The sequence below is a fragment of the Diadema antillarum genome, unplaced genomic scaffold (genome assembly GCF_040938485.1).
Source record: "Diadema antillarum isolate AM-2024a unplaced genomic scaffold, OU_Dant_1.0 scf00000146, whole genome shotgun sequence".
Lineage (NCBI taxonomy): Eukaryota > Metazoa > Echinodermata > Echinoidea > Diadematoida > Diadematidae > Diadema > Diadema antillarum.
The window spans coordinates 1,085,147-1,229,325 of NW_027271035.1; the positions used below are offsets into that span (position 1 = coordinate 1,085,147).

Genomic DNA, 144,179 nt, shown 5'->3' on the forward strand with positions numbered 1-144,179 from the left:
TAAAGTGTTGAAAAAATCAACAACGTGAGCAACAAACGTGTATATGCCTATCAATGCCTTGCAAGCACTATCACCATCGGGTCTTCCATGCAATTCCGATTTTTTAGATTTAACCCGCTGAGGACGGACTGATTTTGCTACAACACGCATTTCCCATGGACACTTGCCCGAGTATACTCGGGACTCGTCCTCAACGGGTAACTGATTCTACGCACCCTCTCCATCTCCAAAGAATATTCTCGCTGTGACTCTGTTGTTTAATGAGAGACCTTTTCGCTATATCGAAACATCTTTTACAAGTCTTAAACTGAAATTAATTGTTATCATTATCATACATTTTGGTAATTTTACCTGAAGAATTAGGTGTTGTGATTTATTTTTTTCTTGTTGAGTTCACCTTTGGTTGTCTAGGTTTGGTAAGACAATTAAGGAAACCATTGAGTAAATTGCATGCAGATGGGAAGAAGGGAGAAGGGTAGTTGGAGGAGGATAAATGAAGCCGGTGAAATGAAAAGCTTGAATACCAGTAAGGTCGGGGACATTCATGAATTCAGAACATGCCAACCAGTCTTTTAGAAAACATATCTGAATCATATTTTACTGTCAATTAATCAGCAGTGCATTTCTGCTTGAATGACATAGATCGAATAATCTTCATGGGCTGTATTCTGTCAGTGGAAAAAAACAACAGCTTTTTTTCCATGAAGTAATCATTTTCCTTCTTTACGTCGTGTAGACTGGTTGTTTGGGAAATCTGCGGGAAATGTCGACGAACAAAACTCCGCAACCTTTACAGGTGAAGTGCGGAGAAAAAAAGGCCCAACTTAAGTGAGATGTCACAATCAATTTGTACACAAACAGTCTCTGCATCATTCTCTTTTATTCGTCGAATGCACTCAATGGAGTCGTAAATTTGAAGGTGTTGTAAAGGGGAAAAACGTTTTAGGGGCTCAAACATACTGTGGGAAAACTCTCATGCAACAATCAGTTACATTGGGGATTATCCTGTACGTGTTTTCTTCTGTTTTCCTGCTAAAAAGCCGGATAAATCCGTTTTTTATGCGACGCAGCATGTTCATCAAGGCGGAACCTCGGCAGTATACCGCGACGGGGCATTATGAGACAGTGATGTCAATAACAAGCGATTTCAATGCCCAACTATATTATATCACTCTTGGGCCTCATTCACGCTTCGGTTTTTCGCAAACATTTCGTCCCATCAGCTGTGTCAATCGAAAATCTAAGTAATATAGACAATGTGATGTGATGATAACAGCTCTACCGCAGTTACACGGTAACGACTTTCCATCCGAGAGAAATGTTTAGAAAGCATTGTGCCTTCTGATTGGTTGCTTGCCTTTTCCAATAAAGACCATCAAGCATTATGGGATCTAACAGACCCAACAATCCAATGAAATTTTCTGTATATTCTGTAGGGCCTACATAGATGCATGTAAAAAAGTTCTTTTTTTTTCAAAATCCTTTTATATATATATATATATATATATATATATATATATATATATATATATATAAATACATACATATACACATTACACATTTTAATGTGATTATATTATATACTATAATTATGTATATATATATATATATATATATATATATATATATATATATATATATATATTGAATGTTGGTGAATTTTGGTAAAAGATGAAATGATCCTTTTAACGATCAGGCGCAGCCGAGTTGAATGGATCAATAATTTCATCTTTCACCGAATGGCGTAATAGTAAAATGGGACAAAATAATGATCAATGTCAAACAACCAATCAAAATGATAAGGATCTATCTAGGTGTTATATGAATATCATACAGTATAATGTTCATATGGAGAGAGAGAGAAAGAGAGAGAGAGAGGGACATAGATGGAGAAAGGGCGAGATCTGTACTCATCCCAGACACGGTGTTGTTTGTGAGATTGTTTTTTGTTTCATTTCTTTTTTATATTTTACAGCAAAATACCACAATTATATTATTGTATTTTAACCCATAAAACGTTAGAAATGATAATCCACCTCGCTCTTTCAGGGTACAGTTAGAGTTCCCTGGACTCCCATTTAGTTTGTAAAACATAAGTGGATTTCTGATAGAGGTGGTTCATATCACAATAGATATTTGGCGCTACCTTAGATGTATTGGGGATAGCATAATTTTGTTTCGCAGTCACCATTTATTATCATCATAATTAACTTGTAGATACTTTGATGTTTCAAATATTTCATGTATAAAGAAATGACCTCAAATCTGTGGTTATACCTTCTCTGACAATCATGTCTGATACTTGACATGAAATTTTATTAAGATTAGTGTGAAATTTGACCCTTTGTAATGACGAGATTGTGTCTGTACGGTTGGGTAACTTTTCTGAAGTAAATAGGAAACGTTATGGGAAACAATTCAGCGATTGTCGAATTTTCCGCACAAGGGCTTTCCACGTCATACGCGTACGTCTGTATGTGTGTGGGTTGTGTGTATATAAGGTGACAGACGGAGGGTTCAAGTTGACGTCCAATCATAATGGTGAACTCTAAATCGTATGACACCAATGGCACCATTATTGAATAAGTACCGCGGTCAACCCCGGATCTGTTTATTACTAACTCCACTTTCTGCCATGGTGATGCACTCTACTTGCATGAAGTTATCTTGCCCCTATCCAAAGGAGGGAAAATACACATTTCTTGTCCAAGATTGATTCGCATTTCGACTTTGATGGACATCCTTTGATCACGTCATTGGTAAGTTATACCAGCGTTTTCCCTCCCGTAATTCGCTTTGCTCACCAAGATTTGCTTTTAGGGCCTACCCAGCAGATAACCAATTAACAAGCTCCGTCATCAGTTCTTAACTATGTTTTTTTCGCAGTGTTCATTTCACTTTTGATGAACAGTTAAGTCGCGCTGAAACTGCAACAAGTAGAAAGCAAATGAGACGTAACTAGTGTTCAGCCCCGCACAGTCAAAACTAATGACAGTACATTACTCAGTACATTACTCGTGCAATAGATTATTATCATTGCACTAAAAGAGCGAGGCTGTGAGGCAGTGTAATAATTGCCAGCGCTTCAAAAGTCGAGGTTGAAATAATTTTCCCCAAAATCCATGTGTTCATCTACCTGCACCCACGGTTGAGAACATAGATGGGTATTCAGTAATTAGAAAAGTCATGGTGAATGTCACTTTGATGAAAACTGTTCACACTCTCATTGATTTCGTTAGATGAACAGGCAAAGCAACAGTATGCCTGGGCCTGAGCACTCTGAAGCGTAGATTTGGCGCAATATAAGTCATATCTTAATTGCTATTATTATTATTATTATTATTATTATTATTATTATTATTATTATCATTATTATTATCATCATCATTATCATTACTATTATCATCATCATCATCATCACTGTCATTATCATTATCATTATCGTTCTCATTATCATTATGGTGTTGGTGGTATGATTTGGACAACTTAATAAATTCTACAGTGGCTGCAGAATGGTTGGTGTATAATATCATCCACTAATCCAGTATTGTAGTTTGGCCTTATCAGACAGGACATGTGTCAGATGGAAGTGTGTATATGACCATGACTGTTTTGTTGACTACTGGGAACGCGAATCGTATTCCAAGTTAGAAATGGCAGGCGATCACATACCTCACATAATTGCTGTGGACATAGGGAGAGCCGGGGAGCTTCGCATCCTCCCTTTTCCATACTTGTTTTGACAGGCAATAAACGGCGTCACGTATTATAGGACTCTCAAGCAAAGTGTGTATTCTAGAACGGTCGTGTTATGATGAAATGCAATCAGTACGCGGATATCTATATGTATAGCCTACTATCTACAGATGATAACTCGTACAAACGGCATTCCTATTTTCTTTTACTGGAAGAGAGAGAGGGGGGAGATAGAGAACTGGAAACATGTATTTGTATACTACAGTTTATGGGGGTCGTGTAGTCATGCAATAAAGTCCACACTATAACACGTATACAAAATGCTGGCTCAGATGTTTCTAAAAATCCATAGTCTGACAGCCGTTCGCTGTTACCTGGCAAGAATTCATTTTACATTATACAGTATTTATTAATAATGACGGGCATCAAAAATCTCATTGGCACTTAACCATTCCCTGCTTAAGCGCAGATATCTATTACAAATAACAATTAAATGTGTATGCATAGTATAATTATTACGTATGCATAGTATAAACACGTACTGCATGATTGTGGCTACATTTTGGTCAGTGTTTACCTAGCTATCCTTCAATAGTTTATCCATACATCATTGATTAGGCGGAGTTCGTTTTATAGCATATGTGGCACTGTGTGGTTTCTTTGTGAAGATGTTTTATCAGCCATGAACTATAACTATATATTCGTGTAGGAATCCGATGTGCTGCGAGATCAGTGCTTGAATTAAAATGTCACGGACTGTTTAACTCTGCATGGCTCCATGCACCTGTCTTTGTCCCTACAGCGAAATAGTGTCGACTAATGTGATTAGCTTCCTCTATGTAGTTTGGTTGTCTTTTTTTTTTGGGGGGGGGGTGGGTGGAGACAGCATAAAGCTATGGAATGTCATGCCAAATCGTTGCTGCTTTGTTCCACTCAATGCGAATGCATGCAAATGACAGCGACAAGATCATCACATATCTGTGATTAATATCACAATGAGGTCAATGGTACCATATTATATTTATATATATTGTATATCCAGTGATCGGAGTTGGGGGCAGGGGGCTGCAGCAGGCCCCACCCAACACACACACACATACATACATACACACACACACACACACACACACCCATCCATCCACCTACCCACACACACACACACACTATGTGGTTTTGAAAATAAAATCGAAAAAAAAATCATCTGAAAAGAAATAAGATAATGTTCAGTTTCTCTTTTACGACATGCTCCATGCTGCATGCATGTTATGTATATAGTGAAAATGTTCACATAAAGATGCAAAGTAGGGGGCATGTTATGTTCAGTTCAGTTCAGTTCAGTTTTTATTTCTGCATTTCAAAATCAATACAAATCAACAAAATACTTACATAGTCATTTACACAGCTAATATTCGTAACGTTTGGATCTTACATACATCTTTTTTTCAAGAACGAATATCATATATGAAAGGAAGCAATAGGAAATGATAAAAATGAAATGCAGGGGACCATCATCATAAGCTAAGCTTGACGAGGAAGATGGCCCCAGGTAAAGAGATACATAAAGAAAATCTTGCCACTCACTGAGTGGGGGGTAATTGTGCGAAGGGCACAATAAAGAGATACATAAAAAAAAAATCTTGCCACTCACTGAGTGGGAAGTAATTGTGCGAAGGACGCGTGCGGTGCAGTGCGGTGTGCATTGTGTTGGGATGAATCTTGGTTTGTACGTTGAGTGTTATTTTGTGTATCAGTGTGATGAGGTGAATGTTACTTCAGTTATGGCCGTGAACTCATTGTTTAGGGTGTTTGGTGACCAGGTGGTATGAATATTTATGTGTCAGAAGTATACTGGATTATGAGGGTGTTTTTTTAGTTCTCGTTTGAAATGTTCAACGACGTACATTGTTTTAAATTAGGGGGTAAAGAATTCCAAATATCTGGTCCATTATGTTTTAATGATTTTTGAGTTTAAATAATTCTGGGGTTTTCGAGATGGTAATCGGACGACTGACGTGTTGGATATGAATGAACGGTGGAATTTGGAGTGAAGAAGCCATCAAAAATTTTTGGAAGACAATTAAATGTATATTCATACATAAAAACAGCAGTTTGAAAGGTGTGAAGATCCTCAATTTTCAGTGTTTTTAGTTGACGAAATAGGGGATTGGATGGGGATAAGTAACGGGAATTGGTAATCAAACGTACAGCACGTTTTTGGAGGGTAAGAATTGGATTAATTTTAGTTGAGCCACAGTTTCCCCAACGATATTGCAGTATGTGATATGTGGTAAGATCAATGCATATATAGAATAGTCAGGGAATTTTGAGAAATGAAGTTTTTCAGTCGATATAAAATTCCTACAGTTCTTGAGACAGACGTGTGGATATTATGAATATGATCGTTCCAAGTTAAACTAGAGTCAATTGTGATTCCTAAAAATTTAATTGATCTTACTTCAATTAAGGATAATCCATCAATATTAATATTATAACTGCTGTTAATGTTCTGTGAAGCAGTAGGTTTGAAACGTATAAAATTTGTTTGTTTGTATATAACATATGTGTGTATGTGTGTGTGTGTGTGTATGTGAGTGTATGCAGAGTAGAGTATAGCATTCTGTGTGATTAATATGCAAAACTAAATGATGTCATGCGGAAGTATTTGAACAAACGGTGAAGCATTGTATTCGGCAAGGAATTCAAGTAAGTCGTTGTATACATCACCGTCATTCCATATCTCACAAAGTTTTCATGCGAGTAGGTATCAACACAGCATAAAAAAACAACAACAACCTCCGTTGTTTTCAACATCGATTACACATGCAGAGAACGGTAAATCACAACCATGTTGGGTGGATTTTAGGTTCGGTGTAAAAATGGCAGAGGTAAAAATGGCAGAGGTAAAAATGGCAGGGGTAAAAATGGCAGAGGTAAAAATGGCAGAGGTAAAAATGGCAGAGGTAAAAATGGCAGAGGTAAAAATGGCAGAGGTAAAAATGGCAGAGGTTAAAAATGGCAGAGGTAGAAATGGCAGAGGTAAAAACGGCAGAGGTAAAAATGGCAGAGGTAAAAATAGCAGGGGTAAAAATGGCAGAGGTAAAAATGGCAGGGGTACAAATGGCAGAGGTAAAAATGGTAGGGGTAAAAATGGCAGAGGTAGAAATGGAAGAGGTAAAAATGGCAGAGGTAAAAACGGCAGAGGTAATAATGGCAGAGGTAAAAATGGCAGAAGTACAATGTCAGAAGTATAATGAGAGCGATTTCGTGAGATATAAACGTATGAAGAGGTTTCGAATGATAGCCTAGCCAGAGCAAACTGTATTTATCGAATTTTCAATTCCAAATTGCAGGTTTGAAGAATATTGAATGAATTATGTTTTAAAGAGATTAGAGCACTCTCAGCATTCTGGGTTTGATTCAAGTGCAGTGGCGTAATCTGTCTGTGTGCAGAGAAATAATAAACCTGCTAAGAGCCTAGTAGTCCTATGGTAAATTATTTTATTATTCAGTATTATCATTATTATCATTATTATTATCATTATTATTATTATCATTATTATTACTATTACCTATCATTATAAGGGGGTTCCAACAATGCTGCAAAGCCCTTAAACAGTTTAATCCTACGTTGTTTCGCCCAATGAAGTTATCACACGCACACACACACACACACACACACACACACACACGAACCCACTTTTGGTATAAACATATACGCAGATATACATACTCTCACATACACACTCTTACACAAACGAATTCCGCTCACGTCCAGGCTAGTATATTGTCATTATTTTTCATTTCTTGAACTGTTTAGTGTAAAGAAGTGAAGGAGACATAGTCGAAGCAAACCGCTAATTTTTCACCAGTTCAATAATTATTTTCTCAGGTTTCGTAGGAGCCTATTTATCTTACAAGGCCTGATCACGGCATAATAGAAGTAAAAATACAAAACGCAAAAAACAAACTACAGCAGATGTATCGGCAGACATAAGTAAGCTCTTGCAAAATATCTTATTACATTGTTCAAGTATCATACGACGCAAAAAAAAAAAAGCTTTTGCAAAATATTTTATTACATTGTTCAAGTATCACATGGCGCAAAAACAAAAATCTCGAAATTTCTCCTAGTGGTAACGGAAACCAAATGGAAACAGTAAAAGATCCGTGCCAATAATATCATTTTTCATACCTGCATGTCTGTTATCAAGCAATTTTATTTTCAGAAGTTTGCACGCTTTTAAAAATACTTATTAATATAGTATAGAACCTACCAGATCTAAAGTGAGTTTGATATTTTACTGACAAGATACCTGTAGAGCTGGCACATAGTGGTTAATATGTCCATTTTCAGGTATACCGAGGCTCATCTTTCTACTGATATAATTGGATTGTTGACTGGCCGAGCGTTTTTCAAGTTACATGAGTGTCCCATATTTCTCCCCGTGTCCCATTTCTCCCCGGTCTCCCCCGTGCTTTATTTCAGGAGAAGAAGGCACGAAAAGCGCGTATTGCGAGAAAGGTGTCAGAAACATGAAGGAAAGAAATCTCTGTCACTTTTACCTCGTCCTCTCACATTTCAACGACTAAATTTTTATCAGTGGCATTTTTATCTCTAGCATTTTGACCACTGACATTTCGACCACTGACAACTTTACCTCTAACATTTTTACCACATAATCATTTACCTCTGCCATTTTTACCGCTGCCATTTTTACCTCTGCCGTTTTTACCTCTGCCATTTTTACCCCTGCCATTTTTACCTCTGCCATTTTTACCTCTGCCATTTTTACCCCTGCCATTTTTACCTCTGCCATTTTTACCCCTGCCATTTTTACCTCTGCCATTTTTACCCCTGCCATTTTTACCTCTGCCATTTTTACCCCTGCCATTTTTACATCTGCCATTTTTACCTCTGCCATTTTTACCTCTGCCATTTCTACCTCTGCCATTTTTACCTCTGCCATTTTTACCTGGCACCGGATTTTAGTAGCCTAATCCGTGTTGTGCTCTTACATATAGTACAGCTATACTACTCTTGTTATCTCATTATCATTAACATTATCATTATTGCACTCTAAAGATGAGGATTCTCTCATGGCATACGTATATTGGCATGAATGAATGAGCCTGTTTAAATATTCAAATCCCAAACTGCTCCTTTTTCTACACTTGATGTTAATGATACAGATCAACAATGGGGCCTCACTTATAGGAAGAGTAAAAGTAAAAGAAATATCTGGAGCAGAATACTTTAGTATGTGACTCAACATTCACGTTGTCAATGAAATGTCTTTTTTTGTGTGGTTGTCTGCAAATCAAGTGCTCGTAGAAAAAACAAAAGCAACTGCATACCCTGTCAAGTAGGAAAGAAAATAGGATATGAACGTTTTTCAAATCCTTTTGATTTTGTTTTTACAGGTGTGGGTATGACAACAGTTGCACAGAAACTGACATGAATGACCCTAATTGACTAGACAAGTCCAGGAGTATACATTTGCGGCAGGAAATATTAAATCTTAAACTGAATTGGCAACTCTGAATGTTATACTGCTGATTCTATTTTAGAGAAACTGAACTGGTTAAATGCATTTATGAAAGAACCTCACAGAACCAGGTGAAAAATTCGGTTTGAGATAGAAACATTAAGATTAATGTTCTAAAATGTGTTGCCAATCCAAAGAGTCAGTGATAGATTTATCAGTTATAAGAGGCATCTGATATTGATTTGATTTTTTTATTTGATTTGATTTATTTGATTTTATTGTTCCACATCTCAAAACACTAATAACATGATACAATCGATTGAACATAAGACTGGACATAGCGTCGTAATTACAAAGAATACAAGAAAAGAGATTCTGCAGCCAGAATTAATAATGGTATATGACTATAGTTAAGCAAAAATAAAATATGACTTTTTAAAATTTTCCCCTTGAATTTAGCTCATTTGTTGGACAAGATGATAGGAATCATGCTTGGGATTTTTTTCTTTTTTCTTGATAAGCAGATATTAGTGGTTCCGGGGACGCACACAAATGATGAAGGATAAATATTGGATCTATTCACACGTATAATTAGCTGATGGAGTGCTACCCTTCATTTCAAGAGGCTGTCCAAACAAAATTGTCATTTTGCTCGAGAGTGTGCTGTACCATGATCACACACACATACTTACTTTCGGGTTTTTTTTTCAAAAAATTTCTATTTCTGATACCACGTAATGCAAATGAAAGTTACACAATCGCTTTTGAATGTGTTAATAGTTAGAACCAAACATTATAATGGATTATATACATATGAATTATATCTATACATATATATATATATATATATATATATATATATATATATAATATATAATGTATATTTATATGTATATATATATATATGTATATATATATATACATATATATATATGTAAATACATATATATATATATATATATAAACTCATTACAATGAAAAGGTAACTGAAAATACTGCACATGATTTTGATAATAAATTATCGCGATTAGATGATAAAGTGTAATCAAACAAGTGAAGTCATAACTTTTCGAAATTTATTATGTAAAAAGAGCAATCTGAAAAAAAAAAACCCTGGCCACCTAGAAACCTATAACCCTTATCTCGCGCCACTAATCAAACACTATATATCATGTTTCGACATTATGATTATAAACATTCACCTATCATTAATTACATATTATTATCATCCAAATCCTCACCTTACCTAAACCATAAGTCTCATCTCATCCTCCATAACATAATCCAATCTCCATCCCCTTATTTTCATTTACTTGCCTCCCCCTGTATACGTCCCCAACTTACCCAACATGATAGCATAATTATACCAAGACAAAAACACACGCATACACCCAAAAACATCTGCACACATCAACCTATACAGGTACTACGTTATCTTAAGTTTCCTTCCTCTTGTCCGCATTCCTGACGTGTATATTTTAATGAGCAATTAACAAAGTCATAAACACACGAACTGGAGGATATTATCAAGCACAGAATGTGTGGAAAAAAACAGGGAAAAACTAAAACAGACACAGGCTCACAAACACACACACACACACACACACACACACACACACATACGTACTCACACACACACGCATAAAATGAAAGCCAATCCCCTTGTGTGTTTATGTCAGTTCGACATGTAGCATCATGGGTGAGTGAAGGCGAAGTCGTGAAACAGTTGTCATAGCAACCATCATTGGTTCTCGGTTTTCCTTGTACCAAATGATATACATTACATTGATATTACACAGAAAGATGATAGTCACTGAAATCATTTATTATGCAGTGTTGCTCTCTCGGGCATATCGACACTTGGACAGTATGTCTAGTAAGTCGCAAACGCACTGGGCTGGAGCCTTTGGATGCAGAAATCACAATTTAAAGAAACAAAAAAGAAACACAATCTTATTTGTCTGTGTGTAAACTTGCTCAAGCGCTAGCTGAAAACAGTCATGGAAACAGCATACTGATTTCAGCCTCAGTGGATGCGTGGTTGGCATTTGGGGCCACCAACTTCGTGCGCACACAGAGAATCTGTAGTATATGGCTAGTAACTGATCAGTGGGAATCAGTGGGAATGTTGGGGTATAATTGTTCCAATTCTTGTGGGATTCATTTAAGAGTACATACTTTATATCTATTGTTGTGTGAAAATTATTTGTTTCTGAACGGCCTCATATTCAAGTAATGTGCAGTTTAATGCCCCGTCACTGTACAGGCGTGCTAACCTGGAAACATTAAACTGCACATTACTTGAATATGAGACCATTCTGAAGCAAATAATTTTCACACAACAATAGATATATTATGTACTCTTAAATGAATCCCACAAGAATTAGAACAATCATCCCCTAACATTCCCACTGATTCCCACTGATCAGTTACTAGCCATTCCCTTTAAACTGTTGAAGGCTGCTGGAATTACCAATGTTGTTACCTAATCTCGGAGGATCGCTGTTTATCGCTTGTTTGTTCTTACATTTTGGGATATGAAATACGATTTACATCAATTTTAATGATTTGAACATAGATTACAATAAAAGATGCAATGATTCTACCAAAGAGGTTGTCCTCTCAGTTTCACTTTGTGTCTACATTCCTCCTAATAATACAGGTTTGTCGCTATATAGTGTGATCCTGCATCAGTGGTGGGGACAACTATTTTGTCACGCTATATCAAAAACTCTTCCGTCGAACTGTTTCCAATGCTGTTATACGTGTATTATCAGTTATTTGTACCTAGTGTCCAAAATGGCAGAAATCAAAGTGATCGTATGGAGGTGGGATATCTCGCTGAGGGTTCCATAACTTTATTTGCTCCTGAGACAATTGCTCCCATGAAATATCTGCACCCTAATCCACACATAAATTTTAACCACAAGCATAGCCATGATCCTAATCCTAATCTTCACATCAAACTATTAAAACTCAAATACTCAAATATTCTATTTGAGCATTTTTTTAGGTTGATTTGTAGTGTACGTTATAATTATTATTGTTTATTCGTTGTTTTGATGTTCATGACATGTTCATCTGTATCCATAATGTGAGCAGGGCCCCTTGATAGAACACTTAACCAACTGAAAGGGCTACCCTGCTAAAAGAATATTGAAATCAACCAATCAATCAATCAATCAATCAATCAATCAATCAATCAATCAATCAATCAATCAATCAATCAATCAATCAATCAATCAATCAATCAATCAATCAACCTAAAGCCAGCAACCCTACCCCTTAGTCTTTGGAGCAAATAAGACCGGAGCAACTGTCGCAGGAGCAAATGTCGAGTCACCTTCCCCGAGATGGTGCGATGTCTCATCCACAATGAGATTTTCATCGAAGTGATGATTGTGTGCAGATCAATCAATCAATCTCCTATACAATGTAGGTCTATTGAAGGAAAGAAAAGGGGGATGAGGTACGCCGCCAACATCATAAAGGGTTTGCAGAATTTTGTACTTCACCATATTTTAGCCACATGACATCGTCATTATACACTCTCCCTACTGTCTATTTGTTCATATTGTTTTTTTCACTCCTCAACACGGCTATAAAATCAAAAGGACACACTCATCTGACGCCTAAAAGCACGCTAGATGGAGATCTGGCTCCACTGAGAGCGGAATGCACTTTCCCACAATATTAATGATTATGGAACAAATGACCTAAGCACTGAGCTGACTTAAATGATGAGATAAATTGAAATGATGGGGCCTATAGCTGAATTCCTGGTAATACCCTACATTAAGGTTACACTACTAACATTGAAGTTCGGTGGGTGGTGTCCGTGGTGATTTAGCTGTCATCAAGGCAGTGTGATTTTCCTCGTTGAGGTATATGCAGCTTACTTCATAACATGTTATGGGTCGTGTAGTAATTTTACCGCTTCGTTTCTTTGCAAACGAGAAAGCTTCTAAATGGCCATGCACAGAGAATAAGGGGAAAAAAGCCAGTGTCTGGAGGTATAGCCATGATTTTATATGGCTTGCCGTTTTGGCGTGCGTGTCCATTTTTGAAGCAATTGTTGAAACCTGATAGATAGACTCGTATGACTGATATTTACAAAATAATAACACATGTGCGTGTTATTATTTTGTATATATATATTATATATACATAATGTTGTATGTATATATATATATATATATATATATATATACATATATATATAATATGTCCAAACATATTGAGATATCACGTATTGGCTCCACGAAGAAATGAAAAAACAAACTGGTAATGCATTTTTGTCCAGTAAAACATGAGTTTCTTCGACTCAAATTTTCGGCGTCCTACGCGAAAATTTCAGTCGAATAAACTCACGCTTTATTGGCCAAAAATGCATTACCAGTTTGTTTCTTCATTTTTATATATATATATATATATATATATATATATATATATATATATTCATATATTTAAATATTTATATATAATATAATGTAATATAATATATATGTATACATATATATATTGTATATGCATGTATATATATATATGTATATAATATCATGATTGTATTTACATACATATACATATGTGAACAAATATGCATACGTTTAAGATAAAACTAAATGTATAATCCTCTTGCATGTCGACTTTTAGTGAACCTTAAAGACAAACCCCGAGCAAATAGACGCGATGTATACAGAGTCTTTTGCTTACCAAACGCTTATCATCATCTCTTCTGAAGAGAAAGAGTAAGATCTAACAGTGAAACAATGAAAATTTGATCAAAATCGGATATAAGTCATGATTTCATACACACAAGGTTTTATTTTCTCAGATGTCTGGGCACAGACAGAACTTACCCGCTGAGAAGGACACGCAAAAATGTATAACTCTTATCACTCATATTACTAGTACATTCCAAGAACCCGATTTGTCATTTATACTCTCGAACTTTACAGTTCATAACTGTTATATTCTTTATTGTCATATTTTTTTCTATACATTTTCACCGATCAAACAGGTATATACTTCTCTGATTTTTCTGTTTCATACAAAGCAACATTGGGGCAAAATTTCTTTTTGAATAGAACCTACGTCTGACTGATAGTTAAATTGCAAACAATTAAAGTTGTACCAGTTATAAAATTTTGAATTTCGATGCCTTTAGGAGTTTAGCGATTGATCTTCAGCGGTTTCATTTTCATTTGTAAGTTGTTGTTTTTTTAATTTGAATGTACATAAAGTATTGCAAAGTGTAGACTTGGAAATAGCAGTCCTATTGATTGAGTTATTGATTTAATGTCGTCATTTATGTTGATTCTATTCATTGAATTGAGGTAATGTTTGGAGTTTGTTGTTTATTTGTTATTTAACTGCCTCTACTTAACCAAAGATAGATGTTTTTTTCCCATCATCAACTTGACGCATTTAGAAAAGTCGAGTTGAAGGTCAAATAGAAAATAGATATGTGAAATTTACTTTAAATTGATGAAAAAAAATCTTGACATCAACGCTCGTAATGTTACCCACGCGTAAGCCAACGTAACATACTGTAAAATTATGTCGTTTAAAGGTCCTGTTTACCTTTGGGAGCAGTGATTTTAAAAAAAAAAATGTTCAAGATATCACATTTGGTGCATATGACATTGTGTAGGTCAGTTGTATCACAAAACATCCTACCATCTAAGAATTTTGCCATAGAACCTAAGATATAAGGAGATATCACTATTTTTCTCAATAAACCGTAATTGTAGACGGTTTAGTCTGGAAACATTTCTTTTAATTATAACCATTGTTCACATTTTGTGTATTTAACAATACTTAACATTGATTATAATAATTGAAATTTTTACATTGGTTGTTTCTATCCCTATCTCACATTTTGGAAGTATTTTGAAGCATTAATGCTAGGTTTTTATTTCATCTGGAAATGGTATATGCCTTTAAGTGTTGTTTGAAAATGACAAACAAGGACCAATGGGATCTTCCATATACCACATCACACCTGGTCCCTGTGTACACATTATGTGGACTGATTATTGTTCCTTCAAGACACCGTCAGCCAATTAGTTCGTGAGTCATTACAGGCATGGCCCACAAGATAACGATCTCTTACATCAACCGGAAGATCTTCTTTGTATATACACGCTTGTATATCTCGGTGCTTATAAAAGGTGCGTCGTTTTTTAGATGGAGATGGTATATACAAAGATTGTGTACGCCGTGTTCATTTTATCATTGAGAGGGTATATGAGTTACAAACACATGAGCGTTGCTGTAAGCACATATCCTCGGATAACCATCTCACACACGACGTGGAGAACAAGAAGTGCTGTTCTGCGTCAATGTCAAACAGGTAGGGCCTATCTTTGTAGCGTGCCGTGTCTGTTTTATTTTTATTTATTTTTTTATATAACTATCATTGATTTGCTTTGCCTCGGAAAGGGGCTGAAATAGCTCTTCGCTCTATTGCTCATTATACCGTTGGAAAGGATTCTTCGAAACCCTAGAAGGTCCGAGCATTGGGCACTCACGACGAAGCGTTGGCCGAAAGTAGCTCCGCCTACAGCTTCTGTCTATCGCCTTCTCTTGGTCCGGATCGTTTGTTTGTTTCATTTTCCATTTGAGAAGATGGCTGGATACCCCATATTCAGCTGCAATAGCCGGACTGCCGTGGGGTCTAGTTATAGATTTGTTGGTCCAGTCGGATGATGGGTTCGTCACTCCACTGAGAGCTGAACTGATTCTGGATTGTGAGATTGTATGGTATATAACCAGTGTTGTATTTCATCTATGTCATTGAGCTTTCAAGATAGAGGATCGGAGAGAGAGAGAGAAAGGGAGGGAGAGAGAGAGGTAGTTATGTATATAACACAGATGGATAATCTATATTATTACACGGTGTGGGAGTCTTCATGGATTATGTATATATATATATGGTATATATGTATATATATATATATATATATATATATATATATATATATATATATATATATAGTTGAGACAATGTAGATAACAGAAGATGTCGCATGAAACCGGCAGAGTTGTGAAGCTTTCGACCGTGGTCTTCCTCAGCTTTAATGTCTGTTTGTGAAACGAAATATATGTTTTTGAGCATAACAAATCTGAAGTCATAAACACAATATATTAAATATAAGTTGAGCATGAGTTAATAGTTACATGACATACTTGGCAATATTTTTTGGCACTTTGCAACACATTCAACAATGTATAACTGGAAATGAGTGTATAGTGAGTATATATAGCATACAAACATATCATACAATAAAAATTATCAAACATATATCATAAATAAACTAAATAATATGATTACCTGCTAAGCAGACGTTTGCGTTGCCTGGATGTCTTGTGGCTGTCTTGTGGCGGGATGTGAGTGATCATGTGATATTGGGGGAAGGTTTGTGTGCGGTGGTGCATGTCAGGCAGGAGTGGGGTAGTGTAAAGAATTAGGTTCAGTGTGACAAGTGTGTCAGTCGTGTCAGTGCAGATAAAGCATTGTTAACAATTACGATACAATGAACATTCTCGTGGTCATTAACCCCTACAGCTGATTTACCAACAATCAAAATAGCAGGCATGGAACCCGGGTACAGATAGAGTGTGGATAGAGAGTGGATAGTGTGTTGCCACTTGTCCCTAGGTACATAACACAGAAATATACAATATACACATTATTTTATATACCAAATTATTGCTGAAACAATCTTCATACTCTTGTCACATAATATAACAAAATTGTGTCGCACAGTATAATTTTTCTGTGTACACCTCTATCAATCTATCTATTAATCTATTCATAATTCATACTTATATATATTCATATTGAGATCGTATATATATATATATATATATATATGTATATATATATATACATATATATCCATATACATATGCATGCATACATACACATAAATATCATATACACACATACATACATATATGATTACATAATTCCTTCTATCCACATTATATAATAACTGAGTATATAACAATACCTATCAGTTAACCAATACAACATCAAAAAATCGCAATCCTTTACAGACATTCTATCTTTTCCGTAAATACAGTCTCATTTTACATAAAACCCGGGTACAGATAAAGAGGGGATGATGTTTTGCCACTTAGAAATAAAATATGTGCCAAAATTATTGCTGACAAAATCTTCATGCTATTCCCACGTGATATAACAAAGCTGTATCGCACAATAATTATTATATATGCTGTTTCTCTGGTGCACAACTCTATCTCTCTCTATCTATAATCATCATTTCTTATACATACTATATAATATTCATGCACCCATGTTATGATTATATACACATGCATACACTATATATATACATATATATACATAGAAGAGCCTGCTTGCAAAAACCGACAGGTCCATATTTGCCAAATGGAGACACATGTGGCTAAAGGTCAAGAAAAATAAAGAGAACAGTGGCAACACACTATCCACTCTCTATCCATATATATATATATATATATATATATATATATATATATATATATATATATATACTATGAAGAGTTTTATCGCAATACGAGCTAACTCCATTTTTGCGAAGGTGAGATATTTGTAATTAAAGCTGATAACAAACAAAAAATAAGAAAATACAGAATATTTTCAAGCACTACTTCTAAAATATTCCTTGTTATGTAACAAGTGAGGTATTACAGGAAAGGTTTAAGTTTGCTGTATGTGATGATGGACTTACTTTATAATGGCGCTGAGCTTATTTTGCAATAAAACTTTTCATTGTACATGTATAATGCCATCATATCTCTGTGAGGACGACATACATTCAGGCCATGTAATGAGAATACATACGTAAGATTGGACTGTATACCGTATAGTGGTGAGGCCATATTATATTGCGAGTCTTTTCTTAGTGATCGTTGTTTTTGTTGTTGTTAATATGATTTCATAGGCGCGTGTCATTCATTAACTGTGAGTGTTTGCGAATGTTTGTCACTTCTCTAGTCTTTTGTCAAGGCCCTCTCCTCTCACTGAGCTATATGGAGCGAACAAGCGAAACGAGGCCAGCAGCAGCTGAGCTCGCTTCGTACCACTTCCCTGCTTCGTTCGTCCCCATTCGCTCACCAACGTATTGCGAGAGAGCCTTAGCAAAAGGCTACCACTTCTCGTGGGTACAAGAGTTTTCGTTCGCTTCCAGTTGGTCATTTACGTCCTGATTCAAAGAGTCCGTGGACCATGGACCCTATCAACAGATCAGTAGCAAACCGCTCGTTAGTTTTGAAACATTGATGCCAAACAGACGAGAAAACACCCCCACAAAACTAAAGAGTGGCAGTGGCTTCGGAAGCCATACACCTGATGATATTCTCAGAGGCGAGAGTAATCCACTGCACTGAGGGGCGGTTATCAATACTTCTGCGCCCATGCTATTGGTTGGCCTGTACGTGCGGCGTTATGAATACCTCCAGGATCAGAAATGTTATTTGTTCGTACCAAACCAGGATGCACTCAAATTACGCGTAAACGTGACCATTCTGACATTCAGTACAATCTCATGGTTTTCCCTGACTTTGGTAGGAGGTAATGAAGGCCGGCTGTCTCTAGGTGATACTATGAAGTTAAAAGAAAACAGCTTGGATACGAAAGGGTTAGTACACGCATAACGTAGAGACCAAACAAAAACTTATCCGGCTGAAACAATTTCCCTGCAGCCTATGTATTCGTCACTGGTGACACGGTGCAACAGGTACCGGCTTTCACGATCGACGAGATCACACGCCCCCCATAGCAAGGACGTCTGAATCTACCAACAAGCGGACTGCTAGGAATTCGTGCACGATGGGGACTTTCATACGCGGACCCATGCTGTAGTCTGCGAAATCAACAGATCATATCATACTTTACTACAGAGAGGAAGATAAAGTACAGGTGAGATGGATGATGATTGTGGCGGTCACTCTATAGGAATGATGTTTTGTTGTTGTTTTGTGGCGGTCAGCTCACAGGAATTATTACCTTTTGTTGTTGTTGTGGTGGTGGTGGTGGTGGTGGTGGGTGTGATTGCCAATTTGGTATTTCCATCCCCTACTGAAATCCAGGGAAGTCCAGACGACATTCTCTGATATATTATTCAAATTCATGAAATTCTTCTGTCGAGATCTTTCATGAATTTGAATATTCCACGCAGTGCCCGCTGCAATTGTCGTGCGGAAGCTCGGTGGTCTAGTGGAGATGACGCCTGTCCGGTGATCAAGAGGTCGTATAGGGTCGAATCCTGCTTGAGCACATACGCCCATGATTTCTTTTATCATGGCTACTACCAAAACACTGATCAATATTCAGTGCTTATTTACGTCGATGGAGGGCACTTTGTCAATCATTTGCAATTCTCTGATACTAGTATTCCTAATTACTTCGTAGTGTATTATATCACACTCATTCCGTCTTCAATTTTGATAATCTCAGTCGTCGATGGGAGGATGCTCCCATGATAATATGATAGAACCAAAGAAAATGAACTGAAATTCTAGGGATTCTCTGTCTCAAGATAACGTGATAGGCCATTGATATATAATTTCAGTTATGATAATAATACCAAATGATAGGCACCGAGCTCTCTTCCTGATAAAACAATCACCAAGTCCAGAGATAAAGATGGCAAACGTGAGATGGCAGAGTGGATGGATACAATCTCTGCCACTGGATCTTTGATAAAGTGCCATGCACTACATATCATTCCTTGTCCACGGCTTAACATCACCAACCGATACTGTTTACCGTTGTGAACAGTGATTTAAAAAATGTTCGAGTTATCACGTTTGATGCATATGTACTGGTTAGTTACATCACAAAAATCGTGCCATATGAAAATTTCGCAATAAAGCCTAAAATATGAGGAGATATCAATATTTTTCTCAATAAACTATATAGCTTGTCCGTGTGCAAAAATAACTCAAAAAGTGGTTAACGGATTGGGATGAAACTTGCAGGAAAGGTTAAGAATGACACAACTAATAAACGATTAACTTTTGGTAATGATCCGAGAATTTGGGGGGAATTTATGAAGGATTTTTGATATTTTGGCAGGTAGGGTCAATGAACTTTGGAGTTCAGTATTTGAGGTTTGCCTGCGCGCACTAAAGTGCGTGCTCTAGTTTCTGCTAGGGCGAGGCGCGCCGTGCAGTTGAGGGTCTATGACGTAACACAGGCTTCTATATTGGGACGTCGGGCGACTTTCAGCACACAATGCTATAAGTAGGGCCTTCTATGGGTGGAAATCACTGATATAGTTTTCGAAAGAAATTATTAAAAAACCAGGTTTATATTTTGAAATGACACCCAGAGGTACACCCAGAGGTGTTAATCTAACACCTTGTAAATGAGCGCCGGAAATTTAACACCATCTCGGTGTTTCATAGATAACACCGGACTTTTTGCAGTGTATGCTGTGTGTATTTCCTCATAGTACTGCGACATCGCACATTATACAGCCTTTTATTGGGGCGTTGCGCAATAAGCAAATACAAGTTCCGTTTTATCGCAGTGAACTCTCCCGACTCTTTTTATCTGCCATCTTCGAAAGAAAACTGTAGATAAACACTGGCGGAAAGATGATACGGGTGGATCGGATGATTGTGAAGAAATTGCTGGTATGTGTGTAATAAGTACAATAGTAGGACACGAGAAGGAGAAAAACAAGTATTGAAGTGATAGGAGATCCTTGTGGAAAAGAAATAGATTAATTCGTTCAACGGGTTCACGAGACAGACTTATACCTCCAAGAAACCTGTTATTAATACTTTACATCTGTACAGTCATAATGACTATTGTAGGAACATGAGAATTTGACGCTTCTATCGTGTGTATTACGGTTGAATACCATCGCTTTTGCTACTATTAGACATAGCATGTCATGTGCCACACGCATAATATTGTAAACTATCATAACCACATCAAACACCGAAATACGAAAGAAAAGTATATATTCAATATAATTCCTCTGAAACGTTTGAAATATATCGCAACCATACAGACTTTTTTTTCCACACGTAATTCTTTTTATCAGTGCCACTCTTGAACCCTTTGTGCAGATCGATGGTGGTATTTCATTTGCATTATCCTGAGTCTGCATAGACAAGGATTTCCTTCCAAGAGGTTTTCGTCGTGATTCAACGAGCTTAATTTTGTAAATAAGCCCATAACGGCTACTTTGCTCTGGATATGTAACAGACTGTATCGGTTTTTATCCTTGTCATTCAGTTTCTCCAAACAGATATCGTCGCAGATATATTAATGTGGAATCATAATAATTTGTTGCGCTGAATTCTTCAAATTAAACCAAACACCACTTCTACCATCGATACCAATCCAATGACACTCTACAAGGTCAAGCATGCAAGATGTTTTTAACATTGCTAAACTCTTGACTGTGTGATCGTTGGAGCTGCCACTCGTTTTTGATAAGGCACAATTTAACTGTTTGGATTGTTATAGTTTGAGGATTGCTAAGAATTGTTTGAATACTGGCGTCACCAAAATAAGTCTTTGCAACTTGAACTGTCATTTGGTACTAGACATCTGAACAACATGATCAGGGATATATGGCTATAATGATACGGGGCCGCAAGGAGATAGTTTTAACGTTAATTCACATATAAAACAAATCTGAACTTTTTAAAAAAATCTTCCAATTAAGTCTCTCCTTTGAAGAGAGAATCCGAAAATGAGTGACGCTCGATCATGACGCTGCTCACAGAGGTAAATGCTTTATACCAAGGGCCGGGCAACAATTAACTACCTTCTTGCTCAGATCAAAATAATCAGATCAAATCCCGAAGGAGTGCAATTCGTGCGCCAAAATCTTGGTTTGCAAAACACACGGCACCAACAGAGCTTATTCCCTTTAAGTAGCCATCCTCAATTTATGCAACAAACCAACCTCTTTGCAGTCGGTTGGAGGATGGCATCGTTACACAGACCTACAAGCCATTCTTTAGACCAAAGTAGTGAACAAACAAAACCTGAATAACTCCAAAGAGGACCTCCTCTTAAAAGTGATTAACCTGCAGTGAGGAAACCAAACAACATGGTTCTCTCAGCGTGGCCTTTAGGAAGAAGGCATAACATTGTATAGTCAGCATGTCCATGGAGGCTTCCAAGAGGAAAGACAGCAACACGACATAAGTCTATGAAAACCAATAATTTTGTTTTGTTTTGTTTTGTTTTATTTTTTAATTTTTTTTGCTTTGATTGTTTTAATTTTATGTATGATTTGTTTTTGAAAATCAATATAAAAAAATTTAAAAAAACCAATAATTTTCGTCATACCGCAGTCTCATTGTAAAATACCATGTCGATACTGCATTGTAGGACACCTCAACCCTATCTTGGCATGCATGGGGATAAATAGTGGAGTAGTATGTGATCCATGCTGCCAAACGGACATGCTCTGATTATAATTTGGAGTGCCTACCAATTTATGAGTATGGATAGTCGTCTTTTGGCATAGAAGGGTTTCATCGAGGGGTTTTGTGTTTCATATAGTAGGGTCATTGTTTCCCACAGGGAGCCATGGTTTTATCTCTTCACACCAGGTGCGCCGAAGGAATCTATTTAATACAAAGTCTCCTCAGATGACTGATTTATGTGGACATGTAGTGTAATGAGAGTCGCACGTAACACCAAAAAGGAAATTACTGTATCTCCTTGGTACTACCAGACTCGACAAGCTTAAAGAGATGATATAGGTTTGGTTGAGATTGGGATTCAGGTTTTAACTTTTTTGGGAAATAATTAGAAACCATTTATCTGACATATTATTGGATGTGTCAGCCATTTCAAAACCGGTTTTCATCAAAATCAAAAACTCTGAATTCCTCTTAAAATTATTGTACTCATATAAAATTTCTAATTATTTCGCAAAAATTTAAAACCTGAATCCCTAACTCAACCACAACTATACTGTCCCTTTAAAGCAAGTTCAAGTTGGCTCCCACTCTACAAAGAAGAGGGAAAGATAATGCTAGACCTCTCACTCTCAATATTGCATTTTAAACATTGTTATTTATGTGTCAATTTATTTTTCTACCAGGCCACAGAAATCTGGTAACACCAACGACGCATTATTGGCGCGAGTTCCAAACGTCTCCCTCTACGATGCCTACCCAGACAACGACGTCAAATTGCACGCTGGTCTGCGAGAGCGTGACCGAAACCATAGCAACGCAGGACTTCTACATCGGGCTCACTCTTGCCGTCTGCTCAAGTGCGTTCATTGGATCGAGTTTTGTTATCAAGAAGCAAGCGTTGATTAAGATTTCGACGCATTCCCTTAGAGCAGGTAAGAAAGTTCGAAGCCAACATGTTAAAGGTCCAGTTTACCTTTGGGAGCAGTGATTTAAGGAATGTTCAAGATATCACATTTGATGCGTATGTTTAGATCAGTTGTATCACAAAACATCTTACAATTTTCGCAGCAAAGTCTAAAATGATATAAGGAGATATCACTATTTTTCCCAATAAATCATAACTGTTGATGGCTTAGTCTGGAAAAATTCTTATTATAACTATTGTTCACAGTTTGTATATACTTATTCAAATTTTTACATTGGTTGTTTCTGTCCCTAACTCACATTTTAGAACTATTGTGAGGATCCAGTGCTGGGTTTTTGTTTCATCTTCAAATGGTAAATTATGCCTTAAAATCTGCTAACGTGTAGTAAGCTCATAGAATTGTCGAGCAAAATATTGAAATTTGAATAGGATCTATGAAATGTTGTGCAAAATGTCATTCTCGCAGAACAGTAAAATCGCAGTTCACAACATTGTGATAAACACAGATCGGAAGCATGATAAACGCAACATCAAGTTTTTTTCCCCTCACCAGTCGATCCACTCTTCTAGATTTCTCAACATGATTGTAGTGCGTTATATAACTCTCTTCACGATCAATTAGATTCGTTTTGAAATGTAATATCAAATTACATTTGTTGTCATGATACAAATTATTTGAGATAGTGTTCAAGTACTAGCAGTCCCTAGAAATGCGTGTCTCTTTGTTTTTAAAACGAATTATATACACCAATTTAAATACTTACATCGCTGTATAATCATGATCGCAGGTGACGGTGGTCATGCTTACCTACGCGAATGGCTGTGGTGGGCAGGTTTCTTATTACGTAAGTATGACGCTTGGAATTAAGTTCGGTTCGAGTTTATGACTTAAATACTAAATAACCTACACTTTGAGCTATGCCAAACTTGAATTCCTTGTAATAAAAAGAAAAAGGGTAAAACATACACGCACATATACTTGACTTTGTGTGAAGACGTGCGCTTGGACAAAAAAAAAAAAAATGAAAGAAAAAATTGAAAAGAACAAGTTGCCGAAATTGGTAGACTGATTGACGCATATAGCTTTAAAGACCTCGCTCTCTCTGCACATGCGCAAACCATAATCCAATTCAATTCAAGTCAATATGACATGCTTGAATCTGTCACAAGCGAATCGAGTCGATTTGACCAACAATCAATAGCAAAAAATTGGATGAGGGAATGAAGAGAAATTATACTTGGCATCCAAACAGAGAATTAACGTCAAAAAGACAAAGAACTTTCTCAATAGTTGACATATCTTTGTCATATTCCCCTTATTTTATGAATTCAAATCGAACCTTTCTAAATATGTAAATCTGGCCGGCTGTGATACAATACTGTTTCGCCCAAGTTATCTGTTATCTTTCTTTGCTCCGCTCTGCTTTCTGCAGTTGGCTTCGGGGAGCTGTGTAATTTTTTGGCCTACGCCTTCGCGCCGGCAACCTTGGTTACTCCACTTGGTGCACTCAGTGTCATTGTCTCGTGAGTATCCATGACAACAACTCATCCTTTTCCTCCTCCACTCTCTTCTTCCTCCTCCTCCATTTGCTCCACTTCCTCCTCCTCCCTCTCCTCCTCCTTTCTCCTGTAATACCCTTTCTTCTCTTTCTGCATTGTCCTTCTCTTCCTCCCTCATCTTCCTACTTTCCTGCTCCTCTTCCTTCTAATTCTCATCCTGCTCCTTCCCATCCTCCTCCTCTTCCTCCTGCAAGCTCCTTCCTTCTACTTCTTTATTCTGCTCCTGCTCTTTTTCTTGCTCCTTCTTCTCGTGCTTCTTAGCTTTTTTTTTCGTCCTCTTCTCTAACATTCTTCCTCTTCTCTTTTATTTTCGATTTCTTTTTATCATTATCCTTTTTTTTCTCATCTTTACTTGTGCGCTTTCTTTGGTCTCTTTTTATGCCTCCGCCACGAAGTGGTGCCGGAGGCATTATGTTTTCGGGTTGTCCGTCCGTCCGTCCGTACGTCCGTCCGCATTCGTTTACGCGATAACTTGAGTAATATTGACTGGAATTTTACCAAACTTGGTCGAAGTATTAAGTGTGATGGGGCAATTACTTGATTGGATTTTGGGTGAAATCGGCCAACGGCCAAAGGTCAAAGGTCAAGGTCAACTCATGAAATTGTATCCGTTTACGCGATAACTCAAGACTGGGTTTTCACCAAACTTTGTCGGAGGATGATGTATGATGAGACAATTACTTGATTAGTTTTTTAGTGAATTCGGACTGAGGTCAAAGGTCAAAGATCAAGGTCAAATCCTAAAATTTATCTGTTTACGTGATAACTCAAAACTGGATTAAACAGCTTTCACCAAACTTGGTCCAAGGATGATGTATGATGAGGCAATTAGTTGAGTAGATTTTAGTGACATTGGCAAGAGGTCAAAGGTCAAAAGGTCAAGGTCAAATGCTAAAAATGTTGCTATTTCCCCCATATCTATGCAATGCCCGAAGGTGTTTTCTTGAAACTTAGTGTAGACATGAACTACTGCGTAAAGATTCTCCAGAGAGAGTTTCATGTCACAAAGTCAAAGGTCAAAAGGTCAAAGGTTAGGTGAAAATGTTGCAATATCACTTTTCTCGCAAATGGCTCAATGTATCTTCATGGAACTTGGTACATACGCATGTACTGACTGGCAGGGATTATCTAGGGAATGTAGGGATCGTGGGTCAATAGTCAGGGGGTCAAATGTCAAGGTCAACTCCTCAAAATTTTACTATTTCCCTCATATACTAGTATATGCAATGTTTGCATTTTTAGTTTTTTTTTTTTTTTGTATTGCCTAATGGAGATTCTCTGGGAAATTTCCAGCCAGAAGGTCAAAGGTTAAGGGTCAAAGGCCAGGTTTAAATGCAAAAAAAAAAAAAAATATTTAATACTGTAATCACACTCTTCCTTCATGCCTTGAAAATTACTCAATGCGTACACTTATAAAAGGGTTGGTCAGAAGTCAAGTAAAAATTCTCAATTCCCCAAATATGTGTACCTGCACTCTTAGACAATTATAGCAAACCCAGTTCAAGGAAAGTGAACATTCAAGATATTTCTGACAAACCTGTCATTTCGATATTTTGCCAATTATGTGAAATGTCATCACACATTGTGAAGACATTGTGTTATACACAATGTCTTCACAATGTGTGATGAGAATGAGGGGGAGAATCATGCATTATGGCGGAGGCATCAGTCGCCATAGCGACATTTCTAGTTTTTTTTTTATTCCTCCTTCTACTCCATCATATTGCATATCAGTGTTTTGACTGATACTGTCTGATCTTTGCAAGTCACATTAATGGATGAACCAAAAGGGATAGATATTATTAACTACTCTGCTTTTCTGAATATGTCAGCAACAGAACGTAGTGGGAACGTTTTACGTGCATGGGTCGTTAGCTCTCTTGCACACGACGTGTTTGTCCTTTATCCAGGTGACAGAGTCTGATAGCCCACAACGTTGGCTCAGTTGTCCTCGACTCTATCTAAATGGATTTGAAACAGGAACCTCTTGTGTGTGTGGTTTGAGACTGCGTCAGATGAGCCGGTTACAGTTCGTTATTCCGAAGGTTCTTTCAGTCCGAATGTTCGTTATTCCGAAGGTTCGTTATTTCGAAGATTCGTTATTCCGAAGGTTCGTTAATCCGAAAATGTGATAAGGGTTGTTGTTCCGAAGGTTCATTAATCCGAAAATGAAATAAGGGTCGTTTTTCCGATGGTTCGTTAATCCGAAAATGAAACAAAGCTCGTTATTCCGAAGGTTCATTACGGACTCTATTTCATTTTCGGATCAACGAACCTTCGGAATAACGAACCCTATTTCATTTTCGGATCAAAGAACCTTCGGAATAACGAACCTTCGGAATAACGCCACAAATGTTTGGATTAACGAACCTCTGGGTATAGGGAATTTGTGTGTTTCGGATTGACGAACTTTCGGAATAACGAACCTTCGGAATAACGAACAGCACCCGATGAGCCAGCTTGCATGGGATGGTTGTCCTCTCATTATGCCTAAAGAGGTAGCCCTCCCAATATTGCTCCTCCCCTAACTGTGCTACTCTTCAGCTTCACGCAGCGATGAGTCAAACATTGGTTCATGCCATCTTCTTTCATTTTCACGATAAAAAGTAACTCCTGTATTTCCGACAGTATTCTCAGAAGTCTGAAGGTATGTAATGAAGACCTGCTGTAAGCGTCATAAGGATTTTTTTTTTCAAACCCCAGAAACCTATTTTTTCTATTGTCCGTACAAAGACATGTTTCAAACAAAATGCTGGTAATTGTTCAGTAATAACTTTTCAATAGCACCAGGTTGATTTTTTTTTTTTTTTTGAAAGGAAGAATTCACCGACGGCTTGTAAATGTCCTACTGTACAGAAATGTTGGTTATTCTGTTTGCAAGATATTAAAGGCTGAATCGCATTCTTGAATATTAATTTTGATTTGCTGTTATTAATTAAAAAAGTGAAAACAAAGCGTGAACGCAGATTTCCCTGCAAGGGTCAAACGTAAAGTGTGTATTTTTTTTTCTCTCTGGGTTGCTCCTCACTTTCCGGTGTTCTGGTCAACCTTGGAGTCTACGTATCCGGGACGCATCCGGAACATTGATCCGCAACGAAGAAATGTACCTGAACTTTATTCATTTGCGTCCTTTCCTTCCTGTTGAAAGAGAATCAATTTCTGGGCCAAGCAGTGATTATTATGAGTGGGTAGGAATTGGTCATAATATAGGTCCATAAATATTTCCTTCCTTGGCAAGCTATCCTGGTTCCGGCTTACTTAGAAATAGTTTTTTCCATAGTGGAAATTATGGTCGTGATATACTGCACCTTTGGTTCTATTCGGACGGTCTAATAGACAACGCCGTCGCAGATAGATTCTGCATAATCTTCAAGCAAACGATAAGTTTTCCCAAACTGAAATAAAACTTGAAACATCAAACTATTAGAATACAATTGTACAATCTTGCTACAGAGATCATTGGCAGATGAAACAGTTACCATTGGTTACCTCACCGATGCGATAACGTAGCAGTTTGACCACAAGATGGCGCTGTCTTATCAATAACGGCAGAGCTCTGTATGACTGATCGTCCGCTTTGCCATCTCCTCAAGTCAGTAGCACAAGTTGATAAGAAAACTTACACAAACAGAAATACATGTACAATTATGTATAGGTAGAGAACTGATAGATAGATAGACAGGCAGTTATGATTTGTGAGATAGATAGGAAGATATTTGATAGCAGACAGGAAAATTGATTGAATAATGTATATTTATATATTCAATATTGATAGTTTAATCCTCCAGTTTATGTTTCTTCACCTTCTCTCTGACAGAGCTGTGCTCTCTTCGTATTGTCTAAATGAGAGCTTAAATCTCCTGGGTAAGGTGGGCTGCTTACTCTGCATACTAGGAGCCATCGTTATTGTCATTCACACTCCCGTGGACGAGGCTTACCACACGCTGCATTGGCTCACAAAACGACTCAGGGCGCCAGGTAAGTTCGCGCGATTGCACGTTTGCGCGCGTCTTTATTATTTGCTTCTTTATCGTTTTGTTCTCTCGTTTTCAGATGTGTTCGATCATCGAGAAGTGAAGAACACACAAACACACACCCTTGAGCTATATGTGGGTCAGTTATTCTGGCCACAGTGAATTTACAATCAGTTACAATATGGGCTGATTCTAATACTACATGGCAATGATTTAAATGTTGCAAAGCATGCTTTCGTTCGTAATCAGACGGCATGATGATTATGATCACAATTACAGTTAGTCCCCAATAGTTCACTCAGTAAAGGTGCATTTATCATGACTGAATATAAATGATAGGAATTCACAGCATCTGCCTGGATACTGGATATGCAATCTTTTATGTATTCAATGGCAAAGGGGTTCTTTGATTCCATGATGATATTTGCACATTCATAGGGGAAAAAAGAGTTCACATTATCGTAACTCCGTGTCAAAATTGAGTTACTTGCTCCACAGCATCTCTCTCGCTATCACGCTATCCTTTTCGCTCAAATACTCCCTCCGCAGCCTTCGTGGTCTACGTGTGCCTGGTCGCTGCCGCCAGTCTGGTGTTGGCCTTCGCCATCGCACCCCGCTGGGGACACACCAACGTCTTGGTCTATGTGCTCATCTGCTCCATCATCGGGTCGCTGACCGTCATGGCCTGTAAAGGGGTCGGCATCGCGCTCGTGCAGCTCTTCGAAGGGGTCAACACCCTTGCCGTGCCCGTCACGTGGATCCTCCTCCTCCTCATGGGCGTCTTCATCACGGTGCAGATGCACTACCTTAATAAATCCCTGGACATCTTCAACACCGCCGTTGTCACGCCCATCTACTACGTCTTTTTCACAGCCAGCGTGCTCGTAGCCTCCTCCATCCTGTTCGAGGACTGGCGAGTGATGTCGGCGGAGGACATCATCGGCGTACTCGATGGTTTCGGCGTCATCATCTCCGGTATCTTCCTGCTGCACGCCTTCCGCGAGCTCCCGCTCACCTTGTCGGACCTTCCGACCGGCGACAAGACAACGAGCGGCAACATCAGCGTGGGAACCATCAGCCGCCCGACGTCGGAGTCGGAGGAACATTTCGTCACCACGGAATCGGTGGGGCTCCTGAACGATATCGGCCTTGACATTGAGCCGTACAAAGACGGGGAAGATTCCACATAGTAGCCCGACAGGGATAGGACTCACCGTTTGTATTATTTTCAACATGTCTTCACCAAATCGATGCACTGTCAACTCCATGAATGAAAGTCGAACAAGGAAACAGTCTCTACTGATGTTTATTTATTACCACCGATTCGTGACTTCCCTACTGAAAAGAACACAGTGTCCCATATAGTGTGTTCACAGTGTGTTCACATAGCTGCCTCTGTGAAAATGCTCGAATTTAACAGCGTGAAGATGATTTAAAACTGTTATGAAGTTTTCACAGAGCGTTCACATAGTAATGCTTTGTTTCACACTGTGTGTTTGGATTTGACCTTTATTTGTTCAGTGTACTGTTTACACTTTTTTTTTGAGTGCATGACGTGTCCTTGTGTGTAAAAACTTTGGGTCATACGATATTCAAGCTGAAATAAACTCTCACATCTCATGTGAAGAAAAAAAATCCAAACTCGTTAGGAAAGAACGCTCTGCTTTGGGGTATAAGACTCCACTCTACGCACGAGTTCTCGGAAGAATTTCAATCTGATCAAAATGTAAAGTGTGCCTTTGCAGAATATAAGGCCTTCACTTTTTGATACTGATTTTTCTACATTTCTTACATTTCGCAGCCTTACTCATGCCGTGTGCTTATTTTCTCTATATTTGTGTCCATCACATGAATTACTTATTCCCCATGATCGCCTTTGGAAAGAGCTGACGAAAGAGATTTCGTGCTACAATATCTATAATTATCAATCATCATTTCACCAGAAGAAAAAAAGGAAGAGAAAGATACAGATGTATCACCGAAGAAATAATAATGTAAAACAATATTTAAAAAATCATGGTCATCTTACGCTTTAGAGATGGAGTGTAGTGTGTACCACAAGGTTTGTCTTTTTCGTTTCTTTTTTGTTTGTTGGAATACATTTTAGTACAGCTTGTCAGCTTCGCTGTGGAATCCCAAAAATCTACACTGTCTTCATTCCTGGTGCAATGTGCTAAAATTGTTGTGTTTGTTGTATCCTTAACAATTCATTCTTTGGGAAGAAGTTTCCGTCTTTCCGACGACAACATTCAAATTCAAATTAAAGAAATCATACTGAAGTGCTTCTGGAGAAAGTTTGTACCTACTCAACATATTTCAACATACTCAACTTTATTTCATATATTTTGTGTAGTGCAAGAAGATGAATTTCAAGCGCTCTCCACGAAGATGCTTATTTCAGCATGTTAGAACTCTGAGCTTACCATTCAAAGATTCAAATTTATTTTCACTTCCATCAAATAAACAAAGAAATTATATAGTACAATGTATAAGCACAAGATATTTGTAATAATTACAGAATGTGATTTAACAGAGTACATATGAAAATGAGTAGCAGATCAAAAAAAGAAGCACAATCATATCTTTGTTAATATATACATAAAGCATATAATACAAGTAAACTAAGGATGGGGATGGAAATGGAGGGTCCCACTAAGAAGCAAAGCTTGTACGATATGGGACCCTCAGAAAATACACAAGACAGCAATATAAATCAAAATAAAACGAAATTTTATGTCAACTGACATAAAATCAAAATAATTGGGAATGGAAAAAAAAAGAAAGAAAGGAAAAAAAAAGGAAAAAAAAGGAAAAAAAACGATCACCTCTGATTACCTTTAAACCCATCAGGTCCTTGGTTATTTACTGCAAAAATTAAATTGGCAACTCTGAATTTTACTCCGTTGGCTTGGATATGAGAGAGATTAGATGGAACTGGTTACATGTCTTTGATATGCACAAAATTAGAAACCTATCACAACATTAATCATGCCAATTCATCTGCAGAAGTTCGTTGCCAACTTAAGGATCATTTATGAATCAATAAATAAACCTAAAGGTTTTTGATGATATTACTATGTCCTGCAACGGAAAAAAGAAAAAAAAAGAAAAAGATTCTTATTTTCGAGGAACATGTATGTAACCTATCCTTATCCGGGTCAGTGGTGGGTCAGGGGGTGGCGATATTGATTTACTTTGAATCCAGTCACGATAAGACGATGAATGTTAATGGGATAGTACACCAACTGAAATTTCGTAACTTTGTATCCTCATGGAAAATACGTTATTTTGGTGTTTCAAAGAGCACAATATATTACACTCTCCAAATTGGATCACTCCATAGAGAATATAATGAAATCCAAGTTGTGTCTCCTCAATTAGGATAAAATGAGTATATTAAAAGCTCTTCTTTCAACCTGAGCGGTTGTGAGCACCACAAAGCTGAATTCAGTGAAAAAAATTGCTTCCAATATTTCCATGACACGTTCTGAAAATTATATTTCTGGATCTTTTACAGAACCACTGCATACGATCAAAACGTTTCACAGGGTATGTGCAAAAGTATAATGTACATGTGTGTATATATGATTATATCTATAGTGCCTGCACATTTTGCGAGAAAGAATGTGAGTGAAAGAAGTAAATCATGTGATACGTATTATCGGTCGCCAATGCTATAAAAGATTGCGTTATAAACTATCGCTTGCAAAATGTGATAAACTTTTATTCTGTAAATGAAGTATTCTTTTTGTCTATTAATAGTATTGTTACAGGTTGTGTTTTTGCCCCTTTCATTGCACTGACTGTCAGTATTAATGTGTTTTGGGGAGAGTTTTGTATCTATTGCAATACTTTGAAATACGTTGTGCTATATATTTGTAACGTTGTAATAAAAGTATTCTCTTATGTGTTTTTTTTCTTTCAACACAAACTCAAACAAATCATGTGCGTACATGTACTCATTACGTCCATATCCTCCGAGCGCAATTTTTATATACGTACTCTAGAAAATAGATGTTTTCGTTCTGTTTGGTTTATTTTTGTTTTTCTTTGCTTTTTCTTTTAGTCGCTATGAAGTGGATCCATTGTTCAATTTGACGCTATGGTGCACTTTTGATTTATACATATTACACTTCATTCACATAATTCCGTTGATATCTACATAATGGTAGTTCCACAGATCACAGATATTGAATAATAATAACACTACACACACACACAAAAAAAAAAAACCAACATGAAAATGATTCTCTGGGGATGGTAGGGATGAATACCATTACAATGTTAATTTCATAGAGGCTTTCACATTCTTTTCTATAAGTTTCGAGAGATGAGACATGTGAAAATGTTTACCATACATGTTTATATAATTATACTCATATGGCCATTTTCATTGACAGCTATCTCATCCATTCAGTGAGACGTTCATTGTTCTTTGCAGTGGCGGATCCAGAGGGGGGCACACGGCGCGCGCGCCCTCTTTATTTGTTGTTAAAACAAAAGAAATAAAAGGGAAAAAAATGTGATGAAACCCGGAAGTAGCACCAGAAATATTTTTTTTGCGCCCCCAACGGAATTCCTTGATCGGCCCCTGCTTCATGTGACACTCAAAGATGAAAAAGTTCCATTTGTCATTGTTGTTTTTTAAAGTTCATGTGCTCAGTCATGCATGTCATTTTGTCAACATAATTAGGTATCAATGGCAACCCTTTCTTACAACCAACGTTGTGCTCTTCATAGCTGACAATTATGAAATAGTAGCCCTTCAAAGTTGGATTGCCTTTTTTTTATACGCACTGTATATATTTTCTTTCTCAAGTGTTGATACTGAGAGAACAATAAGAATAAGCCTTTGATCAGACTCAGAATGCTTCAATAGGTGAAGTATATCTTGCAGTGAGCTTCTCCTTGATATTATCCTCCATACGACTTTCAAACTAAATGGGGGAAATAAAGTAAATATTAAGATTCAAAGACTAAAATCAAAAGAGGACGTATAATGCGATTTAAAAGATCAAAGTGGAAAGATAATCCATCTTTTGTAACACACATTATGTATTCATCCTGAGATGGTCCTTAAATCATAATCCTCATGTCGGTGAGCAGATTGAGAAGAGCTGTAGACCATCTCTGTAAACCCAAATTCCGGCACAACATTGTTACTATGAAAAATGCACTTACTTAGCCGTATCAGAGCAATTACCCTCGAGGGCAATTACCCCCCCCCCCCCCCCCCCCCCCGGGGGGGGGGGGAGCTAAATACTGCTTTGTGATGAGGTTAGAGTAAAGATTAGGGTTGAGGTAAGGTTTAGGATGTTAGAGTTTGGGTTAGGGTTAAGATTAGGTTCAGGATTAGGACAAGAGTTAGGGTCAGGGGAAGTGTCCGGGGTAACTGCCGAGGGGGTAATTGCCCTAGACCCCCATAGATGAATTACGAACGGCTTCTAACACATGTATTCTTGTGGTTGAATGTAAGTAAAACGGTAGAGGGAATGTTATGTTTATGCGTTATACTCCAGTGCTGTGTAGAGATGGCAGCAAACAGATGTGCACTGCGGACCGATTCCACGATAGTCGCATCGATTCACTCTGGTAAAAAGGGTCTAGAGCAATCCATGCGACTGTCGAATCGGTCCGCAAAGCATATCTGTTTGCTGCCATCTTCAGACAGCACTCCAGACAGTATAATGCATAAACATTACTCCCTCTACTCTACCGTTTTACTGGCATTCAACATCAAGCAATTTTGGAAGCTATTCGTAGTGCAACTGAAGTGGTGTACATGTGCTCCATGTAGTGTTTTTTCGTATCGTCTATGATCGCCAAGGAGGTATTACACACTTCTTGGTCGAGCATACAGTAATGACAGTATAAGTGCAGCTCTCTGTGATGTTTTCTCGTGATGGACAACATTGTATTGCTTTGTCCTTGCCAACCCTTACCAACAAACGATTTACAATGACTTATGATCAAAGGTATTATAGTCCATACAGTGTAACAGTCAACCGCCCACCGTAAGGGGGTGGAGCCATTCCAAACAACATGCGATTCTTTGGCTCTCCCACACTCCGTCTACCGCTGATTGTCATCCGTGTATATACACCGTGTAATTCTCGGACGCAGAACTTTGAAAATGATGACGATGAAGTGTTTTAAGTTGGAAATCAATGTATGATTCCGCGCATGTGCTAACCTTGTTTAAACTCCCGCCCCTTTGTTTGTCTTCAAATATACCAATAAGAATTTCGCTTTTCAGCCAAATATCAAAATGCAAATGCAGAGTATACAACATCAGTGGTGTATCGGGGGAGGGGGTGCAAAGGGTGCGCACCCCCTTCAATTTTGTTTTCTTCTTAAAAATGAGAAAATTTGAATTAAGGCTTTTTTTTTCGCTTGTCAACTTATCATGGCACCAGAAATATAAACTGCTTTGCGCCCCCTCCCCCCCTCCCCCCCCCCCCTCTACGGAATTCCTGGATCCGCCCCTGCACAGCCAGCAGCACATGCACAACATGTCGTCGTCCTCGTTCTGCAATAGATTTGTTGCCGGAGGCATAACCTTGTTTTATCGTCCGCCCAATTTGTTTGTTTGTTTTTCTGGTTTTATCCTATTTTGAGAATGTTGAATCAAAATCGGGATGATGGAACTCTTTCATCCTTTTTTCCAATTTTCAATATTTTATAAGGAAATATAGGTATTTCTGATTTATTGATGGCCGTTTTGGGGGCCATCTTGCATCTCAAAACTCTCAAGAGTAGCCTCACAGAGATTCGGATTGAGAACCTTCGAAACAAGGTAAAACATAAAAAAGAGGGGACAGAGGGTAAGACAAGGTTAGGCCAAGGATCTGACTATGGCACCCAAACTAGCAAGTGCTTTGATCTGTCGGAGCCAATAAAAAGCTCGAATAGCCTAACTCCCGGGGCGCATTGTTATTGTGGAAGCGGACTCGTTTGATTCTCGTTTGTAAAAACACACGTCTTTGACAACTATACGCAGTCATCATCTCTCGAACTTCATGCATCAATGCACACGTAGATGCCATTACCATAGATAAATAGTTTGTAAAGTTTTATGACACCTAAGAAGCATCATAATTATACACACCTTGCGCTCTCAGTATACTAGTAGGCCTATAGATAACAACAGCAAATATTTCCATTCACTGAGAAAAAAAAAAGATATGATTACAAAATCCTGTAGAGCTACATTCAAATGTTTCAAGACAGGAAGTATTTTTCATTTTTGCTATCGTGTATTCGTGTCACATTCGAAGATAGAAACACCGAGAGAGAGAGAGGGGGAGGGTGGGTGGGGGAGGGGGTTCATCCTTTAATTATTGGTTTGTTTGTTTGTTTGTTTGTTCGTTCGTTTGTCTGTTTTTATTGCCTGAAACCTCATATTTGCTCATATTCTTATTCTCTCAATGAATCAATCTTAACACAATAATATTCAGGGGTGTTTCCAGCAATCCAGCCTCGTACTTTGCATTGACTTATTCATTTTCTCTCTATTATTTTGTTATTATCAATTCGTGTTCTGTTGAAAGCAAAATCTCTTCATACCTGAAGCTGCGGTATTCCTTTAATTTGTTATCATTGTTGTTGTTGTTGCTGATGTTTTCCTGGAAATCTGGTTGAAAGGGGCCTTGAAAAACTAAAGGAACTACTATACTTGTATAGAAAACCTAGGTACTCTCTTGCATAGAATGGCGTGCTATACCGAGAACGCTTACGCACGGACGATCCCTCTTTGCGTCATTAGGGGGTGCATGGCTCTATCGAGTCGAGGCAACGCCCCTCGAACCAACGCCCCTTAACCTTTGGCGTTTTCTCGGTAAATCACCCGTTCTTCCCTAGCAGACGTCCCTGTGGAAGGCGTGGAAGGAAAATACAGCATGTCTTCAGTTCTTCATCTTGTTTTTTGTTTGTTTCTCTACTGAATTCGCTGTCGTCATGAACGTCTGCAAGTGATTCGAATTGTACTAATGTGAAAGCTCCGTCTCTTTATGAGTTTAACAACAGCAATATTATTCATGCTTGTGAGGAAATGCAGTGGATTTTCCTGTAATTTGTGCATTATAATACACTGACCAAATTGAGACACGTTTGTTTAGCAGGCAACGCTTCCTTAGGTCTGTACCCTCATGCAACTAAAACCGGTGTATGTTTTCGATTGTAATAGTTCTATCTGCCCGTATCTTATCTGCGTCCGCAGTCTGGAGGTCACTGAGACCAAACAATACACAATATATTTTTGTAAAAGGTGCTCTTAGTAAACGTTTGTTTAGCTACTCCAGCGAATTGTTCAGCGAGCATTTGATATTATGCATGAGTCGTGGAGTAGATTCATTAGCTTTAATTGCAATATTCATTGGTACATATTTCTAATTTTTAGGTTCCAGCACGAAAAGAATTGTATATGTAATGCACTATTTGCGTCGAAAGTGCATTAGACACAAAAAGTAGCAAGCAAAGTAATTGACAAATAACAATTAGCATGCTATCGAGGAGAGGATTGAAAAAAAAGGCAAAAGCAAATGATATTAAGAACTCCACCCAAAATAAACAAACTCCAAAAGAAAGAGAAAAAAATCCATACAGAACGTTTCAACACCCTACAATGACAAAAATCGGATAAGAAAAAAAAAAGAAGGAAGGTATGACATTTTGAAATTTCTCATTATTTTTTCTGAAAACATTTCTTGACCAGTCCTTATGAATATGCAAATGTAGGGGAGTTGATGATGTCATGCAATCACAATTTCTCACGTATGCTATAGGCCCTAAATGAAATTCGAAAAAAAATGCTATTCTTACCTGATATAGGTTTTAAAAAAAAATCCTATGCCAAAATATAACAAATAAAGAAGAAACAGTGAGAGCGTGACATCACCAATTGCTGATTTGAATATTCGTAACTACTGGTCAAGAAGTGTTTTGCAAAAAAAAAAAAAAATCGAAATGTCATAACTTCATTATTTCTTATCCGATTTTGATCAGTTTTGCACTGTTCTGCAGGGATTGTTTTCTCTTTCCTATAAAATTGATACAATTTTGAAGTGGATTTCTTCTTTAATGATCTTATAATAATAATAACAACAATAGAACAGTGTTTGTAGAGCGCATTCCAGTTGAATACAATAAATCAATGCACTATACATAATGAAAACTGTCATAGGAAATTCAGAGAGGAGGCTAAAGGGCTTTTTACACTTGTAAATTTTTGCTTAGTCCCGTACCAACGGTGGGGCTAAGGGGGGGGGGGGCCTTAGCCCACTTATCCTTAGCCCACTTTCTGTTTACACTCGTTTTTGCCAAAGTGGGCTAGCCCCACCGATAGTTCGGTACTATCTGGCCCTGCAAAATAGCAGGGTTAGCACCGCAATTGCGGTGCCAAGCAAGTGAGTGTAAACAGAACGAAAATCCTGGGCTAAGCGACGGAGACGAAGTCCGACCCTCACTGACCAATCAGAAACGAAGTAATCAAGTGCTGCCGGTGCGTGCGTGTACGTGTACAGTACACAGCGTAATCATGAATATTCATGTGGTTTGGAAAGTCCGGGGCTAAGAAATACGAGTGTAAAAAGGTCAGTTTTCTCCTTAGCCCCGGACAAGAGACAGTACGGGACTAATTGACCAGTGTAAAAAGCTGAAAAAATTGGTACGGGACTATTAACGATAGTCCTGGGTCAGAGAAAGTCCGGGGTTAAGAAACACAAGTGTAAAAAGCCCTTAAGAACCTCTTTAGATTATTTTGAAGAGAGATACTGAGAGTGATCAGGCGAATTCCTTTGGGAGTGTTTCCACATTGAAGAAGAGTAACTCCACGCACCGCCGAGTATTATCACGTGATGCCTGAGGCAAAGTGAGTATGAGTGGGAGACCACAATAACATTCATTAGGATGTGTAACAGGCTCGTTAAAATCATTCTGAAGGTTCATTAATCCGAAAAAAAAAACCCAACCGTTCCTTATTCTGAAGGTTAAACCGAAAGTGAAATTAGGTTTGTTAACCCGAAAATGAAAAGGTGCATATCAACAAGCCCTCAAAATGGTAAACCTTAATTTATATTTATGAACCTTCCGAATAACGACCCTTATATCATTGTTGGATTAACGAACCTTCAGAATAACGTACCATTTTATTTCATTTGTGGAATTACGAATTTTCGGTAGAAGGGAGATTAGGTTTATTGTACGAACATAATAAGACTGACAATGGTAATACAACCTTTAAAAAACTAAAATTAAATAATGGTGATAATGATATATAACGATTTCTATCCAGTCCTTGTCAAGATATAATTCTTTATAATTGCATTGCATCACGCATATGAAATGATGTATAGCAAAGCGATCAAGTCAATTCAATTCAATAGTTTATTTATTTCCATAAAAAAGACATGATTCAAAGCAGTTACATGTGTCAATTTGACTCTCATTTAATTGACAAGGACAGGTCATTGAACACAATACTTGCTCGAATGATAATATTAAGACAGAAAGAAACAATGCACACTTTCTCATGGTAACAAAAAAGAAGAAGTAATCATCACGATGGAAAAAAATGTTCCACTAAAAAGTCAAGCTTGAAGGACGTGGAACACTGAAACAACATCAACACCAATATACTTATGAAATACATTCATATTAAATTCATCTATATACCATTGTACATTTAATCATTGATATGATGCTAATAATACAAGCATATTATCAACAATACTTACATAATTTTAGAATGCATTATAACATGGCAATATGTCAATAATAACTAAGAAATGAAACAATGAAAAATGCATAATCTATTAATACAGGCAATAATTAGACCAACTGAATATTGGCATACACCAATTAACTGCATGGTGTGTGGAAATAATCGGAGTACCTATTTCACAAATAGATTTACATAAATTTTCCATCGCAACTCTAAGATTATCACCATATAAGGATGGCCTATCACGCAGGTATGTTATCTACTTTATGCAAACAAGCTCCGGGTATATACAGAAACACGGAGAACTGTCAGTTGTAACAATGATGGTGTGATAAACAAAGATAAAATTGCTTTCTATATAACTATTAAATCACTCCTTTAATCACGCGTTTAATCGTTTCTATCATCATATTATAAAGAGAGGATTGGTTGGTAAGATAAGTTGTTAAAGAAAACGACAAACAAGTAAACAGAACATAAAAGAAAAAGAAAGAGAAGATGACGAAGAAGAAACTTTTTTAGTATACTAATTTGATACATTGAAAAACAACGTTTAAGATCATTTGTTTGCTTATCACACTTCAATACTTTATTCTCTCTATTATACTGTTAGCATAATATACTGCATGTTTACATGGCATCAATAACACGTATCGCGTTGCTTTTCAAAATAAACTTGGCAAAATAAATTGCGAACTGTAGATTTGAATCAGAATAGTGCCTTCCATTTACGAGTGCGTATTTCGAGATTACTGCAGTGGTGCTATGGTTAATGGCATGTACACAAGCTAAAAGCTGAATAAGGGTTTATTCTTGGGATTATTATTGTTTATGTGATGGATCTACATTAATCTAATAGTTTGTTTTTCTGTGGGTCCCTCAATTACATTTCACAGAACAACAATTTGATTATGTACTTCCTTGAATAAAATGTACTACACGACATTTGCAAGTATTTGGCCAAAGGAAATCAGATTTAAAACTAGTAGAATGATATCGCTTTTCAGTGATATTCACAAGATATGACATGCGCAGTGTTCAAGTTGCCTGATAGATAACTTCCAATGAGTACGATCGGACGAAGAAAATTGTGTTTTCATATTCTGCAGATCAGACCAAAAATAATACAAGAGTTTTAAAATGTTTTCATGTAAATGGGTACGATTGTCCAAACAAAAACAAACAAACAAACAAACAAACAAACCAAAAGGCAAAGCAGACATAGTTTGACCCGTCAGCTAGTTCTGGTTTTAGTCACAATACAAGCATAATCAGAACCGTGTAATTGTTGTCTTGAAAGACATCGAAACTCTAGGACTTTTATTAGGCAAATTATGTTTCTTCCTAATTGTAAAGGCAAAAAATAGCAAATGAAAAAGTGTTTAAAGCTAAAAATCCCACTTTCATCATCTGATAAAATTGATAATGAAATATCCCTTATACCAACAATGATTGTTCTAGTCTCTGACCACAACCTTGAAACAGTTTAAACTTTATATTCTTTCATTGGTTATAAAGGGAATTTGAATTGCGTACGTAACTGTGTGATATGGTATTTCTGTGAAAGTGAAAAGATTTACCTAGATGACTGAAAAATATATGTTATATGAACCCCAAAATAAACAAGTAAATGAAGACTGATAGACAAAATGAATAATGTACGAATAGATAGAAAGAAAGCTAGATAAATTGATAGATTAAATTACATTTAGCCCGATTGATTTTGTAATTTGTATCATAAAAGAGAGAGTATTAAGCCAAGATTTCTAGATTTACCCAGATGAGAACAATAAGGTCTCTTCCCACCTCCCTGCATGGAACAATTAAAGGACCTATTGATCCAATACAAATGCATAATGAATGACTAATGATTTACGTAAAACCCTGATCTGCACTCAGTTGGTCAAATGAATATCTTCTACGTATGCGTGCCGTATATTAAATAATAATTGTACTGATATTTTTCTGCAGATTACCTTGATCCTCCCGCAAACCAAGATTCTGTCAGTGATGTCATCTGCTAATCACTGTTAAACTACTAATAATGATTAAGAAAAGACATTATGATTGGACTGTTCATCTTCCCCTACACCGAGCATAACTTGCATGTTTCCACTTTCCATAATATTTATGATGAACAAAATACACTAAAGATGAATTATTGTGATAATTCATTTTGAAGTTCACTTCAATAGCTCGAGAAGAGTCAGAGAAAAGGAACCGGATATTGGTATATTCAGTGCATTATTTCATCGAATAACCAAATTGAGAAGATTTACAATGTCACATCGTTTTACTCAGATGTCGATGTGATGATGATGGTGTCATCATCCCACAAGTTCCTGATGACACAATAATCTTTTACTGAATTTTTCTTAAATATTAAGTCTTAAAAATCGTGAAAACATTTTAAGAAACCTGAATATTCTGTATCTACAAGAAATACCATGCAGGTCGGATTTCACCGAAATTGCTACAAATCTGTTCGAATGTAGTCCCTTCATGGTCTTTCTGAAAGTCAATTGAACATCCATGGCGCTATACTTATTTCATTTTAATGTGTCACGAGGGCATAATCGTGGTGGATGTGAAGTCAAGCATAGAGACTTGTGCGATGTCCATGAAGTTCAAAGGGTTACAGTTTATTATTCGGAAGATTCGTTATTCCGAAGGCTCGTCATTCCGAAGATGTAGGTACCCTACATGTATAAGATCCGTTATTCCGAAAGTTCGATAATCCGGAAACAAAAAAGAAAAGATTCATCATTCCGAAAGTCCGTTAATCAGGAAACGAAATAAAGTTCATAATTCCGCCACATTCGTTTTGTTTGTTTGTTTGTTTTCATTGTCGGATTAACGGAACCTTCGAAAATGAACCGGGTTTTTTTTTCAGATTAAGGAACCTTTGAATAACTTTATTCTATACATTCGGATTAACAAACCTTCTTACGAATGAATTTTGTACTTACAAAAACTCGAAATAACTCCACAATAATGTTTGGATTACTGAACCCTCTTACATTTTCAGATTAACGAACATCTGTGTGTTCAGGAATAATGAATCTTCGGAATAACGAGCCTTCGGATCAACAAATTATATCATTCGTTTGTATAGGGTAAAGCTCAGTGGACAGGTTGAAAGTTTGTGTGTGTACTATAACGTGCGTGTGTGTGTGTGGTTAAAATTTTGTAAATAACAGTGCAGATTTGATAAAAATTGGATGAAAGTTTTTTTAAATTAGGCCTATGATGTTGTGAAATTCCCTATTTTTGCTGACCAATCCTCGAATTGATATGGAAATGAAAATGAATAAGCTGATGATGTCATCGTCCTAACAACTTTCCATTTTCTTGATTGCGTACAAAAACTGACAAAAATTCATTTTCTGCTAAAAAAAAAGCGTAACACATAGTAATTATTTATGGCTGAATAAGTTGAAAAACGATGCTCAGACAGATGTGTTATAGGATTTTATCGTATACTTCTCATAGGGCATAATTGAATTTGAAAAAAAAAAGTTTCATGATTTTGCGTACAAACTATATATGACAGTATGTGAAACAATGACATGAACACTTTTTTGATGAAATTTTCACCTTTGTGGTTATCAAATTTTACTTTTCTTTCAACTGGTCCGGGAATGCCAGTGCATATGAGTCCCTGACACGAATCGGTCGCGACTGCGTTCCGAGTTCGATCCGACTCAACCTAGTATATGTATCGTTCTTACAACTGAACTGCCGGATGACAAGGATATATACGTTGAGAGGTTGACGCCCCAGTTTCTGAAAAAAATAGTCGTTTTCGTGTCATGCTGTGCCGTGATACCATTTTTAAGTGCTCTTTCTCACTGTTCTTTTGTATAACACTGTACATACCTTTTCCGCAATTTTAATTATTCTATGGCATTTTATTGATGTCCAGTATACTTCGTGTGTAATCAAAGATCCATGAGCACGCATGAATGAATGAATGAATGAATATAGAGTTGAACGTATTTATACGCGGAGACGTCTCCGCGACCACTCTGCGACCAGCGAGAATCGACTCACCATCAGGTCGCCACTTGTATAGTCTCCATGACAATGAGATACCCACATTAACTCATCTTTTACCACTGTAACATCAACTAGCAATATATATTATTATTAACATATCATACTGTACCACTTTCCCAGGTACTGTATAGTAACTGTTATAGCGTCATCAATATCATTGCTATAGAAAAATTCCTTACTTTCCCAGATGTGTGTGTGTGTGTGTGTGTGTGTGTGTGTGTGTGTATGCAAATGCTTCTATGTATAATGATATAGAGAGATACTATATGGGAGAGGTCTCTCTCAAACCCAACCCTTATTGGTTTCTGTTATGAGCGCTGATCAGTTTCCTTGACATTGATCGCCGTGTCTGAAAGAGTTGCGTTCCTTTACACTCCATAATGTTATTTTTCCCCATGCACAAACCGCTGGGTATGTTGTTATTGTTATCATCACATTGTTATTGTGTGCTAAGCTATTCGTGGCACGTGCGCTCCAATGGGTATAGATAGGCATAAAACGTATTTTATGATCTTATTGAGATGTATAAGACATGGACTGATGACTCACTGAAAATGGATTTCTTGTTATTCGCAACTACGAAACACAACGATGCTTTGACACGTTATGCGGATGAAAGAGAGTTCATTTTCTTTCCATGGTCAAGAGAGAGAGATATATCTTGCACTCTGTAAGATAATCATGATATGAGCGATCTTCAACACAGAGTATCAGGATATTTTCCCCTCGAAATATGGCGCCTACTATACATTGCATGAGATGAATATGAAGTAGTGTTCAGCATGAGATAAGTCACGTAAGGAACATCCCATAGACCATACCATACTCCATTCGTTGAGTGTTCATCTGATATGCCGCCATTATAGATCTGCTATCATTTTTCACTACTTTTTATGATTTCACAAGAATGGTAAATATGTCGAAGTTTTGTGAAAACCCATTTTGTAATGGGGAATTACATAATAATTTCAAAGTTTTTGACGAACAATAGAATTCAAGAAGACAATGTTTTACGAATACTACAGTACACAAGTAATGAGAGAGTAGTGTAAGGCAATTACGTCATCATCCCTTCATTCTAATCTGCAAGCCCGATTGTAACCGAAATCGATGCTTTCGTGAAAGCTTAAATTCCATGACTCCCCAAATAGATTTCTAAAGGAAACGTCTATATTTCACTATTTTTATTTTTTTAATGTAGAAAGTCACTTAACGGCTAGATAAACTTGGTGACGTTGTCAGGCTCTTTAAGACATTTTTGTTCGAATCCTTAATCACTGATAACTCTTGGAGGGAATCGCTTATAAACTGTTATAAGTCACAAAGACAAGTTAGTTATTTAGTGTACGACTCTGTCAAATTCCAAAGTTACAGAAAAGTCCCAGGGGTGTTGTAATTGACTTTTGATCGCTCATTCGGGAGGTGATGTGAGTCTATTTTCGACAGAAAATAACTTTTTCGAAATTGCAACTCATCATACATTATGCTATCGTTATAAACACTAACTAATAGCGCTGCGTGGCATAAAAAGGCCGGGCGAGTCTTTTATGGCTGCGTCGCAGGGCTCCACAAGTGTTGTATTTCCTTTCCTCAATAGGCCCTCGAATCCGCTCTCGCCCTCTCTTTCTCTCTATCCTATAGCTTTCTAGGTACTGTTTCGATATGTTGTTGTTTCAGCTTGTTTTTTCTTCCTCCTCTTCTTCTTAACCGAGACATAGCTGCGCCATCTTTGTCCCGCCCCTGGATGATCGAAGCCTCGACAACGCCCCCTGGCCTTTTAAACCTGCAGCCTTATTCCGGCGGGTAAAGACATCGTGTGACCCCGAGCATCCGCCCCGCGCCTGTAGAGAAAGGCTATGTGATCCGAATAATTTATCTCACTGCAGACACCTTTGACTGCGCTCCTTAGGGGCTGTTTAACCCATAGACTCCTGATCCTCAGTGTTTCTGGCACGAATTTTTATTAGTGTTTTATCTATTTTTTATTATTATTATTTTGCGAAGATACGAAAGGAGTCACGCCGTAATTGGCTGTGATGGATTGTTTGTGGGGAAACGCAGGGAGCGAAATGCAATGCAACACTCATTCATCGCGTTTATGCTTGAAATGGCCTCGAACTGTTCAATAATCATTTTGAGTGCAATTTGTATGCCCCATACACAACGCAGCGAGCAAGTTAGTTACTTGGAGGTCATTTCACTGAGTTCCACCGGCCAGTATTTTGCAGTGGTAGAACTTTAATAAGAAGAACCATGTAGCGTATATGTAGGATATATTATTATGCACAAATTCCCTTCTCGAACAGTGTGTATACAAGGCATGCAGACAGTGGACTTTGGTCGATTCTTTCGTGCGTGCAATAATATTTTGCCTCTCATTCCCAGACAGTGGACATTGAAAGGCAGAGAATTGCACGAATGTAAAATTGTAAGAAAAAGAGCCGCCGCCCACTTCTCGGTTTGAATGGCGAGAAAGTATTTCGGTTTCGATCGCACAATAGTTGCCTTCAAAGTGCACGCGAATATCGCTATGTTAATCAATCATATCCAGGTTCGCACCTTCGGAAATCCCCGGACACCATACTTACACGACAGCATCTAGGGGCTTAACAGAATTATCATCCATGAGGTCTTATTTGAACAGGAAATCGAGACCCCAAATTTTATCATACTGTTCAATATTCATATAACATACGTTCATGGCATACACAGAATTAGTGTATTAATGTTACGTAACCAACTTTATTGAGGGAAGATGGTGGTACTGAAGTAGAACGTGTTTGCAAGTTTATCAAATTGGCTTTAGAGGGCCAACTCGCTGCCAAACAATCATGACAACCACACCACCCGCCTATTTACGAGAAAATGCCCGCCCCCTATCTTTACGCAAAATTGATTAGTACTGAGCTACCGATATCAAATTGCTCCGATTGATTTACGTGTTATCATTCTACTGTATTTTTTTTTTTTTTTTGCTTGTGTCCTCGCTAGCACTGGAGCTTACACGCCCCTTTCTTTATTTCCTGGCTCTATCTATTTAGCTGGGAACCAACACCTACAGTCACATTAATAGCTTACCGCTCCAAAGGAATGGTGATACAAAATGAATCGGAAAATCATAAACTTGCAGACATTGAAGTTATCATCCAGTTGATCTCACATTAAATAACTATCGTCATCTTGGTTTGTAAATAATATAGGTTCCCACTTTCCAGACCCAAGTTCAAGAGACTACTAACCGGGTATTCATATCTACTTTCTTTTTTGTATGGTAGACAAGCGATTGAGTGAAAATTGGGAGCTCAAAGGGGATCTATGTCAAATAACAGGTACTGTAACTACTGTCTTATGGTAAAGTGGTTTAGAGGGGCGGAGCACGACTGGTACTGGCGAATGTGCAAATAAAGAATATCGGCGTTAAATGACTTAAACAAATACGTAATAAAAAGGCGCGGTGGAGATACAGCCTACACTTGGAAGGGTGCGGCAATATCGAAGTCGCATGATCGTCGGGGTGGTGCCTTGTAGAGAAGAACCCGGATGCTGACAAAGGGTGTGGCAACTTGTATTGTGGGCGAGTTCGCTGTCAAACGCGAGAGTAGGGGAACATACACACAATCATGGAGTGTGCACCGTCAGGCTCGGCTGAGACAGCGGTGAAAAAACTACGCCCTATTCTGCCGGCTGACGATAAGAGGCGAGACGAAGGCACAGAAGTCTTGCTAGGGAGGAATAAATACTGTGCATACCTCAAATGTAACGAAAATGGTAAGTGGAAAGAAGTAGTTTCTTGTGTCTATTTTAGAATGTGATCTATCGATTGGTGGTGGTGTTTTGATGTCGGCCCATTGCCTTGCCCAACCCTTCGTAATACGTGCCCAACCCAGCCAAACCCGTGTTTAGGTATAACATACACACATCCACCCGCACACTGTGGCAGCAGCAGTAGGGCGTATGCATCGCGATACGGGTGCGGCCCGAAACCCGTCAGATAGTGTTCCTCATTACACGAGCCTAGCCTGTCGTTAGCATGCCACTCGCAGATCTGTATACCGATGCCTGCCGGTATTTTGTCGTCAGAGTTTGCGAATCACCCAAGGTAGATCAAGTCATGATTTTCCGTATTTTCGAAGCAGTATTATAGGCTAGTAACCATGCATTTTCCGCGAATTTATCAAAAGGTTTTATTATTACAGGAGATAAGTGTCTGTTTTTATTATTATGGGGTTCCTGCATAGTTGCACTGGAGAGGTGCGTACACTGTAGTTGCAACGCACGGTGCTACAATAGCTGGTGCACTGCGATGTAATTATCTACATCATGAACGGAACCCTCGTTGCTTCTTGTGCTATAGAAACTCTACATTTTGAATTTATTATTTTTGTAATATCTAAAATATATTAATGGTGATTATTTGGTGATCAAACACTGTGAAACAGGCATGAGAAAAACGGACAAAAGAGCAAAACAAAATAAAATGTCAGTCTAGTACTTGAATGGTATGTAGACAAGTGGTAAAAGGTTTTCTTTCCTGTGAACAAGAATAAAAAAAAAAAATCCATGGAGATTCTGAATATCCATATAGGCTACATTTAGATCTACTGGTACTAGACCTATATCAAAATATAAATTCAAAATTTCTATAGGGTCTGCTAGTTACAGAATCCTTCCGTTTGCAATAGACACAGTGAGAAAGGTTACATCCATAATTTCCATGTGTACAATGTATGCAACATATATACCACAAGATATGTCAAATGCAAAGGGTATACAGTGTATGTCAACACGTTCAGGAGGTTACTTGATATTTCTTTACATTATATGCATCTTAGGTATCTGCCATTGTAATGTGTGATACAAATATCTTGTACATTGTAGTTCAGGAGCCCCCCCCCCCCCCAAAAAAAAAAAAAAAAAAAGTATATAAAATGTTATGTTATGAAAAAGATAGTTTGTTAATAAATGCAGTTGGCATAATATAAACATAAAGCCAGTTAAATTGTTGGAATCCAAAGCCTAACACAGTTTAAATCTAATCCATGGGTTTATGTAAATATTGAATGCATATACTGTATGTACACATGACACTGTTATACCACCAAATTCCAACAATGACTAGTTGTACATCATTCATTTGTCTGTTTGTTGTTTGTGTACGTGATTGTTTTTGATAATGGGTACATTCCATTTTTAGGTCATAATAAATCATTGTGTTATTTCTGTTAGTACTGTGTCTTGGACTTGTAACTAAAGATTAGAATGGATAGTTCTATGACCTGTGACTTAACCTTACATTATGAATGCCATTGTTATTTCTTGAAATCTGCATACATATCTATGCAAGAAATTAATCTTGAAATTGATCTGAAAACAAAAAATTGTCAAAGGAAGCAAATTATAGACATCACTTCCTTTTTTTAGCAATGAAAGGAAATATATGATGCACTTTTTATATTATGGAGGAAGTTTGTAAGTGGTAATCAACATATATAACCACTTATCGTGGTGAAGGACAAGTCCACCTTCATAGACATAAGGACTGAGAGAATGCAGCAATATTAGTAGAACACATCAGTGAAAGTTTGAGGAAAATTGGACAATCCGTTCAAAAGTTATGAATATTTTAAGTATCTGCGCAGTCACTGCTGGAAGAGAAGACTACTACAGTGTATGATGTCACATGCGTACAACTATATAAGGAAAATAAAAAGAGAATTTCACAAAACTTTACTTTTTGAATAAAGTGCACAGTTCTTCGACTTGCTACTGACGTATGGTAAGGGTGATATTATTCCCCCTGCCTGCTGAAAGAGAGAAGTCGAGTGTTCTTTTGTTGTGCGAGAAAAATGGAAATATGTTGAATTTTCTTTATTCTTTCTTTATGTCGTTGTACTCATGTGACATCACAAGCTATAATAGTCTTTTCATCCAGCCGTGACTGAGCAGAAACTTCAAAAATTCATAACTTTTTAACGGATTGTCCAATTTTGCTCAAACTCTCACTGATGTGTTCTACAAATATTGCTGCATTCACTCAATCCACATGTCTATGAAGGTGAACTTGTCCTTTAATAAGACAATCTGTATGGCTCTCATGTCTTGCTGTGTAGGGCCTACACACAAGTATGCAAGTCTTCACCATGGTAAAATAAATGACATTATTTTAAGAATCTTTACAGATCTGAAAGCAATGTTCAGATACTTATTGTGTGCTTTCAGAAAAGAAAGTACAATGGTGAAAACCACTTCAAAATATGCCAGACGAGCATAGAATTTCATCTCAACATAGACTGCCCCCTCCCCCATAATCTACATATATAGAAAATGACTGCCATTAAAGACAACCGATAAAATTCTTACTACGAATACTTTCAGTTCAGATATCCATATAAATCCAGAAATTACTCTTGAAAGGAAAACATGAGACAGGCTTCTCTAGTTATAGTATGACAACATTAACCTGAGTCCTGAGAAGATATTATATGAGAAGTGCACAGTGTGTGCAAAAATGGGCCAAACGTTTACAAAGTTTCCTCCCACTATCAGAGTCATCATGGCTGTTTGTCTGGTGAGCTATATGGAGTAGGGTCAGAGGTCAACAGAGTGTTACAATGGTTGCGAGATGATAAAAGGGTCTGCCAGGCATGCACAACATAGTGTGTGGATCGCCGCGGACTCATGATTGTGTTTACTTTGGTCACATGGTGCAGAGTATACTACATCTACGTACAGTCAACCTTGCTTAATGACCTCACATAAGTCGAATAATCGCCTTAGTCGCAGGTCTTTTCAAGTCCTCTTCTCTTTATATTCATTAATTTTAGTCCCTCATAAGTCAAATTTTCTCTAAGTCATCTTCAGTCCAAATAGATTGGACTTAGGCAAGGTTGACTGGATAGTTTTTCTAAAATCCAAGCTGGCCACTCGGTGCATACACTGTGTATCATGGCCTTGTAACCTTCACAGTAAATATTTGTTGACTCACATTGTAGCAGTCAGTGGGCTCAAGAATTATTGGTATGTTACAGGGCCCACAGAAATGAGACTAATATTCAGATCAACAGTTCATACATTTTGTAATTCCCCAAAATCTGTCGATACATATCACTCTGTAGCAGAAAAAAGTGAAAGAACAAAAAAACAAAAATTATTGGTTAACAAAAATACATCCAGCATTTTGATTATGAACATAGGTGTTTACATAATAGTCAGGATTTCCTAGCTGCATAGTTACTACACTCATTTTCCCATGGAGTGTTGAGTAGGTGCTCAATTTTATGCTCAAACATGAAGCAAGGGTACACTTTGACCGAAAGATCGGTCTGTATCTGTCCGTCGGGGAATGTTCCGCGGAGACTGCGTCTGGCTTCACGGATCCCCTCCGTATACAGACCGAAGTCAATGATCCCAGCTCCTGTGTGGAGCAACGCGCACAGATCAAACGTTACGATAAACCAAATTTCAGACAGCTTTTTTACATTCAAACAAGTTTGACATGACATGACACATTATGCAGCAATATTTGGGGTGAATTTCTCACATTTTGCAATCGAAATACTCACAGGAACGCGGTTATAATGCAGAAATTTTATCCATATTGCAACATCGCCGTTCGCTAGCTGTAGGTCGCCATTTTGAATCTGTAAACCAATCACATGCGAGGTGCTTTTTTTAGTAAAAAAAACACGTAGAAACTACCTCGCATGTGATTGGCTAATAGCTTCATACTGTATGTTTCTGCAGTTTGAACGTGACGACGCGACGGGCGGGTTGATGTCTGTTTTGCGTTGAAAATTCTACCGAAATATTGGATTATTCATTAATCTGGTGAGTGTAGTCTATTCTTGAATAGTTGATTTAACTATTCAAGCTTAAATTTGCCGACCTAGGGCCGTGAATTAGACGCAATCGAGAAGGGTGAGGTACCTCACCCAATTTTCCATAGAGACAGTGGTTAAGAACATCCACACAGCAATGGGTACTACAACCTTCCGTCTGTCTACGGAGGACAGCGTTAATGGCAAAATACAAAAGAGTCCTCCGGACAGACGGATAGTACACTATGCACAGAAAATGGCCAAGTTCTCTAAAGTGATCATCATGTTGTGATGTGCTGTTGTATGACAAAGTCTGTTGTTTTGTTTACATACAGTGTATGTACAGTATTTCAGACACTTTGTGGAAAAGAAACAAACCAAGTGTGCTTGTTATGCCAGAAATATTGTATCAGTGGCCAGTGTGCATAGTATTCCAATCATACTGATACATATACATGTAGTGCCACTGAAGGCTGATATTGTAAAATGGAGCCAGCCAGAGTTCTCAGTACACATGTAATGCCTCATTCTAAACAAACTCTTGGGGCAGTATTCAATTTAGGCAATGGATGCATGAATATAATGTGTGGATGAGCACTTTACCTCAGTCTTCTCTTTGAAGTTATACCCAAGTCGGCCATTCAGTGTATACAATTTTCATTTTTGTTGGGTATTTTGATAATGCTCACCTACCCATGAGAGCACAGGTTCAGTGAGTTCAACCTCCTTTTGAAGATTTTTTTTTTTTGTTCAGTTCCCAACTTAGCAGAAAACAAATTGTGTTTGACTTCGTCTCTCCGCCATAATGGTTTTATACACTGTAGGCTTATATTAAAAGGACACTAGAAGATTGTTTACCAGAAAAAGATCACTGTTATTGTTCTTATTTTGCATTATTAGTGCTATTTATTGTCATTGTCTTTGTTATTACTATCACTAGTCAGTGAATGAATAGTGCTCAGCAATATTATTGTCATTGATATTATCACTGTCATCATAGACTGTTCAAATATTTTTTCCTATTGTTCGTGGTTGTCAGTACACATTATTGTCAATCACATAGATACTATTTGAAACTACAATCATGGTTTTTATGTAAGTCAGATGATCAAATGTATATTAAAAATACTAGTATGACATGTTTCTTTGTCAGAATCATGGAAAACATTTTGAAATAAAAATAGAGACATAATTAAGAATATGTTATTAAAAATGTGGAGTTTTGATATGGCCCATTGGCACATGTTGGGGAATGCAGCTATTAGAAATGCTCAGAAGAACTACCAGTATTCAAATAATCAAGGAAGTCCTTGACAACAGTTGTATGATTTCAGTCTGATATTTCAGGAGAGTTTGATCTTGTTTTTGCTGTTTTCGGTACAAAATATCTCACTCTTGGAGATAAATTCTCCTGTAAATGGCAATTTCATCTGACTTTAATCACGATTGGAGCAGTGCACAAATATTCCGTAGTAATGCCAGTGAGTGTGTCACCAAGGAAACAGGGATTAATATCCCACTCTTTACTATCTTAGTCATAATATTTTGCTATTCAGGTGGCGGCATCTATGATAATTAGAATCTCTCATCCACGAGAATGGCCCTGATCACTCAGAATGTTGAGAGTGACTCATTCTCAAAGTGGTGAATAGCGAACAACAGGTACAACATTGTTTCACTATGACCAATCGATTTGCTTCTCATTCTGATTAGAGCAGGTTGTTCGCAGCAAAGTCAACTCACTTTTGCTTTACGTACACTGTGTACTGTAAATTTCCATTCGATTATCTAATGAATACATATGATGACTTTGCTTCTGCATCACCTATGGTATACAGGTCTTAGAAGTTGTTCAGTCAAGTTTCCAACTAGTAGTAGTATAGAATAAACTGTAAATGTGATCTGTTTCAGTAACAGGTACATGCTGTTTTAGTGACAGAGATTTTTGCCATTTTTTTTTTGTCTTCCAACTTTGTCATCATGTAACTTTTTTTCTATTTTTTTTTTTAATAGGAAAGAACAGAGTGTTTTACTTAGGGTGTGTTAGTCATAATTTTGGTTTCATTTGGTCTAACCACAGAACCCATGGGCCAATTGTATGTAAATTCAGAGGCTAACCCAACTGACTCTCCTGTTTACCATTCCCCAGGAAGGATCCCAGTCTGTGAGGGCTGGAGTTGAGGAAACAGTTAGCTTTTCCACATTCTAATATGGAATCATTCGCTAAGTGAGAGTGAATATATTTCTTTTTGTTAAAGTGAAAGTTTTTTTTTTTTTGTTGATCAAATAGTTTGATTGCTTTAATTAGAATAGAAAGATTTGTGAAACGCTGCCTCGGAGCTGGAAGAAAATCTGAAATCTATTTAACCCATTCCTCCCCCAATTCTCAAAGCGCCTTCAATGCCCCCAAACAAGATTTTTTTTGCGGGGCAACAGAGAACAGACAGGTTGGTAATCCACGTGTGCAAAAGCAGTCAAGCGGTACATGTACCCCTGTTCCACGGTCAACTGCATGTGCCATCGAACTATATCGATGGAGCGAAAGGTGTGAATAGAATGAGCGCTGATGGGCTCACAAACTCTTTTGTTAATATGTAATACACACGTGAATGGGGTCAGCGATGTCAAATATCTACTGAGCTCACCCGTTGATCGCTATAAACAAAACATCTCTATGAGTTTTACAACAAAACAAGCGCACATTTAATTGGAAAAAGTCGAATAATACTGCGATACACGCAGTTTTCATATGGAAAGAAAACAGATATTGATAGAAGAAAAGCTATATAAATCTTTCTATCAAAACCATATTTCTGTGCAGCAAAACACAAATTAACATGAATTTAGGTCATGAATGCAGGCACTCCTGTCTACATTTTGGGAACCTGGTGTACCACGTTTCCGCATATCAGTTGACGCCACGGGAAGTATGGAACGGGTTAAGTTATGGATGTTTAAAAGTTTTGATTAATTTCGTGTGCTGCCCTCTTGAGGTGGAAACTGTACAACAGTTCACGATGTCACAATAATCGAACAATGCAAATGCTTATCTGAAAAGAATTAAAGTTCATTTTCATAGGACACAGCTAGTTGACTTGCTTGAGCTCTTCCACAAGGCACAGAAAACAATATTCACCCTATAGATACAATGTTCAAGACTGCATACCTTAGTTTAAATAAATCTGTCATAAAAATAATACACTTTTCATCAAATGTTACAATATGAATTTTTTCTTAATTTTTTTTAAAAATCATACTACTCTGACCTTTAGAAATGGTATCACATGGAATTAACCCAAACATTGAAAATTGATAACTTGTGAACAGATTGTCTGATTTTCTCAAGCTTTCAGTAAGTGTTTTACTAATCTTTTCCTCCTCACTAAATCTGCACCTACTCTCCCTGGCATTTGAGAAAATTTCACTTGTAAAGCAGTTTATATTTAATTTCCAGGCAGGTTGGAGTAAGGTGAATGGGAAGCAGTATCGTATCATATTCTGCTTGGATACTGTAAAACATGATATACTGTATTCGCGGCATGAATTTTTCGCGAATTGGAGCCGACAGCCTTTTTTGTGGCATTAATTTTCGCGAAGTGCCACTGGCTTCAATGCATATAATGTAAACATGGACTTTCGTGTGCATTTTAATTTTGCGAATCTTGGCGCTCGTGAAATTCGCGAAATTAAAGTGCACGCGAAAATTCCTTGTTTTACAGTATATAATTTTTATGGTATGTCTTTCAAGTTTCAATTTACAGGTACTGTATGCATACTGTAAAACCAGAAATGTTCGCTTGCATTTTGATTTCTCGAATTTCGCGAGCCAAGATTTGTGAAGTTAAAATGCATAACATGTGAAAGTTCTTGTCTTGCACTATATGCATTGAATTGAATTTCCTGTATTTTTTTTTATTGGACGATTAAAATGAATTGAATTGAATTGAATTAAATTGAATTGAACTGATGCCAGTAGCAATTTGCGAAAATATCATGCCATGAACATTTCCTGCTTTGCATTACTGTAAAAGTGTATATTTTCGAGCAACTAATTTTTTGCGCTTCGCCGGGTAAGAAGAGTTTCGCGTGTTTTTAATTCCGCGGAATCAAGACATCACGCACAGGAACATATGGCAAGCCAAAATATTTGCGGGCTTTTATTTTCGCGCTAGTTTCTGGTTGCGCGAAATGCGTGAAAATTTCCACTTTTACAGTAGTATACATTTGAATTTGATGATTTGCACTGCTGTGTGGTGCGTGGAAATTTTTTTCAGATGTCATGTCTTTCCATGTATGTGTCATCTGAAATTGAGAATTTGAACATTTTAGGCCAAGTAAAAAAAGAAAGCAGTTTCTCGTCCGGGTTTTTTGAGCAAGGCGATGAGGGAGGTCCTTACTATTTGATATCTTACTATTTTTTCGAGGATTGTCAAAATGAAAGTAATATGTGTTTCTCGTCCAGTAATTCTGAGAATGGTAACGAGAGATGGCTTTACTATTTTCTATATCCAATTTATGAAATGAAATATCACTCTGGTAGCTGTGTTATGAGAGACCAGATCCCAAGTCACCAGTGTATGTCTTGCCTGCACTCTGTGCATTTTCAAACAAATAGATATACAGTCAAACCTGCCTTAGCGGCCACCTCTCTATAGCGGCCACCTGTTTATAGCGGCCACTGAAAAATCCCCCCGAGAGAAAAGCCATGTTAAAGACCCTGTGTATAGCGGCCACCTGTCTAACGCGGCCAGCGGCCACAACTTTTGTTTCCCGCGGTAGATTTTAACCTGTCTATAGCGGCCAAAAACCCGATGGAGCCGTAGCCGAGCTGATAATTCAGGGTGTTTTTCTGCTTTTTAGCCGTGCCAGTCATTTCTGGGCAACATTCAGTGATCGCCACCGTTGCATTCATCACTTATTCAGTCACAATAATGCACTAATTCATGACTGTGCACATGCTACATCTAGTGTACTGTGCAACAATTTCATAAACACCGGCATTGTTCTATGCATGATACACACGTGTGCATACGTACACACATAAATGTACATGTATATACAACAATGATACATGTACATGTAGGCAATGCACACAAAGTTGACCCGATTACCTGTCTATAGCGGCCACCTGTCTATAACGGCCACTTTTTCCGTATCCCTTGGGTGGCCGCTATAGACAGGTTTGACTGTACATGTAATAATGTACCATACTTGAAATGAAACTTCATGCATGCAGATACATTTTGCTTTTTCTTTCCACTACAGATGTCAAGGGAAAATGACCATCTTAATACTGGTATTTAGTGTTGTAATGGCATTTCTGATACAAGTGTACTTGCAGTTCTGATGTATTGTGCTATTAATTGAAACGGGTATAAAACATTCTATCAACAAATGTACGACTGAAATAAATTACATGATATTCAAAACACTGCTTTATCATTGGTGTTTGTGACTTTTTGTGTCCACACAACTGGTATATTGTATCTGCATCTCTTCACAGTACAATTGTAGCACATTCAACTGGAAACTGGCTGGTACAATTGCAGATGGATGTCAAAATGATACTGATATGGCATTATAGCATTAAACATTTAAAGATGTTTCTTCATATTCTAAAAAGACATTTGATAATCACTCATCATTTGGATGATGAATTGATTGTATCACACTACAGGTGATACGACTCACGGCCGTGTCCGTGAATTTACATCGTAAAGAAAAGTATCCCGCAGAAATACGACAAACCAGAATCCGTGGAAAAGTTATTTATTTTGTAGATACACCCATTTAATAATTCTACATTTGCTGGAATAGCGCATTCATTTTCTCTTCAAAATAGAACAATACATCGCCGTCAGATGCAACGTTAACAGAGCAGTGTTTGGGCCTCTACACATTCGAATGTGTTCATGCGTGCGTGCAGACAGCTGACAGACCAGGGGGACCCTAGCAGCTAGCTACAGACACGCATATAATTATACGTAATACGCGGCCGGCACGGCCACTGCACTGGCACCGTACCTTCCGACACTGCACACACGTGCACATAGTCACAATGACATGAAAATGTAAACTCGATACAATCCTCACAAGCATTTGTACAGTACAATTCATCCCTTTAAAATATGAGAAACGGGGAAAAATACGAACAATGTGCGAAATATAAGTGGAATACTATAGTATCAGCGATCGTTCGCAAAAGATGTTGCCGCTATCGCGTTCACGACGTACCGAGTGCGCTGTACATCACAGCCCAGGCCCGCGCCCGCGCGCCCATCCAACTACAGTTCGACTGCTTTGTGGGTCATTCCTTCTTGCCGAGCTCGCAGTGTGATAAATGCATGCGTTATTACATACGCACTACGGAAGCTACAGCTGCACTCCAGCTAAGATAGAGGACGCGTACACATCACGATTGGTAGGTGAATTGTCGATTTTGTGTTTTCGGCGTCCGAAAAAATAGTAAATATCAAAAAAGTCGATGCGGCAACTGAAAATCGATGCGGGCGGAGAGCGGGCTGGGACGAGAATTATGAATTTCTTGGTATTTTCAGCGCCATTTTGAAAATAGTAAATAGTAAAAAAATCGATGCGGCGGCCAAAATCGATGCGCGCGAGGACGAGAAACTGGTTTCTTTTTTTACTTGGCCTTATATCTCCATTTGTTGTTGTTGAAAGTAGCTTCATGTTTTGATGCTACATTCTGCATGGAATAGGCGAACTCTGAATTGTCAAAGAGGGAGAGAGAGGGACAGAGGGTTCAGTGACACAATGCCCCAAGACGTCACAGGGTTTGAGTGTTTGTGTGTGTATGTTTGTAGTGGTTCGACTGAAGTTTATTCAGTCCATGTTGATGTGTTGAAGTGCAAGTCAAGTGTGGGTACTCAATGTAGGTCAGTGTCAGCGGTATGCCTATTAGACACGTATTGCATTAGTGACGCAGCTACGCCCTTATCACTGGGGACCACACCCTAGCCTCGTTGAAATCCGAGCGTGCTTACGCAGAGGATTATACGCATGGTGTGAATTACCCTCAGGAATGTCTGTGATCTGCTAATTAATGCAGCAGGTTTGATATGAAGGAACATAGATTCACTCCGCATACTAGTGGCAAATTGCAGAACTGTAATTGTGAGAAAATGTTTGTTGTACTATATAGTATAGTTTAATCTTTGGGTTTTGATTTAAGAATTGAAAATGTACTGTTCCCCTTCCATTTTTTTTTTTTTTTAACAAAGTTGCTTGTGTGCTTGCATTACTGCTCATGCTGGTTCTGTCTTCATATACATATATGGTGTTACAGAATTCCAAACTGCTTTCATGAGTTTGTTCTTGCTTATTTGACTTGCATTAGCCAAGAAGATGCACTAGTAAAAAATTAATGATACATACATGTATAAGATCACTATTTTATGGTTGCATGACTTTTATTACTTCTTAAAGTCTACTTGCAATTTTGTGCAAAAGAATAAAGAAAATAGAGACGGACTATGCCCATTATGCCAGTGAACTCTAAATGCAGCATTTGGACTGCTGGTATACAATTGTGTAGGTAACACTGGATACTGATTGCGCAAACCACTTTGAGAAGATCTACACTCATTCCTAAAATTGCAACATTTCCTCTCACTTCACAAGTATCTCTTTATCCTGGTTTAACATTTGGGATGTTGACTATCTAAAATCACTTCCTTTACTAAAATGATTCAGGGAACTGAAACAATGAAAATGCTCTCCTTCACATTACATTGTCCTACTTACCCATATTTGTGTTAGTGCCTTCTGGCACACATTTTGTTCAGCATTTGCTGAAAGTGAGTTCCCTACCTTTACCCATGAAGTCATGCATTCATAATCATGTTTTTATACAATTTCTCATCTGGTGTCTTTGTTACCAAATTATGCAGTTTAGACTGTGGTTTTCCTGCCAGTGTTGAAATCTTGAAGGTTTTTCTTAATATCACCAATTTAATGCAAACATTAGTATTTTGTATATAATCCTGATGCTAAAACAGCTCAATACCTGTGGGAAGACATAAGAATTGGCTTTTGGTTCATATTTTCCCTTAATTTTGTGGTTTGAGCCTCAATTGGTGAATCACTTGCATGGAATTTGCTTGTACACAAGCAAGGCACCTAGGAAGAAGTCTCTAAGATCTCAGTTTCGGTATTATCATGTTAAGCTCATGAGATGCATGGCACATGTACCTTGTGGTTTAGAAACCCAGCATGATGTAGGGCCAACAAGGCATATATGTCTCTCCCGTTCTGTGCGCAGCATAGAATATGATAATGCATCTGGAAGTGTTTTCTTTCCTGTGTGTACAAGTGTACATAAGAATGTACAGTGCTATGTACTGCATCATCGAATGGGCTCCCAGTGTGTGTATGCACAAAATGTACACAAATATATGCCTTACTGGTATGTTCATACACTTTCAGGCAGCATGTGTCTTAATAAAGTTTGAGGGTAAATGTGTGTTGAAATGTCATGGTGTCATAGTGCATTTTCTGACAGTTAGTTGTTTTATTGTTTTGCCCAAATAAAGCCAATAATTTTTCATCTAGTACCGGTACATTATAGAGCCAGCCTAAATATAATATTGAACCATTTCAGTAACCGTTTACAATATAGTCTCCAACTTGCGTCATGAATACAGATGACCAATGTCTTTTATTTTTACTTTTGTCTTTCCAGCTCAAGAGTACACAGCCTGTGATGATTGTATGAAAACATTTTGGTAAGTTTTCTCATTGTCAGTCTAATTGATTCTACTGATGCCCATGATACTTGCTGTATTTTTTTTCTCTCTCTATGTAACAGACATGCCACAAAGTTCAGCATTCTTACGTTGATTCTGTATTTAAAGAAAATTATGTACCGTATGTAATATTTTCATTTCTTCAAGAGATTTAATCCCTTGTAGCCATTTTGGTTGCAACAGCTCACATGCCTGTACAGATCTGCCTGTTTATCTTTTTAGTCAAGAGAGTTGGTTAATTTTTGTAGTGAATGGCGCATTCTTGCTACAGCTTTCATATCTGCTAGAATGGAAACAAGAAATTAAAAAAAAAGTGTCTACTCTTCCATTTGTTGGTTTTTGTTGGTTTTTTTTTCACAAGTCAGGAGCTCAAAAGCAGATTTGATTTGTTCGAGACTCTTAATCTGTGTAATTGGAGTACGGCTATTGTTTGGAGGATAGCTTGCGTGCAAGTGAAGACATTTACCAGATGGAGGTTTCTGTGAACTTTCTGGTTTCTGTTTCTATGTTTGAGCTCTTTATAATGGCCTGTTATCGTGTGAACCAGTGCATCAACCTACCTCCACTTTTCTGCCACATCAATGACACTCACCAAAGTAAGCGGGGAGAATCACACAATTGTATGGTTTAAAGGTAGAACATTGTTTCCATATGACTGCATAAACTGAGCATTGTTGTTTGCTTTAAAGGGACTGTACAGTACTGGTTGATGTGAGGATTCATGTTTTGAACATTCCTAAGTAAGATAATGAGAAACCTCTTATGAAATATGAAAGAGCATGTAATTTTAAGAAGGATTCAACGTTTATTTGATGAAAATTGGTTTTCAAATGGCTGAGATATCCAAAAAAAGTGATAATAATAAAAGGCAACAGGCCACGCCTTTTATTAGGATCTCTTTATTTCACCTTGTTTTTGGATATATCTCAGCCATTTCAAAACCGATTTTCATCAAATAAACTTTTGATACCCCTTAGACTTGCATGCTCTTTGACATCTCATAGAGTGGTTTCTGAATATCTCGCAAAACATTAAAAGCCAAATCCTCACCTCAACCAGAACTGTACTCACCCTTTAAAATGAAGGAACATCAATGCACAATGCTGTGATAACCAATTTCAGTTTGGAACCTCAAATATGCAAAATAAAATGTACAGTGTAGTACCAAGAAGGTATGCCAGAAGTATTGCAATCTCTGAGCAAACCCGATCATAGTTGGTATACCTGCTGTTTTAAAATCAATGACATTAATCACAATACATTGGACCATAGCTCAGTATCTATCGTGCAAGAGTGAATCGCACGTAGCTAACAAGCTAGCTACCCCTGGCTGATTTGTTACTACTGCTAGGGCTTATATTCAATCGTCACATTCTAGTCATGTTCTGCCAGCCCACTGCTGAACAGGTAGGCACTTTAGGATAAAGAGTTGTGAAGTACAATCAAATTTATTGTACACTTTTGATCTAAAAATATTCCAAAACAACTCATTATCATGGCAAATTACATCAACCAAACAAGTTTCTTTGTAGAGCCTTTCGACATATTTCAAGCAAATTGCAAATCATGAAAAGATTTAATTTGAGCCCTTCTGACGACTATGTTTTAGCTTTAAGGCAAATCAATTAAATATTTGTGCAGATTTCCCTGCAGAATAGGAAGATACAAGGATGTACTGGGTATTAAAGTAATGCCAACCTTTTCAAACTACAGCGCTGCACTACTCAAACACACACTTATAAATAAGGATGGTTGTGGGCTGTTCATGTTCGAAATTAGCACCATTCTCATTGCACTCAAAATAACACATTTTGGTGGGGGTTTTTATGCGGGGGGTGCAATCCTGATTGCAATCGTGCTTGCGACCCAAATTTAGAAATTTTTACAGTGACAACAGATAAAACAGTTTTTTTTTTAATATAGGTCGTGATCCAAATTGCACAAATTAGTGTGATTTTTGCAGAAAGATGCAAATTTGTGCAGTGAGAATGGAGACTACTAAAAATTTCAAGATTTTACACCCCACAATGCACCACGTGTGTTGCTCCTTGCTATTTTTACCGTGCCTTGGCGCACTGCGGTATATTTTATTGGCCTTGAGACATAGACAATTAAAGCAACTATTCAGAACGTGCGGCTAATGTTTTCCTGTTATTTTTACAGTGAGAACGCTTAATAAAAAAGATGCAGCCCGGAATGTGATGAGAACAGCGCTAGAATTAACCCCCTTGATGGTGACCCACTTTCAGTATGTGGAGAAAGCGTTTTTCAGTCATAATCTTCAATATTATAACTTTATCTGTATGAGTATTCCTGTGTGGAGTGAAATAGATTCATGTTGAGAATGTTCTTTAATTGTGGAGTAGATTATTCTAAAGTGCATGGTTGAGATAGTCCTAATACATGATTTGTTTCTCTTCTAATCTCCCTCAGTCCCAGTCATGTGTATTTGTTGATTGCTTGTTATTTGTGTTTGTGTGTGTCATGTGTGTCTCTCTCTCTCTTTCTTCTCTCTTTTGTACATTCCATCTCTCCCTCCCTCTCTCACCCTCCTCCCCCCCCCCCCCGTATGTTTTATACCACTACCAGTATACATTGTGTACCATATACTTTTACATACACAAATGAAGATATGTAGGGGGATGTGTGTGTGCAATGTATGTGTGTATATGTACATGTAGGCCTATTTGCTTGTATATTTTTTGTGTGTCTCCCTTTATAGCCATCCATTTTTGATATTTTCTTCCTCTTTTTCTGAGGATTGGATTTCAATCATCACCTGTATTTCTTCTTGTCACAGAGCATTTGCTTCCATGTTATTCAGGAATGCGACAGAGACGTCAGATTTCAGTCTGGTTGACCCCACACTCTGACAGACAGGGCTGCCCAATAAAAGAGTCTTTCATATAGGTCTGGGTCAGACTGCCAAGCAAATATAAACTGACTCTAGCAATAGAGGTTGTTTTACGAACTTGAAAAAGAAGACAATCATTGCTACTTCACCTGTGCTTCATGATGGTTCATTTATAGATAGTTTTTGTATATTTCTAAGTTTATCGCTGTTGCATTTACAGTATGTGCAGTTGGCGAAAAAAGAAATATGTAAGGATATATTACTGTAATTACTTTTAGATGAAGTATCATAGTTCCTAGTTCTCAAAAAAAAAAGTGTTCCTGAGATTTCTCCATCACTCCATAAATCCATAACCATGATATGTTGTTGTCGTTATCATTATTATTGTTATTATTACTATTACTACTACTACTACTACTACTACTACTACTACTACAACTACTACTACTACTTCTACTACTACTACTACTACTACTACTACTATTATCATTATTATTATTGTGAATTTATATTGCACAGTTTTTTATAGGAATATACTCCACTGTGCATGACACTATAATCAAAATATAAGAGGACAAGCAGATCAAAACAAATAACATTAATCAATTCTTGAATTAAAAACTTACAATATAAAGGATACAGAATAAAAGAAAAGGGACTGAGAATACCATTTAAATCAAATTATAACAATAAAAGTTATCTGGAAGACCTATGAATTTAATCCTGTATACTATTTGTAGCAATGAAATATAACTGTTCATGCATTTGTTATACTTCTGAGACAGGCAGTTGAAAAAACATCACTTGCGGTTGGAAGTGGTCAAGCTGCAAGTCAGTGAGTCTGACCGACTGCCCGGAATCTAGTCTATTTCCATGACCCTCCCATATGAATTGATATTTTTCCACAAGCCTTTCCACAAGGACAACTTGTTTGTGGACATCAATCAGTTTGTTAACTTTACCTGTAGCCTGTACATTTAAATGGTCCCCACTTGCAAATAATTTTAAGGGTGATCGACAATGGTATTTAAAATACTTTTCCAAATTATTCTGAATCACAATTTATCTTTGTTTTGATGGAGTTCAAATTGTATGAACTGTAGCAACAAACAGGAATAGATCACTGTTCAATCTTTCAGTTGTTTACCCTTTACAATACATTATTCGTTATAGTTGATTGTTTCCTACCTTTAGATATTTTGCAATTGTAGGAAGAGTTGTCAAAACAAAACCGAAGGCTGTGCTACCCTGGTGCTATGTTTTGAAAATATGGTAATTTCATGGACATGCCCTTCTTGTGTGTTTGAGTCTGACTGAGACAGTTTGCTGGTTTTCATTTTCTGGGAATGATATCAGAGACCTCTTCTTCCCAAAAATAAACTTTCATAGGGGACTAGTCACTCCATCATATTTGGAACAAGGGTATTTGGGGAAAATGGCGAGAGAGGACTCACAAACTCTTCTCTCTTTAGGACAAAATTAGCAAGTGGTGGCAAAAATAGATGTTTCTATAAAAGCAAGTACCAGCTAACCCATCGAAACCATGGGCCATGGAAGTGTGGCTGTTCACATTTTGTGCACCAGTTTACACTGTAGTTGTTCAGATATTAGTCATCAAAGGTCTGTTATCTTTCCATGACCTTTTGCCGAGAGTTTTTTTGTTGTGTTCTATTCTCATTTGGGGTGGGGGGGGGGGGGGGGGTATTTGTTACCTGTTTACAGTGTGTAAACTCCCCTGAAGAGTTGGATGTGTTTGAAAGGTTAACATTTGAGTATCAGGTTTTGGTTGTGGAGGTTAGTGTTACTCACGTGATGAAAATCTGTTTCCTTTCTTGCAAGTAAAGCACACTGCATACTGTCATATGTGCTGCATACGATCATATTAAAGCAGTGGTGTGTATGACAGGAACACATCGACATTGAAAATGTAGGAATGACAGAAAATGTTGACTGTCTTGCTTTTGTCAAGAGAGGGCTCTCTTGTACACTTTGACATTTCTGCTGCAGCGTAGGAGTTTCAGGTGTTTTTTTGTTTTGACCTACAACTTATGTGTTTATTGTTTTTAAAGATAGTTTACGAGGTTTGGAGGAGGGAAAAGTACATCTGTTGTTGTTTTTCTATGATTTGCCCGGTAGACTTCGAGGAGATAGTATACTTTTGGAAGTAGCTGTTGGACATACATGTATTTGTGCTATATAATTGGTGGCGTAGAAATGGAGACATTTATAAGGTGTTTTTCATATTTTTTTCTTCAAAAGATTTGACAGCCGATCCCCCCCCCCCCCCCAGTAATCTCTGTTTTGTTTGGAGCTTGGTGTTGGTAGCAGTGGCTGCAAAATAACCTTGCCCCACCTTTTCCCCAACCCTGGATACCACAGCCCTCCTTTACAGCTGGAGTGACCTTGTTTAAGGTCACATCAGCTCTCTTTAAATGGGGAGGGTGGGGTAAAAGACATGGGGTGGTGGTGGTAGGGGGCACGGCCCATCCCCTTTTTCCTCCCCTGCTTGTCAATCGTCAAAAGGGGTGTAGCAATAAGCTTGAGGTGTGGGACTCTGCCAAGAAAAAAAAAAATCCTTAATGCCCAAATTAACAAAGGATGTGTAATGAAGGCACGCACACAGATCTTCACTCAACTAATCCAAAGTATTCAGCTTGCCTGTGCCTTGGATGCTCTACTGCACAGGGATAGCCTTTTTTTTTTTGGAGGGGGGGGTGCATTTAACCCTGCTATGAGTGAACCATGAATACAAAATTTTTATTTGAAGAACTTACACAGTGTGTCGGTGTTCCCCCTTTTTTGTAAAGTATATTTGGACTGACATCTTTGTCAGCAATGGCAGGCAGATGTTTAGGAGTGGCTGTATGTTATACTGTTAACCCGTTGAGGACTAGTCCCGAGTATACTCGGGCAAGCGTCTATGGAAAATGCTTGTTGTAGCAAAATCAAACAGTCCTCACCGGATTAAAGTGTTCACTGGATAATTCAGAAAAGATGGCATCTCTTTGAAAACAGAATGGTTTGGCAGTATGTTCACCCAAAGAAATCATCTTTATTCGAGAGTGGTACCACCTGCTGCTAGGGTTAACTTCACAGCTACCAATGAGCCCTGACATTACAGCTACCAATGAGCCCTGACATTACAGCTTACTTCCTATACCAGGCATGAACGATAATGCTGAATGAGCACATTTATTCTAAAGATATCCATGAGTATGTATGAGTATAAAATGAATTCTTGTGTCAAGTTGTTATTGCAACTGATTGACAAATTGCCCTTTATTGATGAAAATAAGCACCGATTATGTGCTTGGAAAATAAGCACTGATTACACATGTATGTGTTTGCGAATTTTTTGTTTGTTTGTTTGTTTGTTGTTTTGGGTGGTAGCCATGATAAAAAAACCCAACTCATTGGCATAGTATGTGCTAGGTTATGAAATTATTAAAAACACCCTGATGGAGGATTACATTAATTTGAATAAGTATGCAGTACCCGCTGCTGTACAGGAGTAAAACCACCATTGGCTGTCGGGCAGAAGCTCAGTAGTCTAGTGGATACAATGCCTATCTGGTAATCAGGAGATTGTTGGGTCGAATCCAACCGAAGTACAGTTTTGTATGTATGTCCATGATCATTTCATCATGGCCGCTGCTGAAACACTGAATAATGCAGTACTTATTTATGTCGATGAAGGGCAATTTGTCAATAGCAAGTTGTCTCCAATGACGTGAGGATCAAATGTACAACTGAAGTTATGATAACTCCAGTATAATCATTATTGCAGACCATGAGAAAATACACACATTGGATGATATGCACTCCTGATATTTTTGGCTCTAATACAACAGCTTGTATGACACCAAAAACACACACAAAAAAAATAACAACAACAACTAACATACCCAAAACATAACAGAAGCATTATACCAGCCTAACATGTTCTGTTTGAGCTGTAACTTGGTTTTAAATGGAAAGTGAGTCAGCTTGTCTGACCTGGTACCAAAACAGTGGAAAATCTTACTTAGGAATTTTGTCGTGAGCAGCATTGTTTCTTTGTTGCAGGGCCTATGCAAGCCTTTTGTTGTTGTTGTTGTCATCTTTTCTCTACAAAATATTTCCCAAGGTGAAAGGCTATGAACAGTGACCTCCTTTCCGTACAGATGACTGAAATGGACCAAACTTTAGGGAGACACACATTATTAATGTGTATGAGGTAGCAGCCGTGCAGAAAGACAGTGAAGGATTAGAATAAGCCATTGTGTTTTCTTCATGCGAGCTCAAGCTTCGCTCTCATATATTTGTTTGTTTGTTTGTTTGTTTATAATAGTCAGATCATGATGCTGCAAATTTTCAGCTGATTGAGGCTGTAGGGAATGCATTGTGATTAGGTCAGAGCCATTTTCCACTATTTTCCTATTTTTAATCCACTTGAGTTGTTTGCCTGACATAAAGGAAAGAATGGCATCAGCTAGGAACTAGGGCAACAGATTTGATGTCAATGACACGCTGCAGGAACCTACTTCTGGTCTGTGACCCACAGTGATGTCTATTAACCCGTTCCATACTGAATTCTGAAATGCCCATTGGCTTAATACGCAGGCCACATGGTTCCCTGTGTATGGAATGGGTTAAAGCAACCTTGTTCACAACAAATGGACAGTTGGGTTTGTTGCTGAATAGTGCCTTTTTATTTTAATCAAGGGAATTGTAAAAACAAACATTTGCATTTGAAAGATGTGTCCAATGATTAAAAAACAAACAACGAACAAAAACCACTTGGATGATGCCAGTGAAGATTTTCTTTGCAAATAAGTTATAGAATTGGGTGTGATTTGTATGCTGATCTTCCATGAAATGATTAATACATTGAAATTTTCTTCGTCATGTAAACATATAATATTCCTGTATGAGCACTGTATGACTCTGAAATGATTGCTGTTTAGGGTATCTTTTATTTTCTGATTTTGAATTGTGCTCATTCAAAGATGAAGCCTAGACCTTCCGGGGGAGATGACATTTACTGTAACTAGCTACCAGAACTGTAAACAGTCGTGGTATGCCATTGTGATACTAGCATTTCTCCTGGTCATAACAAGCAGCCCTTGCTGTCAAAGTTTGGTGGTGATGAATGGGGAGGGTGTGTAGGGTAATTTTTGCCACTTTTGTCCAGTTTTACTGTGCCATTGCACTTTTGTGGGCTCCTCAGTTCCCTGAATTTGTTCAGCATAAACATTGAACATGTGACCTGGATCTTCTGGCTCACAGATCTGCTCGTAAATATTTTCCTTGTGTTTAGCAAACTGAGCTGACCCCTCTATTTTCTATGAGGTCATTTTCAGGTGTTTTGTTGGGGGGGGGGGGGGGGTACCATATTTTTGTTTGCTTCTAAGGGAATGGGGTGTGAGGACTTTTTCATTGTCAAAAATTTAGAATGAATGGGTTTTGTATTTAAATTGAAACTTCATTGTTTTATATAAACAGCATATGCAGAGAGTTATAGAGACTGGAGATACAATACTTTTGGTAGACAATATGGAATGATGTTGAGCCACCCTTGTAATATGTAAGCCCATATTTTAGAGTGCTACTACTTTAGACCTTACGTTTTCTGCTTCCCAGAAATGTTTCAGGGTTTTAGATTTATGCAGCAAGAATATCTACATATATGCACTGTGTTCTTTAGAGCTATCGATAGCAGAATGACTGAATTCTCTTGTAGGCCTATGTACTAGCCTACTTGTATGTTGCAAATTATGGAGCAACATCCAAAATGAATGCACGGCTGTACATCGCAGATGTTCATGCTTTGTTCGAGTAGTGATAACCAGGTGATTTGATCATGGTATGATTTTGTGCTCTTAGACCCACAAGGAAGCACTGAGGCTTCTCTTTGTCTGCCAGAGTTTTAAAAAAAGGGGAGCATGAAAAAAAAAAAATAAAGTAAAAAGATGAAAAAAGTAAAAAGGCTAAAAAAAAGAGATAAAAGGTAAAATTGATAATGATGGACCTCAGCCCAACCCTGCTGCAAAACAAGGAAGCAGACAATGTTGACTTTATGCACCCACCTTCCTTTGGGCACAATAAAAGAATCACGCAACTGCAGCAATGTCGCATCAGTCACTCCCCTAAAGGATCCCGAGGTTTTTTTTTTGTTGTTGTTGTCTTTTTTTTTGTCATTTTGTCGCTTGCAATTCCTTTATGACAATCGGCCTGCTGCGAAAAACCGCCTGTAACCTTGGCCTGACGGTCCATTAGGCACGGGGTTGGTTTAAATGTGCTCAGTCTTGCAGTGAAAGATCAATCAAAGCATTAAAAAAAACCAATATCCAATCATTTAAACCTCCCCAAAAATGGAAGGTTGGGCTGCCAGCTCCGCCTTTCCCCACCCACTTCCCCACTACAGCACCTGCTGCCACAGTTAACTTCTCTTTGGAGATGAGATTCAGAATTAATGCCCCCCCCCCCCATATAAAGGGGAGAAAAAAAATGAAGAGAAACAGAGGAGCGAGCAGGAAGTATAGGGCTGTCTGTGATCTGACTAGAAAATGTGTGAATATTTGTTTGTCAAGCGCTATAATTGGCCTCTTAATCATAAACCTGCTGTTTGCTGGCGGTCGCACTCTCTCTCTCCCGCTCTCTCTCCCTCCCCCTCTATCTCTCCTGATTTGTACCCCCTCTTTCCCCTCCCACTCTCTTGTAACCGGGGCTAAGCTGTGACTTGAGGTTTTGGTATTCTGTGACTGGCTGCCTTTAGTTATGGATTTATACTGGAGAATTATGTTGTATTATCACGATCTGTACCTGCACAGACAATTGCTGTTTAGGTAAGCATATATCCCACCACCGATGTCTGCATATTCCTTATTTTCCTTTCAGATTTTCGTCAGATAACTTCATTTCAGGGATGCGGTTTCATGCCAACACTTTTAAACTTTGTCTCCGATTCTCTCTGTGCTATCTCTGAGTGGGAGATTTCAAGCTTACCCACCCAGAATAGAAGGCTATTACTGTAAAACGGGAAATGTGCATTTTAATTTCGCGAATTTCGCGAGAGCCAAGATTCATGAAATTGAAAGGCACGCAAAAGTTCTTGTGCACAACGTGCATTGGATGCCAGTGACAATTTGCGTAAATTCCCTGCTGAGAAATAGGGCGTCAGCTCCAATTCACAAAAATTTCATGCCGTGAACATTTCTTGATTGACGGTTTTGGGTACAGGATAGTTGGCCATGGGTTACCAAATGATGTTAAGTCATAAATGAACATTTCAGGCTCAATCCACAAATACAGTATGTAGTCTAATAAGATGACATGTGAGTATCATGAAGTCGTTGAGAGACAAACTTTATCACAGGAAGTCAGTTTTCAGTAGCTACTGTAAAAGTGGAAATTTTCATGGTGTTGAAATTTTCGTGCATTTTGCGGAACCTGAAACTAGCGCGAAAATAAAAGCATGCAAATGTTTTTGCTTGCCACATGTTCCAGCAGTCGATGTCTTGATTCCGCGGAATTAAAAACATGCGAAATTCGTCTTACCCCGCCGAGCGCGAAAAATTAGTCGCGTGAAAATATCCACTTTTATAGATGTCTGTATGGCATCAACAGACACAACACTCTTTACAGAAACTTTACAAAATTAGCATTCATTGCTGAAGAAAGGGCATGTGAGTTTCATACCATGTAATCTTTTCATGATGCTCATTATTAAACCATTTATCACAGATATTTTTTTTATTAGTGGACTTTGCAAATGAAACTGCTGTTGTTCATTAGCTAATTGGGGTCTCTTGCTTATGTTTCAATGTGTGTCTGTATGTAATTGCAATCACATTATCCATAATCTCTTGACATGCTTAATGTGAGTACATAGTTTCATGCCTTGCATGTTGTACAATGTATGTTAATAGGGAATATGGCAGATGTGTTGTCTGGCACTCACAGGTTAGGTTCACATGACATTTCTAATCTTAAAGACTCTCTTGAAGTTTTAAACTTCCATGATTAGCTTGTAGTTTAGCTCATGGCGTAAACCCAGCTTGTTGAACAGACACGTTTTGGAACTTGCGATTCCTGGGACAGCCCCAGGACCCGTAACAGTACTTGGGTTCTCAGTGGACAGTTCACATGGGACTATGATGTGCAAGGTTGTTCATAGGATATTTTCTATAGGGAACTAAAGGGTACTCCCTTACCGTCAATTTTGAATTTTTACAATTTTCGTAGTGTGAGTAAAATATTCTTTTCATAAGTATTAGCATTTACCCAGCTTTGTCATTCAAAAAAGTGTATTGTCCTCTCCCCCTTCCCCCCCCCCAAAAAAAAAAAAAAAAAAAAAAACAAGCAATTTTCCTACTTACAGGCAGAATATGAAATCTGCACTTGGGGGTGGGGGCAGAGCAGAAGTTACAAAGTTGGTGGCGCACAAGAGGAGGGGATGACATGTACCCACCCTTGGAACATAGAGCTCCTGTTCACAGCGGAATTGAAGATGCGGTGCTGATGACCCCTGCATGGATGTTTAGCTCGTCCTAGAGGTGCAACATGATGTGATTGCATCAAAGCCTTCAGATGCACACAATAACATGATTCACATCAAATGGATGTAGGAGCACTAAAAATTATATTTTTTCCTCTCTTTTAAAAGTTTCCTGTCCTTTGCCTTTTTGTATTCGGGTAAATCACTGTCAGTGCGCATAACTTTGTAACAGTGTTGAAGATGAGAAAGAGGGTTGTCGTCTTCATACATTTGATTTCTGTTCTACAAAACAAAGGAGTTTTCATAAGTATACTTTTCCCAACTGCTTGAATGGGTAATCAGGCAAAAGGTTCCAAACAGGTTGCTTTGGGCAGGTAAGCAAGCAAGTGGGTATGTAGAATCCCAAATCATGTGGTCTATCCTAGTTCTCTTGCTTCATTGGTATGAAAAAAAAAACAAATATTGGTTGCATGTAACGGTGTATAGTAGAAGGGTGTTGAAGTCATGTATAGAATTAATTCTCTGCACACTGTGTGTGAGTAGAGCAATAAAGGCGATAATACTCCATGGACTGTGAAGATGGTGCACCTTACTCTGTGGTTGCTCACCAAGCAATAATGGGTGTTGAAGCAGCACGTAAATTCATCTTCACAAAACACGTGAGTAGATCATGCAAAGAATACCCCATGGGGTATAAAGAGGATGCACACGACACTTCTCCATATGATAGCCAAATACCAAGTATTATTGGTTGTAAAAAAAAAAAAAAAGATGACGGGGCTGTGTCTAAGTTTTTATTGGTAACACATTTTTTGTCTGAAGTCTGTCACGTGGGAAAACGCAAAGTGTGTAACTGCCCGGATATTTTTTCAGTCTGCACTTTACCAAAGACGTTGTTTCTTTTCTTGTGTCATAAGGTTTGTTGACTTAGCTCTTATCTCTGGTCTGATTTCCTTGCAGTGAAAAGCACATCAATAGTGGAATACACCCATGTGCACAACAGAAGGTACAAGGATCACCCCAGGTAAGTTGTCTGTCGACACCCTTACTTAAGTAAAGGGGGGGGGGCGTGGCTGGGAGGGTAGGAGAGCTGTAAATCAAATCGTTTACTCTTCGCTTACGCTTTGTGTTTTATTGCAAGGCATTCAACTTGTGTAGATGAATACAAATTTATTGCAACTTCACATTGTATTTTCGTGTCATCTTCTGTGCGTTTTGTCACGATCCTCCAGTACTAGAAGTGGGTAAACGAATGAAAAAGGAGGTCCAGACACATATATTCAAAAGAATCTAAAGTCCATGTAGAATAGAACAAGATGGAACCAGATATGGCATAGAATGAGGAAATATACACCTGTAAAAAATCACAGAGCATTCATGCAAGAGTAGTTAGAAGATTGACTGTTGTTTTAGCTCCTCAGGATTCATCCAACTCTTAAACACTGTTTTCATATAATAAAAATAGTCAACCCTCCACCACCCCACCAAATAAAAAAAAAGTTATTTTGAATAAAAGCAGTTGTTTGAAGGTACATTGTACATGTATTAAATGAAAATCCAAAAAAGGAAGAAAAATTATTGTGTAGTAATGATGATGTAAATGTTGACATGTTACCTTCCATAGCATACTGATGGTCTTTCAAAGTAGCCATCCCAGACACAAATCTGTTGGGGCCCTTGTGATACCCTCACATTTCCTTTGAATTTTATCGGCAGAAAAATGGCCAAAATGTGTTTATTTACATATATTTATATGACAGAAAGGTACAATCATTAACTCTTTCTTTCTGAAAGGATGTGTTGAGATCAATGCTTCTAGGATATTTGGGAGTAGAGCCATGAATAAGATATATCCTGTAAAATAATTGTGAATTTTAAGAGTGAAATGTTCATGCATGTGGATGTGTAGAAGATAGAGGATTTGTGTACATTGTGCCAGTTTTCACATCTCAACGTGGTCAGCTCTATGCTTCACAGTACGTACATATTTATTTTACACACTTTCATTCAAATACCGTAATCATGCGATATTCAAAAGTTGAATTTTCATGCATTTCACAATGTGAAGTATTAGCAGAAGAAGACGAAAATGTGACATCAGTTTCTTTGCACTACACTTCATTCATACAACATTATGCTTTCCCTAGTTGGCAAAATTAAAAAGACTTGAAATTCATCTTTCCCAACCAAGGACGAAAAATTATCACCTTGGTGGAAGTCAGAATGTTCTTGCTCTTTGTGACACTTGTGGCCAGGTTTTAATTTGAAGTGGAGGCATAGTTATACTGCTTTCTTTGAGAGGAAATCTCCCCATAGGATAGTCAAAGATTCAAAGATTCAAATTCAAAGATTCAAATTTATTTTCATTTCCATCAAACAAACAGAGAAATTATATACAATGTATAAGCAGAAGATACTTGTAATAATTGCAAAAAAAAAACGTGATTTAACAAAGTACGTATGAAAATGAGTAACAGACAAGAAAACACAATTGTATTTTTTTAGTATGCATATATGCATATAATACAAGTTAGGATGGAGATGGAAATGGAGGGTCCCGCTATTAAAGAAGTAAAGCTTGTACGATATGGGACCCTCAGAAAATACACAGAACAGCGAATAATGATTTAAATTACAATCCGATATAAAACAAAATAAAACGAACCAATGTCAACTGACTTGAAATCAAATTGGAAAGGAAAAAGAAAAGTCCCTCCTTTCAAACCAGTCAAGTTCTTGGATTTCATTGTGTTTTCTTTTTGTATATGATAGTATGTGAAGGATGACAAGTTAAAAACCCTAAACACAAGGAAGTGGATTCACTATAAAGGAAGGCCACCTTGAAAGGGATTGTGGTAGATGACCCCATACTTTTAGGAAATGATAAATCAGTGGCTTCGTTCGTGCAGTTCAATTGTTCAGTTTCCACGTAGGCAATTGACCAAGTGAGTTTACTTGAGGTTTAACTGTAAAAAAAAGAAAGGTAATGAGAAAGAGCAGTATCTAAAAGTTATTAAGTTATTCTTTTAATGCACAACCAGAGAGAACACAGATTCAAATGATGGCAGCCATTTTGAATCTACGCATACAAAATACAGTTGTACCATGATGAATGATTTTATCAAAAGACTTTCTTTGCAACCTTTTTGAAGAAAGAATAATAAGCATACTCTTTATGAAAGATTTTGTGCATGTAGAGATATAAAATGGTTACACAATAGGCGCGGTCAGACTGGCAAAAGATGGAGAAGTTTTAAGATCGCGAAGTTTGGGCCATTGGTACGTGCGCAAGAAAGAGTGCGCTGTCCGATGGCTAGTGATTGTGACGTAACAGTGCACATCTGTACATGACAATGACCTCGTGCTTCGGAGACACCGCCCGCAAACAGATCGAGAAGTTTCACGGGAACTTTCACTGGAAGTTTGCGGTCACACTGGCAAAACTTCGAGATCTTAAACTTCGCGATCTTAAACTTCTCGATCTTTTGCCAGTCTGACCGCGCCTTATTTAGTTTTTAGGCTTAAGTAGGATAGAAACTCCTTAATTCCAAGGCAAAAACTTGCTACAATATCAGCTTCCCTGCATACAACCAGAGGACTGTCAATGCATTGACTGCTATTGTATGGTAATTAAACGTTATTGTTATGAAAGTAAACAGTGCAGGCAGCTGAATTGGGCTGCCTCCAGCATTAGACTTGACCGCAGTCAAATCAAGTAACTTTCATGGGATATTGTGCCATATCCTGTATAGCGAGTGATATTGATGAATTTATCATACATAGATTTATATCTCAAGGATTGCTGGAAAAAGATGCCATCTAGTTATTATAGAAAATGTATTGAATTCTGTGAGGAGAAAGAATTATCCATACATATTAGCTTTCATGTACAATCAACATGTTATTTACAAGTGCAGCCATCCATTCAATGGCATGTATACTTGTTTATGCCGATTTGTTTATGCAGATGGTTTCACCAATGTTTGTGTATATGTGTGTGTGTGTGTTTGTTTGTATGTGTGTTATGTATGTTAATAAGTGTTCTTTTGATCTCTTTGTATATGCTGTGTTTTTGTGTACATTCAGGGACACACATCCGTGATGCACACCACGTCATCCGGCACAATGCATGACGGAGTCATCGTCTACAGAGCGCACCCCGCCACTAGTATAGCAAACAGTAAAACAGTAAGTTGACCGCAGCCTCCGCTACTTCCCCCTCCCTCACCCCAGACTGGTCCTTTACACCTCCCCTTACTGTTGAATTTGACCTTCCTAAATATGAGCATGATAGGGTTTGCGTTATTGTTGCAAGTGCAGATGGAAGTGAACATATGTACATTGTAGAAGTGTGCATAAGAGTGTCCATTGGTTCTTGTGTGAACATTTAGAACCTGAGAAGTTCCGTTTTTATGAGTTGCTGTCACACGATGTTGTCATTCTGCAGAGTGTGAACATTTAGAACCTGGGAGGTTCCGTTTTTATGAGTATCTGTCACACAATGTCTTCATATTGCAGAGTTGATTAATCTCCATCACTGCGCACTTGACCACCTGAAGATTATTGCATAAATGAGTTCAGTCATATGTTAATTGCCACAAAGAAATGTTATCCTTCGTCATTAAAAAAATGGAAAAAAATGTAATAACAAAGAGGAATTAGGTTTACATTCAGAATTGTTCTCTGGTGAGTGATGGAGCACCTTTATCTTTTTAGAGGATAGCAATACATAAAAAAACAAACAAACATGTTTTTCAGCAAATTTTACTGCTTGATAGACTGCAGAAATTCTTCGAATTTGGTCCCTAGATTTGTGGCAGTCAGAGGTAGTTATGAGGTTATTTTGATACAGATTTCATTCACAAATGATGGTGGGGGAGGAGCAATATCAAACACTATACCATAGACAATGTGATGTTGCTGGTATCGCGGGAATGTGATAAACTCACTTTCGGTTTCAAAATTGCTTGGAGCATTTAAAAGCCTGATTTTATGATGGTCTTCCTCCCAGTGATAGCTGGTTTACTTCATACAAGGAAGCAGCTAACAGATTATGAAGTACATATGTAACTTTCTCACATGCCATGTGGAGCTCAGTTCGAGATGTGAGAAACAAGTGTATTTCTATAGTGTCTCCCCCCCCAAAAAAAAAAAAAAAGAAAAAAGAAAAAAAAAGTGGTTAACAGGCTATCAAAACTTCCCCTTCCATCCCCCTTATAGAAAAAAAAAAAAAAAAGATAGAAAAGGTACTCATGCTAGGCATGCTGATAGATATATTACGTAGACCGAACAAATTGAATAGGAAGTCAAACACATATTTTTTTTTTTTTTTTTTTTTTTTGCTGATGTGAATATGAATTCTACAAGCCTGACTCATTGTTAACTGCACTGCATACAAAACATACTTCGTAAAGCAGGTCTGTTCATTGGGGTCTAACAGAAATATATCAAATAATGCTGCATCGTATCAACAGGAATATGCCAGGAGGTCTTCACTCTTTTGCTCAAAGATGTATCAAAAGCCTTCATCTGTATAGACTCCAAGTGGTAGACATTTATTTCATTGTTCTACGCACTGGAGTATTAAAAGGTTGATAGACATCTCATCCCCCTCCTGCCCAACCCTTAAGACTGTTGATGGGAAAAGGTCTAACTTGGGGGTGCCCCATATCGAGTGAACTTCTGTTTACAAGAATCATATACTGATATGTTTAGAAGATGAATCGTAATTCTTTCCTCCAACACACTTTTATTTTTTTCTCTTATCACAGTGGTATCAGTAATGTATGAAAAATGGGTGCTCATATGAGCTGTATGTTTATCAGAAATTTGATCCAGTGAGTGTATCTTCTTTTTTCATCAAAAGTCAGTCAGCATCGCTTGCAGCATCCAGCAAGGACCTCAATATACAATGTAGCCACCATGATCTTGCAATCATAGCATTCCAACATAGACATTTTCAGTTGTTTTGCAAGCAAGAGAGATCAAAATATTGTTTTCCTTGAATTAGCCCGAAGGAAACTACATCCGTTGTCTGTGTGGATGAGTAATAAATGTGATATCCTTGAAATATCTCGAGTCGGGAAGGAAGTTGTCTTTGGAAAGAAATGAGAAATTACCGACATCACACACAATGCAATAGGTGGGCCAAGTGTTTTCTGTTATGAATGCGAGCAACAGCTTTGTCTTTGTATTAGAGGTACAGTTTACCTTTGGGAGCAGTGATTTAAAAAAAAATTCGAGATATCACATTTGATGCAAATGTGGAGGTCAGTTGTATCACAAAACATCCTACCATGTAAAAATTTTGCAATAAAGCCTAAAATATAAGGAGATATCACACTGTTTTTCTCAATAAACCATAACTGTACATGGTTTAGTCTGATAGAAACATTTTTATTATAACTATTGTTCTTATTTTGTATATTTGACAGTACGTAACATTAATTACACTGATTCAAATTTTGACAGTGGTTGTTTCTATCCCTAACTCAAATTTTAGAACTATTTTGAAGCAATAAAGCTGGGGTTTTGTTTCATTTGCAAATAGTAAATTATGTTTTTAAACCAAGATGGCTACCCAAACTGCCCATGAATCACTATATGGCATTCATCAGGAAGTCAAAGCTCTCTGACCTGTTGTCCAATTTCATGTTTGCTGTCACTGCTGTATGTACAGTATGTAGTGTAATTCTCCTCGGTCGCACAGTCCCCCCCCCCCCAAAAAAAAAAACCCCAAAAACCAACCAAACAAACAAACAAACAAACAAACAATATATTATACAAATGAATAAATCAGTCACAGCCATTTTAGATCCCTATAGGTATTTTTATCCATGGCAATACGCTGTAGTGAAAGTAAAAAGAGTTCATTGTGAAACTGATCCATGAATTTAAGAGCCACTATGCTCAAATTGTACGTGCAAGTGTAAATCAACTACTGTAGCCAACAGGTTTAACAGTGCAGTGATCAATGTGGTTGTGCATTTCACATGTTATTGGCAGCAATCCTAAATAAGGATTAAACCTCGACCATTATTGGGACCAATAATAGCACGCATTAGCAGTGCAGATTCTGTGCATTACAGTATTAGGCCATCACAAATGGAGACAGAGTGTGCTACACATGCACTCGACTATCTGCCCCCGATGAGTCATTGCATGCTGCTTTTTTTTTTTAAAGCCTGTTTTTAACATTAATAGTAATACACATGTAATGGCTTCTCTTCATGATTATCGGGGTGCAGGTAGCAGATGGAATTGGGAAAGGGAGGATTTTTAAAAATGTATAATACTGCAACGAAGAAGACAGTTACAAACTAATTTGCCACCACAATCGATCTTTGTGAGAATGTTTCTTTCTCTTGTTTGTGTCTTACATGTACCATGATAAGCAAAAAGATGTACGGTACAAAAAGCTGATTAAAAATGTAGGCAAATTTTACATTGGCTGTTAAAGCACTTACAATGTAGATGCAGCTGATGCTCATTCATGCATACCGAGTATAGTCATTTCTGCTCCTGTAATACTAATAGAGGCGTAAGAACAATGCGACAGGCTCCCAATATTAGTTCAGCTATTCAAGTGTGCATCGAGTACTGTGTGCATAAGCCATTGACACGCATGTATCGCCCTTGTAATAACAATTATGGGAGTGCCCCACCAGGTATTATACATATTTCTGTTTCCACGGCGTCAGAGTACCGATATCATGGCGGTGTAAAGCGGTTGAGTAATCACATTTGGAAAATGGCACCCGGTGAACGAGGCACTCCATTCTATAGCTCTTTCTATTAATAATAGTAGTATGAATGCCACTCCCTTATCCACGCCCGACTCTCTCCTATACAACCTGAACAGGCAGATTTACAATGCTTTGTCCTCCTATGCTGAGGTCTTTTTCAACTCAATTCTATCCCCGCTACATCAATGCAAACATTATAGCACACACAGTTCATTAACCCCATTAAAACCAAGAGTTTGTCTACAATGTACAATCTCAAGGGTATTTTGAGATTGTGACCTTTGGAGGGTTTAAGATAAATTTCAGCTACTACTAGCTTTTGTGATATTCTGTGTTTGTTTGTTTGTTTGTTTTTTCCCCCATTTTTTCTGCAACAGACAGTACTATTGTTATGTCAAACACAATTAAGTAGGAGAAAAAAAAATCTGTTCAAGTCATAATAACAGCCAGTGCTTTGTTGTTTTCATGCATGGTTTGGTTGAGTCCCTTGCAAAATCAAAACAGAAATTCTTGAAAGTGTGCTTGGGGCTCCCAACTCACTGTAAAAATGCGTAGATGAGCATACCATTTCACAAATGACAAAATATTCAAAACTTATTGTGGAAAGAGAGGGAAAAAAAAACAGTAAGTGAGAAGGAAGGACAAGTACAACTCACTTTGACTCTGGACCAAACCTATAGGCACTAGACCAAAAAAGAAAAAAAGAAAAAAAGAAAAGAAGATCACACATTAGTAGTGTCATACAGGGCCAATGAACAGTTGTTATCTTCTCTGTTTTGCTTTAGCATCCTTTATCCTTCCCTCCATGTGAGATTAGTGTCATTCTCATTACACTCAAAATAAAAACTCTTTTTTTTTTCAGGTTGCAATCCTGATCAGGACCCAAATGTCAAAATTTTTAGAGTGAGAACGGAAGTAACAGTTGTTTTTTTTTTTTTTTTTTTTGGGGGGGGGGGAGGAGATTTAGGTCAGGATCCAAATCGCAAAAATTTGTGTGATTTTTTTTCTTTTTCAAAAGAAGCGAAATTGTGTAGTAAGAACAGTGACTACAACAAATTTTGAAATTTTTAAAAGAAGGTGCACAATGATGAACCTGCAGAATTATGAACCTTTCAGCATTTTTGGATTAATGAACCTTGGGATTAATGAACTGTAAACAGAAAGAGGATGTACAGTATGTGATGGAGACATTGAACTTTTGACACTGATTATGTTAAATGAAAGCTTCAATTTCTTGAGAGAGAAAGGTTTGCAGTAACACCATGTGTATGTAGTCCTTATCCGGATTAATTTCTTATATGTGAATCTCATTAATTTGCCTGATATGTCAGATGTATATAAAATCTTCATCAAGTAGCTAACACAATAGGTGTCATTCATACACAATGTTAGTTTAATGAGTAAGAGGAACTATATTTCCAGCTGAGCAGTTTGACATGTTTAAGTGGGTTTGTATGGAAGGAAATACATAACATTTGAATGGCATGTGTCTGAAGTAACAATACATGGCCCATTTGTAAGCTGCAGCATTCCCAAGAATGCAAGTGGAAGGGGTTTGACAAATTAAAATTCTGGTAGGTGATAGAGAAGTTGTGGATAAAAAGGGTACAGAGCATTCGAGAGCTAACGACCTGTGCAGTTTATGACTGTAGAGATTTCTAGCTATGCTATCGACGAGACCTGACAAAGCAGTGTAGAAAGCTCCCTTTTTCAAACAGGATCACATTATATACATACTGTATCAGGGGCATATCAGGAATTCCATAAAGGGGAGGCACCTTCACAAAATTAAAGGGGGGGGGGTGCACGCCCCCATTTTTTCTTTTTATTTCTTTTGTTTTAACAAAAAAATAGATAAAGAGGGAGGCGCTTGCCCGGTGCGCGTGCCCGGTGCGCCCCCTCAGGATCCGCCCATGTGTATGAAAAGGGAGGTTTGGATAAGACATCTGTTAAGTCCAACATTTCCACTTTTCTATTTTTGTGAAAGGTTACATTGCAAAAACAAAAACAAATAAACAAAACGCAAAAACAAAGACAGAGAAATTGAAAGAGGTAAAATGATACTTTGTGGGTGTCCCATGTACTCATATTTGTGTTGGTAGTTTTAGCATTGGAAATCTGCAACATTTTTTTTCCATTACTGGTACTTTGAGTATTTTGCTGGTTATAGTCATGCAGAATGTGCCCAATGTTAGAAAGCAACCTTTTGAAAAGAAAAATTTGGCTGCTTTGTCTTACAAGATCGGACCTCGCATAAAGGCTCTTTTCATGGCTACCTTTGATACATGTTGTAAAAGCTATCACTCCAACACACAAAAGCATCACCCCCCCCCCCCCCAAGTCTTCCACACCCCTACCAAACTGCCCAACCCATCAACATTGTTTGCACATCACTCCTTTTATGTGTACCTACAACTTGGGGGAACAAGTTACATATTACCAGCTCTTGCATTCATATGTGTGTGTTATTAGTGTTTGTATTTAGTGCCATCTCCCCCCACCCCCCCCCCCCAAAAAAAAAAAAGAAAAAAAGAGAGACTATTTGCTCAAGCCTTTCCAGGGTAAACAAAATGTACACGCCCATTTCAGGACGCCATGGTATTTTTTTTTTCTGCCTATGAGACAAAATAACAACAACAAGAAATTGACATAGATTGGGTGTAATGTATATTTCAGTGTCTTAGTGTGGCTGGTTAGGGAATTGTTTCATTGCATACAGTCAATGCACAATTTTGAATTAGAGCTCAAAATCATTTTTTTTTTTCATGCAGAATATGAAGTATATTTGTTTGACATGCCACTTGATATTTCTTTGTCTCCATTTGTGTAATGTGAGAGGAGCACTTGTAAGACACATTCCACTACAAAACATAAGTGACATTGTGGACTATATGAACCTAAAGTGCTTTAGTTTAGAGAATGTCCTTGGTCTAGTACTACGTAAAATAATACCCTTCTCCCTCCTCCCACCTTTCTTTGTGTACTCATAAACAGTAGCGATCTGACCGAAATTTCTTGTCTGAAATTCGGGAGTTTTGATGAACACACTGGATATTGGTCTTGTAAGTGACACACGGCCGTAGTAGAGAAAGATCTGCGAACGGGTCAATTACTTGCGTGATTCAACGCTTCTCTCGTGTCATGTGACAACAGCGGGGATTAGTGCGTCTAACAAGTGGATTAAAGGCAGGCCACGGAGGGCTAAGGGCATTCAAAAAAGTTTGACCGAGTCATGTCTCTCTGAAATATATCATCGATAATCTTCAAGTCCTTGTGCTGGGATGTTTGTTGTTGTTGTCGTTTCATGTCTGTGTATATTGGTGCAAGCATCACACAGTTGCAATATTTCCATTGCCACAGTCATTCAAACTAAATGGCCTCTTCTGAAGTACAGTGTATGCATTGTTGTATGTGAAGTCCTTGTGTCATTGCTGTTAAAGTGTGTTAAATGTTCAGTGCAACTTGGAAAGCAAAATTTCCCTTACTGTTAGAAAGTGGTTGGTGGAGGCAATTTCCATATTTTCTAGATTACAGTGTATATGAAGGAGAAAAGTCAAGAAGTGGAGAAATATTTCCGAGAAATTTACTTAAGAAATTTTTCAACAAGTATTGTCAGCAGGGTGAGGTGTATTAGAGGAGAAGTACAATAAACATATATATGTGACCCGCTACAACAAAATGATCCTAAAGTCGGGTGAGGTCGATTATTTGAAAATTGCATGATATAATCCCCTAATCTTTCTGCTTTAAATTTATATATGAAACATTTTATAAAGATGATCGGCTGCGGAGATATCGATGTTTAAAAGAGAGCATGTCGAGACGTCTGGAAAATCACTGTTTCGAGAAAAGCGCCCTAAAAGTCTTCCTTTCGACGCAATCGCGAACAAGGGACACGCAAGTCAGTTTTCACCTCTGGGCAATAGAAGGTAAGCCCTAGCAACCCCCGAAGAGTTCATTCAAGCACATCAGCGTCGGCGGTCTCCTCACCAACCAATCAGTGACCACGATGTGAGAAGCGGCTGAGCATAGCGCACCCCGCCCGCACGCACCAGTCGACTGGGCAGTGTGCGAGCTTCACGCTTCGGTTAGCAGCAAGCAGCAAACTGACCAATGAGATCACTCTGGTCGTTGTTAGGGGCGGAACCTATCTGTGGCGCTCAATCCAAATTTTCGAACCAGTTTCTGCTTCGTTGAAACGCGAAAAAACATGGCTCAGCAAAACGCTATTTTTCAATCTTTCCTTTGATCATTTTGCTTCAAAATTTCGACAGATGATAGAAGATATGTTAGACTCCAATAATATAGCAAAATCAGAAAATCGTAAGTTTTGACCAATTTTAATGCTCTGACTTCAAACTCGATTTTCGCGGCTTCGACCTTGCGCGACTTTAGGACCTTTTTGTTGTAGCGGGTCACATATGTCTGTGTGTATGTGATAGGGGAAACGATAGGTTTTAATACTGACTTGATATTCAGAAATATGGTTCTGATTTGATACTGTTATCGAAATCCCATCTTCACAAATCTGCAATCTTGTGGGATCTTGCATGCTTGCTATTTGTTGACGATCTCTTCCAGAAACTTCTCATAGTTTTTGACATAGGATGATAGAAAACTGGTATGACAAAGGAGGATACAGTTGGCTGTTGTGCATCATTGTTTGTTTTTTGAGAATAATGAAAGTAGATGGAGACCTATCACAGAGTTGATTTGCCTGTAGGTTTTCAAGATAAATGTTCTCAAACACTGATTTTTTAAACTGCGCCCATTGTGGAGGGCTTTGTCTTGGCAGTGTGGCTAAATATTAGTATCTTTTGTAGGTGTTTGACATGAAAATGTAATAGGATTTTTGAGAGAATGACTAGGCCTATGTAGCACCATAGTAACAGAATCACTTTTTTCTTCTGTTGATAATAGCAACAATGTTTAGCCGAATTCAGTCTTAGACATCAACTTGTTTTCTTGAAGATCCATTATTCAGGTTTGGTTTGAAAAAAAAAAGAAGGTTCAATATACCAATTGTTATGTTATTGGTTTTTTTAATGGAAAAATTATTTTTGGGAAGTGAATTTGATACCTGAATTGTCATTGAATGATTGTTGGATTTAAGCACATTGGCAGCAAAACCTGAAAGTCCACATTCCAGGATGATTTCTTAGCTCCAAATACCTTTAAAAAAAATCACTGTCTGGCTCAACAAATGATGTTTAAATCCACCTCAGAGAGATATATTGAATATGATACTTGAAAGGACATCAACGACATACTAAAAGTTGAAATTTTTGTTGTGTGGAAATTTTTTGGCTGTTTCGTGCCACATGAAACCAGCATGGAAATAAAAGCATAAGACTATTCTTGTTTTTCTATGTAATGATGTTTCATCTCTTTGATTCCGTGGAAATAAACATGTGGAATTTCTTTTACCTGGCTGGTCGCAGAAAATTACTCCACTTTTACAGTAAGCAAAAATAGAGAAAAGAACACATGTTTGCTAATATTGCAGCAGAATTCAACATGACATTGACTATACATGAGATGCATTCCTTCCCACCAAGGTGTGATCAACCATAATTCCAAGCTTACAATCCAGGAAACAAACTGTGAAACTGGTCTTTTTTTTCCTCCCAAATGTCTTGTTTGCTCAGACACGGAGTAATACAGAGTGTCCATCCAACCATAAAATCATCCAATACTGCACACTATGCAGACACTTAGTATAGACAATACAATAAGAAAAAAAAACTTTTGTTTGCTCAAAGTAAAGTGGATTATTGCAACTTACAAAGCAGTCAGAGACCAGGAAGACCCCGTTTACAGTGCGAGGCTTGGCCACGGCTCGGCCGTGGCCGGGCCCAGCCCCGCTTCAGTGTAAACGTGCAAAAAGCCAAATGCGGGGCCAAAATTGGCCTCGCATTTGGCCTCGCTCTGGAGGTGGGCCAAATGCGCAGCCAATTTTAGTCTGGCTTCCAAACCCTCTGCCTGTGGTATTTCGCTATTCAGGATATTAACCCCCTCAACGTCGACAACTAGTATAGTTTAAGGTGGTTTTGTCCTGCAAAGGATTTTTTCCTTCGGCAAAGGCCTTTGCCCGAACGGCGACTTCGTCGCCAGGGAATTCATTTGGCAAAGGGTCTGAAAACCAGACAATACCAAATTGCATTTGTAACAAGCAGAGCGCCACTATGACAATATATTGAAAGGTTTGAATCAAAAGTGCGGCCGAGTCCAGTAGTGTAAACAGACAAAATTGCGGGACCCGGCCTTGCAATTGAGGCTGGGCTCGGCCTCGGCTCGGCCGCAGCTCGGCCCAGCCCCGCACTGTAAACGGGGTCCAAGAAACAACAATAGTATAGCCCTACCCTTTATTATAATCTTGAGTACCATATATCTGGGCGCAAGGGTTAGGAGTATGGGAAGTATAGGCTTCAGTCCAGACTGTGTGGGGTGATTTTCTGTGTAGGCATAGTGTACCTTGTACACTTTGGATGTACTGGTTTGGAAAAATTATCCCCCAAAAGCCTTGTGATAAGGCTTGGCAGCCAGGAGCAGCATCCTTTGAATGTGGTTGCACAGGGGGGAGCAATGAAATAAAAAAAAACAACAACAAAGCTTAACAAAACAATATTGATCCATATTTTTGTCAGCAAAGCAAAACTTTTCCCGCTCATATTAGTTTTTTGAATAGTAAATTGTCCCTCCGTGATCTGTCAAGCAGTTAAAAAAAAAAAAAAAATGAAATGCACTACTATGACTACCCCACCTCACATTGCCTACCGATCCCTCTGTGATGGGATGAGCTAGTTACAGGTGCATACAAACAGTGTTGGCTAATACCAAATCACTGCAGCCAGAAAATGAGAGTATCTCTACATGTAACTTCTAAGCATGCTAAAATGTTCTGCATGTTTTCCCCCTAGTGATCTTCTTCCTCTCTTTCTCTGCTTTCTCTTCAAAAGCAAAAACAAAACCAAAAACACCACTCAACATGAATTTTCTGGGTAGAGCATACATTGTACATATATCTTCCCTGTCTTCAGTCTCATGCTTAAATCCACTCACAGGTTGAAAGAAATCCAGTGAGAGAGTGTTTATGCCTTCTTCTCTTCTTTTTTACGTTTTGCTTGTGTAATCATTTATTTTCTGGCAATACATATCCCAGATCCCGATCGCCCTTTAGGGCAGTTTTCATATAGACTTTCTCTGGAAGATTACATTTTGTATGTTTTACTACTTGTTCAGGAAATGAAAAAAACAAAAAGCAATAAACGAGACAAATCTATGATTTGCCATCCCTGTTTGTGGATGTAAGCCAGAACTCTTCTTCGAATACTTTTTTAGTTTGCCTAATGAGGAAAAGAAAAATCCCAGTGCTTACAACTTGTTATATAGTCTGGCCTGGGATATAACATTGTGATCTGTTCGTGGAAGAAGTTCTGGGTTAACCTTACATCCACCTTCCCCTCGAGTTCCAGACTGCAGCATGGTATGAAAATCACTGCCACTTTTGTTATCATAGTGAGAGCAAGAAGGGCTTTAGTGCAATGTGACAGTTACGTTGGTGCCTTTCTGCTAGTCACCTTACATTTGGATAGTTACCTACATCAAAGGAAGAGACTTTAGCTCTGACATTGCACTGTATTTGTTTTTTAGAGACATTGAAGACGAACCTTCCCTTGAACATTTCACATGCATTGATGTAGGGACTCCTTGTTTTGCGGTGAGATTCCGAGATAGGGATTGTGGGTGAGTCAATAATTCGGAGGTGCTCACCTTTGGGGGCCGACGGGACCGAGCTAGCTAGGTATGAATCAGGCGGCGGGGTCTGAGGGGGAAGTCTTCACTTCTAACCATCATGTGCCTATTGAAAAACAGGAAACACACCAAAGCCCTGTTTTCCGACCTGCTGCCAGAGAAGTTTGGGCAGCTGCTTACACCCCTCCCCCTTCTCCCTCCAGTCACACATACACACCCATCTTCCTCTCCTCCAAGTAGGCTAAAGGGGGGTTGGGCTTTGCCTGTCAGAGAGCTTTAGGCAGTATAGCAGGCACTCCCTTCTCTCAATGTAATGCCCCCTTTCACACCTGCCAATTTCCAAAGACTGTAACCTAAAAAATGTTGTCATTTGGAAATATCTATGTCAGGGCATTACAAATTACGATGTATGACCATTGAAATTTTGCACATTGCATATTTTCCCTGCAAACTACAGGTAAAGTTTAAAGAATCGTACCCCAGTCATTAATGTTTGGACGATTTTGTGGCAATTTTTATGACAATTTTGAAATTTTCACACTCGGTGTAAATAGACATCCTGTAGAATTCTGCTGTTGGAATAGCACTCCCCTCTGAGTTCAGTTGAAACATTGATTAAAGGACAAGTTCACCTTCATAAACATAAGGATTGAGAGAATGTAGCAATATTAGTAGAACACATCATTGAAAGTTTGAGGAAAATCAGACAATCTGTTCAAAAGTTATGAATTTTTGAAGTTTTTGTACAGTACCCACTGGATGAGAAGACTACTGCAGTGTATGAATAACTTAGATGTCACATGCGTACACAAATATAAGGAAAATATAAAGAGAATTTCACAAAATTCCATCTTTTGAAAAAAGTACACATTCCCCTGACTCGTTACCGACAAATGTTATGGGTAATATTATTCCCCCTGCCTTTAGAAAGAGGCAAGTCAAGTGCTCTTTTATTATGCGAAAAAAGTGAAAATATGTTGAATTTTCTTTTACATTTTCTTTATACTGTGGTACGCATATGACTCACAACCTGTAGTAGTCTCCTCATCCAGCGGTTCCAACACAAAAATTTAAAAAATTCACAACTTTTGCATCGATTGTCCAATTTTTCTCAAACTTTCACTGATGTGTTCTACTAATATTGTTGCATTTTCTCAATCCATATGTTTATGAAGGTGAACTTGTCCTTTAAACCCTGAATTGAAATTTGAGTTACCTTCTGTACCCCCTGAGTACCTCCAAATGGTTTTAAAGCAACTGAAAGGGGGAACTGTCATATGGTAAGTTCTACCATGGAAACTCTGTGAAATCACACAAGGTGCGTGTTTATCAATTCTGGCCCTAGTGGTAGCATGCCCTTGTTGTTGAAGACACTCTTTGCCTTTGTGATTTTCATAATTTTCATAAAGAATCATTGCCTTCTGATTTGACAGGTAGGTGGAGAGAACAAAATTGTCGCCAATCTTTTGATTGATGGGGGGGGGGAGAGGAAGAGGGGAGGTGTGAGGGGCAAAGAAGAGGGACAAGGAAGAGGGGAAGTGGGAGGGGCGAGGAAGAGGGGAGGTGGGAGGGGCAGAAGGGTAGAGAAGGTTTGACAGGTGACCAATAGATTGAGTTGGTCCAAAATGGGTATAAAATAAGTAGACTACTTCCTCTATTACCTGAGTTTTCGAGACCTTCGCAATTACTTACCGCAGACATCAAAATTACTGACAGAAGGACGTTGCTACTGCCGTCTGAGCTTGAATGCCTTTTGAATGCAGCAAGACTCTTCCTACAAAAGGATCAGCTCAGATTTTTAGGACCTCTTGGAGTAAGAAATGCCATGCCATGGTCATGTTGGAGTTCAATTCCTCTCCACATTGAAATTGAATTTAATCCTCTGTGTGCTTTGAGTGCTGGTAGGCACAGAAAACTCTGTATCACTGTTTACACTTCCGAAAATCTCCAGCACTGTACGGGTTAATGTACTAGATAAAATCAGAAGCAGAGAATGGTAGGCATTTCTTTATGATGAGACATAAAATGAGAAAGTTATCAACATTTCAGAGCTTCACAGCAAAAAGTGACAGTAATTAGAACCACTCACACAAATTAGAAGAAGCAGTGATGTCATCTGTCGCCTCACAACTCATAATACTAGTATGTGCATGAAAATTACGAAAACCATACTTTTGAGCAATAATCTGTGATGTTAGTTACTGCAACCCTTTTGCCCTCAAATTCATCATTGCCTGGTTTTTGCAAAACTGCAATAATTTAGTGTGGAAGGTACAACTCATACTTACTGACCTTAATACACAAAAATGGAAATTTAATAAAGATATTTCTAGGCCCCCTACATGTTAAAGAGACTTAGATTGTACGGTGATAAGATTATCACCTCTTCCAGTTGCATAATTTATGTAGGCCTAGTTGTTTTATCGTAAATCATAGCTGAAATTTTGAGATTACATAGATTATGTTTCTTGTGATTTAATATCTCATGTTGATTAAGCTGGTCTACTGTTTAGTAGGTCACTGTGAATATTGAGTTAAGTTTCACTGTAATGCAGCACATGAAATTTAATAATGAAAGCCATAAATGTACAACTCATTTAACCCCCAGTGTTTAGTTTTTCTCGCTTTTGCTTCTGCCCTGTTCATCTTTTCTACCATGATTGAATACAAAATGATATAGTTATTCCAGATCCTCCTGTAGAATCACAGAATATGTATTCAGTCAACAAAAGCAAATAAATTATGTTTACCAAGCAGTTACCCCAATTTATAATATACCCAGTAATAAATGAAGTCACCATCTTTTTTTTTTTAATGGGGGGAGGGGATGGGGTGGCTGTTAGAGTTTGTAGACCCCTGGTCTTCTATACAATTGTGTATGAGAGAAAGGTTTTTCTGAAGCAATAGCACACTGCATTATCAGCAACAGTATTTGCATTTGAATGAAATGATATGAGTGCCTTGAAATATGACTATATTCCATCTTGTTAGGAGTTTGGTTGAGGGCATTTTTTTTTCTTAAGAGGAAGATGCCCTGTCATTAATTCCTGTCTCATAGTCAGCTGGGGCCCCAAAGAATGGTTTTGTACCTAAAGATTCCCTCCCTCATCCCTTTGGCTTTGTCCGCATCCCATCTAAACTTCCTCCCACCCCACTTGCCCCACCCCTTCCCTTCCCTTCTCTGCCCCACCCCTTCCTTTCTCCACCTTATGGACCATGGACCTGCAACATTGTAGGTCCACGCTCTTTCTATATCATCTGTTATGTGCAGTATCTTCAGTTCTATACCTTCATGTATCAATCAGGTTGTTTGCACGATGACCCATTTCTCCTAAGTATCCGTTCATCTAAAGCTTTCTTTATCAATTACTTTGCAGGCCACAAGAGAATAACAGGTGTAGTCATGCATTAAGAATTTATAATCCGATGCTGGCCTCAAAGCCACTCTGTATCCCCCCCCCCCCCCACAAAAGAAAGAAAGAAAAGAAAACCCAGAATAGCAAAACAAAGCACAGACACTAGCATACCTTCAATTTCTGTTGTTTGTATACCGTGTTAATCATTAATATGTTTGTCCTTGTGCTTTTCTTCTATCTAAAACTTCAGGAATTCCCCCAAGTTCCCCACCCCGCCCCTGATATGTGCCTCTATTGGTCAGTACATAGAAAGCCCAAGTGGATAAGATGAGTGCGATTATCCACTGCCACAGATAGTGTCTAGTGATTCAGACCTCTGAAGATCAGGGGACACCAGTAGGCTCCCTCTAGTGACCACACTGTAGTATTACACTTCTTCCTTTAGAACTTCCAAGATTGGATTAACAAATCCAACTGCCAGTTTTAAAGTCCTGAGAGGGGGTTTTATCGGGTCTGAAGCAGCAAAATGCTTATGATTTAAAGTACAAGCATACTCTTTGTAGGCATATAGAGACCAAAGTTCCAGGTCTGTTTGGTGTATGTGTGCCAAGTGTAGTGAATTGCTGAATGCCATGCATGAGATACATGTATCTTACAAGACACCTTTGCTCAACAAGTCATTTCTGCCCCCGCAGATGTAAGACATGTGTTTGCTGCCCTCTGGTGTTGCCTGTACACCCATTGCCGAGGGAGAAAGCATCATTGAATGGAAATTCCTAATTCTTGGCAGCATCTGCAGATACTTGTATAGGGTGTGAGGTACAGTTGGGACAGATATGTGCAGTGAAGAATAATCCATTTGTTTAGGAGGTTTCAAACAGTTTGACTGAAATGTGTGAATGCTAGATATGAGCATGTAGAGCTTGGACTTTGAATGTTCAAGTAAGAGAATAAGGAAATAAAAAGACAAGGTAGCCTTTCAGGAATGAATTTTCCATCTTTACATCCTACATTTTGTCAATTTTAACCCTTGCCAAGTCTCGGTAAATAACATGTAAATCCATGAAACTTACCTTGCATTTTCATCTCCTTTAAAGAGTATCTTTTTACTCAGAAAGAAAAAAAAATGTTTCATCATTGGTCTCTCACCACCCCAATGATAACGCTCACTTGATTAATAGACCTTCCATCTACGGACCTAATAGATGAAACTCTGGCGTAGACTTGGCAATCACAATTAGGGACATGCATGTGTGGCTATAGCTTGGCAATGTGCTGGTGCAATTCTCTGAATGATTTGACACCCACCACCACAGCCATTAGTGTACATAATGCAACACAACATTCGCATTCAATTGATTATGTTTTGCCACAGTCCAATAACGTGGAAACAGGCAAAGCAGAATTGCATATATTTAGACCTATGGAATCAGTGGTACTTGGTCAGAATCAATGTCATTGTGTTGACAGAATTGTAATGAACAGGGCATTCACATTGGGGAATGTATGTTTTAATCCTCTTCGCTTTCATTGTGAAATTTACTTTTCAGGGTGAAGACATTCCCATATTAGGCAACACTTAGTTGTTGATTTTGGGCAGCCAGATGCCCATAGTTGTGGATACAGGGCAATCATGTAGAGAAAATGAAAGTAATGTGCTGAAACTGTCATCATAGACAATTTTGATGCATAAGCATCACGATATCAAATAGTGGATACTTTATAAAACCTTGGTTCTGTTGACGGTTCATGAGGTAAGGGAATACAGTTTGAGAGGATCGGTCAACATTAGAAGCTGATGGTATGCAGAGATATTTGTGTAATATTGCCTCACAGTTTAAACACTTCAAAAAAATATAACCTGCATGTGTCATATTGCGCGGGGAAGACACACACAAATGGTGTGCAATAAAGCAGTGTGTGCACCAGCTTTTAAAGCTCAATGTCCGCGTGATTGATGATACTCTTTTTTTTCTTCTTCTTTTTCTTTGTGAGACATTATATGAAATGGGTAGGGCATGTATGCATTGTGCATGAACAATAGAACTCAAAGCCTGTAGTCTACAATCATAGTTGCATTGGAATGTATCATTGTAAAAAACCTGAAGGAATACATGCTGTGTGCCCAGGCGCAATATACTTTTGAACCCTGCACTGTTACTGTGCATCAGTGCGTTGTTGTGTGTGTTAATTTGAATGCCCAAACAGATATCCTTATTTGTATGCCATTTTTAAGCAGTTTGCATACTGTTGAGATGGCAGCAGCATCACGAGTTAATGATGCAGCAGAAAATTGTTGTGTTTCAGTAAGGAACTTCTTTTTCTTGTATGAGCGACAACAAGAGAGAAAGGGGGTGGTATACAGTAGGGTAGCAAGGATTTTGTCAAGGGAAGATGGGGGGGGGGGGGGAGGGGGAGATGGAGGGATGGGCTCACACCCCTGACAGATGCTGTAACTAGAAGCAGAAAGTGGGAGAGGATAGGTTACGTATGAATAGCTGAGGGGGGGGGGGGGGGACAGTTTCTATATTGATGGAGTATATAATTTTTGATGGTGGCAGACTAACCAAATACGTACTCCACAGCACGCTGCACACACCCAGAACCAAGCCCTGCCCTACTCCGACTATGTACTTCCTACCCTGGTTATACGTGGTAGGCATAATGAATTGATTGATGTCCCCGTTCGTCCTTCCCCTGCATAAGTCCGTTCATGAGTGTCGCCATGGCGACGGGGGTGCAGCTTTGTGTACAGCATAGCTTCTGATCACATGCGCCTATCTTTTTGCTGTGCATGCATAATTTATTGTGCCGTTCCACGCAGTCCTCTTCCGTGTTTCCAAAACAATTACTGCATAATGCACGGCTTGTTAGCCAGCATTTTTTCACTCCCGTTTTTAGGTAAGATGTATTAAAGATAGCATGTAGCATCAGGAAGGAAGTAGGGCCTACAATATGAAAATACAATATGAATTTTACCTTCTAGTTTAATACTGTCTTAAACAGGTGATTTCCTTACAAAGAAAGGCTCAGAAACAACACAGACTGTACATAGCAGCATTTTTACATATACAAAGCAGACTTGTAGTGTTACAAAATGATGTTAACAAGTACAATTCAAGATTAAACAATGTCATATTCATAAACACAGCAACGTTTAAATGAGGCAGCACTCTAGAAGTCTTGCTGCTGCAAATTACCATGTACCCCAAATTCTATTTAGTTTATACACAAATTTCATTTGTTGCTCTTTAAATAGCTGCATGTTTAGTATTAGCTAGTAGACAGTTCCCCATTTGGAGAGTCACCATTTATAATAATGCTGATATCATCTGAATGCATGAAGGTGGTTGATACATTTTAACTTGTTAAACAAACAAAAAAATCCCTGATGTGTACATTGCAGGTAAATTGAAATCACAGTGATTTGAGCCTAGAGGTGAATTTGAAACAAGCTGTCACAAATTACATAAACACTGTCCCTGTGAACTTGAAAAGGAAACATGACCTCAAGTTTGCTTCATGCACAACAATTATGTGATCCATGGCTTCCCCTTTGCTACTTCCTCTATGCCTGATTATCCGCTAATCAGACAGCACAGATTTTTTTTTTTTTTTTTTTTTTTTGGCCACATTCATAATGACGAATGTCTACAATGGGCCTTATTTGCAACTGTTAGTCATTCAATCATGCATGGTCAACTAGCTAATATTTTTTTAGGATGAACCAGAGTTCTGGTACCTTCTGTAGGTACACTGCATTGACACTGCATTGACTGCTGGCTAGTCTTGCTTCCAGACTGCTCACCATTATTTTTTCCCCCAATGCTTGCCTGGAGCTACAACCATGATGACTGTGCAACAGTGACGTGATTGCCCATTGATGACATATTCCTAAAACAAGAGAGAAATATGTCAGGAAACAATTGTTGCACTGATATCTACTCAGAAAGTTGTTACACTTCATTGTCAAGTGAACTGAAGATGTTGGCAACATGATGGGAAAGAAAGAGAGCTTGGAGAAGGCCAATAAAAAAATCTGTAAAATATATGCCACATAGTTCTGAAACTTGTGAAATATCACGTCTGCCCCTTTATTTCAGCGCTGGGAGTAAAGATAGGTTGAGAGAAGATTTGTTTTTAGGTTAGGGTGCAATACAGTCTGTAGGCATTCAGTAAATAGAAGAATTGATACACATATTTGATTATTCAAGGAGTATGGAGTAACACGTGGCGTAATGTGACGACAGTGTTGTCAAGAGAGACAAACACAGTTTAAACAGGTAGCCATAAATAGGTGGAGGAGATTGGGTGAGGGATTCTACGTGACAGCTTTAATTAAGATAGATCGCCTGTAAACACCTGCTGTGTTTACTATTTACAGACAGCTTTGACTGTGACAATTTAGCCAGACAGACAAACGTCGGAAATGGGTCCAGCTATGGCTGCCCTCCCCTTTGCGTGATACATGATCAACCCAAACAAGAAGGAGGTCACCACGACATAAACCAAAATGAGTAATTGGGAATCTTCCACCTACAGGTGAAATGGCGCATTCCTTTGCGTCCCCTGCTGTCGAGAGGAGGGGGGAGGGGGGCATGCATGCACCCATTTCCTACCATGGTGTGCAGCAAGTGCAGCAGCGGCCCTTCGCCAGGGGTTGGGCCGCGTGCAAACATACTTGCCTTGGCCCGAGCCGCGCCATATCCGCCTGTTTGCCAACTTTGAGGGCGTGGACCCGAGCACACCTCTTGATGTAGCAAACTGTACACAGCCCTGTTGAGTGCGTGTCTGAGTACTATCAGAACACTTCTCTCTTTTTGTTTTCAAATTAAAGGACAAACTCCCTATGCATGCCAGTTTGTTTTCTTTTATTGTGATTATGTTCATACAATATGATACTTTCAAATTTGCTTGTTGTGTCCATATCCTATCTTTTTTTTTTCTCCAGATCACATAAAAAGTTGAAGTTTCCGAAAAGGAAAATGTTTGTGTTGTTTGAAAATGTTAGGTGTCCATAATTGTGTACTTGATGTTTTGCTTTGAAAGATTCCTTTCAAACATCTTTTGGGTTTGAGTTCTGTTGTCATACAAAAATGCAATTCCTTCAGCCCAATAGTATTTTGTAGATCAGTTGTGGTGTTCACTGTAATGGAAAGAAAGGTACAAGTTGATGATAAGTGAATACAAACCTTCAATTTGAAACAGACTTTGCTGTCAGAGTGAACAAAACTGATTCCCCCTACAACCCAGGGTCTCATACGCAGTTTGCAGCAATTATTTGCACTCCGTACAATAAAACACGAACTGAATTTAACGTAACCTATGAACTGATTTTAATGTGACCTTTGAACTGTTTACCTATAAGTGTGTAGAGTATGCACAGCCTTTATAGCCAAGCTCAGAAATTGATAGTGCAGCTGAGATAGATGGTGGGGATAGGCCTATACTTTTGCATGTTGAATATAATCCCATTTTGATTATCAGTGTGTCAATCAAATACATAATGTGATTATCCTGTAGGCAGTGTCAAGCTAGTATCCAGTGCCATCTTATGTGGGAGTATTTTCATTTTCAGAAACATTCAGCTTTTGACATTGTTTAAATCCACATCATGCTGAGCACCTGTGCATGTTGACCCTGTGAAAACGACAACAACTAGAATAACTACAAAAAAATCCTAGGATAAGAAGGGGCTTAGACATGAGAGAATGTCACTTTTAACCCATTGAGGACTGGCAGATTTTGCTTCAACACGCATTTCCCATAGACACGTCCTGAGTATACTCAGGACTCGTCTTCAAGGGGTTAACAAATCACAACAACAGTAACGCTCTGAGGCCATGACCGAGGCACATCCAAGTAAAACGACACACAAATAGTGTTGACATTTTTCTGCCCGAGCAGTGTTGGTAGAAATACCACCCTATTTCAGCCCCTTTGAAGTAAACATAAGTGGTGAAACTTACATTGAAACTATGGGTATATAAATGAGTTGGGTGGTGCCGTGAAAGCACGAGTGGAGGCATACCTGGGATGCATTTCATGGAGCAGTTTGGTCGGATATTTTTCTGACAAACTGTTACAAGCTACTGAAATCCTTGCATCTGATTGGCTGAGAGCAAATTTGTGCGACAACTTTGTCGGACAAAATGCTTCATGAAATGCCCCCCAGGGGACCGTTTCATGAAACTTTTTGTCGGTGATTTACACTGACAACTGTTAAAAGCTACTGAAATCCTTGCGTCTGATTGGCTGATAGCAAATTTGTCGGTGAAAACCTGCGACGAACTCGTTGATGAAACGCCCCCCTGGTCTCAAAGAGACGTCCGACAGGGTCCATTTATCACTGTCTTGCGTCTGGGGTTTGCCTCTGGGAAATTTTCTGCATTTTTCTCCTCATTTTCCAGACAACAAAGGGAGAACTTAACCATGTGAAGCAGAAAGATAGGCATGATATAACTCACTTCACCCCTTCATATCAACATGTGAAATGGATGGGTATCCCATGGTTGACATACCTCAATATCTTTTGGTGAAGGAGAGGTTAGAATGAGGTGATGTAAAAGCTTCAATGATTTTTATGCCCTTGCATTCTTTTAGCTGTCAGACAAAAGGTCTGTGACCTTTTAGGCAAACAAGTTGAAACAAAAAGATTACTGCTGACTCATACCAACTTTAAGTATACCCAGACAAATCACAAAATTTGTGGTGTGTAACATTGTGCATACTTCTTTCAGCTACTCTGTAAGCGAATATTGTGGTTGGGGAAAAGTCTGTAGTGCCATCTGTTCTGTGAGTTTCTGTCCTGCCCCCAAGATGTGAAAATAAGAGTGATTTTTAACCTAAGTTTGTTGTCTGCTCTTCATTACTTTGAAAACTGTTGGCAATTTTGGTTCACTGGCCCAGTGCTAACCAAAGGTAACCTTTGAAATACTCTAGAGGAATTAAGAAGAAAATTCAATTTCTTCCTCTTTTTTTTTTGGGGGGGGGGGGTGGCGATGGAGGCATTATGGAATCTTAGCAAAGCAGGGAAAACCCCAGATGATTTTTGCAGTGAGATGCATGAAACAAAACAATGGTAAAAGACACACACACACACACAAAGAAACACATACATGTACATTCATGCATACCACCACAGACACAAACAAACACAAACTCACCCGGATGGACTGCTAGCTTCCTGACTTTTGTGCAGCCAAATATCGTCTCTTTGTATCTTTTAGGTTTTCTCACTTCCTCATTGTACTTAAAGTATCTTATTTTTGTAGAGTATGATAAGGCCACATATGATTTTGCATTTTACTTTAAAGCCCTTTTTTATGCAAACTTGATTTATTTTAGTATGAGGGGAATTTTTGCATTTATTGTACCTTGTCAGCCTGGCTTTCACCTCAAGTTCATTTGCACAAAAGTTTTAGCCACAGGAAAATGGAGGGGAAAAAGCATAAAGAGGCGTTTACACGAGAGACAAAGAAAAGATACAGCTGAAAGGGAAATGGTTGAAGCATATGATTTTTGGTAGCGGTGGGGGTAGAGTTATCAGTAGTGTGAATCACCCGTCATTAGGAATAGGCCAGAAATGAGTCAGCCTTCCTGATCTCTCTCTCTCTCTCTCTCTCACACAAACTCTCTCTCTTTCTCTCGTTCTCACAGGAGTACACATCCTCGTCCCCACCGCCTCTAATCGACGATGGTGAGCCCTATCAGACCGAGCCCGTCGACCTGTCCATGCATCGGAAGCGGTCCACGTCCCAGCCAGAGAGCAATAAGGCCTCGATATACCCCGTCAAGGCCCTCAAGTCCTACCATCCTGTCGACAGTAAGTGACGGCGGCAGCGCAGAACTTTTTCATGGAAACACTCACTGTCTTTTCCTAGTGGTAGAACCCCTCTTGTTACAAGCACTTCCCCGTTTAAGTGCTGAATTTCACCTATTGATAGTAGCTGGCATTAACCAAAATGTGCCAAGTATTACATTAACCCCCCCTAATATGCCCATGGGAACATTCTGGGACTATCCCTTTGTGACTCTTTTCCAGGAATGCTTTGATGTCTTACAGTCATGTTGGAATGAAAATTAAAAAAAAACCAAAAAACAACAACAACTATGCACGATGATGTCATTACATTTTATAATAGGCAGCTATGTAATATCATACTATAATTTTGCAGGTAGGTTTCTGTCATTTCAAGCCATGAACACACTTTTTATCATTTTCTCTGAGAGCATATATGTGGTACATGGCAAAAGAAATTTCATAAAGTAGTGGAAAATGACGGGGGGGGGGGGAGTTGGAGGTAGGGATGGGGTCTTAATAAAAGGCAGGCACAATGACAATGAATGGGAACATACAATTTATACAGTTAACACCACACAGTATTCAACACTACCCCTTTTCTTTGTAGCCAGTCAAGTGTTACCTGTAACCAACTTCAAACGTGGGACGGGTGTCTATTCTCAGTTGGCCACATTTCCTTATTGATCAAGTTTGTGATAATCCAGTGACTTCCACAGAGAATATTTTGTGCGCTTCCTGGCAACAAAACTGCCAATGTTCAGATTCATCAGCACGAGTGAAGTATTCCTCACATAACAACGGAATTCTGTGAATCCTTGGCGTGGGAAGCAAAATGGTTTGGCCACCAAAGTACAATGAACGAGTGGTGGGCGGGCCTTTGTGGGTGGAGTCGCAAATGAGTTAATACAAAATAATATAGTGTTTTTTTTGCAGAATTATTAAATCGAGTTATGCATGAAATATCTTTGTTATGAAACCCTTATAAATCACCCAGATGAGATATATAAGATTATATTTTAATTAGAGAGATAAGCACCATTTTGTTTTGTATTTTCAGGGAATTGATTCTTCAAAGATAGTGGATTGGGACAAAAAGGCTGCAATATTTGATTTGTTTTTTTCTGTTGTGTTTTTTTTTTTCATCGTGTGGAGTCTCTGGAATGAGAATCTATTGAGGATCACAGCAAGTTATTTACATAGTATACATAATTTACATAGTAGCCCTATAAATGCGCTCGTATATTCACATTAACACCTTGCAGAATGAATTAAGACACAAATACCATACACACAAGATATTAAGGGGAGTGGTTAAAGGGATGGTACAGTATTGGTGGAGATGAGAATTGGGCTTTTAACTTTTTGCGAGATATCAAGAAAACACTTATGATATAGTACAGAGCATACCATTTTAAGAGGTATTCAAAGTTTATTTGATGAAAATTAAGTTTGGAATGACTGAAACAGCCAAAAACAAAGTAAAACAAAGCGATCGTAAAGAAGTGTGGGTCCCCCACTTCAGAATTGCTCTGTTTTGGATATCTCAGCCATTTCAAAACCAATTTTCATCAAATAAACATTGACTTCCTCATAGAATTACATGCTCTTTCACATTTCATAAGAGGTTTCTCATTATCTCACCAAAAAAATGTTAGAAACCGGAAATTAGGTCTCAACCATAACTATACGATCCCATTAAAGATTGGGGATATATGTGATTGTACATTGCTCTGTTCTCTTCACAATTGAACTTCGGGATACCAGTCAATAGTTTATGTGGCCCTTTTGATATGTTGAGAGTGCTTTGCTCTTGTCGATATCCTGCTCTCGCTAGCAGTATTTACGGAAATCACACTTCAAGAAATTTGATACACATCCGAAGGCATGAAATGACCATGGCTTAATTTTTTCAGTATGACAAGGTAAGGACATTAGTGTATAGAAATACGATCAGGAAGTCAGAAGAGTGCAGGTATATTGTTGACAGGCTGTCTGGCTATCCGCACAAGAGAAAATATCATACTTCATAATATGTAGTTGCGCACCAAAGAACATATAGCAAAAGAGTCTATGTAAACATTTGATAAAATGCGGAGTGGATTCCTGCTGATCTTGCAAGTTTAGAGAGTGGCATATGACTGGTGTTATGTGCTGTGCAGTTATAAACCTTTAGGCTGCGTTCACATAGAAGTATACTATTCGGGTATTCGGGCTCGTTTTTCGAGGGCACGCGAATAGCTTGAATCGAACGATAGGATTTCCTCACACCGGTTCACATAGGAGGGCACTATTCGAAAGTACCGAATACCTGCGAAAAGTATAGCAAAGTGGGAATTGAGCTTGTTCGATTTTCTTGCAGCGTATACCATCCCTCGTTTCTGAAATAATGACAATTTTGGTCTGGATTTGCCCGTTATCAAAAATAAGCATGTAGACTGACATTCTGATGCAATTTAGAAATTGTGAATTAGATTTGCTGCGATGTAGGAGGAAGAAATCCTCACTACATGGGATGGTGAGTTGACGGTGCGGGTGATGGTGTATTCGGTGCTCGAATAGCGAATAGCGAATAGCGAATACCGAATACCGAATACCGAAACTTCTATGTGAACGCAGCCTTAGAGTACATTCAAATTATGTGTTGTGTATATGTGAGATTTCCATTCCTGTAGATACAATGTGGGCACACACACACACACACACACACACACACACAAAAGAATAAGAAAAATTTGTAAATAGGCATATTTCCTGCAATTGAGCTAAATGTGGTGTATTCAGTATTGCTCTAACAGAGAAACCAAAGTAAGGGAAGGCACAACAGATATTAACAGCTGTACCAGGTGATATCATGTATACATGCAATGGAAACCTTGCTGTAAATAATGTAGGGCATTGGCAGAGGTCAAATGTGATATTAGCCAACACTAGGTGGCAGCAGAGACAATGCCTTGATGTGACACTTTGATACACAGCATGGACAAACCTAGTCACGATACTGTAAAACCAGAAATGTTCACATGCATTTTGATTTTGCGAATTTCACAGTAGCCGAGATTTGCAAAATTAAAATGCACGCAAAAGTTCTTGTCTGTACAAAATGCATTGAATGCCAGTGGCAATGCAAGAAAATGTCATGCCATGAAAAAAGGCTGTTGGCTCCCAGTCTTGAAAATTTTCATGCCGTGAAAACATCTTGCTTTACAGTATGGAAAAGAAATTGTGACTATGATATGTCTACAACTTTGGTGTCAATGCCTGAATATGTGTGATTTTTAGATACTGTAGCTCTAACAGATCAGTATGATCGCGAAGAGCTGTTGAGGATAGGGTATGTAAATGTGCACATCAAATGCTTTTTTTTTCTATTTTTATGTTGTATTAAATCACACAAAATCACATTATTTACACACAATTGGCAACAATTTGAGAGAAAAAAAAAACACTAAGAGAAACATTTGGGATAATCATATACATAGCAACTCTTAACCTATGGAGACACCAGGGTAACTACCTTCCATGGTGACTACATGACACATAATTATTATTTAAACTCCTATGATTTATGAACATGACATACACTGCATGTAATACATTTTGAGTGCACTGATAGAGAGGTAGTACATGTATCAAGGTACTGTCACTAGCAGCATGAATCTTGATAAGTACACTGACCATCAACAGAGTTTATCTACATGTATCAAAAATCAAACCTCCATGTGCACACCATATGCTCTTATTGGGGCATATGACTTGTGATCAAAGTCCTATAGGAAGCTTGAAGTTGCTTGTTGTGTGAAGCATAATTTTGCTTTTCGAATGCACCTCCCGCGTGTCGGCAAGACTACTCAAAATAATTATCCGCATTTGGTCCATTAGCAATATCATCAAGTTAAAAAGAAAAAAAAAAAAAAGGTGACAAGACAATGCCACAAGAGAAGACATGAAATAGAAAAATCATTTTATTTTTATCTTCGTAATACCCAGATAGTGATTTAACATATGTGAGATATTGACGGCTTTGTCTTGACACAATTTGTACTCTTTTATATAAGGGATTTTTTTAAGGTATAGCTATGAATGTTATATTATCATTATTCATGGTTGCATAAATCTGCAACACTGGGTGCATCTGAACTGGGGTATTGGTTAGGATGGTCCATGGGCTATGCTTGTTCAGATAACTTTGCCCAATGCCTGGCAGTTCTGCCAGGTGCATCCAGTATCAAAGTATTTTTGTGTTACTGCCATGATTAATTATTTTTATCTCAGTTTTTGGTTTTATTGTATGTTTTCTGCAAAACAGAATAATAGTGATACAGGGGAAACTCGGTATAACGAACACTGCTATAACGAGATATCGGTTATAACGAGGAAATTTTCTCGGTCCCAAATGTCCTTCCACAGAAGTCTATGTAAAATGCTACTCTTATAGCGAGATCGGCTATAACGAAATAACTGCTATAACGAGATAAATTTTGTGACTTCCAAACAAAGAAAAACATAGTAAATCAAACCTGCTATAGCGAGGTAAAGCAAAATGCCTTCGGTAAAGCTTTACTTCGCCTGTGCTATCATCTTCCGAGATTGTAATTCTTGATGCGCCAAAAACTGTCTTGTACACACATAATCATTTTCTTCAGTGCACTCCAGCTAGCACTGCATGTTGTACGTGTGAAGTGTGTGTGTGCACGCACATACCTGTAGAAAATGTGGTGGGACGGCCATATGTATACATGACATCATCATGACGTTTAGCAGGTGTGAGGCAATCTGATGCTGTGATTGGCCTTCTAGTTAGGGAATTCCCCGTCTTCACACACAATTACACGCATTCATAATGTACATACAGAATGTATCACATACACACACAGCATTATGCAGACCATATTCAAGCTTTCCACACAACACACACCCATACGATAACCACATACCAATCCACAGACGATCTTGATACAATCGCAAGCTACATAAAGTTACAAATTCAAACATCTACAATTAACAAGAAACACATTCTTGATATTGGATTTCCTTGGCGAAAAACATCTTCTTACCCATAAAGGTGAGTAATTCCCTCACACACAATATCAAGTTATCAGTATTGATTGAAATATGATGGGTAGTCCCACATGTGCAAATTAATGTCTTTATTTTATGCCTTCTTTTATGCCTACTGATATAACGAGATATCGGCTATAACGAGGAAAATGACTCGGTCCCGACCATCTCGTTATATCGAGTTTCCACTGTAATACACTTTGTAAACACATAACTGATGAAATTGACCCCAATTTGAGATAGATATTGAATGCAATCGCGATGTACACCTTCATATTCATGTCCTGCTGGCCTGTTTTTCAGTACTTCTGTTCTATTTTGTTGCGGCAGGCAATGGTGCGCTAGACTTGAAGAAGCATTCGGCGGCTACCCTCAACATCCCCTCACCGGTCCTCAGACACAATGGCCGCCGCAACGAGGCCGACGACATCAGGATAGCTGAGGAGCAAGAGGATGAGGAGGAAGAGGAGGAGGAGGATGACGCTGACCAACCCAATGTCAGCCTCGAGAGCATCGAGAGAACCGGCGCTGGCGCCCTCATCAAAATCACCAGAGCAGCTGAGTAAGCAGATGTCTTTGAGATACAGAGAAAGAGCAAGACACTAGATCGAGGCTTTCTATGACAGAAAGCGAGAAACATATCTTAAATCGATAAGCATTTGGAGACTGCTGACCTCTGCCAAACAGCTCTTTTCTGCCCACATTCACATATTATGCTGAAAATGGCCCATTTCCTACTGATAAAGAATCCTTTCCAGTGTTATAGAAAGAGAGAAACATATCTTAAACTAGAAAAGCATTCGAAGAGTGCAGACCTCTGCCCTATTTCTTAATGTTAAAGAATCCTTTCTAGTGTCTCTACCTTTTAGCTTCTTGCTGTGTTCGGGATCACCACCAAAATCTCATCATCCGTTCCTTGTGTCATGTCATCTAGTTTTCCTGAAATTTGCATTCGAATCTGTTCATGACTGTTTTAGATATTTTACAAACAGACAAACCAATGCCCACAAAAACACAGCATCCATGTATGAAGAATGATATAAAGAAAATATATAGAAAAAGTTAGAAAAATTTCATTTTTGTGTTTGTGTGAAAAAAACATACTCCTCATACTTGTTACTGACACATGTAAGGCTATTAAAATACTATTCCCCCTGCCTTTTGAAAGGGGTAAGTCAAGTGCTCTTGACAATCACAGTATTTGCAAACCACTCCACACTTCTGTAAATGTGGAAAATTTTTAGCTGAGTTTTTTTTTTTTTTTTTACCTGACCAGGTAAGTTGATTTTTGTGTGTTTTTCATCCCATGGGATCAAAATATGAAATAGTATTACATGTACAGTGTAACAAGCAAAATAGTCATGTGCTTTATTTTTGTGCAAGTTTCATGTCATGTGAAATGTGTGAAAGATTCCACACAACAAAAATGTATATTTTTACAGTATATTTACATGGTTCCATTCATCCAGTCCTTGCCACTGTTGTAAGCCCTTTTTTTCTTTCACAACCAACAGCAGTCTCATCGCAGACAACCTGGCCCGGTCGTGGCAGACCAGTCACCACCAGGCCGCTCCGGGCGGCCGGAGGCCACGGATGGCCCTCGCCGGCCACGTGGCCGACCCCAACCTACCTCTCAGCCTGCAGACGGTCGTCATGGAGAACGGCAAGCGGCGCCGGGTCCACCAGTGCGACTTTGACGGCTGCAACAAGGTCTACACGAAGAGCTCCCACCTGAAGGCCCACAGAAGAACGCACACGGGTGAGCTTGTATTCTTATGCCATGATTGTAGAGAGTTTGGGGTGCAGTGTGCATCAACAACAGTAGATGGTCGACCCATCCAAATTTTATGCCACAAGACTGCTTAGCTCCATTCCTCTGTGAACTCACCCAAGAAAGAATACCCAACAGTCCTTACAGGGGAGTACTGCTCATGCTGTACCTCAAATTATGACAGATCAGATTATATCATTTCATCATGACAGAACAAAAATAAACAAAAAACAACTTTGAACCACCCTCCACAAACACACACATACACACACACGTCTCACCTCCAGACTGACAGAGAGCCCTTTTTATTCCACTGAAACATTTTTTTTCACCTTCTTCCTGTATAAATGTGAAGTTTTTGATTTGATTAGTACCACGAGCACAAGTGGGTACTAGAAAGTCCTGAAATTATTCAACCTCCAGTATCTGTATACATACAGCAAATTTAACAAAAGTGAATTAGTGCTGGAATATTCACATTATTTGATGATGTTCACATCTGCCGGAAGTGAACTTTGTTGTGCTGGAATAATGGGCCCAGAAGCATGTTACCTGCTTCCTTTGTATACGGCAGATTATGTATGACTTTATTGCATTGATATGATAAATCAGTTTTACAGTTATCCCAGCTGTTTTTGTTTGCAATCAGTTTTGAAGTTGAAATGCATTTATGTTCAAATAATGCACAGGTCTGAGTGCATCAGTAGGAATTGTGTGCACAAGATAAATATGGAATTGTTTAACCCATGAGGGGCTGCAAAGTGGGTTTAGACTAGATTCCATAGTTCACACATGCACAGTACTCCTACTGACACATGAGGAGATGTGTGCATCAATTGTTTTATAGAACAGGGGACATTCTCTTTTTTTTTTAAAGAAAAATCCATTCTTCTCTATAATGTGTCTAGTAATGACCAATGCATGGCAAATTAATACTGGATGCATGGCTAGCTATCTCTTGCTAAGTGCACAAAGTCTTGCTATAAGTGCGCAGTGGTATATACATAGTGGCTGTCATCTGTGATGGTAATGATTATTTGATATCAAACATGAGGCTAGAGCTCTAACCCAAGGAAATTGTATACCGGTAGATTTTCTCAACCTGTTCTCTCTTCCATGTTATGCTTTACCTGCAGGTGAAAAGCCTTACAAATGTCAGTGGGAAGGCTGCGGGTGGAGCTTTGCCCGCTCGGACGAACTCACCAGACACTATCGCAAGCACACGGGTGACAAGCCCTTCAAGTGTCCGCACTGCGAGAGGGCGTTCTCGCGATCCGACCACCTCTCCCTCCACATGAAGAGGCACTGATCGGGGTTCCGCACGCGTTCACTCCACCGCGCTTTACCTTTTTTCTGTCCACTACCGCATGGCGGGGCAAACTTGCCCCGTTGGTACGAGGTCCTTTTCCACAGCTTTGCTGCTTTGAAGTTGTGCGGGCTCAACCACGGCCCCTGAAAACTTGTCTCCATTCCACGCATTGGTATTGGTGTCTTCACCAGGCAGACATCAGTGGATTATTATTGGAGATTATAAAGGACTTTGATCCCCTTTGAGGCTTTGTGTGTGCATCTCAGGGTAGAATGGAGTGTGTAGTGTGTGCTTGCAGAGGCAAACTCAACTCAATGAATGTCTCCAAGCAAGAAACCCACCTCCCAACTCAACACTTTTTGTGAGGTGGGCACCAATTTTAGCACACGATGGCTCTAGTATCTCTGAATATCTTTTGTTTCGGAGGTCCAGTTTGTACGTATGGGCCATTGCACTGCCGACTTGACCACGCAAGAAGAATTTTGTGTCGCTGGACGTCTGCAAGTGGTCAGTGAAACAATGAGCATGCTGTTACAGTGTGAGCCAAACTCTAGTGTGTGCAAGTATGTGGCAGTGAATTTGAGTGTTTGTGTTTGTGTTTTGGTTTTTTTTTGTACCACCATCACTTATCTTTGCAGAGTTTAGAGTAAGTGTGTATTGTCTTGTTAAACGGAATCGAGGGACGCAGAGCAGTATAGTCAGAGAGTCTAGCTCAAACTCTTGTATGGATCAGGCAGGTGTAGCCCACAACAGAGTCCCTGTTTTTGTTGGTAGTAAGGTATCATGGATGGTTTAAGGGTATCACATCACTTGCCGTACCCTTTGTCTCAAGGCATTTATCAAAGGTGAATTGAATTAAAAGTGTCAGTGTATATTCTAGCTGATATTTACTCACAATTATATTTCCTCTGTATTGATCCAAGCCATCAAGAGGTCTTGAGACTATGCAATTGCTGCCAGTTGATGAAATTGTATAAAATGCTTCAACATTTTTTGAAGGTTATTAGTATGAGGTGCAACAATGATTGAACATTACTCTACACGTAGCTTAAACCTACTCTCATCCATTATCATTATTCCTAGCCTACACGTGTACCATCCACTTTTTGCATTTCATTGAGAAATATCTCGTCTGTATAGTGAATAACATGTTTTTTAGCACAGATTCAGTGAGTTGGTTGCTCGCCTGGATTTGCTTTTACGCTATGTTTACTTGAAGAGTACCTACATCAGAAGTGGCATTGTGGTGACTTCTCTCCAGGTTGGATATGATTACCTCAATTAGCTGGCCAGAAATATGCTGATTTTGTACCTCCTACACTGTAATTGCCCTTTGTAGTACCTATTCGCAGTTTCATTCAAATCTAGTAGTCACAGTAACAGACAGCAAGTTCATTTGATTGCCGAATTCACACAGTAAATTTTTAGTCATAGTCAAAGCCTCAGGCCAATTACGATGTGGAAAGATTGTTTTGATGGGAACATGCAGCATGGTGTATATGTTGTGCTCTGAAAGGCTAGGGTTGGGACCATTTTCGTGTTGCAATCACTGTTGATGTTGGCAGAAAATTTGAGAGTTTGTCTACAAGTCGTGACATTTACCATCTTTCTTTTTGCAAAAGAAATGCCAAGATTTTTTGGCATTTGGATGTCTTGGGGAAAAGTCTCGCAGCTGCATTTCCCAAATCTGGAACCAATCATTATGGGGCCAATGCAATTCTGTGCACAGAAATAGTGCCGATAGAGGACAGTTTTGCGCCATGAAATGAGTTTGCGCACTGGGCAACAAGCTTTTGCGTGCAAAGCAAAATGATTTTGCTTTGTTTCTTGTGTTTTGGGCAAGTGTATACCGTATGCTTCTTGTGTGAAGACCAACTCGATACTGTAACGTTTGCCAGTGTACATGTGGTATGGATAAAATATTGCTTACTATGTGAATTGCTGTGTGAACTCATTGTTGACATGTTTATGTAATACGTATTGTTTAGCAGTGGTGACTATGTATCTTCTTTGTTGTTGTTTTTTTTTTTGCATCTCAAATTCTGTGATGTAGTTTAGGGTTGGGTTCTTAACACAAATCTTATGAAGTATGATATAATTTTGATCATCTCTGCTTTTAAGCCACACGTAAATTATAAGCGACGTGATAACAAACCTATGAACCAAGTCACCCTGTGTGATGTCCCTGGTGTATGCTATAATTGTAGCCTGTCATCTAATGTTGACACATTAGAAAAAAACAAACAGAGATCCTTGGGCCAGAGAGTGTTCATAGCATATTGTAGATCACTGTAGTGGAAGTTCCTACCGTAGCTGTGAAAATATTATGCAGGATTTTGCAATATGGTTTTTACAAACACTTTCTAAATGTCATCATTCTTTCTTTTGACTGCGTTGAAAAAAAAGAGAGACTTATTTGTACCAATGGCTTAGATTAAATGTTAGTCTAACTTTGAAAGTCCCTGTAAGAATACTTGTCTTTGAGGTTAGCTTTCCAGCTTAATGGGTGTAGGCAGTGCAAATACCAGTGAGACAATAAGTTTATGGCATTATGAGACAATGCATGACATAAAGGAACTCATGATCAGACTTATGAGCTATGGGAACCAATCTCTGTAGGAGTAAAGCAGGTCTCAAAAGAGTCCGACTCTTGTATTTCATTTGTGCTGCTTGTAATACTTTCAAAACATTCTGCGTGACTCCATTTTGGGTGGCTGTGGAGGGTTTCAGACTTTTGAAAGAACTTGCTTGTAATCGCACTTCGAACGGTGTTCAGAGATTCACGGAATGTGTTCAGACGCTTTGGTGCATCCACATAGACATTATTGCTGGCACTCGACATTCCATACCATAGCTATGTCATATCTGGCCGGTCTATCATATATTATGCAACTCATAGCAACATACCTACAAGAATAAGTATGCATAACCTCACACCATTGTGGAAACAAATCCAATATCAAGATAAGCTCCTCCTCCAAAATGTGTTTTAAAGGGTCAAATAGTTCAGACTGAAAATGCGTAGCTCATTTTGCGCAGAATTGGATATGAAATCTCTTTTTAAGACCACAGCTGGCCAAATGTGATTAGGCAAGCATGTTTGGGGGAAGGATGATGCAAGTTTGCCTTCAGACATGCTAAAATAGCTGGATTAGTGTGAAACTTGTTTGAGAACATTCCAACAAGTTCTTTTGTTGGTGTGAAACCTCTCTGTCTACAGAAAGTGATCCAGTTATTGTGTATTGTTTTTCTTCTGTTATTTTAGTGGTGCTGATCTCCACCTACCTAGAGAGTGATCATCAGTTATTATGAAATCTGTGGTTACTACACACAAACTTATGCTTGGAGTTTTATATTATAAACCAGAACTATATATAGAAGTATATATATTATATGCCATTAATTGCTGCAAAAGAAACATGATGATGTGATTGCGAGTGTTGTGGGTGGTTGAGAAGCGTGGGTCTATGGGGGCCAGATTGGGGTTTAGGAGGGGCAAAAAAAACTGGAGGGACCATTTTTGTTCCCAGATGCCATTGGTATGTGTGTGATATTTAGTGGTAATGCATGTTACCTGGTTTGATATACATTTATTAGGTTAATTCAGTCCGAGACATTAAATCTGTAGTATTGTTGGTTTGGAAAAGTTTCAAATGTGTTTATATAGACATAATCTTGATCTAACTGTAGCAGTCCATATTCATTTTTTTGTGATTTTATGCCAATGCTGACATACTGCAGAATTCCCACCCAATAATTTATAGCATAATGTGTGCTTGTTGGGTTCATTTTATGAAATGGCAGTTGCTATTTCTTGAAAGCATGTATAATGTGTGATTAATCATATCTCTGTTTGATAGATAACAGATGTTTTTCTATCAGTTTTATAGCCTATTCCCTATTACTGAACAAGAGCTGTGGTTCTATGGGGACCAACAGTATAAATTCATCATAAACATTTTGAAAATGAACTGCAATACTTGGTAATGTACAACAGTTTCTTATCTCCATCTTACTTTTTACATGTGATTAATATTTGATTTCTTGTCATGTGAAAGTGGCATAATACCACAATTCTGCATTTGTTGTTTGTGCTGGTTTTCCCTAGATAGGCACGAGAGTTGAAATATGATAGACACATAGACATCTGGGGCCTGTGCTGCTATAATAATGCGTGAGCAATTCCTGAAGTATGAGTGCAAAGGGATGTAAGTCCAGTATATATGTCAAGTAGATGGAAACAGTAATCCTGGGTCCCTGGGAAATTAATGCATTAACTTGGACTTTCTGTGAGAGCTGGACCAAGTGTCCTGACAAAATCTTGTTGGTAAGGAAATTTTGATAATTGCTTTTCAAGTTTAATAATGAAAGTACTCGCAAATTTACAACTCACTGAATACAAGTGTATTCAAGGATCATCTCGCATTGATGGTTAGTTATTTTTCCTCTTTTTATTTTTAATTTCATCAAATCCGCTCTGCAAGACCTGTTGGCTATTGGTACAAGACTCAAGCCCATTTGTCTACTGTGTTCATGTTAATGACTTGAAATCATTTGTTGTAGTTTGTGTCAAGATTTCCATCCCACTCTGGCATGCTTGTTCTTGTTGTTTTGTTTTGTTCTGTTTTTATCTTTGTGAATGTATTGCAAGTTGTGCATTTGTCTATAAGTGCAAGATAGCCATGCCAACTAAAAAAGATATATATATTGAGTGAACTAAATTTTTGTCTAGTTGAAAGGTGTTCTCAAGAGTGCTCTTCAGTAGTCCTCCTGCCCAACGAGAACAACCAAAAGTTTGAGATGCAAGCATTAGCACACCATCCGTCCAGGGATTTGTTGTGAAAAATGCCGACTCCGCAGCGTAACCGTGGCGCTGTTGGGTCGGCTCAGTGTGTAGAAATAGCAAATCGGTGGCGTCGCTGCTCTTTCTGTCGTGGTACATGGTCTTGTTTCAGTTGTAGTGATTAGACTAGCTTTATTTTATTTTTGGAAGCTGTCGTAAGAATAATTTGAAGAAAGCGTGGGGTTGTCAAGCACTTTTGGGAGGACTTTTGACAAAGCACAGGCCCACTTGAAGTTGTCTGTTCTGAAAATGAGGGGTTGATGATTGTAATTTGTGTCACATTTGGAGTAGGAAAAACATGTAGAAACAACATCCCTTGCCAGAGAGTTGCAAATTGTGCTCATATACAGTAACATGTACAGGAATTGTAGTAAACATTTTGCAATAATTTGTAATTGTACGTAATTTACTTGCCATTACACTGTAGGATTTTAGAAGAATCACTCTCAAACTAACTTTCTGTTTCCATTTTTTTTTTCTTGTATAAACTGGTTAGCTAACAATAATATTTAAAAAACTCTGATAACTCTGGCAAAACTGTTGCAGTTAATGCTTTTTTTTGGGGGGGGGGGGGGAATTAAACATGAAATCCTGTAAGAGAAAAGAGTTCCACACATTTTCTTATAGTGAGATAGAAGAGCTGTGTGGGACTGTTGATGGTGATGGAATTTAGCCAATGCTGGTTTCGTGTGGTAATAACCTTCTTGCGCCGAACAATTAGGATCATCTCAAAAAAAAAAGAAAGCAATGGTATAGTACCCAAAGGTGCAAAACACCTGTTTTCAACATTTCATGTTGGATCTCAAACGTAATAAACTTTCAACTATCACTGCTGCACCCCTCATCAGCTTTGGTCATAATTACTCCCTTCAGTGGACTTTGAAATGATGTTCAATGGATCCTGCCACTGTGGTTCAATGGTATGATTAATGGTACAAGTCACTGAATGTATACCACATCATTATCATTGCAGTTAAATCAGCTTCCACAATTTCAAAATGTCAATGAGGATTGTATGTTTAGTGGTGTTTAAAAGTTAAAGACCAAATCATGAATTGCCTATACGAAAACTTTCAATCAAAAAAAAAAAAGTTAAGTAAATATCTAATATGTTAATGATGTAAAATCTTGGAGCTAATGTCATCCTTATTGTGTCATCTAGAATACTAAATGACAGTGGAAAAATGGAAAGAAAACCTGATGCAGATGATCAACATAATAAACCGAGAATCAGTGTGTAGGGCTATTTGTAACCATACTGTTGCAAAGAATCAATGATATGAAGGTTGTGAAAATACATCCCACTGCCTGGGTATCATATCCTGACTGTGTCGATATTTGGAATAAGTGAACACTTTAGAGGGGTTTCCAGTCTTGTGTTGCGTAGTATTTTTTGCAAGTTACCAGTAACTCATAGGACCAAACTAAGGTTGGTAGTGTATTTTATATCGAGTTGATTTGTTTGCAGAGGCATACATTCTGGATTGACCTGTTGCCAAGTGTAAGGTTGAAAACTATGCACCCGTAGCCGAGTCACTAGCATCCTTTACATTTGTTTTGTGTAAAAGTTTGATTTTTTTTCAAGCAAAGATCCTTCCTCAGTAATGCGCAGAGTCCAAGGGTCTTTCAGACTTGCCGGTATAAATCATTATAGATAGCAGATTATCATGTATGTGTATGATGGTGTACCACATTGTTGTTTGATGGTTATGTAACTATCTTTATTTTTTGCGTGCGTGTGTGTATGTATGGAAATATTTTTTTTGTGTGTAATTGATATGAGTTGATAAGTATGCCAGAAGTTAATGCATTCTTCTTGGAGTGTAATCTTACATGGGAATACTGTGTTGAATGAAGACTCGTGTAGCAGAAACGCTCCTTGCAATTTGTATGTGCTTTCTTTTTTTTTGCAGGAAGAGAGGTGACCTCCTCCTATGTGAAAAAAAATTATTATGACATTATTGACATCCTACCCTGTGCTGTATCGACGGGAATCAATGTATTATTGGTGTGATACTCACAACTATTTTCAATTGAATACATGTATTGAGTTTTATGATAGCTGAAATAGCTACTATGTCTGTACACAGAAATACTGACGAAAATTGTTTCATGTATAATTTGAGTCTGACATGAGTTGGAGTGGTTATGTGTGTATGTAGGTATTTGAAGGTAGGTGGTGTTTATGTTCACTGTCATGTGCTAATCTATGTAATCTTGTCTTTATTAAGAAATGTATATAGCTAAAGAATATATATATGTGCATCATATTCATGCCAAACTCAGATTTTCCTCAATAAAAGTAATAATGAAGGCCCTTTTGAACAAAAAATATGGCAATCTCGCGTTCATCTCTTTCATTTTTTTCCCTTGCTCCTGTTTGCTCATTCATGTCAAGAAACTGGGATTCAATGTATATCTAGATCGCCAGTTTTCCTAAGAAGCAACTGACGTGCTTTCAGTGATATGAAATGTATCCATATGTATGTATAGATGATAAAATGTACACATTTCTTGTATTGGTTGCAAACACACACACACCTGATGTATATGCACTTGTGATGTAAATATATATATATATATATATATATATATATATATATATATATATATATATATATATATATATAATTTATTTATTTACTCATATAGACATGTGTGTATATACATGTATATACCTGTATATATACATATATATGTATTTATATATATATATACACACACACACATTCAGGAACCACTTTTTCAGGAACCACTTTTTCAGGAATCTTTATTTTATCTAATTCCAAATATTCATTTGCAGTAATCAAAAGCATGATTAATGAACGTCCATCAATTATATGAAAACAAATGTACAAATTTGCAATCCTATTTTGCTACCCTTGATGGTTATCTCGTTTTCCTTCTCTCCTATAATAGTCCAAACGTTTTTATGTACTCTAATGTCGGATAGAACAGCTCCACCAGATCTTGATTAATATTCATTCATTCGTTTATTTCATTCTTCTGATAAAAAGATTGGAAAAATAACAATCATGCATATATACACAATATGTACAGGTTAAAATGGTAAAAATTGCTATCAGCGAACAAATACAATAGAACAAACGGAGTGCATTATAATAAAGAAAAATGAAATAGGATGTATCATATCAGTAAAAGCCTAGGAGGCTTGACAGGTAGATACACCCATAACGTATGACATAGAAATAGCTAGAGTACAGCACAGAATAACTCAATGTGTGTTCGCGCGTGAGCGAGTGTGTGAAAGTGAGTGACTATAAGTTGTTGCGTTAAACATAAAACGACAAAAGATGAAACTTACACTTAATTTTAAATGAGTTCAGAAATTTAATATTGCGTAGCGATGGAGGCAGAGAATTCCACATATTAGGTCCAGTATACCGAATCGATTTATACAGGGAATGGGAAGTTACTCTAGATTTGTGGAAGAGTTGTCTATTTCTAGTATCATAATTGTGTACATCCAGATTCAAAGAAAACATTTCAATCAGATACTCAGGTAATGTATTGGAAAAATAGCGATGCATAATCATACAAATACTTAATCTATTAATATCATAAATATTTAGAGTGTTCAAAGTATAAAATAAAGGCATAGATGGAGCATAAAATTCGGCATTTGAACAGATACGCGGAGCCCGTTTTTGAAGACGGTCCAGTTTGCAGAGTTTGGACGGGTATATGCAGTGGCCCACACAGTGTTGCAATGCTATGAAAGAATAAATGCATTGTACATCATGAACAAAATACGAAGGGGGACAAAATGCCTTGTTGAAGTATACCAATGATCCTGAATACCTTCGAACTGACATGATTAATATGAAAATCCCAGGCAAAATGTTGATCTAATGTCACTCCCAAGTATGTTACTACCGAGCAGTGTTCAATTTCAGTGTCATTTTATACAATGATATGTTGTCATAATTTTCACTCAAGTTTTGCGAATAACGAAATACGACATATTTTGTTTTGAGAACATTCAATAATAACTTATTACAGAGAAGCCAAGTATAAACTAAATTCAAATTTTCATTTATGGAATCAATCAAAACTGAAAAATCAGAATGGGATGCTACTAAAGTAGTGTCATCTGCAAATAATAAGAACTGAAAAAACGGTGCACATTTTACAATATCATTGATATATATCAAAAAGCAGAAGGGGTCCTAATATGGACCCCTGGGGAACACCGCATAATAATGAGTTGCTATTAGAACAGTAAGTATTGTATAAAGTATATTGTTTTCGCCCAGTTAAATAACTATGAAACCACCGGTATGGTATACCACGAACCCCGTATAGTATTGCAATTTGGATAGTAAAACTGAATGGGAAAGGGTGTCGAAGGCCTTCGATAAATCCATAAATATTGCAATTGCATGCTTATTTTTATCGATAAGATTCAATACCCGATCATATAAATCAATTATAGCAAACTCAGTAGAATAATGAGAACGGAAACCATATTGATTAGAACAAAGAATATCATTCTGATTAAGAAAAGTGTAAAGCCTATCAAATGCTATTCTCTCCAATATTTTTGCAAAAACCGGAAGTACTGATATAGGTCTGTAGTTATTACAATCATTATTGTCCCCTTTCTTAAACACAGGGATAACTTTGGCAGTTTTCATACTGGATGGAAATACCCCGGTTTCGAGAGATAAATTACATATATGTACAATTGGTTTAATGATAAGTATGATAACTGATTTTACAATGGAAGCGGGTATGTTATCAAAGCCAGCACTCTTGTTACCATCAATTTTGTGAACAATATCATATATTTCTGATTCAGAAACCGGTTTAAAAGAGAAAGAACGTTCAAAATTACCAGAGAGAAAATCAGAAAAACTCATAGACGTATCTGATGTATCAATCGAACGAGACAAATTTGGACCAACATCCACAAAATGTTCATTAAAAATATTTGCTATTAAAACTTGATCACATATAACATCATTTCCTTGTACTAAAATTTCAGGCAGATTGCTATCAGTTTTTCCCAGAGTCCGGTTAATAAATTTCCACATACGTTTTGAATCAAATTTAGTCTTATGAAACTCATCATAGTAATATTTTCTTTTAGCATGTCGAATAACAGAGTTCAATCTATTACGATATTGCTTATAAAATGATTCATTACTGTTGTTTGGGTTAAGTTTGTACAATTTAAATAATCTGTTTTTCTTCTTGATTGACTTCAATATTGCACGTGTGATCCAGGGCTTTTTAATCCTTTTATCAACAGAACCCCCTTTTCTAAGCGGCATATGTTCATTTAATATAAACAGAAAACGGTCCAAAAATAACTCATAGGCAAGATTGGCGTCGGTCAGCTCAAGGATATCTGACCAGTCAGCTTTCGATAAATCGCCCATCAGTGATGATAATGACAAAGGTGTTATTTTCCGTGATAATACACTATGAAAAAAAAACTGGATAACGGTCGCTCAAATCAGAGAGTAAAATACCAGAAATGAAATGATGGTCAGAAGAATTGGTAAAAATATTGTCTATAAGAGTAGCTGAATTAGAACATACACGGGTCAGTTTACATATCAAGGGGGAATATAAACATATATATATATATATATATATATATATATATATATATATATACACACATATGTTTCTGTGTGTGTGTTCACATGCATGAATATAATGTAATACACAGACTCCAAACACCGCCCAATCCACCCCACGGTCGATATCCCTTTTTCCTCTCTTCCTCTCTGACGAAAGATTTGCCATCATTTCAGAATCACTATAAAATGCAAATTTCTCGAAGTTCAATTACAGCTGCAATTCTATGGAAGCTAAATTCAAATTATTCCAAATTCAAAGTTATTCAATCATTTAAAGGGATCGTATAGTTTTGGTTGAGACCTAACCTCGGGTTTCTAACATTTTGGGATGAGATTACGAGAAATATCTTATGAAATATGAAAGACCATGTAATTCGAAAAGGAATTCAACGTCTATTTGATGAAAATTGGTTTTGAAATGGCAGAGATACCCAAAACGGAGCAATTCCAAGAAAATGTGGGACCCACATTTTATTACGATCGCTTTGTTTTACTTTATCTTTTGATGTATCAGCCATTCCAAAACTGATTTTCATCAGATGAACTTTGAATTCCACTTAGAGAGCTACGCTCTTCACTACTTTATAAATGGTTTCTTGATATCTCGCAAAAGTAAAAAGCCCTGTACCATCCCTTTAACCCCCCAAAACACCACATTTTCGACAAATTGTACAGGCATCGACAAAAAAATAAATAGTTACAAACGATTAAGAGATAAAATCTATTACCTGTATAATGAAGATATAACATTACGTTATTCCGTCAACCAATGTTCTTACACCTAATTATCTATACATATCTTGATTATGTTTGTGCGACATGAAAACGATCTCTTTCCCAGCATATATTTTATTTGATCTGCTTATTAGTAGTAATAGTGATAGAAGAAATGACACGACAGAGAAATGCATTTATTAGCAGTTGGTATTTAGTACAGCTTCGAGTGTAAAGATATGTAACACTTTCATCCCTGACGAAGGGGGAGGCCCCCGAAAAGTTGTTAATTTTAATGAATAACATAGGCAATTCATGCAGTTCTCTATCGTGTCATTCCTTCTCCACCCCCCCCCCCCTCTCTCTCTCTCTCTCTCTCTCTCTCTCTTATATGTGGGGGGGGGGGGGGGGGGAGTTGGAAAAACCATCATTGTAAGGTGCAAATAAAAAGAATTCTCATGTAATGAGTTCAGAGGGAAATCCAGAACATTTTAAGGTTAGACTTTATAAGCACAACAGTACAAAAAAAAAGTGATTAAAATCTTCTAAAACTTTAAAAAGTTACGAAATTATAAAGTTTCAGTAAGTTTCCCGAAACGCTTCGTGAACAGTCAATGTAATATACAAAGTAGATAGCTGATGATGTCGGGGTCTCACAGCCTGCCATATACTGTATTTTACTAGTACAACTTTAAAAAGTTATGAAATTATAAAGTTTCAGTAAGTTTCCCGAAACGCTTCGTGAACAGTCAACAGTGGTCAATGTAATATACAAAGTAGATGAGCTGATGATGTCGGGGTCTCACTGCCTGCCATATACTGTATTTTACTTGTACACAAAATCTTGAAATTTTCAGTTTCTTTGTTCAAACACAATTATGCTCCAAACACATTTGACTGATCACTATTTATAAGTTATTAATCAGGGGAAAAACATGTTTTACATTTAAACGTCATTTTTTTTTTCGTGCACTATCAGTGAAGAGTTGTGAGAACATGATGATGACATCATCACGTCTCATTTGCATATTCATATAATCAACCATTCGAGTCTGCTTTGTACACATTAAACTCCACAATTGCGTAACTTCATTGATATTTTTACTCTTTCTTATTTACTCTTTCTTGTCGGACTAACTTTTATTCTGGTCCGCTATTCCTCATTAACGGAGGATGCGTGATGTCATACACAGCTCTGGGAATGGATCAAGCGAAGGAGAACCAGCCACTGATGCAGGTGGGGCGTTCTTATATGAGGTCGGAAAAAATAATCATCAAAAGAAAACAACGGTTTTGGACCATTCTACATTCTTGCATTCTGGACTGTTGGTTATTGCCTGTAGTTCCGGTTACAGCTCGTTATTCCGAAGGGTCGTTATTCCAATTGTTCGTATTTCGAATTTCATTTTCGGATTAACAAATCTTCGGAATAACGAACCCTCTGAATGACGCCACAAATGTTCGGATTAACGAACCCTTTTCATTTTAGGATTAACGAACCTTTAGGTATAGGGAATTTGTGTGTTTCGGATTAAAGAACCTTCGGAATATCTAACGTTCTGAATAACGAACAGAACCCGTAGTGGTTGCATAATGAGCTGATGAGTCTTGTGAACGTGGCGGAGGATACAGCGAAACATACACCAGCGGAAATGGCAACGAGGACATCTACTCTCAAAAAAAAAAAATCGAGTGAAAATAGTCACTCTTAAAGGAGTGAATACAAAAAAGAGTGAATTTAGAGTGAAATTGGAGTGAATTTCGAGTGAAAATATTCATTTTCACTCGTTTTGGAGTGACCTCAGGGATCACTCCAAAATCTTCGAGTGATCCCTGGTCACTCCAAAATGAGTGAAAATGCACATTTTCACTCAAAATTCACTTTAGTTTCACTCTAAATTCACTCCAGTTTTTGTATTCAGTCCTTTAAGAGAGAATAACTCACTCGAATATTTTTAGAGAGTACAATATTATGTAAAGCATGATCGGCGCGTCGTTCCTGTGACGGAGTTCTTGCAGAGTCCGACAGACAGAGAACTTTTCAGCGAAGCATAAGATATGAGTAATACGTACTCCGGGACTCGAAAAAGGAAACGGTGAGTTGATTTCAGCCTGAAGTCTTGAGTCATTTTCGAGTGCATGTTTCTGAGACGAATTTGGTTTGATGTGATGAGCTTTATTCTTTCAGGGACAAGGAATGATTCGATGTGGATAAACCGTTGACAAATGGACATTGTAAATTGTATAAATATGCAAACACTTTTCACTGTATACAAGAAATTCCTGTAATTATCATCTCCCGTCTGTGGATACCTCAATGCTCAAAAATCCTGTTTTCTATATAGAGGTCCTTTGGTATGGAATGATATACCATATAAACTAAGAACTTTCTTTTCACTAAATCAATTCAAGAAGAGATATTAATCGACGTGTCACCTCAAAATGTGTGTGTAGGTGTGTGTATCAACATATAAATCTGAATGAATCATTTTGTCATTAGAGTCCAAGAGAATTGTTTTCTCTCTGCTCTGTAAGTTGTTGTATGATTTAACATGTGTCAATATGTTTTTATTGTGTAATGTTTTTATTGTGTTTGATTTCAACGTGTTATAGGAGACCTCCGCACGATTTTCAGATTTTTACATTTGAAAAACTATGAAGTAGTGATAATGAGTAGAGAATTTCGGAATTGATAGTAATTGGGATGAGGAATGTTTTCAAAATTTAAAACAAACTGCAATGAACAAGGGTGATGACATGGCAGCCTCACCATAAGAATGCACGAGTTGGGGCTCAAGGATGCAGAACAAAAGAAGAAGGCAAGCGTAGATTTCACTCAGTTGAACGACGTATATAAAAGCAAGCGGTATTGTAATGGAATTACACTGTTACATTTCTGAAATATGTGACGTTCCTATGTCATCAACAGTATGTGTTCAGTGTAATTTGTTTAAGGTTTTTCAGAGTATTGGTTTCTCTGCTCAAGGACGACAATTAATTCCACAAATCTATATGGAGATGTCGAATATTATTCATTCATCTACTTATTCATTTATTTATTTATTTATTTACTTGCTTATTTATCTATTCATTCATCTATCTATTTCAACATATTTTGACAGGATAACAAGATCAGCAGGTGAGTGCTGTTTTACATAAAGGTCCTGTACAATCCAACTATATAAATATAAAATCATGTTACATAAATATAAGCATAAAAACACTGCAAACAAGCAATCAGAGTCGAAAGGAGCAAAACGTCTAGTTATAGTCAGTAGTAACCAGATCAACAAAACAGTTATGATAGAAAAGGGTTTATCAAAACAGCGAATAAAGAATGTACTATACATGATATGAAAGATTATGAAAATCATCTGGAATGTCCCTTTAAATGAAGAACTCAAACTTGAACTTGCATAGCTTTCCTTGGACGTCTAATAACAAACATTTTGAAGCTATTGTGAATCATAGTGTTAGTTGTGATGGTATACTGCATTTTGCTATATATTTACGTTGAATTTACATTGAAGGCCACACCTCGCTATTACGGTCAGTCATGGTAGTACATTTCTGCAGATAATGTGGTGTGGCGGGGTTAAGGGGTCCCATAGGACCCATTTAAAACCCAGTAGCGTTAATTGTCTTTTGAAACTTAGGAGTGTGGGGGCGTCAATGGCAATTTGTGGTAGCTTATTCCAGCCGTTGAACTATAGAAGAAGAATATAGACTTTAAAGCCATATGTAACAACACGCTGTGCTATACGATGATCACGCACTGGGTCTCCTGATACTTGTAAGTGATATACTTTTGAAAAGTGCTAGTCTCTCTCTCTCTCTCTCTCGTCGTTTTAATTTATCTATTTCATTTCATTTCAGTTGTAACTTTGTCCTCCATCATCCGGATGATACGATACAGGACAAGGCTTGAGACATTGTGATGAGATCAGGAAGTCCTTCGAGGGAGAGATTTTTTTTTTTTTTTTTCAGAACAACTGAACACTGAAGGACTTTTTACACTTGTGTTTCTTAACCCCGGACTTTCTCTGACCCAGGACTATCGTTAGTCCCGTACCAATTTTTTCAGCTTTTTACACTGGTCAATTAGTCCCGTGCTATCTCTTGTCCGGGGCTAAGGAGAAAACTTACCTTTTTACACTCGTATTTCTTAGCCCCGGACTTTCCAAACCACATGAATATTCATGATTACGCTGTGTACTGTACACGTACACGCACGCACCGGCAGCACTTGATTACCTCGTTTCTGATTGGTCAGTGAGGGTCGGACTTCGTCTCCGTCGCTTAGCCCAGGATTATTTTTTCGTTCTGTTTACACTCACTTGCTTGGCACCGCAATTGCGGTGCTAACCCCTGCTATTTTGCAGGGCCAGATAGTACCGTACTATCGGTGGGGCTAGCCCACTTTGGCAAAAACGAGTGTAAACAGAAAGTGGGCTAAGGATAGTCCCGTACCAACGGTGGGGCTAAGGCCCCCCCCCCCCCCCTTAGCCCCACCGTTGGTCCGGGGCTAAGCAAAATTTTACAAGTGTAAAAAGCCCTATAGAGGCATGGAGCTTAGTACACTGAAGTGTATGATGACAAGATACAATAAGAGTACGAATAAGACTGTCCTGGTATTTATATAAACTGAATGGCGACGCCCGACTTGCACACACATAGAATCAGGCGAAATTGCGAATAATAGTTTTTTGTTTGTTTGTTTGTTTGTTTTTTAATGAGTGGCCTAGACATTTTTTTTCGGTGGGAATGAACAAAATCTGGTTGTGTTGGAACAATTCTTTCTTCTTCTTTTTTTCGATGGTTGAATGGTCAGCACTGACCTGTACATTAAAGTGAAATCTTATAAGTTCGGCCTAGATCACCTCACGCACTAGTGGTCACGCTTGCATTCAGTAATATTCGTTGATATTGGCTTGCAATTCAGACCGTGTGACTGAGAATATCTCAATACGTCATCTGGACAACCGGCAATGATGGCTGAAACTGAGCTTCTTCCATCCGCCATCAAGCTCCCCTCCATTCTCGACGACTTGGACAGCTACCACGATGCCTACGACGGTGGAATGTTGCCAGTCTGTGACGGGGACGACATCGAATACTGGGTGACGGACCACTTTCAGCGGGAAGTGGTCGATCGACTGACGCAGAGCTTTTCAGGGGAGCACGAGATGCACGTACTGGGAATTGGGACCGGAAACGGTGAGTGAATTTCAGAAAATGACACGGTCCTCTTTCGTCAGGTTAGAAAATGCTTGTTCATTACGCCATAAAAGTGAAATGATGTTGAAATCCGTGGGGTTTTTTTTATTGTTGTCCTACTCTAAACACCATGAAGACATTGTTGCAGTTTTCTTTTCCAGCAATGCATGGTGGTACATTGTACCGACAATTTAAAGATTTATTACTTCAGAATGGATTGGGAGATTTTTTCTCAAAGTTCTACTGATATTCCTACACATTCACTCAACTCACATTTATATTTGAGTTTCATTTCCCTTTAAGCACTCAATTTACACTATTTTCCCCCAGGATGACAGTAGCGCATGGTGCTGAATTTTGGAGAAGTCAATTCTAACGTAGTAATTCTTAAATGGAGACCAGTTTCGGCTAATTAATTTGAGTTAAACTGATATTCTTGTTTAATGTGTTACAAGAAGAGAAATAGTTCATTATTAAACTCATCTGACTTAAAGTGGTATTGCATGAACTTATTAAACGTTTATTAGAAGTGATAAAAAGCGATTGGTTCTTATGTCGCACCTTCACATAGATTTGTTATACAGTGCACTCCCGTTATAACGAACACAGTTGTAACGAAATTCCGGTTACAACGAAATACAAATTCAGATCACAACATTATTCACTCTATGTTTTTTTTTTCAATGTTTATTTGTTCGGTACGTTATAACGATATTTCGATATAACGAAAGAAAAATGCCGGTCCCGAGGACTTCGTTATAACGGGAGCCCACTGTAACCGTGCAAACTCCCTTTTCGTCCTACCCACATCAGGCTGCAAAGAACTGCCGATGATTGACGCCCTCGGGAAGTGTTTCAAACGCGTCCGGGTCAATGTCGTCGAGCCTGCCGGCATAATTCGCGAATTCCAGCAGCTTGCAGCATCGCTTCGTGAAAATCGAGCTGACGGTAACAGCCTGGCTTTCACATGGCACCAGATCACACTCGAAAGTTACATGAAGAAATCGCTGCGGGCTTCCCAACGACATCGATTTGCGTTCATCACCGCCCTGCAATCATTGTATTACGTACAAGATATCGACTCCACGATGGATTTCTTACTTGACAGCCTCGAAGAGGGCGGTATTCTTCTCATTGAAATAAATCCAGGTATAAGATTTTGTTTTTGTTGTTGTTGTTGTTAAAAATCTACTTAGATTGTTGCAAAATCATGGAATGTACATGAAAATGAATATATTTTACGTGTTAAGAATTTCACTTACCGGAGAATGAAATCCGAATGTATCTGATCGAGCAAATGCAGAAATTAGCCACAAAAAAAAAAAATAAATAAATAAAAATATATATATATATAGAAAGGTTTCAGAACAAGGCAAGTGCCATAATGTGTCTCGCCCATTCGCGTACAATTTCTTGTACGCGAATGGGATATCACGGATACAACAAAAGAGATGTAACAGATACAAAGAGATATAGGCCTAAAAGGGTAAAAAAATGATGGCAAAAAAGAAACGTGCCATAAAAACCTAAAATTGGGCCCTTAAAGTTTGTTGACCCCTGCCTGTGACCTTTGACCTTGTGGTGACCATCCACTCCCCAAGGGACATCTACCATCCAAGTTTGGTCACAAACGGACCTATGGATCAAAAGTTATGACCCATAATAGAAATGCGCCATAAAAACTTAACATTGGGCTCTAAAAGTTAGTTGACCCATGCTTGTGACCACTGACCTTGTGGTGACCATCCACTCCCCAAGGGACATCTACCATCCAAGTTTAGTCACAAATGGAGTTATGGATCAAAAGTTATGACCCATAATAGACGCCCCACAAAAAATTAACATTGGGCTCTAAAAGTTTGTTGAACCATGCCTGTGACCTTTGACCTTGTGGTGACCATCCACTCCCCAAGGTACATCTACCATCCAAGTCTGGTCACAAACGGACCTATGCATCAAACGTTATGACCCATAATAGAAACGTGCCACAAAAACTGAACATTTGGCTCTAAAAGTTTGTTGACCCATGCTTGTGACCAATGACCTTGTGGTGACAATCCATTCCCCAAGGGACATCTACCATTCAAGTTTAGTCACAAATGGACCTATGGATCAAAAGTTATGACCCATAATAGAAACGCGCCACAAAAACTTAACATTGGCCCCTGAAGTTCATTGACCCCTGCCTGTGAGCTTTGACCTTGAGGTGACCTTTATATTATGGTAAAATGTGAAACTTAGTATGACCCCTCTTTCCTCGAAGTTAGATTGCAATTGAAGCCCAGAGTAAAGAGTTATTGAAGTTTTTGTAGCGTTACGGACGGACGACGGACGGACGGACGGACAGACGGCGCAGGCGATCCCTTTAGTCTCCCCTCACCTCCGGTGGGCTCGACAAAAATCGGACAATCCATTCAAAAGTCATGCATGCGTTTAAGAAGTTTCGGTGCTATGTCTGGCTTAGAGGACTACGACATTTCATGACGTAACGCATGAACGATATTACAAAATAACGGCATAATTCAACACCTGACAACTTTGCCAGCAGAATGAAAAATCATTATTGAGTTACGTCTTTCAGAACACAGAGGGAATTATAATTACCGTTAACATGTTGGCATCAGAGGGCAATGTATTATTCTTTTCTTTAAAAAGAATCAAATTTTGTGGAATTCTCCTTGTCATAACTTCTTTAAATCGTTGGACAGAAAAAAAGAAAATATGCATCGTCAAATATCGAGGAACGTAATAACAAGATTCGAAGATAACTATGCGGTACCCTCTCTGTTAAAGGAATATCAACTTTTGAGCACAGTAGGGCTATTGTGTGATTTGCCACCCGCTAATTGATCAAGCATAGCATCGATTGTTGCCAGTATTTTGATAGGCTATGTCAAAAAATGATCTTTTCAAAGACGTTATAACTGTCAAGCCGTTTTCATTATGTCTTTTAACTGTGAAAAGATTAACATAAAGTTCTCTATTGTTTTCCTAACTGCTATTTTGTGTAAATAATTTACATATGATAATCATAATATTATATCAAGTCAGTTTTCAGCGTATGTCCTGTACTTCAGGGATCAACATACAAGCATCGTAGAAAATGTATAATACACTTCTATAACACCATGAAGTTCTATATACTTTTACACAAATACACACATTTCTGTGATTTTTTTCCCCCACAGCGTCAAACCAAACAGAAGAATTTTTGATTGACAAACCATGGACCCAATTCCCAGTGATCGTGACAGAAAGCATACTGAAATACCTGAAAGGGTCCAGCCATGTGGTCAAACGTTTCTCACTGTCGTCATCAACCCTGGACGTAACTTCCGTCTTTGATGTCCACTCGGCAGACGGCTCCAAGTTGCTGGACATCTTGACCGAGGTCTCAGGTTTCCGGAACTCGGCTTCTCCGGACCTCCTCCAAAGCACGCTCGCCTCCCTAAAATCCCTGGCAACCAGAGATGAGATGGGAAGGTACATCCTGGATGATCCCGTGGACGTCCTCGTTGTCATCAAACGTCCAGCTCTGAGTGGAGCTCCGTGAATATTTTTAGAATCCCATACAACAATCATGTGAAGGCATGGTTTAAACATAGATCTCTAGAGGAATGCTATAATAGCGCTTAGCATAGTAGACAAATGCTATCTGATGCATGAATGACTTGTCATCAAACGTCCAGCTCTAGATAAAACTCAGTAGATACGTTTTAACATCGCTTACAACAATCATTAAGGCATGGTTTTAACATAGATCACTGTAGAAGAAAGCTTATGGGGCTCAGCATAGCAGAAAGAGGCTATATGTTATGCATACATGACTTTGAATACCTAAGATGCAACTACAACGTATATTGTTGATAAAGTAAACAACTCCTTCCTTTCATAACATCTTGTTATGACTATTGACAGAAGGCTGGGATATCACTAACCCTGTATAACAAGGCCTTTTATACTTCGATAATTGATCACAAATACGCTATCAACGATTCGCAATATGCTAACCTGGCAAAATATTGATGACAGGATAAGATACCAACATTGAGTTGTGATCTTTAAAAATTTGAGTAGGATGGCACCGTTCTATTTGAATCATCTTATCACACAGAGATATGTCTAATAATGTTTCAGGGATGGTCCCTATCAAAAGATATGAATCAATACTTCAGATGAATAGAACTCAAACAAACCTATACATCAAGATTGAAAAATATATATGTCAATTTTATCACACATTATTGGTCATGTTGCTTTATAATCATGAGAACAATGTTGTCGTTTTGTTGTTGTAATTTTAAGATTTTAAACATAATATATAGTATAGTGTTCATTTATACGTTTATATATATATATATATATATATATATATATATATATACATACTCTGTGTGTGTGTGTGTGTGTGTGTGTGGATGAATGGGAGAGCAGTAGCTACTGCACAAATTATAAATGTTGACTGCTATCGTAGCATAACTGTAATGCCTTTTTTTTCTTACTTTTGGGTCGGTAGTTACTTTCCATCTAAATTCGAATTCTGCAGCTATATAGGTTCGACCGTATGATCGTTTTGACAGATTTCTGTGCAGTATACCAGTGTGTTATTTGTCTAGATACAACGTGTTACACTAACGCGATATGTGAATACATTTAGTAAAAGAAACTTATGGAAATATCAAATGAAACCAAATAAGTGGTTTCCCAGCCAATACCTCAAGGCACGTACATAAAAGCAGAGGACTTTTCCAATATGGCTGTTCGCTGAATGGAAGATCGCTCAGCAATAGCTTTTCCGGTTCAGATAGAAATCAGTACAAATTTGGTCATGAAACTATTGGTAACGCATGTCATGCCAGCTTGTAGCCGAAATTCAATTCTTTCTAAAGATAAATCTGTGTGAACTTTATCTTACCACTTCATTGCATTGCACTGCAGTCAATGAGAAATATGGAGTTTTGATGGTTCCCTAAAGCTATGCTTAAATGTGGAAATGGGAAACGCAGTTACCAAAAACAGACAACGAGAACTCACACACACACACACACTCACTCACACACACACATGAATAATTATACTTATCTATACCATACAATACAAAACACACTCTGAGCTCATACGGTATATATGCCATTCTATTTACGTTCTCATTTGCATCTATACAGTGTGTTTCTATACAAGGATCGACACTAACTTTTCATATTTGAAAAAAGAACGAAATCATCAAATTTCATTTCTGTGGCCAATGAAATAAAAAATTACGTGAAAACACGATCATTTCAGTACGCATTTAAATGAATCAATAAACCAAGAAAATCAAGTGAAAATTGGTAATTACAATGAAGTGCCTCAAATACCACCTACTTTGACCAAGTAAGAAAGAAAAAAAGAATGAATAGTGAAATGATATACGAAACATTCAAGTTATTATAAATCATGATAATCATGCGCAAACTGAAGTATGATAAGGGGCTTCAAATACCACGTAGGATCTACTGTGACGAGGTTCACGAAGTCTGCCTAACTGTATAGAGGTATAGACTTAGACTTAGACTTAATTTTCCATGACACCACATATTCATGACATAATTATGTTTAACCTGATTTGAGTATACCTATTTCTATCATTGAATAGATGAAATTTGGCCATGAGAAAAAATACTTTGGTCGAATTCAAGTATCAGTCTACAAGATGAGTGAAATTATCATTGTCATATGCTATAGCAGATTTAGCAGACACAATTACCATATTCGATCCTCCTTCTGATTCATCCAACACTGACACTTTCTGAAATTAATAATTTCAGAAATTAATGATTTCAGAAACGACTTTTTCACAAAATATACGTAACCTTGAGTGTAACCGGGTATACAGTTTTCCATGTATTTTTGCATTTATATAGTGCATATGAGAATATATAGATATGCAGCTCGATTTCCCCGTTGGGTTGCCAAAATACAGAATGAGCATTCAAATGCGCTATATACAGCACTCAAAAGTATAAAAACATCATTCATTTTCACCGTTCAAAAGAGGACACGTGGATCAAATTAGAACATTCAATTTCCCCATTTTGGGTATTGATGTTCAATTTTTGAGTGCATTCAATTCATAACTGTGTACATGTACACTGTATTACAAACAGTACATGAAAGATAATTATGTATGTATGTATGTTACTGAAAAGATAGATTTCTTTATGAACGTCGTCCTAACTTCTTTAAGATCGCATTTCGCTTTGCTGGATTCTTAGCTATCCCATATGTTGAAAAGGTCTATGACTACACGACATAACAATATAATTGTACACGAGAAGCAGAGAAGTACATGAGAAAGTGATTTAAAAAGCGATATATGTATGTAGAACGCATAATAGACTTATCATGCGCTAAATTGGAAATGCAAATAATGTCATATAGGGCTACGATTTTTTTTAATGCTCTATAAACTTCTTAGCTCGAGGGAATTTCATGAGCAAAATTCGTTTTCGCTATGTATGGATTGATTTATCCCGATTGGATAATTTGGTTGCTTTTATTAAAAGCGAATTCGAATGACCAACTTATTCCTCTGTCATGCAAAGAGGAATGATCAATGATCACTATCATTGATGATCACTACTTTTACACACCATGCACTAAGTACGAAATTGAACGGGAAAACTTATCGTCACACACCCTTTTTTATTTCAATGCGAAAAATTCGTTTTGACACAACTAAAAATAAGTTGGACATTACCTCTACAGACTATTGCGTTCTGTTTAGACGCTTCCTTGGTATTGCTTTTATTTTGTTTTATCCCTTTTTTGCGTGCGTGATGAATAATGATACAATGAGCGTAACGAGTATGATCCCAAAGCATATATGCATGCTCGTATGCATTGTGAAAATTGGACTGTGTAACCGAGTGCTTAATTTCTCTCTTTCGGCGTACACATTGCGTTTGAACATAATAGAGACCAGACAGATTGGGGGAAATGGCTTTTAAGTGAGACAACTAATGTGCGAACTTTTCAACAAGCGATAGCTCTATCATGTGCTCTTGACGTTACAAGTTTTTTTTTCCCAATCGGTGAGGCTATTTACTATTTTAAGGGTTGAAGTCAAGTGCCTTTGCCTCCCTCTGCTCCTTGTCACTGGACTTTTGCTGGTTTAATAAGGTCAGTTCCGCAGCTACTGAGGACGGGTCTATGACCAGGAATGCCCGTGCGATGAAATCAGAAGCATCCTATAGGAAAATAGAGGGTGATAGGTTTCCATGTTATTTTTTTTTAATATATATTAGAGGACACTCATATCATATGGTATATATGTTGAGAGACAGACATGCAGACAGACAGATCTATCTCTGTCTATAAAGTCTATACATTATGTAGAACCCTTTTGCACACGTTTGCGTTTGTGATTGCACCGCCTTATACCACAACCATACTGAAAAAACGGTAGATACAGAAGGTATTTGTAAGATTTGTAAGATTTTATTGACTCTAATTTCCAGACTAACCCTCAGTACCAAAGGAAATTAAATCAAATAAAAAAAGTAATATGGCTTATGGGCTCACCGTTTGGACAGCGACCGAGTCCAAGTTCAAGAAGTAGTCTGCCTGAATTCCTCCTTCAATCACGTGACCAGCGGCTTCACAAAGGTCATTGGTCAAGATCATCAGCTCTTCCTTGGTGAAAGGTCGCTTGTTTCGTAGTAGCCACTCGCGCATGCGCTCTGACCCAGGACTTAGTACACCGTTAGATGATGTGACCAGCGAGGAACAAGTATCGTCCAAATAGTTTTTCCCTTGGATTGCAAGAAGAGCAAGACATCAATGAATTATTATCTTCACCCAAGAATGCTTTGGTTAGTACCGTTATCAGCTCGTCATTCCGACTGTCATCCCCACAACTTAGGGTATCGTCAATTACTGTTGTCACCCTTACAACTTGTAAATGATATAATCAATTATATCGCTGATGTACTTACAACTTATGATCATCAATTATTACTCCGGTACGTCATGCTTGCAATTTATGATAATATCGTCAATTTTATGGTAGTCATCCTTTACAACTGATGATATCGTCAATTGCCGCTGACATCCTTACAACTTATGACATCAGCAATTACTTCTGTCTTACTAGCAACTTATGATATCGTCATTACTGCTGTTGTACTTACAACCTATGTTATCGTCAATTATCTCTGTCGTAGTACTTTTCACCATTTCTCATCTTTACGGGAAATTATTTTCTTTACATATCGTTATTAGATTCCAAACTTCAAACAAGATAGACACACGGTCACAATAAGGATGTAATGTACTGATCAAAAATACTCTCAATAACTTCAAGCTGGAAGGTAAAATTGCGTGCTTGCACTACCTTTCGTGTGATCGCCTCTTGCGTTTCCTATAAACGGTAAGGCTCGTTTCCTAGACCCATATACGCTTGATAGAGTGTACAGGTACGGGTTCAGGGAAGAGTTGACGGGTAAGATGAACACAGAAATCCATGCATACACCTGGTGAAGAAGGAAAAATACGAAACTAGATACACGTGTATTTCCTCAGGTTATCTTTCCTTTTTGTTGATTACTATATAATAATCAACAACAACGATCTTGGAAAAAATACAATAACGAATACTTTTTTTGTTTCAATTCATTATTCGGAAGGTTAGTAATTCCAAAAATGAAAATAAAAATAAGATTCGTTATTCCGAAGGTTCCTTAATCCGCAAAATGAAATAAGGTTTTTGTCAGTTTGGGGGTTCGACATTCCCAAAATGAAATAAAGTTCGTTATTCCAAAGGTTCGTAATTCCGAAAATCTCAATGAGGTTCGTCGTTCCGAAGGTTCGTTAATCCGGAAATGAATAGCGATCGTTAATCCGAAAAATGAAACAAGGTTCGTGTTCGGTAGGTTCGCCAATCCGAAAATAAGGTAAGGTTCGTTTTCCGAAGGTTCGCAATTCAGAAAATGAAATAAATTTCATTATTTCAAAGATTTGTTCATCCAAAAATGGATATAGATTCGATATTCTCAAGGTTCAGTGGTCCGAAAATGAAATAACCTTTCGGATTAGCGAACATTCCGAATAACCAACCTTTGGAATCATGCCACATATGTTTAGATCAACGAGCCTTATTTTATTTACAAGTTCACGGATCTCAATCAGGAATAGGGCATTTTGTGTTTCGGAATAATGAAACTGCGGAATAACGAACTTTATTTCATTTTGGGATTAACGAACCTTCGGAACAACGGACATCACTCGACTTCATACCTGTGACGAGATAACAAGTTTGCCTGCAGCAGACATAATGCCCATGATGATAACTGGCATCCAGCATAGTAGATCCGTTCCAACGACCAACGCCATCTTGGACGCCATCTTGATTTCAGCCATAAGTCGTCTCTTTTCATGGCTTCCGCTCTCCGCTTTACCGAGTCTGCGCTTTGAAATTTGGAAGGACACAAAGATTGCGACGTAGCACATCAGTGTGACGAGAAACGCACCGAAAGTGACGCCGATGAAGAGGAGAACAGAGTAGAGCCATCCCGTGTGTCGAGTGGCGGTCAAGGGCAGTGCTAGACACACCCCAGATTGGCCATAGAAGGACCCTTCGACGTACGACGGTATCAGCGCCGGGGGCAGACTAACTGATAGGGCCAGAATCCAGACAGTGAGTTCTACATAATGCGCTCCTCTGAGAGAAAGGTGTATTTTATGGCTAAATGGCGCCACCACATGACAGCATCGATCTATGCTGATCATCATTTCATTCATTTCATTTCATTTATTTCATTTCCAACAACATTTTCATACACAAAATAACACAACATCAATGCAATGTAGTAACAAAGAAAAATACGTGAAGTTGACAATACTACGCATCACAAAAGCAAAGTAAACAATGAAAATTGAATTGAAACTAAAGTTGCAGGAAATGGAGGAGACATGCTAAAAAGCTAAGCTTGTATTTTGCAGTCTCCTCGTGGACAAAAAGACTAAATAACATCAAAAAGCAATTAGCTAGACATAATATATCGGTGTACAACACAACAGACCTATACATATAAACAAACAAACAAACAAACAGACGGACAAGCAAACACAAGCAACCTCTCTTGTAAAGAGAAAGATAAGAGAGAAAAAAACAAAACACAGTAAAGGAAAAAGAGGAAAAGAGGAAATTATTTTGAAAGAAGAAACAGAAAGAGACAAGAGGACAGGGAAAGGCGAGAAAGGAGAAGAGATGAAGGGTCTATACCAGCACACGCGAGGCACATGATGCGGTGGATCACCGAGGTATATGTACATAATGTAGGAAAGGAATAGATAAAAGAAAAGAGTGAATATAACGAATATAAAAGAGAGCTCAGAATTAAGGCTAATTGAAATATAACTCATTCAACTATATAAGAATTTATGAACAACTTCTTCAGTTTAAATGTGAATGTATTTAAACTTAGAACTTGCTTCATACTATTATCGAGAGTGTTCCAAAATTTGGGGCCAGTAAAAGAAAACATGGATTTAGCAAACATAGTCCTAGTTAATGGCAAATGAAATGAGTTGGATTGCCGGGTAGGATAAAAATGAACAGATCTATTTTTAGTGAACATGGACTCAAACACAAATGGGAGAGAATTATTGGTAAGTTTGTACATGAATTGTCCTAGGTGTAACAAATACAAGTCCTTAACTTTTAAGATTTTGTTTTCATGGAATAACACATCAGTATGACTTCTCCACGATTCATTGCAAATAATGCGAAGAGCTTTTTTCTGTAACAAAAGTAGTCTTTCCAAATGAGAAGAATGTGTGTTTCCCCAGGCGAGTATACCATAATTCAAATAAGGTAAAATCAGAGATGAATATAACATTAAAAGAACATTTTTGGGTAAACAAAATTTAACTTTGTTTATAACACCTATATTTCTTGAGATGATACGGCTTATGGAATCAATATGTAAATTCCAAGTAAGTTTACGGTCAATAATCAAACCTAGGAATTTGATTGAAGAAACTTCTTCAATAACTGTATCATTCAGATATACATTTCTAGGTACATTTTCTAAAGAGTTACTAAAAATCATACATTTAGTTTTTTTAATATTTATGGACAATTTATTTGCTCTTATCCATTGAAGTAATTTATCCAATTCAACATTTAAAACATCAATTAGCATATTAGGATCAGAATGTGACAAAAAAACATTAGAATCATCAGCAAATAATAGAAAGGAAAGAATACTTGATGAATTCGGCATGTCGTTAATGTAAAGGATGAATAAAAGAGGTCCAAGCAAACTTCCTTGAGGCACTCCACAATTAACATTTTGCATGACAGATGTATGCCCATTAACATAAACAAATTGCTTACGGTTAGAAAGGTAACTTCTAAACCACTCCAAGGCCTTTCCTCTGATACCATAATATGATAATTTATAAAAAAGTATATTGTGGTCAATGGTATCAAAGGCCTTGGAGTAGTCCAGGAAAACGCCGATTGTATGATGAAATTGATCAATAGCTTTCGAAACTTTATCTAAAAAGGTAAGTATTGCGTGGGAGGTGTTGTGGTTTTGCCGGAAACCAAACTGATAATCAGAAATTATTTTATGAATATCCAAAAACTTCAATAATCTAAAATGAACAACTTTTTCAAGTAATTTCGAAATAGAAGTCAACAAAGATATAGGTCGATAATTGCAAACATCTTCCCTATCCCCCTTTTTATAAATAGGAATTACTTTAGAAATTTTCATATCCTCAGGGACAACTCCGTTACACAAAGACAAATTAAAGACGTGTACTAATGGATCAACAATAAAATTGATAATATTTTTCAAAAGAACATTATCAATACTGTCATGCCCGGCACTTTTCTTGTTTTTCAAATTCTGAACAATATCTAACAATTCATTTCTCTCTAAAGGAACAAAAAACAGTGAGTTAGGATTACGAGTTTGCAAAAAATCAAAAAAATTCTTTTGACTATCCGGAACATTGTGAGCAAGATTATTGCCAATTTGTGAAAAATACTGATTAAAAATATTTGAAATGGATGTAGCATCATCGATAATCAAATTGTTATGTTTGATTGTGGTAATACGCGGTTTCTCCGTATTTTTATTAATAGCTGTATTAATAATTTTCCACGTATTTTGAATATCATGTTTAAACAAAGATAACTGATTAATAAAATATTTACGTTTCTCGCATCGTATTACTTGCGTGAGAACATTCTTATATGAAGTATATTTATAATGAGATTGCTGAGTGCGTTTAAGTTTATCAACATAATACAAATTATTCTTACGGTTAATCGATCGCAACAAAGATTTAGATATCCAAGGCAGCCTAGGATATCTTTTGTAATTGTTACATTTTTTTCTAACAATGGGAACATGTTTATCCAAAATGGAAATTAACCTTTGCATAAACAAATCATAAGATTCAGTTGGATCCTCTTTATCATATACATCAGTCCAGTCCACTCTGTTTAGCTCGTCTTGTAACCTAACTATATTGTCAGGTGTTATTTTCCGGAAATTTACCATAGGAGGCTTTAAAGAAATTCTACGGTTAAGGGGTATATAAGTGAAGATAGGATAATGGTCAGTTAAATCTGATAAAATAATTCCAGAGGCAGGTAAAGGGCTGATGTTACAAAATATATTGTCGATAAGTGTTGCAGAATGATTGGTAACACGAGTTGGTTTTGTTATAAGCGGTAAAAAAGACGAGGAAGTCATTATATCCAGAAAATTTTGGGCATTGTTTAAAGTCTGAAACTTTGACAAATCAACATTAAAATCTCCCATAATAAAACAATCTTTATTATTAAAAGTTGGGTTTGATAATAAGGATTGTACGTAATCAAAGAAATCATAGATATTTGAATTAGGAGGCCTATATAATACTGACACGATTATATTCTTTGAATAAGGGACCTCAATTTCAATAACAAGTGATTCAACAATTTCACTCATACAGTTCAATTCATCATGAATAACATAATCCAGATTTTGTTTTACATATAAGGCAACGCCTCCGCCCATTCTCTGATTTCTACTATTATGTATGAAATCATAACCTGGAAGTGAGAACATAGAAGTAGAACCCTGAGTGGTCCATGTTTCACTAAGACCTATTACATTAAAAAAGGATCCATGAGTGCCATCCACAAATAAGCGAAAATTATCAAAATTATGATTCAAACTCCTTATATTCAGATGCATTAAAGACAGATTATTGTCACAATCATTACCTTCAACGAAAGATTTGATATTGTTAATAGTGAAATATTCTGAACTTGGATATTGTTCATTGTTATTCTGACAAAAATTAACACTATCCTCATAAAAATTAAAAGGTAACTGATAATCTTTACTAGAGGGGTCATTATTTGCCTGTGTTTCCGTGTTATTACTGAACATTTCAAAGAACTCATCACTGTTTAATGAATGAAAGGCAAAGTCTTCGACTCGCATCATCTAGGAGTCAGAAAGAAATAGGACGTACTCGGTGCCATCGAGCGCCAGTGTGCGTTCGAGCATGCATGGCAGAGACCCCAGGAGGATGAGATAAGAGAGAGCATAAAAGAATGTAAGAGGACGAGAAGGAGGAGGAAGGAACAGAAAAAGTGGTAGAAGTAGAAATGACAAGACATACAGAGGCCTCGCTCGAGATGACTGACGTGATCCCTGCAAGTTTGCAGAGAAAACTTGACTGCCACTCATTAGCATAGAGGGCATATTTTCCTCTATATTGGAGATCTGCTGCCGCTATGGTAATCATGTAGAGACCCATCAAGAAGTCCGAGATAGCCAGGTTGGTGATAAGGCTGCCCTGGACGCTACTCTTTCTGTCACGTTTCGAATGAACCAGTCTGTATCCAACAACAAACGCGTTACCGATGAAAGCACTAGAACCAAGGACCCAAATGAAGAGGCGCAGAACAGTGTTGGACATCAGATCTTCACAGGACGAAAACTGGTCACGTGGTGCTTTGCAACCTACGTCATCATCGCGCAGTCCGGCTAAGCAGCATAATTTGTACTCATCTGCGTGTCTGCATAAAGAAATATCAAAAGAAATAAAACAGTGATGTGTCTGTCCCTGCAGAGCTAAGGTATCATGGTCCAGAGGGTTTCGTTGCAAAGATAACAACCGATATTTCCCCTGTTGGTGGTATAACTTAATGCTTCATCAGTAATTCTTTGTACGTGTCGCATAGAAAGAAAGCTATGCGAACGAACAACATACATTGATTATCTTACGAAGTTACGACATCATACCAGTAATACTCGAGAGAGCTGAGATGTCTTTTATAATGTTTATGCTCGACGTGACTCTGATCAAGTGTGATATTACCAGAAAAAAAGGATCGTTTAAATACTGTGAACATGCATGCATACATGTTATTGCAGCATTTCCACTTCGGTAGCTGTCAACTGTTTAATGTAGGCCCCATTCTATTTCTCCCATATTGTAATATTACAGTTGCCAATACCCTGTAAACAGATCTTATGTTTATTTTCACATCAAGGCGTTTGTACATTCAGCTAAAGTTGCATCCAATTTGCGCTTTGCAATTTTTGCACTGCATCATTGTATTTTTTGTATGACATTCTCTTGAAAAATATGAAAATAAATTGAAATTGAATGGAATATAAAGATGCAGTTACACAAACATATATTTTCTAAACTCAACAATACAACCTTTACTACTGACATGGCACATCAGAAATGCTAGAACTAATACAACTGTATGACTTTATGATAAACAAATCAACGTAACGATATTGTATTGTACAGGTCATATCTTTATATTCGCTCCATAAAAGAGCGCATGATTATCATGGAGCGTGTATACTTACATTGTTGTGAGGTGTAAACCCTCAAACAAATCATTGTTTAAGGTCGCAGAAATGGGAACTGAGGCACCACGGATATCTCTGTACGTGGATACAAAGACATATTAGGTTCATTTTTACTACATTCCATGAAATTGGTGCTATCCTCTGTTTTGTCGAAGCAGATTTTATTTCAACAAATTTACCTTTTTGTTTTCACTTAAGTTTTACAATTCATATAACTTTCTGTGCAATTGAGGCATGTTTGTGATCATACAAAGTAATGAGATAACGCCGTATAAAAATACAGCGTCTTGGTGAAGGAATATTTTGCATTACTCGTTAATTTTTTTTTAAGTTTTACCCCTAATTTTTTGACCAACTCAGCGGAGTGATAGTATAGTAATAGTAGGTAATAACATATAAGTACACATGTCACTCAAAGACCTTTCTCAATGAATTGTATATCATATGCCTATAGAAATAAACAATATAAGATTATTTTCTCCAAAAAGATTTTAAGAAACAATTAACTCATAAAATTAAAAGTATGAAGGGATACAACCGCTGAATGGGAGCACACATTATACTTACAATTCCTCAATACTTGACAAAGCGGCAAATGTCCCTCTGTCGACTGCTTGGAGAGGATTTCCGGATAGATTTCTGAGAAAATTTTAGATTTAAGTGAGAACTTTAAGTTTGAAAAGCTTTATATTGCTAACTTCACTCGTAATAAGTGTGTGCTAGTGAACATTACTTTGCCTTCGTGAAATCCATCACAATATGAAATAATACTTGCTTTTCTCATGACAGACACAACCAATTGAATATCCTAATGTCCTCATTCAAGAAATCCCCGCTATTTAGCAAAAAATATAAAATAGAATAATACCTACTGTACTTTTTTTGTTTCATCGTTAAGTTTCAGATTAAACAATTAACCGTTCTGGCCCTTTTGTGTCTTGACGTTTACTTACAGATAGACATGCTAGAGTACAGAAATTATTTCTCATTACCCATTATTCTCCGTGATTGGACGGGAACTGCATGTCACATGGCGTGATCTGTTATGCACTGTATGTAGTGAACATCTACACTTACAATTTTAGCAATCGCTGTAAGCCGTGGAAAACTCCAAACTGCAGTGACCGTAATCTATTGGCAGCTAGGTTTCTAAAATAAAAAACAAAACAAAACATACAAAAGGAATCATGATGTCCAAACTTGATTAAAAAGCAACTCATTTACGGGTTTTCCTTTTTTAATGGTACCATTTCCTTCACATGTTGCATACAAGTAAAAATGAGACACAAAATAAGTTTAATGTAATTGTAATAATGGTACTTCAATGTATTGTCATTTTGCCTATTTCAGTCGGGTCCACCTAACCGTTACTTCCTATCGTAGCTGAAAGGCATATGAAGAATGTAATGAGTGTACTGATATCGGTGTTTACAGTTGTAATAAATGATCACTTCAGTCATTTCCAAGAATTGCTGAATTTAATGAATCGGCATTAGTATACTGACAACAGGAGCACAATTCTATATAGCACTATACCAAAAAAAGAGCAAAAACACACATGAGTACTAAACATAAAGAGAGGGAGAGGAGAGAAACATATATGTTTCCGGCCTTGCGAAAAAGTATTGGTGTATGATTTTAGTAATGATCTACAAGCTGAGTAATAGATGTCGACATATCAAAAGGAAAACGGTAACTATTACTAGACGTATAATATGATTACACAGCTGGTGGGCTTTCCATCTGCACGTTTACATGCAGTAAACTCGCAGGGCTCTAATTGCCCGGGACCACTAAAAAATATTGTCTTATGGTGGATGGTGGCCTGCTTGCACAACTAAGATTCAAAATGGATATATATATATATATATATATATATATATATATACATATTATATATAGCTACCAAACGTCATTGAGTCATCACATATAACATGAGTAGCCTACATCATTTTACTCACAGATGTAAGATATTCCTTGTTTCACCAAAAGACCCAGGATTTATCCAGTGAACACCAGTATTCTGCAAATCTCTGGAAAAAGTGAAAGTTGGCGTAATGTGGGAACATTCAATAAGAAAAGATAAAATAGTATGTTTTTTTTTTTACTTTTTAGAGCATGCTAACTTAGGACACATGAGATTAATATATTTACTTAGAGTATGAAAAGGACAGCACAATGACAAAATGTTTCCAGGAAAGATGCTTCCTGGCATATTTTGGTTGTCTATCACTAAGGTAAGAAGAAGTAACTGTTCTATGTTTATCCTTCATTAGAAATTCGATGTCTCCGCAACAGAATAATTCGCACGGATTCAGTATACTCTGCGCACCAGGTGTGTAATGTATAGATATGTGCTACTGGAGATCTATCAACAGTTACGTAAGTTTGACCAATCACTTCGTGCACTGAATATAAGTTTAACTCAACAAAGACAAAAATACAAGTAACAAAGAACAGGATAATAGCAAAACATTAAAATTGACTGGACTATTCATTGTTCAAGGTTATGACTGTCCATTCTACTGATCGAATTTTATTTCAACGATACTTTTTTTTTTGAAAATCACTCAATATTTCTTGAATTTGGTGAGGATCAGTTAATGAATTTTAACGTTACTCACAGGAACATCAAATTCGGTAGGGGTGGCAGTACGAACATGAGGTCTCCCTCAGTAACGTTAGTAGTTACTGTTGGTGTCGCCACAACCAAAGACGAAGTGTTACCTACGAATAACCTTCAGACAAATATGTATTGAAAACTGTTTTTATAGTCATAGCAGCGAACATCTGTATGAAAGTGTTGAGATATTCAAGCTACCTACTATAAAAGTATTAAGTTAGATTGTTCATTGCTTAATTACAAGAAAAACACACTGGTCATGGTAGATGGCTGTGCGATGCAGTCACCTAGGCGTTCGCCTGCAGTCACAAGTCTCGCGTTCAAGTCACTACTATCCCTATAAAAAATATGCATTGATGGCTGACAATCGTACGTCAACCTTTATGGATAACAAAATTGGACAAGCTATTTGTCCGTTGGCCAACTATTAAGCATACGGTAAAGAGAACATAGAGAGACGGTCCATAAGCTTGACACTTCAGTAGGCCATATCAATCTTTAACTCACGTGCCAATCGAACGAAAAAAAAATGCAATATAAGTCTCATACTGTCAGACTGGTCTCTCGATAACAAACTAACGAACGAGATCAAGACAACTATATCAAGAATATAAGTGCGTTGAATTTGTGTTCTAGTACGGTAATATCTAACTTTAATTTGCACTTAATAAATTAAATGTTCAGACCCAACACTACACTACATCAGCCTACTCAAGTTATTTTATGAAACGAAATGTAAGCTAGGAAAAAAAGAATTAGTCTCACAATTTCCGGATTTTTCGTGACAGCGAACCAACGGTCGATAACGTGACATTGCAGCGGTAGGATAATCCGTCACAGGTGCACCCACTAGGACAAGTATCTAAAACAGACAAACGTCATCAAATGATATATTGTACAGTGTAATATTGTAATTGAGTATATTTATAACCAAAATCGTGCACATTACGCAAAGCAATGCAGTTGGTAATACAGAAAGTAATATTATAGCAAGGGTAGTCAAGGTGCGCTCAGTTCTAGCGACATTTTTTTCAAACCGATTATGCTATAAATTATGATGTATAAATTATGCAGTATATAAATTAAAAGTGTGTGTTTGTGTGTGTGTGTATGTGTGTTCAAACGATGAAGTATGAATGTATCATTTCATACACGCATACATGAATACAAAAAACACGCACATATAGTACTAGTACATATGTGGTTCGAGCACACGAACACTACAGATATGCCTATAGCAGACAATCTTACCGCAGAAGAGTTCATCGTCCCTCTCTGGGCAGTCCGTGACGTCATCGCACACGTGATGATGCTGGATACAGAATGGAGCTCCATGGCAACGGTACGATGCAGGAGGACATACATACGAATCTGATGAAATACACGGTCACGTGGTTAAAAATAATGGCGCCAAAATCAACCCATCAACAGAGGACTTTAATGTAATCTGACTTACGGCAAGTTGAATAAACCTGTGGGTGTTTCATAAAGATGTTCGTAAAGTTACGAACGACTTACGAGCGACTGGTGATCAGTTCTTGTGCTGAATTATGGGAATTCTGATAAGTATAGCACATCAGACCTGATCACCAGTCGTTCTTAAGTTGTTCGTAACTTTACGAACAGCTTTACGAAACAGGGCCCAGATGACATGAAAAAATGGGTGGCTGTCACAAGCTCGACACCCACGAGTATGGCACGCTATTTGCCCAATAATTCCAATAATTTATCGGCGATAAACAATGTTCTGCGATCGATAAACTATGTTTATCGGGCGAAAAACATTGTTTATCAGCGATAAACATAGTTCATGCCGAAAACTATGTTTATCGAGTGATAAACATAATTTTTCGGTAAAACTAAGTTTATCGCTGGAAAAACTGTTCATCTGCCGATAAACAATGTTTTTCTGAAAAACTATTTTTATCGAGTGATAAACAGAGTTATTCTGGAAAAACTCTGTTTAGCGGGCGAAAAACTCTGTTTAGCGGGCGAAAAATTCTGTTTATCGCCGATAAACATAGTTTTTCGGAATTATTGGGCAAATGGCGTGCCATACACGAGTCATTCTGCCCACAACTCATGCTGTCCAAGAGTCATAGAGCCAACAAGCTTGAAATCGAGTGAAATATGTCCATTAGCTATACGGTCCACGATCTAAAGACTAAGCAAGTAAGGCACATGAACTCGCATCACAGTCTAAGCTTAACCTACGTAGTGTCGAGTATGTTGGCCATTATTATGTCTAGCTCGATGGCCCGTTTTACTTGGTGGGCTGTATGACTCGTGGGAATTGTACTTGGTGGGCTGCATGACTCGTGGGTGTATGAATCATGGACCTTTTATTTCAATGTCTAGCTCGTGGGCCGTGTAAAGTCGTGATTGTCTAGCTCTCGGGATGATCCGAAAAATAGCCTAATTAGCTAGTCACATCATTTTCCACCCGCAAAAGTCAGGAACTAGGGAATATTTCCATGTTTTCTTTCCCTTCCCCATCCCCATGATGATGATAAAAAACAACAATAACTATTGCAGCAGTAATGATCATGTTATAATTACAAATTTGCTTTATATTATCCCAAATAGCATGCATTTTAAAGGGGGTGGCTGGTAACTGATCATTGGGAATCAGTGGGAATGCTGGGGGATGATTGTTCCAAATCCTGCGGGATTCATTTAAGAGTACATTATAGATATCTATTGTTGTGTGAAAATTATTTGCTTCAGAATGGTCTCATATTCAAGTAATGTGCAGTTTAATGCCGGGTCACTGTACAGGCATCGAAACATCAAACTGCGCATTACTTGAATATGAGACCATTCTGAATCAAATAATTTCCAAACAACAATGGATATGTAATGTACTCTTAAATGAATCCCACAAGGATTGCAACAATCATCCCCAGCAATCCCGCTGATTCCTTTTGATCAGTTACTAGCAGTTTTCGGACAACACAATAAATTCTTAAACAAAAACCTTTAAATCGATCACCTATTCGGATTGTTGCACTTCAGAAATATCAAAACTGATCTGGCACTGAAATACAGATAGATAAGTTATAAAATCTTACCGCAAAGTTGTTCGTCTTCCCCATGTTGACAATCCATCTTTCCATCGCACCGATATCTCAGCGGGATACAGTAAGAATCGGGACACTTTATGGACCCTATGGGACACACAAATTCTCCTTGAAAGTCAAATGAAGAGAAATAGATAATCATGTTTCTATATTTGTATCGCAGAGTTATCATACTTAAACTGGTATTCAGCACATAATGTGATTTCAGCTTATTGGTGAAGATGAGGATAGCACGTCATTAAGGATTAAGGAAAATTGGGACAGGTCTTTCATAATGTAATTTCTAAAGTTTTGGGTTAGTCCAGATATCGCCATCGCTGGATGAGAAGAATGCAGCACAAAGTACTTTCATGTGATGTCACTTTGTGCAAGAAAATGTAAAGTGGGTCTCATATTGATGATTATTTCCATGCTTTTTGAAAAGTACACATTCCCTCGACTTGTTACTGATGAAACATAATGTCTACGGTATGATATTCGACGTAGAGTTGGAAAGAGTGCTCTTGATTTTTATTTGATTTGAGTTGTTTTATTTCTGCATTCAATCAGATACAATTCAAATACAAATTTCAAAAAATACAAAGACAAAGAATGGCAAGTGCAGTGAAATAAGTCGATAACAGTATACAAATAGATACTAGGTGATTGCATTGAGCAGTGTA

At 37.9% G+C, this 144,179-nt stretch overlaps 4 protein-coding genes across 5 annotated transcripts; 3 read left to right on the forward strand and 1 right to left on the reverse strand.

Annotated features, from left to right (window-relative positions):
• The first annotated feature begins 10,877 nt into the window (after positions 1-10,877).
• On the forward strand, positions 10,878-30,241 carry LOC139721623 (magnesium transporter NIPA2-like). Its single transcript, XM_071632954.1, has 6 exons — positions 10,878-10,881; positions 23,276-23,524; positions 24,306-24,362; positions 24,951-25,041; positions 28,895-29,055; positions 29,601-30,241. The coding sequence occupies exons 1-6, from the start codon at positions 10,878-10,880 to the stop codon at positions 30,239-30,241; spliced, it is 1,203 nt and encodes a 400-aa protein (XP_071489055.1).
• A 16,977-nt stretch (positions 30,242-47,218) lies between these two features.
• On the forward strand, positions 47,219-108,343 carry LOC139721663 (uncharacterized). Of its 2 annotated transcripts, none has more exons than XM_071632990.1 (8): positions 47,219-47,598; positions 60,349-60,391; positions 72,706-72,769; positions 75,832-75,933; positions 98,261-98,426; positions 103,794-104,025; positions 104,978-105,222; positions 106,371-108,343. In XM_071632990.1, the coding sequence occupies exons 1-8, from the start codon at positions 47,451-47,453 to the stop codon at positions 106,541-106,543; spliced, it is 1,173 nt and encodes a 390-aa protein (XP_071489091.1). In that variant the 5' UTR covers positions 47,219-47,450; the 3' UTR covers positions 106,544-108,343. The 2 variants fall into 2 exon arrangements, with proteins under 2 accessions (XP_071489091.1, XP_071489092.1); XM_071632991.1 differs by lacking the exon at positions 47,219-47,598 and adding an exon at positions 47,848-47,929.
• A 14,360-nt stretch (positions 108,344-122,703) lies between these two features.
• On the forward strand, positions 122,704-126,482 carry LOC139721624 (histamine N-methyltransferase-like). The gene is made up of 3 exons (XM_071632955.1): positions 122,704-122,929; positions 123,743-124,078; positions 126,118-126,482. The coding sequence occupies exons 1-3, from the start codon at positions 122,704-122,706 to the stop codon at positions 126,480-126,482; spliced, it is 927 nt and encodes a 308-aa protein (XP_071489056.1).
• Positions 126,483-130,020: 3,538 nt separating this feature from the next.
• LOC139721625 (G-protein coupled receptor GRL101-like) lies at positions 130,021-136,969 on the reverse strand. Its single transcript, XM_071632957.1, has 5 exons — positions 136,593-136,969; positions 132,206-132,701; positions 131,304-131,442; positions 130,493-130,722; positions 130,021-130,158 (listed from the first exon to the last, which is right to left on the reverse strand). The coding sequence occupies exons 1-5, from the start codon at positions 136,901-136,903 to the stop codon at positions 130,021-130,023; spliced, it is 1,314 nt and encodes a 437-aa protein (XP_071489058.1). The 5' UTR covers positions 136,904-136,969.
• Between the last annotated feature and the right edge of the window lie 7,210 nt (positions 136,970-144,179).

Excerpts from the sequence above, each read along its gene's own strand:
- LOC139721625 (XM_071632957.1), bottom strand. The coding sequence starts at position 136,903 with ATGTCCAACACTGTTCTGCGCCTCTTCATTTGGGTCCTTGGTTCTAGT. Across the intron at positions 132,702-136,592 it reads GAGGCCTCTGTATGTCTTGT|AATGATGATCAGCATAGATC; the intron begins CATTTCTACTTC and ends TGAAATGAATGA. Across the intron at positions 131,443-132,205 it reads AACTTGTTATCTCGTCACAG|GTGTATGCATGGATTTCTGT; the intron begins GTATGAAGTCGA and ends CTTCTTCACCAG.
- LOC139721663 (XM_071632990.1), top strand. The coding sequence starts at position 47,451 with ATGGAGTGTGCACCGTCAGGCTCGGCTGAGACAGCGGTGAAAAAACTA. Across the intron at positions 98,427-103,793 it reads GTCCTACCATCCTGTCGACA|GCAATGGTGCGCTAGACTTG; the intron begins GTAAGTGACGGC and ends TTGTTGCGGCAG. Across the intron at positions 104,026-104,977 it reads AAAATCACCAGAGCAGCTGA|CAGTCTCATCGCAGACAACC; the intron begins GTAAGCAGATGT and ends CACAACCAACAG.
- LOC139721624 (XM_071632955.1), top strand. The coding sequence starts at position 122,704 with ATGGCTGAAACTGAGCTTCTTCCATCCGCCATCAAGCTCCCCTCCATT. Across the intron at positions 122,930-123,742 it reads GGGAATTGGGACCGGAAACG|GCTGCAAAGAACTGCCGATG; the intron begins GTGAGTGAATTT and ends TACCCACATCAG. Across the intron at positions 124,079-126,117 it reads TCTCATTGAAATAAATCCAG|CGTCAAACCAAACAGAAGAA; the intron begins GTATAAGATTTT and ends TTTCCCCCACAG.
- LOC139721623 (XM_071632954.1), top strand. Across the intron at positions 23,525-24,305 it reads GACGCATTCCCTTAGAGCAG|GTGACGGTGGTCATGCTTAC; the intron begins GTAAGAAAGTTC and ends TCATGATCGCAG. Across the intron at positions 29,056-29,600 it reads AAAACGACTCAGGGCGCCAG|CCTTCGTGGTCTACGTGTGC; the intron begins GTAAGTTCGCGC and ends CTCCCTCCGCAG.